We start from the raw sequence: 144,179 nt of genomic DNA on the forward strand, positions 1-144,179 counted from the left end.
GATTTAATATGAAGTATGACACACAGTTACTGCCTGTGAATAAGTGACCCTCACATTCACTCTCATATATGGAGCAAGACAGTGAGGAAGTCCAGATGTACATCATTCAGGCATTATATGTGTTATATAAACATATAAAACATATAAACATATAATATGCATTGTGATATATAATTATACATACTTCTTCACAATATTGTTTGTTTTTTAGCAACGTGGCAACACTCTGTGGATCATGTTGTTGCTGTATAACAACTGAGGTTATTATAGTTACTACAGCTAAACTAAAAACTAAAAGTAGATGTCAGAAGTAAATGTCAGAAAAATGTGTTTTTTCTTTGTGTGCTTACAAAACTAAGTGAAGTATAATAAAAATGTGATCCCTTCTGTTTTAGTGTTTGTGCATGCGGTTGAAAACAACAAGTGTTTGTGGGGCAATACCCACTCTGAACTTCACCTAACACAACAACTAATAAAACTTCTAAAATAAAGAAACATGTTTCAAATAATAAAAAACAAGAGAACTCACTGGAAATTGACTGAAATTAAATTTGAAAATGAAAAGTCAAAATCAAATAAAATTTCAAACTAAAAATTTAACCTATTGAAAAAACTGTAACTGTAACCACTGTAACATCTCGGTGGGTTCCTGAAGGAAATAAGTGTGTAAAAGTTCTTAATAAATATTGAATTGATCATCATTAGGTTTAATGCGTTTGTCCATCTTCCCCAGTGGGAAAAACTGTAACACTCCTTTTCCCTGTTTAGGGCCAGTTAGCAAATGTTAGCATGTTAACATAATAAACAAAGAAAATAAATATGGTAAATTCTTCACCTGCCACGTTAGCATTGTTATTATTGGTATATTAGCATGCTAACATTAGCATTTAGCTTTAAGTTGTTACTGTGGCTAAGATCAGGTGTTAAAGTTGGCCAGAACAATCCGGAATGGCCTATTCTCGTTTAATAAACAATTACATCTGATAGGAAGGTTAACACTTAATTCTGTCAAATACGTTAATCATCAAGTGCTTCCACTTACACACACAATACATACTTTTGTCTTCTCACCCCTCACAGTAATAAAATAAAATCCATAAAAATATGTTACAGTTTACTATTTTAAAATGAAAGAATTTTCTTTAACAATTTTTTAAGAATTTTTAACCACATATTGACATTTACCACTTACAGAAACTTCAGAGGAAAAAATGATAATGTACTGACAGAAAGTTACCATTACATTTTGTTTGTTTGTTTGTTCTTTTACTTGACCCCCACTAAGTAGGATGTTGTAAGAAAGAGATGACAGTAGAGGAATTATTTCAAAGGTAAGGATTGCTCAACAAGTGAAATTTCATAAAGGGCAAATTTTAAGTTCCTAAATAATTTAGAGCTTTTTAATCACATGATGTGCATGATGCGTGGCTGAAATAGTTTTTCCATGTTGTGAAATGTCTTTTAAAGCAAACTGAAGCATACTAATTTTGTGTTATTCAAAGGCCCCGTGAGGCAGTTGAGTTGAGGATAAACTGGTTAGTTTGCAATACTGAGGTGAAGTCTATAGTAATGCATTATGTCAGACTGGTGCAGAGCAGGCTATGGTGTTCATGGTCAGTGAAAGGTTACATTGAGGATAGTGGACAGTAATTCAAATTTGAGGTGATGATGCTGATTAGATTCACTCACCTTCATACTAGATGTAGTTTACCCTATGTGGGTTGAAAATCTATGGAAGCTTGTTTCCACCACTGAAAAAGAAAAGGTTAATTCAAAATTTCAAGTTATTATCTAAAGAATTTGACTTACCTGAGTAGTATGAATTTCAAGTACCTAACTCAAAAGTTTGAGTTATTAAACCAAAATTTCAACGTATGAACCTAAACTTTTGACTTTTGAAATCAGCTATGGCCGCTGATTTAACATCTGCTTTTGTCTTGTTCAGTTCAGCTGTTTAAATACACAAAAATGTACTGGAACTCAGATTTCAAATTATCATACAACTTATTTCTTTCCAATTTCCAATCTTAGGATTCCCTCACCTGCCAAATCCTACTTTAGCACCTGGCTATGATTGTTTTTCATCATATTAACAACTATATTTCCATCCACCAACTTAAGTTTGTTATCATTGTTCTATATATTTTGTGTTTCAGGGGGTGGATCAGTTGTCTTCTGGTATAATTTATTAATCACATGTTAAGCTTCTTCTCCAAATAACCCCTGTTCATACTATTTAATTAATAATAATCCATTACAGAGAATAGGCTAATGTAGAAAAGTCAAAAATATACAAGTACACAAAGAGAATAAAAAACAAATGATTAGCAAACAAAACCTATGCTGTTGTAATTATAATCATGGGGAATTTACACCTCTTTCCCTTGACACAACAGGAGAGAAATTAATAATAGTGTACCTCATAGTTGCTGGACCTCGTAAAACACGATGATACATTCAGTCTGGTGAGTGTGCAGCACTCAGTGGTGGTGCTGGATGATTAAACATGATACCACATCAGGAATCTGGAAACTTGTGTGTGGTGTGCATTTAGATTAACCCCGTTCACGTAGACTGGAGCAAGTGTGTCATGACGAGCTGTCCCGTGACACATTCAGGTGAATTTTCTTGTGGTTCTTTTGATTTCATTGTTTAGTCGGTCACCTAAAAGAGAATTTCTTTCGAGTGGTTTTAAACTTGGGTTTTTGTTTTCTGATATTATCTGTAAATTTCCATCACAGCTGTTTCTGGTTACAACTAAAAGGCTAAAAGTTGCTTCCATTGTGAGAATAGACAGAAGCAGCAGTGTAAATACTTATGCAACAGACATAAACAAGGTGGGGGAGTTGTTTCATAAATACTAAGTGACAACATGGACAGTGAAAAAGATAAGCAGTAAGCCCCCAAGCTTGTAATTCATTTTCATAGGTTCAAAGGCTCCATTAAGTTAAACAGGAACTTCACCAGATAGAAAAGCAGTTTGTTGAGAGGACGAGGTTAATTTAAACACAATAGTTTTTTCCCCCTCTCTGAGATGCTTATACGATAAGGCAGATAGTGAAAGTGCTTCGACAACACGGCCAAAAAAGCTACACTTCTACGTGCACTGCCTAATTGAAGGTTGCTTCAAATGAATTATTTCTTTAAAGAAATTTCAGTAACACCCCAGATAAGAGACTTAGAGCACTCTTGCCTGCTTCCCATGCTTGCTCTTAATTTGGAACGCATTTTGGCAGCCACCTCAATGCACTGCGCTCCAGGCTGGTGCAGATGATAAAGGGAGAGGAAGAGGGGGGCAGGGAGAAGGACATCCTCACGATGGGGAGAAGAGAAGGAAGGGAAAGTGGTCTGTTATCAGCAGCTGGGAGCAGGAGCTTTTACCTGAGACGTGCACCTGCTGGTTCAGCGGGTGTACTTGCAGAGGACAAACCTTCCACCGTGCTACATCTGGACACACTTGGAACGTGGAGCCTAATTACCAAGAGTATTAAAGCGTCCTGTGACTGGTATCACAGAGATTTGTACGCACAGCACTCTGCAATGGCACAAAGCCTAATTTTCACACATTTGGAGGTCAACCAAACTGAGCACAAGACATCCAACTACATGCGCACAAACCATGGAGACATGATAAATGAGAATAAAGTACTACAATAGTTTGGTGGAGTACGTGTTTTCAAGAGGAAAACTTACAGCACTCTTATATCTGAAAAGAGCTAGGAGCTCATTTTTTATCAAACTAAAGGTTGTATCTAGTTTGGTCTTTGGGCCATGTTTGTTTGTATTTTGATGTGAGAGTGCTAGGTTAACAACTAACCCTTACTAGCCTTGTTTGCAAGCGGGGTTAACCACACTTACCTGCTAATTAGTGCATATGTGCACTCATCAGCAACTTCCTTAGGTACACCTGTTCATCTGGTCATTAAGTCAATCACATGGCAGCAGTTGAATGCATTTAAGCATGTAGACATGGTTAATACGGTCTACTGTTTCAAACCGAGTATCAGAATGGGGAACGAGGGGGATTTTAGTGACTCTGGCATGGTTGTTGGTGCCAGTGTTGGTGGTCTGATTTTCCCACACTAGAAAATGTCTTGTTTATGCTAGAGGTCAGAGGAGAGTGGCTGGATTGTTTTGAGCTGATAGGAAGGCAACAGTAACTCAAATAACCACTTATTACAGCCAAAGTGTGTAGAAGAGCATCTGAGAATTCACCACTTGTGAAACCTTGAATCAGATGGGCTACAGAAGGCCACTCCTGTCCAGTGTTGGTCAAGTTACTTGAAAAAAGTAATCAGATTACAGTAACGCGTTACAAGTAACACGTTACTGCCCATCTCTGCTCCTGTCAGCTAAGAACAGGCTCAAAAAACAGGCTTTGCCTGGTCTGTAGAGTCTTGATTTCTGCTACAACCTCTTTATGACCACACTGTACCCATCTTCTGATGGATGCCTCCACCATGATAACTGATTTTTTGAACATGACCATGAGTTCTATGTACTTAAATGACATCCAAAGTCAGCATAACTCAGTCCAATGGAGTACCTTTGGGATGTGCAGCCAACAATTCTGCAGTAACTACTCGATACTATCATGACAACATGGACCAAAACCTCTGAGTAATGTTTCCAAGACCTTGTTGAATCTTTGCCATGAAGATGTACAAGCCTCAGTGGCTTTTGGCTTCATTTTCCCACCTTGGAGGGAGATTCCACCTTGGCCTGACTCTAGATGAAGGCAACACAATCCATCTATCATAAAGCTTATTTATGGAATGGATATCACATTAATATATATAAAACCCAAAGCGTAACAATCACACCATTGTATAAGATTAACACCATCTTGTGGCTTGATTTTTAAATCAAGCCACAGCTAGCAGTTGGTCCAGCTAGCAGCTGGTTAGCTTAACTAAGCAGGAAGTCTGGAAAGTAAACAGGGTGGAGATCTAGCCTGGCTCAGGATCAAAACTTATTTTTATATCAGCATGCTTAAAGCTCAGTAATTAACATCTCGTATCTCAATTGTTTGATCATTTTCCAGCTCGATTTTTTAATATGGATTTAACAAACATGATATAGTGGGTTAACTGGTGAGCTTTAGAGGTGCTCATACATGGATTATGTTATCTTTGGACAGAGCTCGGCGAGCCATTTCCTCCTGTTTCCATGCCAGGCTAAGTTAGCCAGCTGATTGCTGCAGCTACATATTTATTTTTAATGGTATCACACTTCTTTGGCAAGAAGCTAACTATTTGTATTGTGTTATCTTGTTGTCAGCTTTACTCATAAAAGCTAATCAGTTGTTTCTTCATTTGTGTCTTTGTGAGGGGCTGATTACCCTCCTGTCCCTCCTGTGTGACTGAGCCCAAGATGAGAGCTATTGTAGGGCGCGCTAATACAAACCAGATGTTAAACTTGTGTCCTCAAAATGAATGGGTCTATTGGGAAACCAAAGCGAGTCTCGGGGGACATTCCACTGGAGGCTAAGCTGATTGGTTCATATTGAAACAACATGGCCAAGATAAACTGGGATTTCAAGAACGGGGGTCTCTGGACGCTGGAGTCTAAAATAAATCGTTAGGGCTAAAGGAGGAGCTTAGCTCATCCTCTAAGGAAAACAGTGAGTTTTGCAAGTGACTGACACACATGATGACTGTGGCGCCAGGCAACCTCAGTCTACAGCCCAGTTGTGGGCTGCATGGGAAGTGGAGAGCATCAGGGGCCATGCTTCTTTTGTGCTGATGTCACAAAGCTGTGGGGTATTACTTTTTCCAAATTGTTGTATTTATTTTCCCCTCATGACTTGACTGTTTTTGGCAAGAAGAAAACTATGGCTCAAGTGGTCTTGTAAAGACAAAGATTGCCCTTTTAATCATAAATTTAAACACTGCTCATTTGTTTAATCTTGCATAAAGACATCAAAGGTATCATGTGTGACTTCATAACTTTGGAGACAGAGCTCTGTCTTAATCTGCTCACTTTAACACAGTTACTTAATTCATAAAACGGATATAATGAAGAGCAGAAAACCATTTAACGGTCTATTTTACCTCTCCAGTTGATTATCATTTCAAATCCTTTGCTTTTCATGTCTTCATCATTTAAAGATTTGGCTGACACACAGCCATACAGAGTACAGTGTTCACTGATATATGTGTGAAAGACTGAGACCTACATACAAAGACAAAAAAAGAACATTTTAGAAGTAGAAATTTAGCAAAACTTTAAAAAATATGTTATCATAGATGCGTAACTGCTGCTGGCTCCAGTCTTGTTTTCGTGTCAGGAGGTCATTTGCCGAAACATTAAAACCATTTAAAACACATTTTATGATTTAGGGTTTAACCCTTTTGCAGATTGCATCGAAGGTAAGTAAGTGTGCACTGCATACTTTTATTGGTAAGTGGGAGCGCTATATTCAAGTGCCACCATGTGTAATGGTCTGCTTTTCTTGCGTGGACTGATGTTGTCTCTTGTTTGTAATCCGGCTATCTTCATATTCTTGACTTACTAGACTGCATTTTTTTTCTCCAGGAGTTTTCCTACTAATTAATCTATAACTGAGATCACCAGATACTTTTCTTTTCTCGGCTTCTTCTTCAGTGAGCGTTTCGGTTCCACATTCGGTGCAATTAAGCTTTTTCTTTGACGTTGCCTCATTTGCCCTGCGTGAAAACTTGAGGTGCAATCAGCAGTTTCTTATGCAAATGATAAAAAGGGGAGTTTCTGCATCAGGTGAAAACAAGCTCGTGCGTATCCCTAAAAATTTCAGGTTGATTGAGATTTATGAAAGAGGACTGCATGCGTGCACAGCTTGATAAGCGTGAAGAAAAGAATGCATATGCACTCCTCAGTTTTAGTCATGAAATGAGCTGCATGCATCTGGGCCCTGGACTGTTATGACCCTTCGTTGGCATTTCCTGTTCTTCTTCTTCTGTCTGCTGCTCCCTTTGGGGGTCGCAGCAGCAGATCATCTGGCTTCATCTTACCCTATCCCTACCATCCTCCTCTGTCACACCAACCCTTTGCGTGTTCTCCTTCACTACCTCCATGAACCATCTCTGTTTGTAAACCATATTTTCTATTTTAATCATTCCACATAAAAAAACCTAAAAAAAACCCTCTACAAATGTGAATATTTTCGTCAAAACTGAATAACACCTCAGGGTGCTTTTTCCTAATTAAAACATAGAGTTTGGGCGGCTTATCAAGGAAGCATGTGCACAGGAGTGTTAACAGCAATTAAGCTGATGATGTAATAGCGTCATTGTGCCCCCTGCTACATATATCCACCATAGAGCTTCATACATTAAAAAAATGTAAAAGAAATCACACAGATACCAATTATAAGAGGTATTTTATGCCAGTGAGTTTGTGGATTCTCATTATAGCATTTCAGCATCAGTGGTGCGAGCAGTTTTGTAGCCATGTGGTCGTCACAGTGCTACCACAGCTTGCTTCCTTTAGACTTTTTTTTTAACCTTTATTTAACAAAAATTGAAAATACAAAGAATAAAAGACCAACGTATCTTCCAGGTCTGAAAAGTGAAGTCCTTGAAACCTGTATTCTGTTTAATGGCCACCAGGAGCAACTATTCCTCTGGTTTCCCAAAAGGCACTTGGTCTTATTGAGGTTTTGTAGACACAGGACCACTAACCAACGGACGTTAACTTGCCCACCGTTTTGGACGTGTCACAATCACGGTGACGGTGTAGGATCAAGTGAACAAGGCCGCAGTCACGCAGGCTTAGAGAGCCTGACACCCAGCGGTCAATAAGGATACATTTGTATTCCCCATCTGGTTGTGAATGGTAGCTTTGAAAATTATTTCTAGCCCCAGTCACACAGACTCATCATTGGCCCCCTGACAACCACCTGTCACGGGAGAAAAGTATGCATTTCCCAACCAACCTGTTGGCAAAAACCTCCTTGTGACTGATTTGGCTGTTAGCATGTTGTTGTGGTTGTAGTTTGAATGGAAGTGACACATTTGTCTGAGCAGTATTTGAACTTTGAAAAGTGCAACGCAAACTGGAAATGTTTACCGTCAAAGTAAAGAAGTTGCACCTTCTGAAGCAGGATGGCTGCAGCTTTGAAGCACAACTTGTACTTTAAAGTCGAACCTTCTCCAATTCTAGTTTGTGTCTCTCTTTTTCAAATTGTATTGCTGCTGAGCTAGTAGTTAGCAAGTGCTTATAGACAAACAACAAAAACTACATGCAACAATGGCAATCTGCTAGCAACCAAAGCAATCACTAGGAGGTTTTTGGTGCAGCGGTGCAGAAACTTCTTTGCAACTAATGTCCCCCATTGACAGCCAGCAACCTCCAGGAACCACTGACAACCACTCAGAGAATACATGGTTTTCCCTAGCAACCAGAGGTTGTATCACGTCCAATATGGCAGATGCCCATGATGTCACGTGACAAACCTCAGTGGAAGTCGGTGAGAAAAAAGCCCTCACCAAAGTGGATATTATACATAGTTATGCTCAGGATATGTTGGCCAATTTCCACTGGAAATGCCTGTTGGTTAAACAGCAAGGAATTTGCATTTGCACTGTTAAATTTTTATGTAGCTTTAATGCACATAAAAACAGCTGCTTGTTTAAGTGAAAATACACTCAGTGGGGTTTTTTGCACTAATAAAGTTGTGGAGTTGTAAAGTATTTTGTCTCGCTTCAATTATATCATCAGTTATATCATTCTTGCAAATTTTCAAATATATATCGTGATAAATATTTTGGGCCATATTGCCCTGCCCCACCATGAACTCATCAGGTAAATCTTTACTGAGGTCATGGACTTTGGTACTAGTTTTGAGTTCATTTTGTAAACTTTGGTTATTCTAATGGCCGAAAGCAGGATTATACAGGGAGGGTGTGCTGACTGGGTAATAATTTGTGACTGACAAGTGTTTAGCCAACGAGTGTGCAGTTAGATCCACCTTTTGCTTATCACGTCCGCTTTCAAAACATCAAGGCCGTGACGGCAAAAACATTCAGCTCGAGGGTTGGAAAAAAGACTTTGTCAACCAATGTGTTACATCACAGTGGCAACGTCAATATTTTATACTCTCTCTGAGAGTAAAACCATTGAGATAAATAATCTCTTTTCTCCTGAGCTATTAAAGCTATCAGGTTATCCTGGCAGGTTTTTGGCGGTGGGAGGAAACTTGTGCAAGTACGGAGAAAACTTGCAACAGCTCACCGGAGCTTGGGACACTCTTACTGTAAGGCAACAATGCTAACCAGTGAGTCACCGTATTCCTGTGTGCTGCCCAGAAAGGTTGCGATATAAAAATAATAATAAAATTCTCAAGGTCACAACAGTGGCATTTAATTACCATCAGTCAGTCATGGAGGTAATTGCTGGTGCCATGTCCTCCAGTACTCTGAGATGTCAGACTTCACAAAGAAAGATCTAAAAAGAGAAGCACGCTTCCACACAATAGCTGGAAAGCGGGAGTGCGGCGGTGCTTTCCTCTGTCAGTGAGCCGGCTGGCCTGTTTTGTAAGCACTTCCATCCTGTGAAAGCCCCCTGGTAGACCTCCACCTGCTAGCTCGCCACTAGTCTGCTGCGACTTCTCAGAGAGAACTGAGCCAGCCTCTCCCCCTCATTTCACTGGCGCCAGTGCTCAATGGGCCCTGCACTTTGATTATTTGTGTTAACAGTTAATTTAGCACCACAGACACATGTGCCAAAGCTGGCTTCACTTCCTCATGCATCACCAACAAATGTGACTTTTATGAGTTCCTTTTCACAGGGCCACCCCCCTCGGCTAAGTTCTCGCTTCTCGGCTCAGTCTCCCCCCACCCACCTCTCACCCTGCGCACACATACGTACGTTCACCCGTGCAGACACCATCTCCTCACCTCCTCCTCCATCTCATTTTCCAACCTCCTGCCTCCACTCACTTATTTCTTTGGTTCAGTCTTAATCTCTTCCACATCTTGCCTGGAAGAGTTATTTCTGGCTCCCCGGTTCCCGATGTTTGCATTATCAGGAATACATTTCATGTCAATTTATTCATTGGTTAAATACCACAAGAGAGTGGCTCTCTGGGAGATTTGAACTGCAGTCGAGAAGAATGATTATTCCCCCAAAAGAGGGTCCTCTAAACATTTTGTGACTGCTCTTTCCACTTGGATCAGATCTTGCAAAAATAACTACTCGGGAGGAATGAAAGAACAGTAAGCTCACTTAAAAAGACATCGCAAACCACAAAGCATGCACGCTTTATTCCGATTGATGATAAATGTGGCTGTCCTCCAGAACACTGGCTGAGAATAGCCACTATTGAGCAAAGTGTACCAGATATTAAGTAAAACCTGAGAAGTTGACCTGCACTTTTCACTATTAGGTAACGCAACGATATAATCTGCCTTTATGAAGACCTCTAGCCTCAATACCAAGTGGAGCCACAGTCTGGAGGGGAGTGGGAAAGGGAGCACAGAGGACTTTGTCAATGCCTAGTTAGCACTGACATTGATACTTACAGACTGGGAAAGAACTGTGCTGAGGGAGCACAAACTAGCCGCACACCGATGAGCTCATGCCAGGACTATGCAAGCAGAAGGCCACAGGAGCCATGGAAATATTTGGACATCTTTTTTGCTCCCCCGCTTGTCTGTAGTGCAACCCAGTGCATCATCTTTTGTGGTCGAGAGACACGTTTTCAAGTGGCCAGAGGCAGAACCTTAAAAGGTCGGGCTTGCATTTTTTTTATTTTTTATTTTTTTTATTGTGCGACTGCATTTCAGCCACTCAGCAGGAGCAATTTGCAACCACATCACGACACCAGATTCTTCTTCATTAATTCCCCATCCGTGCCATGTAGTCTATCACTGCTTGAGCGCTGATTCATGCCCAGTGATCTGTAATAGCTTAGCTCGGCCACTGTAACGCCCTGTTTTCAGTCAGACGAACACGGTCGCTGCTTGTATCCTGAAGCGGTGTTATATGTGACGAAACAGGTTGTGGAAACACGAGAAACTCACACGTAATCGCTGCTGCTTTAACATGTTCACAAAGGGTCACTGACATAAATTAAGCTACATTTCAGTATGGATTCAAATGTCATTCGAATTTCCCGTATCGAGAGGAACAAAAAAAGTCTTGACTTCAACTATCAGCATTCATTCAACCAACATATTTATTTTTATGATTATTTTATGCAAATATTTACTACATGGGCATACGGTGTTGTATTAGCAAGTATTTCTAGCTGTGGCTAGCTTGGTTAGCAAGATGCATTCATAATTGTCTGTTACATCATAAGGAATCCTGGTTTAGAGTTGTGAAAAACAGGATTTAAACAAAATGCACTTACTCTAGAAACAGCTGACTGCTCAGAGTAAAGGCAGATTATGCACTTTTCTCCCAGAGCTGTTCACAAATTCACCTCACATACAGTCAGGTGAAAAAGCAAGCTTTCACTTTGACAAAAAGAAAGTTATTCAGGCCTGTGAAAAACTAAGTACACGCCATGATTAAAGAGCTTACAGAGCCAGTCGCTCAGGTGGTTTTGGAGGAACTTTGGCCCACTCTTCTTTACAACACTGCTTCAGTTCAGTGATATCCTTGGTCATTTGTTTATTCTGTCTTAAGGTCCCCCCACAGCATTTCAGTGAGATGCCTGAAGGTGCCTGAATCATCGCCCCTCCACCACTGAGGTGTTTGTGCTGATATGCAGTGTTAATGTTTCTCCAAACATGGTACTTTGCATTATAGTCAAACATTTCTGGTTTGGTCTCATCTTTCCAAATGTATTTCGTCACCCTGTATTCATGCATGTGTAATGACAATAAAGTTGAATCCTAATCCAAAGGACACTGTTACAGAAATATTGTGGTTTGTTCAAATGCACCTTTGCAAACCTGTGAGTCCCATAAAATCTTTCCGATTCCACAACTATGAAATGTCAGGAATTGTGAAATTAGCTAACAAAAGTGGCTTTCATTTCTGCTGGGAGTCTATGGGGATGGACTTACTTTTGGAGTCAGCCTCAAGTGGTCATTTGAGAAACTGCACCTCTATGTTGGCTTCGTATTTTAGCACCAGAGGTTTCTGCTGGTTTTAAGTCTAAAAACATATAAAGTACCATTTCTACATTGCTCCCTCTGCTGATGTAAGTAAACTTGAAAGGGAGTTTTTCAAAAATTATTATCATAAATGAACCTGGATGCTACAAATATCTCATTTTAAACACATTAAACTTAAAGTTTTGGGCCAAATCATGAAGCCAGCATGGGCCTACCTCTATTAATAACAAAACCATGAATTGTACAAGTGTAGGAAGTGTGAGTCAATATGTCCATTGTCCTCGGTCTACATTAGTGTCATAAACCACTTGTTAAGAGGTTCAATGTTGCGTATAAATGCTAAATACGGGCATTTAAATAAAGCTTCTGAAGCCAACCAAGTGATGGGAACACCTAAATTAAAAATGAATAATACCGCAAAGTAGCTGGACAAGAAGCAATCTGTAGTCTCGTTCCTTGGCCATGCAAAATGCAGAGGATGACAAAGTCTATCCTCCGGGGAAGTGGGGTTGGAGGGTGTCACAGGGGAGTGCTCTCACAGACACCCGGCTGACCGGGCTTCTGCACACAGCTCCGGGATTCCCTCCTCTTCCTTCCCAGTATTGTCTCACATCCTGCAGGGCCACATCTCCTCTCCTCTGTGGCCAGCGCTGCCACAATAGCATCAGCGGGCACCGGGCATTGAGGGGTGACCAGAGGGACACCAGCAGTCAGCCTGACAGGATGTGACACACTTCTCTCAACAATTAATGAGTACAAAAGGAGCAGCTGACACGACATGACAGCTTAGCGTGGCACTTCAGGCCCTAATGGCTCTCTGAGTGGCAACTTCACACGCGGCCATCGCGCTCCGAAACAGAAATGGCCAGCGATGGAAAAAAACACGATAAAATGTTAAACTCGACAGGAGGTCGTGCTCTTGTAAGGGAGAAAAAAAATGACACAGCATTAGGAAATCGGTGACAAAGCTCATGCTCACTGGTAAAAAAACAAGTGCACTTGTGGATAATTGTATGTAGACATTATGATTTAGAGCCAGAAATGTCTTAATAAACTGCACCGGATTGCTTAAAACACAGAATACTGCATGCATAGTGATGCCCTGGCAATAATAACCCAATTTTATAATACTTACAGCCAGCTGCCTAATGAATATTTAGACTTTTAATACTTAAAGTACAACTTGCTGCTCAATCTGCACTTTTATTTCCTGCAACAAAGCTCTTTCCTAGCAGCAGCTTTAAGTAAAATCACTTCACCTTCTCCAAAGCCATTAAATAGTAAAGAACAAAACCTTGGCCCTCACCGAACTTAAAGCAAAGACAGTTATTTGTTGTTATATCTGTCAGGAAGAAGCCTGAAAAGGCGCCAAGATAAAAACCTTCAGCAAACTAGTATTGATATCTTCTTTCCCCAGTGACTTCTCTGGCCTCCGTAAATGAGCATCAGAGCTGAATTACTGCCTCCTTTTGGCATCTGCTGCCTGTGAACAGCAGCTTTCTCAATATTAATAATAATATTACCGATGGCAGCGCTGAAATAAAATAAAAAAAAAGAGGGATTAGCGCTCATACTGCTGGATGAGAAGTCACTGCCTGGCTGGTATACGTGTGGGGATTTTATTTGACTTTTCTTTAAACACAGCGAACGGGAAGCCAAAAATCTTTTTCATTTAAGAGCAATTAAGTGGATCCCAGAATCACTGGCTCCAGCACGCCGCCGAGGCCTTTTTTTTCCCCCTGGTTTTATTACCCATTTCCTCTCCCTTGCGCCAGCAGAAGGAATGCTCACTTTTCTCTCACAAAGCCACATTTCCAGCGTCAGAATCACACAGGGACCACCATGATTAAGTGCAAACCAGTGCTTCCCTAAACATGTGAGACATTACGCCCCCCCGCCTCCCCCCTCCTCCTCAAAACACTGGAGAAGTGTTGTGTTCCAACATTTATGTGAAGTAATTAAAAACATCCACCAGTAATTTAATAGTTCTCACCAAGCAGAGACATGAAGTCTACACAGTTTTTTTCTTTTTTTCACTCTGTATAAATAACCTGGAATGCAGTGAGTACACAGACAGACGATTTGGTCATTTTCTCCCCCCACCCCTCCCTCCTTCCTGCTTTTTGCAACATTTTGTAAGAAGCCCTGTTCTGTGTCACTTTGACCCGCGATGAGGTTGTTCACTTACAAGCAACACGCTCGGCTTGACTTTTAAATTCATGTTCCCGATAGCGTACGTCCATACATCATACGCTGACGGCAGATTCAAATCAAAGCTTCCCTATAAACTGCAGGCTGTCACTCTGCGAGTCTCTCTCGACATCAGCGAGCATAGAAATGACCTCGAGCTCTCGGCGTTGCATCCGAATGTGGACGGCTGTGTGAAGTGCATGTCAATAGCCCAGGGAGCAGTGCAACAAGACATGTGGTTCCAATCTGTCTCCTTTCTCACAGCAAGAGTGGGAGCGTTCATTTATCTCGCTGTAAGTACAGCACTTAAACACTTATGCACACACGTTTCCAAGCCCCCAAATACTGTCTGTGTGTGTTTGATTAGCTTATGCGAGCAATGTCACTGTGTTTTTTACCCCATTCTTTGCCACCATTTAAATGTATTATTTGAATCTGTTTAATGTTTGGATGCAAAACTCTGTTCCACATTAAATCCTCTGTTTGTTAGATGGGGTGAGGTAACTGTGGCCCAGGAGGAGGTGAACAACCGGACTCCTTCTTCCCGCCTGTTACGACCCGGTTATATTTTCTTATCAATTAAGAAAATATAACTTAATTGATAAAGGAAGTTGAATTTTCTCGTTTAGGGTTGCTGCGACTATCCACCTGTTTGTGATTAAAAGGTGCAAGAGAAGAAGAAAAAAGCCTGATTAAGCTGGCTGTTTTGTTTTCATGGCACATGTGTTTGCTTTAGCCACAGCAGGGCAAAAAGCTTGGATAAAAGTCGATATGGGACCCGATCAGTACTGCTGATCCCAGTGGAAGGTCTGGCAGCTTTGCAGTGTCATATTTCCAAGAAGCAACCTGAGGAGCTTAAAGTGCAAGAACCTGCATTTCCTCTAGTGGCCACTTGAGGCTGACTTCAAAAGTGAGTCAACCTCTATAAAGTGCCATGTTTAAACATCCACTATACAGAAGTCACAGCTGGGTGTCACATCTCTCCAGTTAACCTTGTTCCAGTAGCTTTTATCGCTATTTCATGTCTATTGTGTGTGTTGTGTATAGATACACCTGTAATTTTTACACCTGCCCGGTATTTTCTAGAATTGCTTTAAGCTTTCCACAGAGATTAGTATTACAGAAGATATTCTAAGCACTTCCCTTAGTCACCATGCATATATAGAGAGGGCCATCTCTCTGGAACAGTTTACCTAAATCATTAACAGTAGCTACATTATCGCTGTTTGAGAAACATCCAAAAATGTTTACAATGAAACACTTTTTAAATCATATTTTATATGTTTGTCAACATATCTCTTATCTAAATGTAATTTTGTTGGTTCTTTTAATTTAAAAGCTCTCTTCCACAGTGTGTCTTTTGTCCTGTCTCCCTCATCTCACTCCCAACCAGTCGCTACAGACAGCGTCCCTGCCTGATCCTGATTCTGCCAAAAGCTTCTTCAAGTTAAAAGGGAGTTTTTCCTTCCCATTATCGGCAAGCGCTTTCTCACAGGGGGTCGTCTCGTTGCTTTCTATTATTGTAGGGTCTTTACCTTACAATATAAAGTCTCTTGAGCTGATTGTTGTCATGTGGTGTTATATAAACAAAATTGAATTGAACTGAATAAACTCTTACTGTTGCCTGTGTTGATATTTAGAAGGGTGGTGTCGTAGTGCGTCTCTTTTGTCTTCTAACCTTCGTCCTATTTTATTTTACTTTTACAATGAGTTTATTTCTTTTTATATAATGCACAGATAAACTACAGTAGTAGTTGGGAAAATGCCCTTTGTTCTCCTCCAAGCAAGGCAGAGTCACTCAGCTATCAGCAGCAATACAACAAACACAAAGCAATGCCAGTGTTTTTACACCTAAAAGTGCTGCAGCAGCACGTTTGCAGATAGAGCCTGGCTCTTTCTGTGTGTGACTTGTTTACTGAGTCACAAACACAATACAGTGGTAGTACAGATTACAAGTTTTGCAGTTTTACTGCTCATGCTCACTGGTGCCATCTTGGATTGCAAAGTTGGGGTTGGCGTGGCTTCTTCAACTTCTTGAGTGAGAAAGCTGCCTTGTGGGCCCTTTCCAGATAAAAATTTCCACCATCCCACTTCAAATGGAACGCAGGATAAAAAGCATGGACTCTGTGGATAGTTTACACTATCAAAACAACTCTAGGTGAGGTACAGCTTTTATAGCTCATTCATCTAGATACAGGAGCAAGAGCTTTAAATGATAGGGGTGCCTGTGAACAGGCAACTGGTGGCTGAGGTGACCTCACATTTGCTTCACTGAACTGTGCTGTTGGTGCCTTTTTTCAGTGGACTTTATGTTTTGTGCAGTCCATCCAAGGAATCAGTGCTTCAGTTTTTGTGAGTAAGATTTTAGTCTTTTCTTAGTCTGTTACTGTTTGTGGAGTCAGTAAGCATTAGCTGATATCTTAGCACTCCGCCCTTTTGTCCAGATAACTTAAGCTAACATGAGACTGGAAATTATAGAGTCTATATAGGATTCCCTCAGCACCAGGTGGCGACCAAAATAGAGAAAAATCAGAATCACATACAGGATCTAGATTCAGGGTGCTACAAATTACAATAAAACTTAACTAAAGCAGGTTAGCTTGGAATAAGTAAGTCAACATGTTGCTAAATGGGTCAAGGATGCAGTTTTCTACAATTTTACAAAGTGCTGTTCTTCATATTCACAGGTGATCCTCTGGTTCTCATCATGCAGGATCTATGATATTCTGCACGTTCAAAGGAGCCAGTTAAGGTGGGTCGGGCATCTGGGTAGGAGGTTTTCTGGGCCAAATGATCTATCTTGTCTGGCCTGGGATCACCTTGGAATGTTCCAGGGAGGAACTGGAACGTGTGGCTGGGAAGTAGGATGTCTGGAATACCCTGCTTAGGCTGCTGCCACCAAGACCCCACTTTGGATAAGCGGGAGACGATGGATGGATGGTACAACACATGTTCAAAGAACCTCAGTGCAAAATCTAAAATGTGTCTGACGCCAATATCAATATTTTAGAGAAATCTGACATTCTGCATTAGTGAAACACATGAATAATTTCTACACATGGGTACATTTTTTTCATATTTATATCCTGTTCATAGCCTGTACATACTTATAGTTATAGCATATTCATAACATACTTCATACCGTGTACATTATAACATACCATAATAGACCCATTTCTGTAATATACTTACATATCTATATTATTGCTAATATATATTGTAATACATCTATATCACTAAAGCACTTCTGGATGTATGCAAAGTGCATTTCGTTGCCTTGTACCTGTGACATGTGCAATGACAATAAAGTTGAATTCTATTCTATTCTATGTGCAAAAAGCCAGTATCTGTTAGCTGCAGATACTATAGATATTTATGACTTAATTACAGGGGACTGTTGGGAGTATGAGGTTACCCTGAATAATGGAGATTAGAAAGGCGCTCTTCGCTTTAAGACTCAAAATGTAAGTGCATGGGGAACAAGTAGGGTTTCCCAGGAAGAAGGACAGTCTCTTTTTAGTGGACATAAAGAAGACAAAGCTTTTTACAGTATCAACAGACACAAGACGCGCCCTTTTGGCCCCTCGGGGCAAAAGGTGAGAGCTCTGGGAGCAGAGGCCTGGTTCCAGCAGTCTGCCGGCAGACGAGACGTATGTCCTCCTCACCGCATTCCTTCCCATCTTAGATCACTGAACAGCTCTCTCCGGCTTTGTGCCTCGAGTCCCCTCCAACCCAGAGCAATATAACTCTTTATTTTTGCCGGGATGGCACCTTAAAAAGAAACTAAAATAGCACAGTTGGTACAAGTGTAATAAGCTCAGTTGGCTTCCAGTGCTGCTTCAGATGGTGCTTTTGTGCAGGTGCCTGAGTCTAAAATTCAGATTAGTCTGTTGGGACTGGAGGTTAAATAGTCAAGCAAGGATTTCCTACCTCCATTCAAATGAGATTCCCCCCCAAAAAAGAAAAAAGTGGTTCAGAGAAGTCTACTCTAAAAATTCATGTGGTGAATAAAGGACTAAGCCTGTGTAACCTGGGGCTCTGCCTTTTATATATATGGGATGGCTGAGCCGCTGAGTGAACTGGCTGCAACACAAGCCACTTCTGATTTCATATTCATGACTTCCAAGGGGACAAGAGGGAGGAAAACAAACAAACAACAAGCAGGGAGAGTATAGCTGATGGAGGCTAGGCCCATACACTAACTGTCACATCCAGAAAGTCAAATCCCGTCTTGCACAGACTGAGGATGAGCGAGGTCATCCTCCGCAGCAAACACTGACTCATCTCACACCCACATGCACGCACACCAAGTCGAAACAGGAACATTTGCCAGCTTTCAGATATCCATTGGCTTTATAGTAGAAATGCTAGTTAAATGTGCACAACCTCAGCTACTTTTATAAAGACACATGGGGACACCAGCTAGGAGCCTCTGCACAGCAGCGGGGCTTCAGCTCCCTGAGCAAAGTAAAACACATCATGTTTCTAAAAAGTAATGACAGCATGCACAAATGGAGCCTGGAAGCATCGCTGCCTTTTCAGACAAGCCATGTCCTCTAAACACAAGTCCCTTCTCAGGGCACTGCTAGGGACATACGTGAGTTTGGAGCGCCCTCTAGGGGACAGAGCTCTGATTTGAGAGGACACAGTGTGGCCAAGCACACAGACACACACAGACACACATAAAAGCTTATTCTTTGCAAACAAATTAGGAAACAAGTTACTCAATCATGTCTTGTTTTTCTATAAATGACGCTTTCTCAATTATGCAAATGTGTAATTTCCTGCCATGTAATTAAAAGATTCCTTTGTAATTCTATTCACATTCAGTTCACCTGTTTTTTAAGTAGCGTATTTATTTAACATGTGGCTTAAGTCAAAAGGCAGGGTTTTACCAGCTATTTAACAAGCTGCAGACATGGCAGACAGGTGTGCATTCATCTCAGCCCCGAGACGAGACAAGCTGCCCACAGGCCACAGCGAAGGAGATATACAGCTGGGAGGTCACACAGGTTGATCTAGGACCACTGCTCATCATTTTTAGAGGTCACACGCTCACTTGGGGCCTGATTAATAAAGAGCTATGGTAATTTAGAAAAGTGGCCTTGCACTTTTTAAAATTCAGCATTCATCGTTGCAGCCCAGTGTCTCACCTCCACATAAAGGAAGAGTTATGAAGACATTAAATGTCATTTTCACTGGGATGTAACTTTGTGTGAATGGGCCAATATTAATCCTTTCAAAACACGTTCAGCCTGCTTCTTGTTGATTGTGGGAATTTAATTCAGCAGAAATAATGCAAACTGCAGTGTTAACCCTTCTTTCACAACCCAACACCCTCAGAGGAATAAAGGCTGCAGTCTTATTCAATCTTCCTGGTAATTAAAGTTTCAATATTAAGATTCAGACACCTCACTGCACAGTTTGACAGATAAACTTAATCTGCTACATATACACTCACTGGCCACTTCAGTAGTCCTACATTGTTAGTACCAGGTCAGGCCAACTTTCACCTTCATAGGTGCCTTAATTCTTTGTGGCATAGATTCAACAAGGTGCTGAAACTTTCCTCAGAGATTTTGGTTCATATTAGCATGAAACGTTGCACAGTTGCAGCAGATTTACATCCCAAAGATGCTCTATTGGGTTGAGATCTGGTGACGGTGAAGGTCATTCGTCGTCATGTTCAAGAAACCAGTGAGATAATCTGAGCTTGACATGGTCCTGCTGGAAGCAACCATCAGAAGATGTGTACACTGTGGTCACACAGATGGGCGCAGTCAGCAGCAATAACGAGGTGGGCTGTGGCGTTTAAAAGATGCACAGTTGGTACTGTGGAGCCAAAAGTGCACCAAGATAATATCCCTCACACCATTACACCACTATCAGCCTGAGTCATTGCTACAGGGCAGGATGGATCCATGCTTTCATGTTGTTTCTGACACCATCATCTGATTATTGAAGCAGCAGTTGAAACTCATTAGACCAGGCATTTCCAGCTGTCCAGTTTTGGTGAGTCTGTGAGTCTGCTTTACGAGTCCATCTGCTACAAGGTTTGACATGTTGTGCTTTCAAAGACCCTCTTCTGCATACCTCGTTTCTACTGAGTAATTGCTGCCTTCCCATCAGCTCAAAACAGCCTGGCCCTTCTCATCTGACATCAACAAGTCGTTTTCACCCAGAGAACAGCAGCTCACTGGAAATTTCCTTCTTCAGACCATTCTCTGTAAACCCTACAGATGATTTTGCAGGAAACTGCCAGTAGCTCAGCCGTTTCTGAACTACCAATCACCATGTCACATCTAAACTGAAATTACTTTTCCTCCCGATTGTGATGCTGTTTGAAACTTCAGGTCCTCTTGACCTCATCTCCTTCTAATAGCACCAAGCTGCTGATTAAATATTTGAATTAACAAGCAGCCTAATAAAGAGGCCTGTGGGCGTAGATGATCACAGCATCTTCTTTAAACACTCCGATATGCTCATTTGGTTTATTAAACTTTACGGCTAATCCCACAGCTGCACAGAGGAAACCTTGCTTCTGCTTCTCAGAACAGATAAAAAGCTTTTTATTATTCTAACTGGCACAAGTGACTGCAGCGTGGTTTGAACCGGCTTTCCCACGGCATAATCCACGAACTGTGTATGTATCCGGCTGTTTAGAGGAAGCCTATTTGTCTGGCAGGGCCCTCTGGTGGAAAAAATAAAAAACACTAGGTGTGGGAGTCAAATACACGACGAGCCTTTTTTTGCAGACAGTGATTTAATTTGAGAAAAATCACAAATTCATACACCTGCCATTTCCACTAGAAGTTAAATGCAAGGGTTTCAGAACCGAACAGGCTTCAACGTCTGTTACATGTCAAAGAGCCGCAGAACAGAAACATATTGGTATCGTGTCAAATACAGATATATATATATATTTATATATATTTATAAAAAAAAAATCTTTCTTACCTTGTGACACTACTTTTAGACTACAGCCACAGTATTCAATATTCAGCGATCTGCATGATATTTCAAAGAACCTGCTAAATTTTACTAACATCTCAAAAATGTGGCTTCTCTTTGACTAGGTATTAGTTACAGAACATGCCTTCATACCCTTCCCCCCCAATCTTGCCTTTTACTTCAAGCCATTTAAACAAAAGTACTGGGACTCTGGTACAGCCTCAATGTGGCGTCATGCTTCCCTCTTCAAGCCTACTCAAGCTGGAACCGGTCAAAACACAAAAGTCATTGTCAAAGAAACTTTATTATAGGCAGATAAGTGTGGTCTTGTAGTCTTTTTACTATCTATTCAGTGCTTAACTGCAGGGACTTTTTTTTCCATTTTTTTGAATGAGCTATGTAATAAGAAAGTCCAATCTTGCTCTTGCAGACGATACTGTTGATGTGCGAAGTGAGCCTCATGATGATTTTACACAATATTTCTAAGAGAGTAAGGTTTAAGACAGAGGGTCGAAACAATCCATTACGATTAAGTGCTGTAGGTCTGTCCTTCTGGTGGTTGTGGAAGCTTCATATTTTCTTTGGACATCATTAGACGCCTTAACTCTTGAAGAACAATTTTAATGGTATAAGAATTCTGCCATTTTGCTAATATTGGTATGCTACGTGAATCCACCTGCGAGACAAAAGGGGAGAAACAAAAAACAAAAAACAAACAGAATCAGTCATTGTGACAAGACTGCTGACAGTGAGTTATTGCACGGCTCGCATCACAAAGCTGCGAAACAATTTCACAACTCCCGAAATGATAGAGAAGATAGCGAAAGTCATACATAACCTTGACAGATCTGTGATGACACTCACCGTCCCGTTGGAATTATTTATCCCATTCATGCTAATTTTTGTTACAAATCTAACGGTCGGCGCTGTCTCTGGGTATCTAGGTCCACATTCCACTTTCAGACTGTATATCCTGTTCTCGTAATTGGTCTGAGGAAGAAAAGAACAGAATGGCTTTGGTTACGGTGTCTAATATGAATAGCGGGCAGTGTGTTCATTCACGAGATTCCCGTGCTTACTCTCGCTGGTCCGATGATCATGCCTGTCCATCGTGTGAGAGTCATGTCTTCGTCATCCTCCAGGCCCCAGCTGACTGTGCCGTCGCCTTCGCCCTTCTGGCCCTCTTCAAGCTCTTCCAACAAGCGAAAATTGCGTGGGACTTTAACTCCTAAAATAACAGAGGAACGAAGAGAATACGAGGATCGATTTAAAGGTGTTTGCATGGCCAAAAAAGACAAAAACTAGCCATTCTTTAATGGGTTGAAGAGATTATGAAACTCTCGGCTGATAACAGGACTTAAAATAATTTGTCTATTGGTCGATGGCATTCGTTTTCTTGGGCTATTTTACTTAGACAAACACAAAATCCCCATTGAATCTTTCAGCTCTTCATCGTGCCATCTGTGAACAGCAAAAACACATCAGCCAACGCAATAAAGTTGTGTCAAAAGAAGCAACTATGTGGCAACCAGAGGCCACATGAAGTCAATGACATTCAGCAAAGTCAGCCAATGACAGGCAAAATAACTGCTGGCAAAGTGAAATGTACATTCCCGAGTTACATCAGCAACTTTTTTTTTTTTTAATAAACACTGTCTACCAGCGAGGACGAATGATACTACTCACTGACGTATGACAGTGTGTCAAATAACGTGGAGGGTTACCCAGGCAACTACTGCCTAGAACAAGCCCTAGCAACAGCTACAAAACCACTACAGTGAGACGTCAAGGGACACATTTTTATAACTCATCCAGCTGGATACTATTTAAAAAAATAAATAAATAAATAGTCGCGCATAAGACAAAATTTAAGGTCATTGCCTAAAAAATGTCCTCAGATTTTGAGTCAAAAAGGCAAGAATTTTGAGATATGCGACTCAAAATTTGGAGTTGGATGTCCCCGTTTGTCCTCGCTTTTTCAGGAATGCATTAACTCAGGAGTGACATTATTCCCAAGTCGAACATCAGAGTTCCGAGGTATCCTGAACAATAACCTGAGCGATAGCGGCGTGGCTGCTCTAAATGACACATGTCCAGAGCCAATCAGCGTCGCCAGGCCTCATCCACTACTTCAGAGTCATTAAACTAAAACTCTCCACAGCATTGGTGCCTTTTGCAGTAACGCATTATCTGACTAATATTAAGGCTTGCTGCATGCATAACTGGATCGTTTATCACACATATCCTCAGGAGGCAGTGATCTTAGGACTAGAAATCGCTAACAGGAGAGCGAACAGTAGTGAGGCTCAATGAAGTCATTGTTTTCTATAAGTTTAGCTTTCACGAGATTTGTTACTAAAGAAAAAACTAAAATATTCATAAAGTATAAACAGATGTGTCCATAACAGCTGGTTTAGAGCTGTAATGATCACCTGGTTTTATGGGAAAGCTGCATTTTGTTATGTAACATTTGTCACCTACTGAAAATCCTACCAGTCTGAATTTGCCTTTTGCTGCTTGGATGCAAATCACTTTTGTTGACAAAACAGTTTTAAAATGCCGATCTGAAAACGATTTTCACTGTATGACAATCTACAGGTCAAAAGATCAATTGCCTGACTGAATATATGGCAAATTAATTGGTACAGCGCACGAAGCTGAAACAATTAGCTGACCGGCAGGAAAATATTCAGCAGCCACCACTCTGATAATCTGCGGTCTGCTTTTTTTCCGTTGCTAGTGTTTCATGAAAATTTGACTTCACACTTCGGATCAAAACATGCAATCCATGTACAAGAGTGAAGCAGTTAAATGTGCGTAAAACAGGACAAGCTGATACAAAAAAAATAGCTCGGCAGACCGCGGCTCACAGTATGTTACGTTCACCTTCTGTGCCTCGAATTTGATACCTTGATCAGAAGTCACTCGCTGAAGACATGCGATGCCGCGTTAACACTGAAGCTTGAAATATATCGGCGCTTTGACAGCTGTTTGGAAATGGTCACGAGAGCTGAAGCACATGGGCCTATACTGCTGATTTTTAACACCTGATTCAGAGTAAAATCCATCTTATGACCAGCGTCTTAATATCTGGGCCGATGAGAACATCGCTCAAAACTCTTCAACCCAATGTTTGGCTGCTCGGAGAGGAGGGTATTCGTAGGGGGGCTGATAAGTTGGCATAAAACACATAGCCTGACAGGCACTCAGCAGACTGTAAATGATGAACTTCTTAGAGGAGCGGTGGCTGCGCATACGTGAAACTACTGGTATTCATAAGTATGATCCTAAAGACAAACCAGCAGAAAGGGAAGTGAAGGGAGTTATTTTCTTCAAAAAAGAAAAAAAAGAAAAAAAAGAAAAAAAAGACCACATGCCTGGAGCGGAAGGCGAAGAAATGTAATCTTTCATTTCACCTCATGGTCAGACTTCAGAGATAAGTTTTAAAGAAAAAAAAAATATCAGCCCTTCATCTGAGACTGCAATGGCTGACTCTTAAAATGTCTCTGCTCCCTAGAAACTGTTGAAAGATTTCAGTCATTGCAGAGACACCGATGTCAACAGGACTGTCTGTAATAGGGCTGTGCGATATGACCAAAATCTCATATCCTGATATAAGACATCTATCATCCAGATAACAATATAAATCACACAAATCTAACATTTTCTGTAAATTCTGTGAATCGAATGTTTTAACCGATGCATGAAACTATACATTTTTAGACATAAGTTGTAACGGCCGCCGTTTTCTTTGTGAGTATTTATTACACGGTGTGCTGCAGGGAAAAGCCTGTTCTAACGTCTGAGTCTAAGGTTTATTTTTTAGCACCCGATGGCTCTTTTTCGCTTCTCATCCATAAATACTCTGCATACTCTTTCACGTGATTCAGTTTATTTTGAAAAGTCTCAACAGGATCTTGAGCTTTATTGTGAAAGGTTTATGTGGAAAATAAGTAAGCCACACGCAGGGATTTTACCGTCGTTGTTGCTAAAGACAACGCATAAAAACAGGCGCTTGTCCATCTGTAGTGTGGTTATATTAAATATAAGAGAAAGAAAGAACTTTAAGAAATTAATATAGCCACTACAGTGACCATCAAAACGATGAAAAAATATTGCCGTAAACAGTTTATTTTGCGACACCACGAAACAAACGATAGCATAAAATGAAACGATAGACGTTTTTATATCGTCATCCGATATATATTGTTATATCAAACATCCCTAGTCTGTAATAGCAACATTATAACTGATTGAGAAAATAAATGACAAGTTAATTGACTAATAACGGAGTTGAAGATCGTCAAAAGATGCTCAGAAATTCTAATGTAAGACGAGGAAAAAAGCAAGACTTTACATTACATTTATATTCACTGTGAATGGCTTTTTTGTGCAATTTGTTTTATTAAACAAAAATTATTTATACCTTTCTGTAAATACTTAGCTAATTACAAAGTTTTAGCTCTGGGAAAGAAATTAAATTCCCAATGGGAAATTTGTTGTTTGCGTTTTCTGGTAATGGTCTGTTTTTCAAATGGAAGATGAGCCACTAAGTGCAAGGTTTTGGTCATAAAACATACTTTGTTTGTTTGCAAAAATTCAGCAATTAAAAATGTAAAATACTGATTTATCAGTCAATATTATCTACATATACACACACCAGGGTAAAGTTTAAGTGAAAGAAAGATTAAGTAATAGAGCACAGGAGCGATCTTGAAATGTCAGCTGTGCTAAAAACAGTCAAGAGGAGCAAAAGAAGAGGCTCTAAACCAGTTACCAGCATTTTTGTCTGTATTGCTAATTAAAGATTATTCATTAACACATAGATACGGACACAAATGCGACTGGTTAATATCAGCAGACTGATTCATCAGCTGGTCTCCACAACAGCACGAGCCGAGTTGGTGACTGTTGGTCTATCATGTCAGGTTGGTGCAAAGGCCACAGAATAAAGGATCGGCTTAGTAATGAGTGTGTTCGCCACATCCATCACTGTCCAAACTGAATGCTAGTTTTGTTGCCCTCACCTGTCTGACAAGTATTATCAGTTGCAGTCACGGTTAAAGGTAGTGCTGCAATTCAAATTAAGAACTCGACTGGAAGACATCTAAACAGCTCCCCACGTCCCCACATGTGTGTCGTTAATGGGGCAACTTAAATCTTTCTCTACTTCGCTCCCTTTTGCCGTTTCGTCTCCGTTATGGTTGCTTAAGATCTGCACAAAAATAAAAGCCGTTTGCTGCGACTTGCTATTATTCATTTGTTTTGTCGTTCAGGGCGTTTATTTTGCAAGTTTGAAAAGCCACGCTTCCTGTTGGAGCGCTGAAGGCAAGCACGGGCCCCGACTACTTGCTGAAACAAAGCGTGCCCACTACAGCGGTTGTAGTTAATCGATCTGGTGCTCGACTATCTTCCCCGCCCTACACCTGCAAATACCCACCTCGTGTAAATACAATACATTTTTTACCTAATGGAAAACGGGTTAAACAAAGGCGTTAAGCGTGCCACAACAATAGCGAGCAGCGTGCTAATGAAAGCAGAGGCGGAACTGCTCCCCACATTAAAACATTTCCGATACCATTATGTGTACTGCCGTGTGTGATGCTTCATGGAGAAGCTATACAAAATTTCTCATAAAGCATGTTTAACTGTTCGGTTATTGTGCTTTTGTTGCTATTTAATCACAAAATACGCGTTTACGACATTCATATGCGATAAGAATATTCCGATCAAGCTAGCTGGACAAAATGGGAGTGAGTGCCGCGCGGTGCTGGAATATTCTAGTCGCTAAGTTAGCTTCACTAGCTAATGCCATCTATGGTTGTTTGCGAAACACATTAACAGAAACCTACAAACCAAATCAAAAATTTATACTGGATTTTTATAGCTAACGTTTGTTTCACATGCACGGTGTCCGTATGGGCCACAGCGAAGACCACCTTAAGCTATTTCAGCTAACTCACGGGGCCAGCTAGTCACTCCTTCGCTATATAGCTAGGGTTAGCCAACACACCAGTTCCGTGACATAGATGGCTCCCGTGAGGCTCACTGCTTCATCGACTGCAGTAAATTACAAATCAAAGCGATTTCATAAACCTCTCTCCTAAGTAAAAAGTCTCAGTGTCGTGACTGAAATAACATCGAGGCCTCGACTTGTGCTGCACATTGCGTCGCTGTATATGTTAGTTTGAAGACACACAAACCTGAGGAGGCCGCCATCTTCTTCAGCCGAGTCCAGAAGCACACAGATGTGTGACATCACGGCGGTTAAAAATCGGGCGAGCAGCATCACACCGGCGGAGAGCGGCATTGCACGCTGCTGACAGGCTGTTCGCACCTGTCCACTCTCACTCTCGTTCCATTCTTTCATGTTTCATATCGTCAAACTAATTTCAGTGTTAGACAAAGGTAAACACAGCAAATAAAAAGTAGTTTTTAAATGATGATTCCATTCATTAAGGTTACAAAGTTACTCAAACCTGCCTGGACTTAATCCTGATTACTGGTTGTGGCACCCTTGGCAGTAAGAACTGCAACCAAGCATTTGTAGATACTGGTAATGAGTCTTTGACATTGCTATGGAGGAATTTTGGCCCACTATTCTTTGCAGAATTGTTTTAATTTAGCCATACTGTAACCTTTTCATGTATAAACAGCCTGTTTAACATCATGCCAAATCTGGACTTGGTCACTCCAAAACCTTCATTCAGATCTTCATCCTGCTGCATAATCCAAGTACACTTGAGCTCCGGGAGACAAACAGATGACTGAACAGTCTCCTCCAGGCTTTTTTAGTAGCGTTGTTTCTGAAGTACCATAGTAGCCCCAGACCATCACACTACCACCACCATGTTTGACTGTTAGTGTGATGTTATTTTCTTTGTTAGTTTGTAACAAAGAAAATGTAACAAAAGCTTCCCAGAAGTTCAGCTTTTGTCTCATCAGTCCGCATAACATTTCCTCAAAGGTCTTGGGAATAGTCACCATGTTTTTTTGGCAAATGTGAGACGAGCCTTTGTGTTCTGTCAGTTATTTGATTGTATCGTCAGAAGACGGCTGCATTTATTTGTTAACTTGCTTCGTGTGGTTCAGATTCTGTGCTCTTACAGTAGGCCTTTAACTTGCTTGGTACCATCCTTGGCCAACTGGGGCTGAGGGGCATTAACGAGTGGAAGTGTTTTTACATTCAGCATATAAAAGAGGGGCACAGCTGGAGTTTGCAAACCAAAGCAGTGGCAGGACTTGATTTAGAGTCATGAGTTAACCTAACTGGTCACAGTCCAAGGAGTTTGGACTGTGAGAGGAAGCCATGCAGGGATGGGGATCATGGAAACTCCACACAAAGCGGCCCCAGCCAGCCAATGCATTCAAACCCAGGACCCCTTTGTTGTGAGGCAGCAGTGCTAACCACTGCGTCACCATGCTGAAATTAAAGTTAAGACTAAGTCAGTGCAGCTTCTTTTTGATTAGGATTAGAGCCTTAACAACTTCACTAACAGATTTAATATAAATATGTGCAGGCTGTATTAGTTTTCTATCATACCCCCATACTTTGGACATTATGACCGACAAAAACTATCATCTTTTTCTGGTAAATTTCAGCCTGGTTTCAGCTGACAGCTCGGCAGGTTAGGATTTTGCACACGTCACACATCACCGTTCAAAATTAAGCGAGCATCTCCCAAATTGTCGGGCTTTTGACCTTCTTAGACAAAACCTCGTCTGCTGATTTGTAGAGTTCAGTTACATTTAAAACAGGATGAGAAGGGTCGGATATTTCACAAAACAAAAGATTTATTTTATTTTTGAAACTTTAAACACACTTTTGTGGATAATACAGGTGTCCATTCCAGGTCCAGAATTTATGCAGGTTGCACTGTTAGAAGGAAAGAAACAGTTAAGCTATCAAGAGCAGAGATCTGAGAGATTCGAGACACATCTGGCTTAACTGCATCTTTTCAGTGGTCAGGTTATTGGATAATTTAAGCTTACAGATCTGGATTAAAGGTTTTTCTCCCTCCAATATCTTATCCATTTATTTGGCTAATGTCAGACCTGATAAAATTGGACTACAATAAAAATACAATAGCAAAAAACATACTTTTTACATTTATAATCAGGCCAGAGATTAACTGCTAGAGGATGTGCAGCAGATTTGGGAAGCAGATGAAGTGTGGTCACAGATAAGACAAAATGGTGGATGTAGCTGGTCAAGTCACCCACTCTCATCGCTGACTCGGATTGCTGCCATGTAGCTGTAGTTGCTATAGCAACACATCATTCTGGCTCCAGCTGCAGGTGTACAAACTCCGGGGTCTCCGCCATAATCTGAGATAAAGCCACAAAAAAGAGCCGCTTGGCACGTCCGTTTAAGCATGATTTTATACGACAGCAGGCTCTCGCGCTCATGTTTTACCACTTCAAACCCCCCTGCTGAGTAGGTCAAACTAACTTTTTTTTAAATTCATGGCTCCGATTGCTTCACAGATATTGAGCTAAGCCAGTGTGAGTGAAGGACTGCACCAAAGTGCCAGGGAGCACAAAAGCAACAGTACACTGAACACTGGGACAGAGAGTCTGACTACATTTATTCTAGTTTGGGTCAAGATAAATGAAAAATGGTTGGTTGGTTCTAGTTTTGATGATATGGCACAATGCTACCAAGACCAAAAGTTCTTAATTGAAAGCAGAAATGACTATCATACATTTTGACCTTTGGGGAAAAAATGACCTAAAATAGCCACTCTTTCTGAACTAGCCATCTAGTTTTGATTAAATTGGACTCTCCTGAATAATCAAAGTATGAAAGTCAAATTAAAATGAAATTATGATTTTGACCCTTTGACCTCAATTCTGACCTTGGACCTTGACCTTCTGGGAAATGTCTGGGAAACTCAGAAATGCTTGGAGAGTATATTTTTGAAGTCGTTTTAAACCATACTCAATTATTCATGCACCAGTGAAATGCTTTCAACATTTGCATTTCCTCTGCTCGAGCCCAACATTGTTAAATGATAAAACGGGTTTGGTAGTGGAGACCATCATAGACAAGTAGACATGACGAGACCAGCATGTCTACATGTCATTATTTAATGGTTCACAATAAGTCTCTGTATACTTTTATCACTTGTTACATAATGGAGGAAAACTGCATTACTGTGTAGAGTGGCCACACACTGATCATCAGAACAAGGAAGAGAGATGCCTCAAGTGACTTGTAATGTGGTGTGGTTGTTAATACCGTTTCAAAAACTGCTGGTTACGAGGATTTTCCCACACAGCCATCTGTAGAGTGTACAGAGAACGGTCCAGAAGAGAAAACATGCAGTTCTCTGGGTAAAAATACCTTGTTGATACCAGAGGAGACAGCTTTGAACTAATAGGAAGGCAACAATAACTTACATGATCACTCCTTACAACTGAGGTATGCAGAAGAGCATCTCCAGACCCATGGGCTATAGCAGAAGACCACATCAGGTACAATAAGAAAGAAATTAAATTGGAAAAACATGTAATAAGTCAGTTTCTGACATGTGACTTGGATGATGGGGTCAGTATCAGTGTAAACACGAAAGCTTGGATCCACCCTGCCTTGTTTCAATCATTAATCACTGGCTCACCTGCACATCAGAAGCCTATTTGGCCAGGATACTGGAAACTGGAACAAATCTCAGTCCATTTACTACCAAGATTTACCCAGTAAAGTCAGCAGTAGGCTCTTCCGCATAGATGATACAGCTAGCAAACAACTTAACATAGAGAAACTGGTGAAATATGCAGGTCAGAAGTAAGAAACCTTTAGTGAACATCATTTTATTTATTCTCTATAAACAAATAGTCAACATGAGCTACTCAATCCAAAAGAAAAAACACAAAATAAGTTCAAGCTTGCTTTAACAGTTTCTTGAAGACAAAGTCTGCGATTATAATGTACAAGTTATCCAAAGAGCTTTTTAATCACAGCACAAAACAAGTTAACAAAGAAAATAAGTACTTTCAAATATGAGCTCTTTAAGTCAACACTGGATGCAGTTTTTACACATTCCTATAAAAACTGCAACAGGAAACCAGCGTTTAATGAGTCATTGGGTCCTTCTGAATCACCAATCTGGGGTGCTATAAACATCTAATACACCCAGATATTCAGCACATGCTGGTTCGGTTAAACAAATACGTTTTTTTACAGCACGAGTAAAGAAGTCGACATGGGATAGGATTTAAAATTAAGGACTGTACATAATTGCAGGGTGTGCCTCAAGCAAGGAGACGAACAGTCTTTCCAGTGACTGTCAAGTAATCCTCGTCAGCCAGAGCTCGCAACGCCTCGTCGAACAGCTCCTTAGTAATCGCCTGCAAACGGGGCAAGACAGGAGGAAGCCATTAGAGAGGAAGTGATGCAAAAGTGCAGCAAATACTCAGAGAGTGCAAACGTGTCGACGGCTACTCTGGCTGAATTTTGTGATATTTCAGAGGATACGGAGAAATGTTAGAGCTTAGCTTTTGTTCAGTCTAATGAGGAACGAGTGCCATGCTACAGCCATAGCGATCGCCATCTGAAGAGCTGAAATCAAACTGATATTTGAGCTTTGACTTCATGCTGGCTTAATAAAAATAAAGATTTAAAAGACTCACAGTTTCAGACTGTCCTCTGAGGTCATCGAGCAGCTGCTGGTATTTCATGGCTGGCGTCTTCCCTTTGGCCTGGATCAGCTTCTTCAGGGCCTGGGCTACCTCCTCCTTGCGCTTGCGTGCTGTGGCGCTCATGCCTGTAATCAAGCAAAGAACAATGCATTGAAATGCAACTGCAGGACTGAACCTAGAGGTTATTTGCATAATTAATCTGGGGTTAAAAAGTTGTCCTATAAAGAGGCCGGAAAAGCCCAAGTGGCACCTTCACAATGGAGAAAATGGAACTAGTATTTCAAAGCAAGGCCATTGTAAAATGAGCCTGACCCTCATAAAGTGCATCTTTAATTTCTCATGTCAGCACCTTTAGAAATACATTCACTGTCTTCCGTACCTGTTGTCAGAATAGAGATGTCTACAAATCCTGTTCTAGGATCTGTGGCCGACTGTTTCAAGGCCTCTCGGTGCAGCCGCTTGGCCTCCTCCACGTCAATGGTCTCCACTTTCTCGGAGAAGCGTACCTTGGCGTGGGCCTCTGCCAAGCGGATCAGGGACTCCAGCTGTCTGGGGTAGGCAGACACCATCCCACGGCCGCTGCCTATCTTTCTCATGTCAACATAGGCCTGCGGATGAACGTAAACAAGGTCAGCTACATAGAACTCTAAGAATCGACTAAAATGTTTGCTAAAAGGGTTAAATTAAGCCACAGAGTTTCCACAGACCTCAATGAGGGCCTGGCTGGCTTCTTCGCTCAGTCTTGGGTTGATGTACGTTCGCGCGTACGCGATGTAGTCCTTCAGCACGGCCATGTCCAGGAACTCTTCCTCCATCTGCTCCTCGGTCTGGTAGTAGAGAGACACCAGGTGGTGAGCCAGCCTGCGGTCGTAAGCCTCATCCTGGGGATCCAGCATCAGGAAAATGAGGTCGAATCTGACGGCGCAACAAACACAAAGTTACGTTTAGTTTGCAACACAGCAACATGTGGATCGGTGCATCGGGAGTTTCAATGCAGTGATGTTCACCTGGACAGGAGAGTGTGAGGCAGCTGGATGTTCTCGATTGTGGTCTTTTTGGGGTTCCACTGGGATTCCACTGGGTTGGCAGCAGCCAGCACGGCGGTGCGGGCGTTCAGCTGGCAGATGATTCCAGCCTGAGGGCACGAAAACACAAACGCCGTGAGACCGAAAGCTCCTTCCGTTTGCGTACTTCCAAACGATTACGTATTAAACGTGGTGACATATACCTTTGCAATGGAGAGGGTCTGCTGCTCCATGACCTCGTGCAGCACGGAGCGCGTGTTGTCGCTCATCTTGTCGAACTCGTCGATGCAGCAGATGCCGTTGTCGCTCAGGACCAGCGCGCCGGTCTGCAGCACCAGCTGCCTGGTCTCTGGGTCCTTCATCACATAGGCGGTCAGACCCACAGCGCTGGAGCCCTTTCCTGACGTGTACTGGCCGCGGGGCACCAGGTTGTAGACGTACTGCAGCAGCTGGGACTTGCTGGTGCCGGGGTCTCCGCAAAGCAGGATGTTCACCTCGGCACGGAAGTTCCCGCGGCCGGTCTGACTGAAGTCCTTTCGAGTGCCCCCAAACAGCTGGAGCAAGATGCCCTGGTACCAGGAGACGGAGAAAGAGACACAATCGAATCACAACTTTAATCTAAATTCATCTTCAACCAAAACTTTTATTAGGGCATTTCTGCATTTCACCTCTGCTTAAAATGTTCTTTTTTTAAAAGCTGCAGCAGAGTGACCGATATGCAGGAAAGAGGGCGTGGCTGTTGTGGGCCTTTTTGGCTATGTGATAGCCAAGTGTTTCCACCTTAACAAGTAGCCTTTGGTCTTACCTTTTTGATGTCTTCATGTTCGTAGATGCTCGGTGCAAGGGCAGAGGAGAGGCGTTCGTAGACGTCCGGCTTGGCTGCGAGCTCCTTCAGGGTCTGCACGCGGTCTTCGGTGAAGAGCTTCTGCTCGGCCTCTTCGTCCAAACCGTGCAGGCGCTTTTCGTCTGTCTTGCGGAAGTGGATGGCATCTATGTGAGTCTTGTAAACCGACTTCACGTTGCTCTGGCGTGGGTTAACGCGCATTGGGACGGCTCTGTAGATACCTGCACAGATGACAAAGGCTGTTAGTGATCCGACCACAACGTGACCTTCAACGACCACCTTGCAAATTTTTTTTTTTTAAAAATGCTTTAATTTCATGCCAAACACTTTAAATCCACCTGATGACTTTCTGCAGCCAGGAGCTGCCCCCTGCTGGTCATTAGAAATATTGCAGCTCAGCTCTTGCTTCCATTTTCAGCCCCATCTTTTACTCTTCATACAGGTCATCATGAAATTAATATTATCAAGATATTAAAGAAATCTCACCAGTGATGTTCACCCTGTCTCCTGGCTGCACTTTGTCAACTAGATCGTTGTGAGCGTAAACGATAGTCGTGTGAGGCGTCTGACCGGCCGGCATGTCTTCGGGAGATTCCTGAATTTTTATCTGTTGCGAAAGGAAGAACGGTAAACAAACAGTCGCCATGACCTCCGCAGCAACACATCGGCGATTACCATCCGTGTATTCTGAGATAAGGTGTCGCTGACTATGAGCAAACTCTCACCATCTGTTTGTCTGAGAAGACAGAGCGATTGTGAATCAACGCCAGGCTGTGGGTGGTGTTGCAGTGGCGACACACAGCCGGCTCGGCGATGCGCCCGCGATCCACCTCCACGCGGGTGCTGTAGGCGCACACCTGGCACTGGAAGAACGCCTCCTGCATCTCAGGGATGAGCTGCGAGGTGCGGATCACCATGCCGCTGATGGTGATCAGCTGATCGATGTCTGTGGAAGAAACACAGAAGTTGACACCTCACCGTTTACAAAAAACAGAAGACAACATGGGTCCCGTAACACGTGTGACGTCAGTTCAAACCTTCTGGGTTCAGGCTCCTCATGCTTTTGGTTTTCACGGCGTTGTAGGGGCGTACTTGGATCTGATACTCAAGGAAAGAGTCGGGGAAACGCTCGAAGAAAAGCTCGTTGACCGCCATGTCAAAAGTTGGGATGACTTCCTGAAAACGACATAGTTAACTCCATTAATACGCAGCCAAATTCCACAGAATTTCTTCCACGGAAACAGGGAACGATTTAATCTTTAACAGAGTGCAGATGCCAGTGGTCCTGTGGATAAAGTGACTAATAATATTATAGATGGATATAACAATAAAAATGTAAATAAACCCCTCATAGAACAAAAAGTAAAATTTGCTTCTGTATTTGTCTTTGGATTCATTCACCTATCCATTTGTTTTCTATATAACCTTGTTTGCGTCACATTACACATCACTTCTCCCTTTGCATTTGCATCCACTTATTTTAGTTTTATTTATTCAAGACATCACCGTATGGCATTACTTCATTATAAAAATCAGAAGGCCGCCATTTCACTCATCAGGGGCTCAAGGTTTCATCCTCTGTTTAATCCGTACTCACGAATACACCTAATGACGTAATAAAAACAACAGCAATGAAAAAAAATAAACAAATGATGGCAGATGAAGCGAGCTTTACCTGTGGGTAGCAGGTGAGCTGTCTGTAAAGTTCTGCATCAAAGGACTGCACGTGGCGGCAGTTCACGTTCATCACAGGATCGCCGACGACGCTGATCTGTGGGACGAGAGGAGAAACATTGATATTACGTCTTTGAATGCAATCCCGCGCAACCGCCTCCTCCTGTATTGTCTCATTTCTTGGCTGTTGTTCATCATTCAGAAACACCATCGTGCAGTGCGAGTCTGACTTAAAAACGTTTGGAGCAGCAAACAATAAAAATTGCACCTCCTCCAGCTTCTGCATGTATAACGGCTCGTTCAGGTCCAGACCAGCGTTCTCATCTTCAGTGGAGGTCGGGTCAACAAACCTCTGGAGAAACCTCTGGAAGCAGCGAAACGCAAAGCATGCCGATGTTAACTCATGGACTCCCTACAGGACATTTATTATGGGATCTAGCTGACTCGGCTTCATACCTGAAACTTTTCCTTGCAGGTGCCGACATTCACATCAGTCCCCCAGATCACCAGCCTCTGCCCGGCGTTCGACTCGCTGGCCACGGCGCCATCTGCGCTCGGCTGAGAGAAGATAGCGAATAGTTAACTTCTGAGGGTTCAGGCTTCATGTGAGCTCAATACATGACAAACACAAGGTTACTGACCGGCTCAGAGTGAAGATCAACTTGGGGAGCCTTCCTGACTGATCCCAGATCAGGACGCTGCCTGGCTGGTGTGCCCCGCACTCCGCTCCGTGGGGTTCCCTCAATCCTGGAGCTGGGAGTCCCGTACATCAAGGGGGAGCTCATGTCCACCTCGTTAGGAGGCACTGTTAAAAGGAGGCAGATTTATAAAACAATTTAAGAATCCAAACTTGAGTCCACAAGACCACAACAACTCAAACATGTCATACCTGAAGGTCGGGGGCTGGAGAGCAGAGACGTGTCCTGGGGTGCTGCAGGACTGAGAATGTCCGTGGCTGGGGAGGTGGGCATCGGCATCAGGTCCCCGGTGGAGGAGTCCTGACCTCTGCGCCGCTGAGAGGGAGGCGAGGTGGGGTCCTCACTGCTGGCTAAAATCGCACAGACACGAAGAAAAGTAGGCAACGGTCATCATACAATCACAGGAGGTCCATATGCAAAAGGATGGAGCAGGTGGGGAACTTACGTGTAGGTGGATTGGTGTTCCTTCCACGCTTACGGCCACCAGGGGTTGAAGCTGGAGAAGACATTGCTGCTGGGAAATCAACAAAAGGTGACACTCAGTAACGGAAATGTAATAACACTTACATACTGTCGCTCTGGCTGTAGGACATCACTGATGGCTTCAAGTTTGACTGAGCATTTAGAAAACTGACATTCACATATGTGGCTGGCTGAAAAACTTTAACTATTTCCTTTTTGTTTTATTAGATCTTTTTTCAGTTTTGTGGAGAAAATGACATGAGATGGATATAAACTGAGCAGCCTGCCTTTCGCTGCTTCGTTAACAGCCCGGTTACATTTACATGCAATGAGGTAATATTTGATGTAGCACAAATAACCTTGTGTAACAATTAGTCCAAGGTTGGGGCATGAAACAAACCAACTGTTTTTCCTTACATTTGGTACTTGGATCTATGTTATGAATGCGTGCTTGAATCGCTTCCAGATATCAGTCAAACAGCACGAAAAGTTCACTTAACTATACAAACAACACTTCCGGCGCGCTGATGTGCTACACTGCGTGTCTTTTTTAGATGTTTTGAAGTGTCTTATTTTCACTAAAGCACTAACTGCATTAAACCCTCGACCTCCATTTGACATGTGGCTGCAGAGCACACAATAAGCTGATCCTCGACTGCGACGATTTAACATTAAACGTCAGCGTAAAACAACAAAACACCTTCGTGCACGTTTAAGTCAACCTGATTAACGTGTCACGCTCTCACGAAACCACCAAAACTACAGATGTAATAAGCTAAAAAATATCATTATATACGTCTCTTCTTACCTCTTCTTGTGTATACGTCCGAGCGGAGAAGATGTGGCGCGAAACTGCGGGTGACGTTATTTTCGCGGGGAACTTTGGGCCAATGAGAGGCTGGGATTGACTTTCTTTTCTTTCCGGTCGATCCCTTCACCGAAAAAGGGGGGTTCTTGTTCAGCGTTTACTTATCCGGCTTCAGTTTAGCATCTTGTAGACTCAATAAACAAACAGATTAAATAGGAAATAAATAAATAAATTTACTTTTAATTTTTGATATGTCAAATACGATCTGCGTTTCCTGTGCGCTCATGTGCTCCATCAAACCCTCAATCGATTTGGTTTGGCCCAGCAGTAAGAGACTTTTTTTTTTTTTGCCCCTGCCCTAATCTTTATTGTAAAGATGCAAACGACACGCAAGTGTGAAACCGCCTCCCAAATACTAAATGACAGCAAATCCGTGACAGGCTACGGATGTAAAGATGTAACATTTGAATTAATACAACAGCAGAAGCTAACCGGGAAGTACTATTCACCCTCTTTTCCTACTCTACATGTAGGATGTATGTTCACCCGGTTATGTTACAGCGGTGGTTGTAGTGGTTTCACTACAGGTAGAGGTACTCATGTATGCCAGTGGGTGAGAAGAAACAGCTCTCAGTATGATGAGGTCCAGCGCATCCCATATTTCTGTGTTCACAGTAATGCACAGAAGTTTGTGTACACTCATTGTGGCCATGACTGTCATGATGATTTGGGGGTTTTATTGATTTCTTTAACTGATTTTTTCCCCTGTGTTGAATGATTGTACAGCACAACTCTTTAATGGCTCCACATGCAGTCACTTAAATCTTTTTATAACTGGTGCTGAAGGTTCTGCAGTGTCTTTTGACTCAACAAGGAAAGGGTGTATTAATTTCCCATTGTCGATTATGATCGACTATAAGTAGTTCATCTCTCCCAGCATTAAATTGATTTATTTAACAGCACTCATTGGATTGACCAATACTCAGAACAATAGGAAAGTCCAAGGAACTCAGTGAAAATCCAAGAATGAGATTTGCAGATTTCCACAAGTTGTGAAGGCTTATTGGAGCCATTTCCAAACAACTGCAGATTCCAGGGTCATCAGTTCAAACTATTGTAAATAAGTATGTGTTATTCAGATGTGTCAGTTCACCAAGGTCTAGAAGAAAACCCTTAATTGTCACCCCCAGATTACAGGAAATTGGTTAAGATTTTCAGGAACAACCCAGAAACCACTAAACGTCAAGCCTGCCAGCATTACTGCCCACAGTGAAGAGATTTTTACATCAGCATCAGAGACAATGCTGACCAACAGAGAATCATTGATGGCTACCAAAAGCATCTGGGTGAGATGCAACTTGACATTTGACCAAATATTAGTAGGGCTGTATAGTATATCTGAGTCTGTATATATACATTGGACCCTGGAAAATGAACAACTCAGAAATCATTAAAAAACTCAAATTCACCATGACATCAATGCCCATGATGAGCATGTGCAAACTTCTGACCACAGTTGAGACTCGTGGATGTAGAGAAGGAGGAAATGCAGAGGTTCGGCGTGACAGAGGAAGATGCTAGGGACAGGGGGAGATGGAGGCTGATGATTCACCGTGGTGACCCCTAAAGGGAGCAGCAAAAAAAAGAGAAGCCTAAAAATAATTTGAATAATTTTACATGAGTTTAATACATTAAGTCATGTCATATAAAACCAACGACTACAAAGCATCTGCACTTTTTGAGCTGGTTAAGCAAGTTTATGGCTTTGATCATATTAGCACTCTCACCTGTATCCTCTCCATGAAGCACAGATTCAGATGCATTCACGTAGCTTTGATCTGCTTCACCCACAGTGAAACAGGTGGTGTACTCTGCACTGAATCAGCTCCACCCTGACCAAGGAGAGGCAGAACTCCATTCTTCAGAGACATGCCCCACCCTCTGGTTTGTACAACATGCAGCAAAATAACGACCCCAGAAACACCTCAAACTCTACGAGAAGTACTTGCACACTAAAGTGTAAAGTTGAGGATTTTGCTCCACAATCACCTGAACAAAACAAAGTTTCACTCACAATTTCAGAGCTTTGAACCCCACTCTTCCCCCTTTCAAAAGAATCCTGAACAGAGATATTTGAAAAGTAAGAGGACCAAATGTTTGTCCAACTTCAAGAATGACTTTGCCACCTACAATACTATGTAAACCTCTCAAGTCATCTCTTTTTTTCCCCTCCAAGGATCCAAACATGTGGTCTGGAGCAGCATTTCTCCAGGCTTTCTGGAAGTCAGCGAAGGTTTTTCTTTGTATTTGGGCTACTTTTTCACTTATTCTCAGTAATCCCGGGTTTGAGGTTCACCCCATTTTGAGTCAAGTTATCGTACATCATGACCACAGTTTGCTCATTGGAGATGCCATTCCTGTGGACAGTCTGGTAGGGATGGTAAGCACTGGTCGGCGCCTGTAGTTGTACCAGCTGTTTGAGTTGGCCACTGCTTTGCGGTGCCTTCCTCCTGGGTGGGAAACCCATTAACAAGCCCAAAAGTAAGACAGAGCAGAATAGGACAGACCAACACATCTCCTTGCCTTCTGTGGTATTCGTTTTCTAAAACAACACAGGTGGCTCTGGCTCAGGTGGTAGAATGGGTCATTTACCTCTCGGAAGGCTGGTAAATCAATCCCTGCCTTCTCCATCCTGCAGATACTGAACCTCAAGCTGCCCCCAACAACATTCACATTTTCCAACATTCACAAACACACTCACACTGGGTGTGTTTGTGAATGTTGGAAAGTGCTCATGTATAGATAAAAGGGCTGTATGAATGTGGGTGTGGTTGGGTGAATGCGAGTTGCAATTGAAAATGTTTTGATCGCTCAACTGAGTAGGAAGGTGCTATAAAACTACCACCCCATTTATCATTTAAGTCCAGTCTTTGTACCTGAACATTTTCAGAGGAATGCTTTTTGTTTGTTTGTCTGTTAAGCGTCTTCACACTGATCTATGAATCATTCATGCGTGGAAAAAAAACCCTAATTCAAGAGATGAATGAGTGTCGTGCCTACATATAACAGACAACTTAGTAAAGATTAAATTTTCATTTGTATCTTTAAGCACTTTGTTAAAAGTAGCTTGTCTAATTTCTTCCCATTTGTTTGAATTAATCTATGAAAAATAACATAGCTTGACAATGTGATTCATAAAGAACTATAAGCTGAAAGCCCTGCGGTGTGCAATGCGTCCTTCAAAAAATCTGAGGAAACTGGATGAGTGGAGGACAAAAGAAGAAATGGAAGGCCTAAGGAATATCTATATCAGGTGAAGAGTTTCTCAAAGTTAAGTCCTGAAATAGAGAAAAAGACCTAACACAGGACCTGAGAGATCCAGCTCTTCAGTTGATCCATCTACTGTTCACTGATGGCTCGTCAGAAGCTTTCTCAGAAGCCATTCTTGAGGAAGGGAAACGGGGAGAAAAGGCTGAGGTATGCCAAAATACACAAGAACTGGACTGAAAATCAGAGGCGACGGGTTGTTCAAGTAGATGCAGCAAATATTAGCAAATATTAAAGATTTGTTTCAAATCATCAGTAGAGGTCAGCAGAGAGCTACAAGACTGAGTCTCTGCAGTTATCTGTAAAACACAGTGGAGGCTCTTTCAGTCAGTGGTGTTGGAAATCTTGTGAAAAGTGACAGAATTATCAACGTAGAAAATTTCTGTCAGATTTTGATCCACCATACAACAACATCTGGCAAGCACCTGATTAGCAACGGCTTGATTTTCATCATTACCCTAATGATACGAAACACACTCCCAATGCAGTAAAAACATAGCTCACAGACAAACACACAAGGAAACACTATCAGTCATGGACTGGCCTTCCCAGAACCTGGACCTCAACATCATTGAAGCAGTGTGGGATCATCTCAACAGAGGACAGAACAGAAGTCAGCCAACATCCAAAGAAGAGCTTTGAATGTCCTCCAGGAAGCCTGGAGAACTATACCCGAAAGCCAACCAAGAGAGTTCAGCTGTGTTGAGGAATAAAGGTGGTGATACTAAATGTCGACTTTCAAGCCTGTTAGAATTGTACAAACTTTGTTTTTTCTTATATGCTGTATTCCATTTATGCTTGCACGTTTCTGTAAAGTACCACAAGTGTGATTTCCCATTTTCCTAGCAAACTATGAAGAAGTGAGGAGAGACTCAATACTTTTTCACAATTCCTGTTAAATCCAGAATCTAATTTAAAATCCCTCTCCTCACATACATCCTCTTTAAGAATCAGAGCCCATCTTATCTTAGAGATCTCATGGTACTGAATCACCAATAGAGCTCTTTGTTCTCACGCTGCTGGCTCACTTGTTCCTAGGATATTCAAAAGTAGAATGGGAGGCAGAGCCTTCCGGTTTCAGGCCCCTCTTCTATGGAAGAGGGGCCAAAATCCCAGTTTGGATTTGGCCTCTCTGCTTTTAAGATTAGGCTTACAAATTTTCTTTGATAAAGCATATAGTTAGGGCTGGATCAAGTGATCCCGAATCCTCCCTTAGTTATGTTGTAATGGGTTTAGACCACTGGGAGCTTCCCATAATGCACTGAATATTCCTTCGTCACTCACCTTTTTCACTCACTATGTGTTTACACACTACTCTGCATTTACTCATTAGTTATTATCAATCTCTGTCACTCTTCTACAGCATATCTTTTATCCTGTCTCCCTGCCGTTAAAAGGGAGTTTTTCCTTCCCACTGTTGCCAAGTGCTTGCTCATCAGATTACTTGTGTATTATTATGGGTTCTTTATCTTACAATATAAAGCACCATGAAAGCACTGTTTCTGGGACTAATAAGAGTGTGTGAGGGTGACAATAAGTGTTACTTAAAATATCTGCAGGTGCAAACGGTGACCAGCGTGTGGCACTGTTTCCATTTCAGAAAGGCCAATGAAAGAGGACAAATACTGCAAACTTCCGAAGCGGAAAACATTGGAACAATTCCCAGAAGTATCGCAGTAGATATTTGATTTATGGATAATATTCAAAATATATCTATATATGTAGAGACAGTTGAAAAAAAAAAAAGCTTTAAAAGTTTCGGCACATCTAATTCGAGGCTTTCTCGTTCACTATAAGAGCTGAATGAGTGCTTTACAATGTAAAACTATTTGAAGCATGTTTAGCTCCAAACCAGCGCTGACTCTGAGAGCTGCTGGGAACTGGTTTGTGTCAGAAAGTTGACTCAACTTTTGAAAAGTGATTAGAGACGTGTGCTCCCCCTTGTAGTTTCAAATAATTGTTACATGAGTTGCCACACATCTTTATGATGTAACAGCATATAACTACTGCCACTGCAGATTGTGAATGAATGTCTGTAGGATAAATGGGTGTAAGGAAGGCAGCCTGTGGCCTTCGGTTTCTGCTGGTTTCCCCTCCTCTATAACACCTTTTGTTAACTTGATCCCAGAATCGAAACTTAATCGCAAATTAGAAATGACGTGATATAAAAACTGAACTATGAATCTGAACTATTATGAAAGTCTATTTAAAGCTAACTAGAGAAAAATAGGACTGTAAGATTGTTTGTTTCAGTGAAATTTCTCCCACTTTTACACTGTTATTACCTATTATTAAACTACCCAACATTATAAATAGTAGCTAAACTGAGCTTTACTATAAAAATAAAGCATCGATTAAGAATCCAATCATACATGATATTAATATTGATATTATGTATTGTTACTTTCATTAAATACTTTAATTACAGTGTCCGGGTACTTGCAGTATGTTTTAACATGCTATGGAGTATTTTTTCTTGCTTCTTATACTTCAGTAATATTCTGAGCACTTCCTGCGCCACTTTTTATCTCTGCTGTGAAATGAGTGCTGGTCCCAAACAGCCAGAGCCGAGCCTTCACTATGTAAACAACTCTGCACCATTCATACATCATAGTAAGAAGTGGGTGGCACGAGCAGCACGCCCCTCGCTCCTCAAATGGGAAGTTACGGTGCACCACGTGACAGCCTTCTGGACTTGACTGGCTCGTGAAAGGGCGGCGTGTGTGACGTCAACTGGTGCAGACGATACAAAACACTGCGCGAAAGTAGAGCCGCTTCAGAGAAGTGACAAGAGGTGTGTTAGGGTTGAAAGGGACGGGAGCCTGACAGTCAGCACCCAGGGATAAAAAGCCAAAAAGTTTTTTAATATCGCAAAAAGGGAGAAAAGCGCCTGCGCAGAAAGAGAAGCCGCAGCAGGATTATCGCGCTGCAGAGCTGTCACACCTGAGGGGTATATCTATAAGAAAAAAGTTTATTTTCTCTCTAAAACCCACGTGGGACAAGTCAGCAGGGTTCATGTGTGACATATACAGCCTGGACTCGCACTGCGTGTCTCCACAATGCAACATGAGCTGGTCCATGGAGCCTGCTAACTTCTACGACAGCACCAAGCTGGGGGGTCCGCAGCAGGGGGTCTGCAAGCCGGGCAACAGGAGTGACGGCCCGGCGGAGGACGGCACCATGGTGGAGCTGAGCACCACCCCCGCCATGTACGACGACGAAAGCGCCATCGACTTCAGCCAGTACATCGAGTCCATGACAACCGTGCCAAACTTGGAGCTGTGCAACGATGAGCTCTTCCTCGACCTGTTCAACACCGTCAAGCAGGAGAAGGCGGATTTCCACAACATGCAAAGCTCCGGTCTGCCCGGTGGCATGCAGCAGCTGTCAAACGCCTACACAGCAGAGAGGAAGACGGACGGCGCGCTGGGGAAGAGCGCCTTCAGCGCACCCATCAAGCAAGAGTCCGATTGGAGTGACAGCGACATGTCTTCATCCCTGCCTTCCCAGATCGAGACCTGCGCGCAGACCTCCGTCAGCCTCCCCACGGGGCAACCGACCCCGCCGACCACCCCGGAGCCAGTCTCCGCCGTCAGCTCGGCCAAATCCTCGCCGCGTAAGCTGGGCAGGGAAAGGGGGAAGAAGGCGGTGGACAGGTTCAGCTTGGAGTACCGACAGAGGCGAGAGAGGAATAACATTGCAGTGAGGAAAAGCAGGGACAAAGCCAAAAGGCGCAACATTGAGATGCAGCAGAAGCTGATTGAACTGAGCGCCGAGAACGACAGGCTTCACAAAACCATCGAGCAGCTAACTAGAGAACTCACCGGCCTCAGAGAGTTCTTCAAGCAGATGCCCAGCTCCAGCTTTGCGGGCTCCACGAGTGCAGAGAGCCGGTGACAAATTCTCGAACTGCTTTGAACTGAACTTTCAAGAGACATACCTCAACAGACACTTGTTTTTTGTTTTTCTTACCATCTGTACCAGATGTATTAAGCTTACCATAATGGCACTGGAAAATATGATGCTGCCATATTTTTGTGGGATTTTTCCCCTGTATTAAATTATTTTACCACTGCATTTATGTGTTGTTATACCTGATATGGTACCTTTTTTTTTTTATAATTCCAAACTTTCTATAAGAGCCAGAGCATGATCTTTTATATAGTTTGTATGAAACCTTGAAAAGTTTGTTTTTGTTATCTGTAATAAAAACATTGCTGGAAAAATTACAGAACTGCCTGGTCTGTGGGTAATCTTTGTGTGTCATGATTTATGCTTGAGGAAACTGACACAAGAAGTGCAACAGGAAACAGAAAGTAAGGTCAGCAAAAATGAGCCTTTTATTGACACAAAGCGAGTTAATCTTAAACACAGAAAGGATGAAAAAGTTTTAAAAAAGACAACATTTAAACCCAGAAATCTGAAGTTAATGAACCCACGTGGGCTCCTTTTGACAGCCTGCATGCCACTGCTCTACCCTTGGGCTGTCAACCCCTGGCTGGTTAGATCACATATCATTAACACAAACAGGACCTTGTCTCTTCACAGCCTGTTCCCTTCAGCAGAGCCTCAAGCTGTCAGGGGGAGGCCTTCAGAGGGAGGGAGGAGGATAAACTGGCTCGGACCGAGGCCCAGCGTGCAGATCCTTGGAGCCAGCTGAAGCCTGAGGATTGATCTCATTAGTTCCTTGCCCTGACAGCCTCAGAGGCAGATTTCTTCCAGGCCCATCCACAGGGCAGGCTTCCTAGTGATGACTCGGACATAAACGGGGATGGGGCCCACCTCTTTTCCCAACACGGCCTCCACATCGTATCCTGGGAACTGAAACAGCGAGGTTAAATCACTTGGCAGTGTTAGAGCGTTCAGAAAGCAATCAACACTTAAAATAGCTCCCTCCTATATCTCCCATACATATAAAAAAAAAAAGTTTGACAGTAATATGCAAGCATCCTTAAGCCCCCTGACCTCTGCACTCTGGCTCAGCAGTAATTCTAGTGATCTAAGTCTGAAAGCGCACATTGCATTTGTATGTTAAAAATAGCTCCAACAGCACCAGTGGGTTCTTGAGGTTAGTAAAAGCCAAAAAATGATAATCAGGCCGGGAAAAAGAGTGTGTCAATATTTTGGAAACCAATTCCTTCAAACATATCAATGAACAGCACGTTTTTTGTTTTGTTTTTTTCACCTCAGCAGAGAAAACTTAATGCTGACTCATGACATATTGACAAAAGATCAATGCGCTCTTCAGATGAGCTCAGAGTTATGTAACAGCTTGATAAGCACACCTACCTCACCCCCTTCCACCTCTGCGGCATTCAGGATGGTCATGATCGTCCTCTGCTGCAGCTGATTTAAAAAAAAAAAAAAAGAAGACGTGGACACAGTAATGACTTTTTAATCATCACCTCAGTGCAGTAAATCCAAAACCAATGCTGCACCAGGGAACTGTGCCCTCCGCTTAGTGACAGCTCTCAAGGGTTAATGTATCAGCCGTTCGATAAGAACAACTCTGATAACTTTATCAGTTTGGCTTGCTTAGCTTTCTGATTGCAAAGTCACACACCAGCCTTTCCACAATAAAATATCTTTATGCAGATGTGCTCAGCCTTTAACTGTGCAGAATGTGGTTTTTATCTTTATGAGTCTTGCTGTAAAAGAAGACCAAGGCAGCGCGGGATGATCCACTGTCCTCAAGGATGGACACCTGATCTATTTTAAATTCTGTTATTTAATTTTTTTTTTTTAAAGTGTTGCTTAAATCAACAGCTCAGCACCTAAAACATCCATTCATTTATCTTCTTATCGCTGTCATACCTGTGTAGTCAATATGAGGCTAGGCTAGATTAACTTTTCACTTGTTTGTGCAGTGCAAATAGCTACCTGTCTCTGTCCAAAGGACCTTTCTGATTATATTTTGTGCACGTGTAGCTCAGTTTTTCTGTACTTTGAAGGTCCAGCTAAAGTTGGGCATTGCAAAGTAGCTTGGGCTACAAATGCTGCGGTTTGTGGCATGGTTCAGGAGACTAATTAAGACTTTATATCTGATGATCTGCTGTTCAGAGAATAAGAGAAGTCACTACGTGTGTCATTACGCAGACTTGGACAAAAAGTGACACCAATTTTCACATTAAAAAAAGTGTTTCTGCGATAAGTGGTCATAAATGTTTCTAATTTCTAATCTGGCAATCGGATGAGGAAGTGCTTTCAGTATCAGATTTAATATGACTGCTGTTGTAGCTCTGTTGCTTTCATAGCATTAAAGAACATAACAGACAAAAAGTTGAGGAAGTGGCCGTCTTATGGTGGGCAACAACAACTGCTGACTGCTACAGAGGGACTTTTCTGTTGGGGGACTGAATTTCTCCTTTTTGAAAGACCTCATATTACAGATATTGACCAGAAAGTTACTGTCCCAACCCAGAAGAACCGTAGCACATCATTCCCTGTAAAATACTGAACTGTCTTTTCAAATCTCAGGTTTGTGTGGACTGAACAGACCAGATAATCTGTCTAAATCAGTGGCCTGGTAGGTGGATTCACTTACGACTCAACCTCCTTGCAACTAGTTAAAACTCATAGTTGCCTGGCGACTGCATTACATTTTTTTTCCTGTTGGAGACCGATTTCAAGTGGTGCAGCCAACTACTCCTTGGCCATTGCATGCAATTCATTTGTGGTAATACGATCATTAACTGTGATAAACAACTGAAAGATGCAAATCCGTTGATGTCTACGTACACAGAAATTCACATAACTACTTAAAACTAATACAAAATATTTACAAATAACTGACTGTAAAATGACATGAGTGCTTGTTAACCTGCTATAAAATAAGACAACCAGAGTACAACCAGTTGGCAGCCAGCTGAGTCAAGTCCCCAACTGCAAAGAAGATGAGTTGCAGACAAACTGTGTTCATTGATGTGCACCAACTCAAATTTATTGCAACATGCTGGCAGTCAGTGTTTATAAATTAGCAATTATTAGCAAACCTTCGCCAATCTGTGTAGGAGTGACTGCAGTCAGTGCGAGTCAAAATTGTGATTGTTTTGAGACAGGTTGCCTCCCACCAGGCGATCTGTGCAATCGCCTTGCAGTCGAAAGGTTGCTGGTATTGCAATATGCATTGGTGAGCTTAACTGGTTGTATTCTCGTTATATCTTTTTATGGCAGGGTTACCACGCACCTTTATTATTTTGCAGTTGGTTATGAGCTTCTGGCTGAAATCTGAATCGAAGCATTTGAGGTTAATCACCATATTACCACAAAGAAAGTGCACGCAGTGGCCAACTTGATCATATTCAGTTGCAAACTCACATCAGACTGAATTGGTCTTATTGTTGCTTTATCACCATCTTGAAGAACAAAAGCTGCTTTGAAGAAGAAGGCAACTGACTGTGAGTGCTTGCACACCTATCACTCTTTTCCCTTGTGTGACTGTAGCATTAGTTCAGAGCCAGGCTGATGCTAAGCTAACTGTCTTCAGGTTGTTCTGTCATGCACGAGTGGTAGTGATCTTCTTATCGAACGGGGCAAAGAAGTACAGTGCTTAACAAATTCATTAGACCACCTGTCACAAAAACAAGAAAACGCCAATGTTTTTAGAAATGTTACGGCCCTAGCAGGGCCTCTCTCTCTCCTGAGGGTGCCTGTGTGGGCGTGTCCCACTACCTCCTGCCTGAGGTGCCACCTTTCCCTCCTGTACAGCTGACTCCCATCAGCAATTAAGGGTATTTAAGCCCAGAGCAGGGTGAGCTCTGGGCCAGAGTGCCATTTTGTGTGGGTACAGCTAGTGAGCTGAGTGTTTGCGGTAGTTTCCAGCTAGTGAGCTGTGTAGTGTGTTGTCCAGCTAGTGAGCTGTGTAGTGTGTTGTCCAGCTAGTGAGCTGTGTAGTGTGGTTTCCAGCTAGTGAGCTGCGCTTTCCTTTTGACTTTTTGCTTTATTTGACCAACGCCTGTGTTTTGTTGGTGTTTTATGGTGATAACGGCTTGTCCGTCTCTTTTAGTTGACTTACTTCAATAAAACTGTTTTATTTAAACTGTTTCGCCTCCTTGACTCCTTTTTCTGACCCGGTCACTTTTGTTACTTCCCCCTCACCGCCTAGACCCCCCCCCAGGGGAACGTAACAAGAAATCTGTCAGAAACTCTGAGCCGGCACAGTGGACTTCTCTGAGAAGTCGAAAAATTCATCAGGGTGTGTTGATTAACCATCACAGAAACATAAAATGTGAAGAAGTAATAAACAATATATTTTTTAAATATTACACTATTCTTTTAAGTACAGCCCTGAAACACTTGGATTTCTTAAAGCCTGCGATGCTGTTCTCACCTTCACCTTCATGGTGCAGTTACTTAATAAAGAAGAAGTCAGGAAGACTTCCAGCTGAGTCTTTGTGTGCGGCTTATCCACGGCAGACTTACAAGAAACACAGTGGAACTTCTGACTGCAGAAGAACACAAATATGATGTGATACATCTGCCAGGATGACAAACATGAAGCTAGTTTGCTTAATTGTGAGGACCTACGGCCTTTCAGCTGAAAGCTCTAAGTTGTCACTTCCACAAAGATTACAGGCAGGCCACGAGTACGCCGTGCTCTCATCCACACCGACAACCACGCCTGCAGACAGAAACAAAACCATTAGAAATGACAGGGGGGGACATTCATGCATGCTGCACAGCTCTGCAAGACTTTAGTTTCTGTTTTTAACCGGTTCTTTTTCATTTCTTGATATTTTTAGCCAAAGGAACAGTGATAAATGTTCGACGCACAAGTTTGAAAATGTGTGCATGCTGGTGACAGGGTGTAAGCGATAAACACATCCCTTTCAATTTTTATCTGAGATTGTCATGATAAATGCAGCAAAGACGCACTCCCTGCCTAAACATCATCACACTTGACAACCACAGTTGCAGCCCCACGACTTTGTATCCTTACACAGGATACTAAATTCAAACCTGATAATAACTTCTTGTACTTTCCATTTTGGGCCTTTTTTTTTCCACTGGTGATTTCCAGAAGGTGTGAGTGCAAGACACAAGCTTGTTTTATTTTCATTCAGCCATCTGACCAAACATGTAGAGCAACAGAGGCCAGAACACAGTGTGATTTTCGCCCTCCATGCTGACATGAAATCAGCAGATGTAGATTATTATCTGCTTGAAGCAGCTCTATAATACACCACATTTACATAATTGGAGAAAAACAAACCAAGAAAGCTTCAAAGCAAGGATGTTTAACCAAAGTAAGTGAGGTTGGTGGCAATAAATTTAATTAGTTGATATATACTTTAATTAGAACTCATACGAGTAGTTTATCATTTATGTTTCAGATGTGGCAGCTGGTGGCGATCATAACTGGTGTTAGCAAACATTATAAATCCCTAAAAGCAGCAAGACTGCTTGTGTGCACAAAAAACAATTGAGGGAAAATACCAACGTTCCCTCAAACTGTAACTCATTGTCACCAGAAGTTTAAAGCTTCGGGGGAGGCAGGCGGTTTAGTGAAAAAATGTAACAGGAATGGACAAGAATCCAGTCATTTTTCATGTTTTTGTTTGCAAAAAAATCCTTTACAATTCAACCTGAGGACAGTGACTAACAAACAGAGTGCAAACTCCTGCATCCACACCAAAGCCTCTTCTTGCGCTGTAAGCACACACTTGCCATGTTCTCCAGGAATTGAGCTAAATGGAAAAGCACAGGATCGAGTGAAAGGCAGAAGCAGACCTGTGAGAGTGCAGAGGGAGTTGGGTGTGGTCTCCAGACTCAGTGGATCCAGTCTCGCAGGCTGGGGCAGGGTCTTCGCCTGGGGCTCAGGCAGCGACTGCAAAAGTAATTCTGGCCTGTTTGTGGACTCGAGGCAACCGTCGGAGCATACCTGAATAACTGACTGCTCTGCACAGAGAAGGACACCTGGAGGTGCAAATGCCAAAAATGAAATATCACATTGAAAGAACAAGTTCTAGTCTTAAAACTGCTACTGTGGTAAAGATGTAGAAACTACCAAGTAGAAACTGCCAAGGGAAAACAGGAAGCACCGCATGCTTCTGATGGCTGATTTTACAGGTGGGCTTCAGCTGGCCATGCAGAAGTACAAAAAACAAAATATAATGTAGTGCAAGTACGGTTAGGTTCATAAGTTTCTGGGCAATGACGCGTTTTAAACTTTTCCCCTGTTCACCACCACAAAGGCTTTTAAATAAAATGCAATGTGATGTAAATAAAGCGCAGCTTTTCAGTTTTAATATGAGCGGTTAACCAAATGTATTGGAATAACTGGTCAGGAATTGCAGCCAATTTTATACTTTGTCCCCCTTAAAGGCTCAAAATTAATTCGACTCTTGGTTGACAAGCAGTTTTGTGACATTTTCGACATTAGGCGAGTCCCATTTTCTAATTTTTCCACAACAAATACAAGCAGATAAAAAAGTTTTGATGATGTGACTGATAATAGAAGTAACAGGATGAACTCTGATGTTTACATATCTATACTCTCTGCTCAGATTCACAGAAAGATAATGACCCAGAGCAAACTGTAAAAGCAACCCTAAGCGTTTCTCAAGCCATCACCTGATCTCAACCCAATGAAATATGCTGTTCAGTTATAAAACTGAACGCAGAGAGACCCACAAACGAGCAGCAACTGAAGGCGGCTGCATTAAACCCCTAATAGAGCAAATGAGGAAACACAAAACTCAAAGGTCTATGGATCCATGGTTTCTATACTTCAGGAAGACACTACAAAGGATTCTCAACAAAGTATTAAAACAACCCTGATATTTAAAATTATGCTAGTTTGTAACAATTGACTTTGAGGCTATGAACATGGGTTACTATGAATAAAAAAATGACTGCAATTTTGAAACAGTAATGGAAATCCCCTCAAATTAAAGCTGAATGTTTGCACTTTGATCACATCTTGATTAGGTGAAATAAAAAAAATAAAATAAAAAAATGTGTCACAGTCTGAAACTTATGGACATAACTGTATAAATACTGAAAACTAGTGACTAACTTCTGTAAAAAAAACCCCACTTTTTTTTAGTATAATTCTTGCAGCTCAAACCCTGGCAGCCTCATCTCGTCACATTTCCCATACCAGCTGTGAATCATGCTGACTTTGGCTAAATTTCTGGAAACGAGGACTCCTTCTGGGAGCAACTGCACTGAGCTCTCCGGAGCTTTCCAACAAATGTGACTTTTACAGTAATAAAATGTATTTTTTAATGTCTGATTAAGTAATAAGTACAGAGCTACAACAACCACAGTGATGGGAACTGTGCCTGATTGAAATTTAAAACAAAATCCTTAAACTACAATTTTGAGGTACTTACACTTTCCTAGTTAAAGCTTCAAATGTCTGTGTCCTGTTATCAGTTTCACCAGAAACATTTCACCTCTAAACTTCTCACCTGCTTTAACCTTTCTACCACTGCTTTATTCACAGCGCTCAGGTCCTCAGACCAAACTCATGTTTGCAGTCGTTAGGCCTTTTGGCTGTGCCCTGCAGTAGGCACCTACTGCCTTCCTGGCACCTCCATCCTCAACATCCTTTATCCAATATATCCATCTGTACAAAGCTGTCCAAACCATCTCAGCCCTGCTTCTCTAACTCTTCTCCAACAAACTTTTTTCTCAAGCTGAGTTGTCATTTTTATTCCCATGCATCCTGGTCACTCCAAATCAAAATCTTAGTATATTAAGCCCCGCCTCCTGCCATTTTTCTCAGACCTCAGGGATTAATAACTATGAACATACTTCTTCCTCTTCTATTTCAAACTTGATGATTGGTTATTTAGATTTTGTTTGAGCACATATGTGTAAACATCCGTATGCGTACTTGTATAAACAGGCATCTGTCTAGATGTGTATATGTATAAATTGTTGTTTTATGTCTGAAATGAAAGGTTATCAACATCATCTGCCCTAAAAAAGGTATTTGTATAGCAGCTGCTTTGATGTATGACCTTTGTTGGGGTCCATCCATGTGGTTGGGAACTACTGAATACCACCTCAAACAGTCATACAGCAGTTTAACAGTGTAACAAATCATAAAATTTGTAACCATAGATGCTTTATTTTATACCTACCAGTGCTACAACACTCTAAGTTTATGAAGCTGATGATCCCAGTTTTGATTTCGTCATGAACACAATTTTAAATGCAGCTCTTTTGCTTTCCCTCCCTGAGAGTGACTTTTGCACACATGAGGCCACTGTTAATGCTCGAATGGTTTACATAAAGCTCTACCGTGTTCTTTGATGGCATCGCTGAACGACAGGCGACAGACAGCGGGAGAGTTTAGTGTTTTGAGGACGGAGGAAGTGAGCACACAGGAAGTGTTCACACACAGAGGCACAGTGCGCCTGCACGGCCTCTCTGACTGCTCCTCCTGTAGACTCGGGTCGGTGAGCACCAACCAAACCTCACCCTGGCCTACATCAGTGTTCTGCAGAAGAAACAGAGACAAAGACAAAGACAATAAAGAACACAGGCAGGGAATTACGTGGAAACCCAAATGACCTAGAAAGAGGCCAATTAAAGGAAACATGACACAACATAGCTTACAAAGCAGAAATCAGATGGTATTTATCACTTCTGTAGAAGAATTGCTTGAAAAGAGCTACGAAAAGAGGAATCAATCAACAAACAATGCTGCTGAAGGAGTGCAAGAACACTAAAAAGTTAAATAACTGTGTTTCAGTGCGGTGAGTGCATGGCAAAGTCCACCACTTTGATCTGAGCTGTTATCTCATCTTGGTCAAAGTTTAAAGGTTTCACCAATCAATGGTGAAGAACAGCGAGGCCTCGCACAGGCTGTCATAGACCGGGCGATATGAACTCTGCAGTCTACGTCAGAGCTTATCAGCACGTTAGTTCAAATGATCTCAACAGGAAGACTGCGGCGCTCCAGAGGGCAGAGTGTTTGCTCTGTTCTTTAACAGAGGTTCAATTAAATTGCTCTTTTTGTGGCGTGACAATAAAGATACAATACCTGCATTCTCTTGTATAAAACAGTGGCAATAAAAGTGCAGCGGCAGGTTTTCGTCTCGCTCTGAAAAAGAAAAGGTTTGAATCAATCTGCTGAAGATAACTTATCTCAATCTGCTGAAGATTTCTGTGCGTGCTCTGAGAAACTGTTCACCTGCAGTATGTCTCGTAAGGTACGTTGTGCAGGGTGAAGGTAAAGCAGGGAAGCAGTCTGATCCTCGGTGGGCTCCACTGAGCTCTCCTGGCCTGACAGCAGGTAGCAGAAACTCGGAGATGGAGCCAAAGATCGGCTTTCCTGTGGACACAGGACACGGCTAAGTCACAGAGCGTTCTCAGCAGTCTACTGCCTTCACACGGCCCTGAGAGCTCTACACACTGAGACCAAAGGAGATGAATGAAAACACATTTTGGAAATTGGCAGTGTGGATTTCTCTTTTTGACGTTTTCATGGTTTCATCTAATTTAATTAAGCTGCTCTATGCTGACTTCCCCTTTGTTAAAATGATCCGTTTGACTCTTCAGCAATGCTACATTCCTGTTTTATTGCAAGAAAAAGCTGGAAATAAGAGACAACTACAAACTCAAAGTGGTTCCAGAGCTCTGTGAACCACCGCCCACATCTCAAATTTGATATGTGATTCAGGCAGGTTGGGTGGTGTGTTCAATAATGACCAAGCAGAGTTTAGTCAGTGGGTGGGGTTAAGAAGGGTGATTTTATCTGTGCTAAAAGTGCTGTGAGCAAGGATGAAACAAATGCAGTTAAACAAAAACTGTGACTCTGAAATGTCTTTCTCCTATTTTCTTTTGTTTTGTTGGGACAGACTTTTCACCGAAATCTCTACCGCAGGTTTCACGTACGCTGGAAGAAAACATCAGCTGGTTGCTGCCAACTTATAGATCGCATCTCTGAATGAGCGAGCATGAGGAGGAAAGAAGTTCAAAGTTCAATTTGGTTATCAGGATGTCAACTAAATTCACAGTTTATATAAAAGCAGTTTCATTCCTGTTGCGTTTCAGTTGTCACAGTTTTCGGGGATTTCTTTCTGTGTTGTATAACAATGCAAACTGAACATATGTGTAATTAATTAGGGCTGCAACAGTAGCTGAATTCATTCATTATTAGTTTGTGGTTTTACTTGACTCGCAACGTAAGCATGGTCAGTCCACGTCCTCTTGTTCCTGCTTTATTGGAGGGAAATATTTAATCTAATTTCTGATCACCGAATTTTAAAAAAAAAAGGATTGTACTTGGAAATAAAGCATTGCAAAATAAACAAAAATTGGTTTAGAAATTATTTTACTACAATGCTAATGATTTTGTTTGGGATCTGAATTAAAAAAAAAAATAGACATTTCAATCACAAGTTTTAAATGCTACCTTGGGCCATTTTAAAGGCTTAACAACTGATCAGCTGAATACAAAACTATCAGCAGGTTAAATCTGGTTTCAGCTCCTGTTATAGGGCTCAGCTGAATTATCTCTACAGTGAGGACTTACACTTGGCATACTAAGTGAGTCTCCATGATCCTTGAGAGGCATCGCTGGGGGCCACAGGCTGTCTATCAAGCTGAAAAGCCTGGAGCTCCTGGGAGTGAGACAAAAGAGAGAGAGAGAGAGAGAAAATACCTTGATGTATGCTCAATCATTCAGGTAATCAACAAAAAGTTGCTTCTGTTATGTGGATGTTGTGTTTTCAGTGGGAGAAACGTTTTATCACTCATCCAAGTGACTTCTCTGGTCTCAGCTGAATGCAGGTTTCTTTAGGGTTTATAAGGTTGCTGAAAATACTAAGACCAGATGAACTGAATCAACTTTTTGGGAGAGAGAAAATGTGAAAAGAGGGGCACGGGGGTGGGGGGATGGGGAGGTGAAACTAGTGAATAAGTGAGATGGGGAGCTTTCACAGCCAGTTTCACTTCCACTGAAACAGTTTTCTGCTAAAACAGAGCTTGTCCTAACAGCACCTAGAATTAACAGTGAGCATGCTCGGGCTGGCAGAGAGGAGAACCACGCTGAAACTGCTTCTTACCGGCAGGTTAAAGGCTGGGAAACATTCACACCCTGTGCAAATTATGATATTATTGTGGCACAAAAATAACAAGGTTTGGAAAACCAATTACAAGTGACATGAATTGTCCGTGACTTTAAGCCCTGATGACTGACATTTGCCATTTCTCACCGCAGTCTTAATCACCGGAATGACAGACTGGAGCAGGATCAAACTGGATGTGCTTTTATGATGTTTAAGTGACGTCAAACTCCAAGTAAGGACTCAATAATTACAAACGGGGGAATAACAGCAAGTCGCAACTCCAGCATATCACGTCAGTCTCCCGCTCTTTTGTCTATTTTCTAAGACGCCCCTTCTGAGTTCTGCTTAGGTGAGAGCTGCCAACTTGTGCATGTGTGAGCTGTCATATCACCCAGTGGTTAACAACCTGTTAGTCAGCCTCTAATCACAGAGTTTCTTTGTGTGGAACTGGTTCTGCAGCCCAGTTGAGTCCAGTGAGGACTGCTCAAGGATGAGTAATGACAAGCTAACAGGTCTCATTCAGGACGCAGTGATTTTAATGCTGCCTTTGAATACTTAGTTTAACAAAAGTTAAGCACACGCATCTGAATGCAACAAGTGGTAATGGCCACCGCAGTCTGTTGTTAGTGATACTTGAATCTCTTTTGTTAGTGGGTGATGACTGATCATTACACATTTTCTATTTGATTTTGTTGGCAAATCTCCAAAAAAAAAAACAAAAAACAAAACCCACGATCAATCAATCAATCGTTTCCTTAATGACAACCCATACAGCTCACATGCCAGGCTGATACAGTAACAGAATAGTTCAACCATTGTTCGGTGACAAGGGCTTATTGACACTCACATATCTGTCTCTAAAATAACATCAAGTTAGCTCGGGATACGATAAAGACCTGAGGAAATCTGATAGCCTAAAACAACTAAAAGATACCTAAAACAAGTGTCGTTATGTTGACATACAGCCCTGCTACATGTAGCCTGATATTTAATGTACAGACACGAGAGTTGTGTTAAACTTCTCATGTAACAACTGGCAAGACAGCAATATGTTTGCTAGCTGAAACGCGTGCAGCAGATTTAACTGATCTCCATCAATTTCAGATATTTCTGGTTTGGCCAAAAAAAGATCAAACCAAGATCTGCCATATAACTGGTGTATGACACTATGAAGTAACTATAACCAAGTGAGCATGAGTTGAGGTTCAAAAACAAATACAAAAAAATTGTTCTCTATTTATCAGCAGCAGTGACTTCTTGCAGTCTTGTTATCTCAGAGGTGTTAATTAGTTTGCTTTAATGTGGATTTATGGTCTGTCTGAATGTTAGGTTTTTGGTTCTGGGTGTACAAATCTATCCCACTTCAACGTTTCACATCTTTAAGACACACTATGAACAGACATGGGTGGAGAGCACGTCTTGTTGTGAGAGACTGTAAATTTCTTTTTAGGGAATATAAAGACTAAGAGTATCACTCCATGCAGTATCAAACATGCTGTTTTAGTTCCCTTCCCTCCGTTTTTAAGCTACCTGCTTAAGCCTGTTCCTCCCAAACAGAAGGTTTGAACAGCAGGTGGGTGGGGCTGCAGAGCTGTGTTCCTGAGAAGACCATATTAGGCATATCCACCCTTACTGACATCACACAGAGCAAAGAGTTAAACAAACTGTCTGAAGCTGAGTCTGATCCACCTCATTTACTCGTACATACTCTGACCACGATTAATATGAGCAGCCACCATTGCAACAAATGACAAAAATAATAAGGGAACACATAATAGGTCCACATTACGGTATGATTTCTAGGATATGCTTAGAAGTCCAGTAGTCACAATTTCTCAGAAACACATGCCTGATTTAACTCAATCTCACGTGTTTTGCCACTTGAGCTAATAAGATGGTCAATGTGCACCTCTGAAGATAGCCCATCCATCAGAGTCTCACCACAGACACCCTCTGGGGAAATTATAGGCTGCGATGGCACTGAAAATACCAAGGATGTAAACATACCTTCAGTCGGTGTCTAAATGTACCCATGTCAGTTCTTCTAACTGCTACTAATCTGGGATCTTGACTATGGAAACTCACGAGGAAAAGCGAGTATGCACCTCAGTATCATTTTACATGTAAACACAGTCACACTGCTGGCAGAACAAAATAATCTTGTTCAAAGCCACAGCACTGCCAGTTCTCACTGTATTGTAAATGTGGTTGTTAATGCTTTAAAAAAATCAGGACATCCAAAGATAAGCATACTGGAGAGTCACTGAGCACAGCGCATATGGTCCCCAGGCTACTTTACAAACACTTCTTAAAAGGACTTGTCTATGACAAGCATCCACCCAGGGCAGTTTGTCCCTGATGGCTAAAGACTGACAAGATAACCTGTGAAGCAAGATTGGTATCAGTCATAGCACGAACTTCCCCCAATTTCTGGGAACTGAAATGTAGATAAAAAGGCAAAGAGGACTTTGTGTGTGCGTGTGCTCTTTTTTAATGCGCTATTATTGTGTATCCTGTTAAAACCAAATGACAGCACAGGTGGTGAGGGCGAAGAAAGGGGAAGGGGGACTATGGGTTACATAGTTCTTAATGCAGGGTGATTATGCGATTAGAACTGTATAATATTACAATATTACAAAGAGAAGTGGAAGATATGGGTCTCACCTTTCTCGTGTGACCCGCTGTACCACTTTAATGCCTCTCAGCATGCAGGTCTTCCCCTGCCACATCTGGCAGTACCTGCTGAGGTCATCCTCACAAGGCAGGAGTTGCAGCTGGATCACACTGAACATCCCGTAGCTGTCCTGGACGAGCACACACAACCTGGGAAAAGTTAAGTGATTAACTATTAACATATTAAGTAAATCACTTTTTTTTTTTTTTAAGTTGTGAATCTCCTTCTATAACCTTGAAGATACGTATTTAATAGACATGCCTAATGCATTTCCTTCCTCGTAAGTGCTATGCTTATTTCAGACTCCTTCTTTGACTGAATAGAGTAAAAAGAAATCTAAGGTTCATTTTCTATCTTAAACAAGCCGTTCTTGCTTCTCTCCCCTTAAGCCTGCTTTCTTCTGATTGGTTGACCACCACAGACAGAAGGTTTGAACTGTAGGGGAGTGGTAACAGAGTTGTGTCACTGAGGTGAACATTTAGGTGATGTCTGATCTAGGTGACTTGGCCAAGAGGAGAAAAAAACAGAGCAGTCTGGAGCCTAAGCTTTAGGGCTTACAGGGCTTATTTCTTAAATGTTGACCTCACTTTTTCATTTGAAACTGGATACGTATTGTAATAGATACATAAACAATGTGGTATAAGGAGGATAAGTGCATTTGACTCTTGTCAGTGGTCAGAGATTTATAGAAAACTATAAATATTTGTCATAACACCCTCTGAGAGGATGAAGTGAAGTACACCTGACAGCTTGAATCAAATGACGGTATTTTTTCAGGACCTCCTAAGAAGTCACTTTTCTTTCAGGACTCTCTGCATTAACGTAAGGTTCAGTCGTTCACCTCTAGCTGGCCACAGATGCCTACATTAGGTTTGTCCTCCATTTCTAATTGTTGTTGATATCAAGAGAATCACTGACAGGCCTTCGGGACCAGCATGAAGCAAATTTTTCTGCCTAGTTGACAAATTTTATCACACATAACTGGCATGAATTTGCGTCTCTGCAGACTTTTAAATGTAACCATAGTTTAGTTCATTTGCATTTAGCGTGAACAGACCGAAATATTTATAGACAGACTATATGGCCATGATATATATGCTAGAAGCAGTTTATTTAAACTGCTTTCCACAGCATGTTGGTGTGTTTTTTTGGGACACCATTCACCACCTTCCAAACTCCAGATATATTTAAGATGTGTCTTTGAAAAGGTGAACAGTACACACAAAACCAGAACCCACTTAAACAGCGTTGCTATTTTGTACCTCAAAACTTCACGCAATATCCTTTGAATGTATGTTTACACGTTATATAGATGGATTTTTCAAAAGAAGCAGATAATTACAAGCATTTTCCACCAAATACTTGTCAGGGTTTGTTATTCTGTAACAACAGGATTACTTTAATCAAACTCAGCAGCAACTACTGGCTTGTTACATGGGTTGATTGTAAATGCAAATTAACTGATCAATAAATAATGTCGAAATAAATGGTTTAGCACAAGTGTTTGTGTTGAAAATATTAGTGTAACATATTTTCTTATTCCCCTTTAAATGAAATAAAATTTTTATTTACACCCATGTAGTTCAGGATTAGTCCTGAGATTTATGACTGTTAATGCTGGTGGCTGGTTTGACAGGTTGCCGCTGACACAGAAGACCTTTGGCATACAAAGTTATGAGGCAGTGAACTGCTGTGTATGCCTGCACTCTGCTGCTCCCATTGAGCGAAGAGCTTGAACTGCTACAGGCTCCACTATCTCTCCCAGTCAAGCCCAGACACAGCCCTGTACAAGCCCTGAGAGTAAACAGCAGAGTTTATATCCCCTGGTTAGACAAGCAATGGCCAGAGAAGTAGAAGAGAAGGAGGAGGAGGAGGAAGAAAAACAAGGGAAAAGGGAGGACTGTCCATAATGCATGTGGATGCATGTGCATACAACAGACAGAGGAAAGTTTTGAGACTGTTTTTAACCGACTGATTGGGCCTACAAATGTTTTCTGTTGCTATACTTGGGTTCTGTCTGTATTTGTTTTGAAGGACCTGGAAATAGATATCTAAATATCATTCCAGACATGACTCTCGGTGGTATAAGCCAAAGATTTAACCAAGATTATTTTCAGTTGTTTGCTTAATCTAAAATCCCAAATCAGACATATACAACACTTTGTTAAATTAACAAGTTATTTTTGACACACCAGACCGAGACAAATGCTGCCCTCTCTGGGTTTTTTTTTCCGCTTACAAAGCTGTAAACATGAGTGCAGAAGTTCAGCCTGTATAGCACAGTAAATGAACCCCTGCTCATTTTATACATGATGTTTATCAGAGAAAGGAACAGCCAGCAAGTCAAAGACAAAACTTTAAAATTCTTCCAAAACACAGTAATGTTTAAAAACACATTTATATCTATATCTATATTGACTACAGCTGGAGGAAGCATGGACTCCTACTAACACTATAACTTGATTAACCAGTTCTTTTGGAGGTTTTTAATATATAGCCACACCTCGTCTGAACCTTGTTTTCAGTCCTATTGCCACCGGTGTATCAAATCCAGCTCGTAGCCATGCAGTCTGCCTTTACAAACATTTGTAGAAAAATTGATAGTTTTAAAGAGCTCTCTAAATTTGAGTGTAGTTCTGCAATAGGATGCTGCCATTGCAGCAAGTCTGTTTGTGATATTTCTTCCCTCCAAGATACTCCACCCTCAGCTAGAACTGATATTACTGTAAAGTGCAACCATTTGCACCTTTTCAAATTCTGAAGTGGAAGCATTTAGGCAAGTCAGCCACAAAGTGTTACACCACAGAAAGTCACAGAGCAAAGTTACAAAGTGCATAAAATAGAACAGACTCCCACATGAATCCCCACTATAGCGAAGCATTTTATGTGCCCTAGTAATCCTATGAGGTATGTTGCTGGGGTCAACCTGGTAGGATCTCCAAATGCCTATTTGTTTTAAGTTAATAGGCGGGCAAGGTGATTTTTATGGAGTTAAAAGAAATAAAACAATGGATCGTGGTACCTTGCCCAATCCAGGAGCCAGGCCCAGGACAGAGGCGTGCACGAGAGTGTCTGGTGGTCGGGTCACAGGGGCCACCCGTTCTGTAGACCTATACCTTCCCAATCTCCGGTCACTCCATTGTCCTACTGAGCAACTTCACCTCTGACATGCGCAATGATACTATGACCCTTTGGGGTGTAGTTGGATGTGACACTGCAAGATCTGAGGGTAGCATGTTTAAAACTGAACTTCCAGATCTTACACCAGTCTTCGGGTGTTTTCACACCTCTGGTGTTCAGTCAGTTTAAATCATACCCTTGATGCACTTTGTTTGTGCAGATTGAACACAGTGCAGTAATTGTACTCTGGTACAGACCAAAACAACTGCACCGAAACAACTTTGGAGGAAGTGGTCTTGATGTGGTTCCAAATGAACTCCGGAGTGATTCGATTATGATGTGAACAGGACCCGACCTCTATCCAAATCAACTACCAATTGGTTGCAAGTTTGACCGAATAACCTTCCCGTAGACAACTATGCTTTATATTCCAGGATGCGGCAAGGTACTATAAATGTGGCAAGGTCTGTACGGGCAAGCAGCTAGCAGTAAAATAAAGGTAAATTCTCCAGTAGCCCAGAACACAGCACCTTCTTGCTGTATTTACTTTTGATGCTCCCACCCCAGACACATCTGGCCAATAAGTGGACTGAACATTCTCATGTAGTTTGTAGAAACACATTTTGGTTCGCTTGGATTTTTCTCTGTGTGAAAACAAACCAAACCACGGGGAAAAAAAGAACTAACCAAAGAAAATGAACTATAGGTTAGAAAACACCATCAGAGAGGAAAAGGGGCTATGCTTCTTACTGCTAATGGGAAAAAAACTGTTACTTTGTTGGTTTTGGACTTCATTGTTCAGAATCTGGTCCCAGAGGGCGACGGGAAGAATAGGTGATGTCTTTAGTGGGTGTGATCCATTAGGATACAAATGGCTTTCCCTCGCAGTGGCCTAGTGTGACTATTACCAAAGGAGTGTAGAGTTCCACTGATAACACTTTCTGCCTTCCTCACCACCTGTTGCAGGTCCTCTCGGTGAACCACACCATACAGCAGTAGGGCAGAAGGCTCTCCAGTGCTGACTAACAGAAGTCGGTCAACATGTGATAAAGGAGGTAAAAGTTATTGCTGACTCAATAACATCAGCATAAACTTCGCACTAGGGGCTTTGTGGCATGGGTTTCCATGGCAAAGCAGCTCCTGTAGGTGTAATGTGTAGGTGGCCTCGTATGCCCCTAACATATTGTGTATTTTGATCAACTAATAACTAAACCTCGAATCAGAGTCATAGAAAACAGAGCAAAGCAGCAAACTTCTCACTCAAGTATGTGAAACCACAAACTGCGAGGTATTTTAGATAAATGGACGACTTATCAGTCATTTGCTTAAATACAGGATGAAGTATTTTTTATGACAAAACAAAAACTTGACTGTTAAACATATCATTAGCACTTGGGAATTCGCTCTCTAATAACTATTAAATGGTTTGCTTGATTGTATCATTTAGATATGTTAGTAATACAACTGGCTCAACTTTAAACGTTTTTAATATCTCGAGAAAACAGGCTGGCTGTATTTTTTGCATGTTTGTTTGTTGGTTGACAAATCCCATGAACAAGTGCAAAAGTAACAATGCTTTTCTGTTTGTCCACACCTGACCAAGCCTGGTGTTTCCTGCTGGAGGTGTTCATATTTCACTGATCCAAACAATTATTTTCTTAAAGGACATAAATTGCAGTTTTTCTAAACCAGGAGTAAATAAAGTTCACATTGAAAATCTTTTAGTTCATTAATACACATTTCTAATGTTCTATTGAGTATTTATTACAGCACATTTGCTACTGATAAACACTCAATAGAACATTAGACATTAGAAATGCTAATCACAGCTTGTTGTGATTCTTATGCACTCACTAATAGTTTTGGAGGTCTATAGCACAAAGTTTTTAGTATTTTCATTTAAAAAAAGAAAGAAATTAATCATTTAAAACCACAGTTACCAACAGCATAAAGCGTGGGTGATTAAAAAAGCTGCATTTTATCAAAACAAGCCAGACATTGTCAACAAATCAACATCTGACCTTTCCTAAAATATAAATACAGCTGGTAGAGTCTTGCTTGGTGTAAATACACTTTTACTTTTCGTAGAGCATGTTCAGTCTTGAAGCATGAAACTTGATAGGACACCTGACAGACTGGAGAGAAAAGGGTGACGGGACTTGTTGTGGTGCTGGCTTGTCATAAACAACTACCTCCCCCCTCTGTCAGCCCTTTTAGCTGTTCAAAGACCTACTTCCTCACTCCCACAAAAAAAAAAAGAAGAAGAAAAAATATCCTCAGTGACTGGCCAGTTTTAGTTACAGGCCATTTTCAGGAATTTGTTTTTGTGAGCGATCACAGAATTCTCAGCAACTCAGGTTTTCTTCCAGGAAGTGCGATCCACTGGGTCTGTGCTTACACACATATGAACTCTTTCAGGCACACTGCGAATGCATGGAAGCCAGCGCACATTCACATTACTTGGAAAAACACCAAGTTAAAGTCCCACACATTAAGAATACAGCAGAGAGGCCTCATTGGCGGGGGGCGGACAGGCGGGATTCCTTCCTATGTGCTGTCCACCAATCACTGCAGGCAGAGTGATAAACACGTTTGTAACAGGATCCCTGCAGCACATCGTGTTCCTGCTCAACGAAGAAAAAAAGAAGGAAAAAAAGAAAAAGAAAAAACAACCAGTCTCTCTCCACTTCCTGCAAACAGTTAATCTCCTTGTTTATTCCATCCCAAATTTACGGGAACTTAACATCTTCTTCAGGCATAAATATCATACTGGCCCGTCTCCCTCGTGTTTTAACACAGTGGCTAAACAACAAAAGGATCAAATAAGAGCGCTGACCAGGCGAGTGAGTCATAGAGGCCAGGGACACAACATGAGAGGTACAAACTGTCCTCGTGTTTACACAGAATGAGCCCAGTGGGCTGCGAAGTAAACTACACCGCTCTCCGCAAAGCAGCCATGTATTCTGAAAAAAATAACACAAGCAACAGATTGTAGCACATGATGTTACTTCTGAGCAGCAATGCAAAGCAAAGCCTCTCATAAAAAGACATACAAGTGATCAAAGTGATGCAAAGCTTGCCCATGTTATCAAAAATAAATAAATAAATAAATAGTAAAAATTATAGTAATAATAACAATAAATTAAATTCAGGAACAGCTGGGAAACAAAATAAACTTTGTGTACCATCTTCACATCTGTCACAATAAAGGCGGCTGAGTCATCCTGATATTCTAAACTTGAACCCTCGTGATCGACTGCTAACCTCAGCCCCACCTTCATCCTATCACTATAAACCCGAGGCTGCTGAATCTGGTCGAGCCAGAGAGAAACTGAGGAAAGGGTAAGAGTGTTTCCGGTCAGAGGGCAGCTCATTTGTTTACCAGCCACAGAAGCAGCATGGCAGGAGTGTCATGTTACAACCGCAGCTCATGTAGCCTGTCAGCTGACCGGGGGTCTCCTCCCCTTACCGTCGATGGTCCCTCGGGTCCCTCTGCTTGGAGAAACCGCTGCTTTTATTACTCAGCAAAAGGACAAAAACAACATGCCTGGGGAAGGCCAAGGAAACTGAAGGTCATACTTACTGGATTTGCTTCAAATGTAGCACTTACTGATTTGTTAACTACTACAAGACCACACGAACAAGTCATTTCAGTAAGACTGGAGGATTTTTGATAATTTAGCATGTATGAAACAACAAAAAACAGATTTTCTTGTATCTGCAGTGGAAACAAACCTGCATTTTATGTGTGGCAAATCCACAGATTCATTACTCATCCCTGGTAGTAAACCACAGCTCTACTGAGCATTCGAGCATGTTTCATTTCATTGCAACTTCACTGTTTTAGTTCAGTCTCGGCGCGCTCATCTGCGTCATTTGCTGCCGCACTCGTATGCAGCGCTACATACAAAGTAGGACATTTGGTAACTGAGGAGACAAATATTTACCTCAGGCATTGTTGGAAACAAAAACAAAGCTTGAAGGATTTTTATTTTATTTTATGGGTGGCTTCAAACACATCTACAAAGAAACGCTAGTAGACGTGAGACTGAGCGGCTACCACTTGGTCATGGCTGAAGGAGAGACCTGTACCTCGCTCACATGACTTAATGGTGATGCTCAGCAAAGTGGAAGCGAACAATTTGGTGCATTACGGTAATCAGAATCAAACGGGAAAGAAAAGCTACTTTCCATCCTTAGTGGACAAGTATCCTGTTTACAGCAAATAAACTTTAATGAGCCAATGACTCAGTCTACGGAAACATGATCCATACTGTCAGAGGATCATAAACATGTAAAAAGCCTCAAGGCAGACGATGAAATACTTACAAAAAGTAATCAGATTTATGTTCCTGGAACTTGACTTCTTCCTTTCTTCATTTACTATTTTATTGTTGGTGTCATAGCTAATCATTCAGCTACACAAAGTGATGCTGTTCCAGGTCTAAAAGGACAAAATATGCCCATATTTTTGGAGCCTAGTCGGGGTGACGTAAGTAATTACTCCTCTCATACCAGAGACCGCAGCTCACTTCCCACACATCGTTTTTATACTTTCTTTGGAATTACTTTAACACTTCAGTTGCTTTTTTTTTTCTTCAAAATTCTTTCTTTGACTGAGTTTAGACAATCAAACTATTTGATTAGGGTTAGAAAAGGCTAATTATTACATTGAACACAAGAACACAAAGCTGGAACTTCATCAACAAGTGCCCTTGGTATATTACAGTTCAAACTCAATACAGCCTTTTCAAATTAAAAGCAGTCTAGTTAGGTGGCTTTTATTGTGAAATATTTGTAGTCAGATATTAAGAGTGTGAAAACCCCCCAAAACTGAGTGAGTCTCTGAATGTAAAAATCTGTTCGATTTTTTGCAAAGTGTAACTAACTGGTTATTAGCAGCAAAACAGTTGTCTACAATGTCATAGGTGGGTGACTCTGCAGAGCCCAGGAGGGCAAACCGCCTTTCAAATACACTTCACAGTAGAAGACCACACGGTTGTCAGTTTCCCATCGTTTTCACAGACCACATAACAACTCAGAAGTGGAAATACAAAGACATGTGAACAAACTAAGTTCTGGGCCCTTACGATCCACATACAGCCCTTCTGTAGTATTACAATGACTAAAAATAGCAAATATCTGCCAGAGAAACAGTTTCACAATGATTTAGAAATGAACTGTAAATGACATACCTACGAAAAAAAAAAAAAAAAGTAAGGACAGCTATATGCATTTTCAGGTAGGATGGGAGTGAATTACAAGGGAGAAGAAATTCCTCACCTGAGCCAATTAGGTGCATTATTTATTTATTTTTCTGTTCGTTTTAGGGCTCACAGTCTTATTTATCACTGAGGGCAGACAGGACCTGGAGCTTGGCAGCTGGATTACAGTTGTACTAGTCTGTCATTGTGATGAAAGAAAGTCTATCCAGAGGCTTACTCTTACCCACAGCCATGAGCTTGTGACTAAAGGGATCACATTCAGACTCAGGCCTGATTTAGACAGGGAGGAATCGTTATAGAGCCTACGGCATAACACGCACAATTTGCCAACATCTTTGCCGGAATTGACGCATGTGCATGTGCATTATGGGTTATTTACTATGTGGTGGTGTACCGATGACTTAGAAACAAATAAAATGCTGGAACTTTTTGCATCCTGGGTACCAATTCTTTGTTGGGGTTATTTTTTTGTGGGGCGGAGCTTAAGTTTTTCTAGTGATTTGTAGATTGCCTCACGTCCAATGTGATATTTGGTCCAGGAATTTGCTGACATATGTGAGTCCTAAAATTGATGCTATAATTATGATCCCTTATTATTAAGGCCATGATTGTTATTCTGTCACTGATCAATTTAAAAACTGTGTTTAAAGAGGAGCCTGAAATATACAGGACAAGAGGAGTCAATGATACTAATGAGGCCCATCACAACAGTCGCGGGCAGCATCGACCAAATGTGTAATTACATTTCTTGGGTGCAGTGGTTCCAACATAATAGGACATAGATTTCCTGGTGAAAAATCCCCAGTCGGGAGAGGAATCCCTGCATCTTTCTGGTGAAAAAAAGCCAGAAAAAGTGGTGCAGGTATCTGATCAGGTTGTTGCTTGAACGCCTCCCAAGGGCGAAACATGGCAAACATAGTTATACTGTGCAACTCTTTTGGTCAATGAATGCTAGAGGATACTAGGCTATTTTACCGAAACAGCAGAGTCCATAAGGAGATTCTGAAGACTGCAGATAAATGACTGACAGGCGACACACGGTGTAACAGTTAATGTTTTGTCTTAAAAAAAACAAAACAAATGAATAAAAAGATTCTTAAATTATTTGCTGATTAAATGAAGGAAAAACAAATCTGCCTCATTTGTTTATGACCATACATTTTCTGCAGTACCAAGAGGAATTATGTTTTAACATGTGAAGGAAAAACACTTTGGTTTCCCCTTATTAAGGTAAGAAAAAAAAAACTGCTACAAAGCTGCTCCACCCAGAGGAGTGCGAACGGGCAACAATTCAACTCAGACTTGCTGGTGCACGAGATTCTGAAAACATCATGCTGTCTTTCCTGAGAATTGGCCAGAACCATTCACAGAGGGGCTGGATTCAATTAGAAATGTTTGTGTCCTTTGTCAAGCAATGCCATATGGCTGGAGACAGCGTGAGCACTTTGTGGGGCCTGCTGTGCTGTGAACAATAGCTCGACACATCGTGCCACCGAGGAGAAGCATGCAAAGCCCGAGAGCAAAGAAACTAGCATGAAATCTGAACAAAAAGAATAATCTCAATTGGGGCAGAGCTCTCACAGCAGATAAAATACGATTCATTTTTCCCCAGCTGTTTCTGGCTTCATGTGACAAACCAAAAGGCCTCCCTGGGATCCCAATTATGAGCTCGCCCAACAATACCTTGTTTTGCCTTTCTCTGCAGGAGGAGCTGTAGAGGACCTGAGGGGAAGTCTTGGTTTGAGGATGGACACAGGAGAGCAGTCAGCAATGGGGATGGAGTAAACTCTCTGCACAACCACCTCTACATCTTGCTCCACAGAGCCAGCCTGGCCGAGACCTTCGATAGCTTCCAGGAGAGAGACGCAGTATCTTGTCAAAACTCTAGAAGGCCCCAAACTGCACTGAGCAACCTGTAACAGAGAAACGCAAGAAAATAACATCACATCGCCCCAAAGTGTGACTTCTCAGAGCTGAATAGGTTATTTAATCAGTTAGCTGACTGGTAGAAGATTACGCTGATAAGTACTTTGATAAGTTTGTAGGCATAAACAGTCAACTGTCACTTGTCTCAACATCTCAGATATGAATGAATGAATGAACGAACATCTGGATTTCTTACTGAGCTTAAAATCAAAGTTAACTGGATAAAACAATACATGTATTGAATCTGGAAGTTAGTGATAAGCAAACAATTCATTCACTGATAAGATAATCAATAGATTATTTGATATTTAGAGATATTTTAACATTAACATTTTAACATTTTAACATTTAAAAAATGCAGGCATGTCTTATTATTAGAAAATGCCCTATATGACACTCACCAATACATTCAAGTATGAATATAAGACACATCTTTGTTGGAAGAGAGTGCAATAAGCTCCTAGACTTTAAGGTTGTTTGTGTTTTTAAATAATTAAGCCTTTTTTTTTTTTTAGGATAAATGCATAAACAATACATAAATACACAGACGAACATGGCCAGTTTACACTGTTCTTAAAACACTCAGACAAAGAAATGAAAAAAAGACTATAAAAGCTATATGGGCAAAAGTACTGGGCCACCTACACATTTCACAGGCGGAGGTTGGCTAATGGAAATGCTGTGTGGCACACAGTTTTTTGTGCTGATGTTAATGTCAGAGGAGTCAAGCAGCTCTGCAGCTAGTGGGTCTTTTTTATTTATTTAATTTGTTTTAAACACACTATATGTCTCAGCACTCGGTAACCTCACTTTATAATGTTACGTGGTCTGGCACTTCTTGGCTGAGTTGCTGTGGTTTTTAAACACTTCCACTCTGTAACAATACCACTTACAGCTGATTGTGGAATATCTTTGAAATCTCACAAACTGACTCACTGTAACAAAGGCATCCTATTACAGTATCATCCTTGAATTCACTCAGCGTCAATGTTTGTAAAGGCAGACTGCATGGACTTTATACACCTGTGTTACTTTTGTCCATGTAGTGTATGATCCTTCACAAGTAAAAGAGAACTACAATTTCTGCCTTTCTTAGCTCCATAAAGGAGAAAACAGCTAAATGTTCTTTTTTTAGTTGATCAACTAAACTTCATGAAAGTACTGCTATTAAAACTCACTCAGTGAATCAAACATATACATATATCAATCACTTCTGATTGCTACAGCAGCAGAATAGAGTGATTCCGCATCCAACTGAGACCATTTATTGTTTATATCTGAGATCTGTATAAAGTGAGCATGATTAAACCTGGGGGAAAAAACAACACTCTTTCAGTGTTGATTTCATAATTATAAAGTCATAAAAAACATTGATGCAAGCCTCTGAGTGTTTTGTGTTTATACATATTGACTAAACCTGAGCAGAAACCTTACAGCCAGTAGAAACCTACTGCACACATAATCATAAAGTGCAGTCATTTTCTTAAACCGATGACAGGAGTTTTAGAGGCATAATACGGTTTGTATAATCTCCTAAACGCCTTCCTCTTTATGTCAACAAGTACTTTACATTTTGAATTGAAATAAAATGTTACACACTTGACTGTAAAGGCGATAAAACACACACACCTGCTTCACATTGCTCTCCTCTGTGGTCCTGCATGCATCCAGCACTCCGAATGTTTTTCCCAAATAATATGGCATGCGCCTTTCTGCAAAGACTGGGCCTCTAGGAATAGACGCATTGGCCGATTTGGAAGCACAGAAGACCTTCTTGCTGAAGTGTGTGTTGAGAATAATAGGACAGCTGAAGCCCTCAACAGAAAGGCTCTGCCTGCAACAAGTAAAGTTCATCAAGTTTAGATTCAAGGCAAATCTGGTATAGCAGCTGTTTGAGCGTTTCTTATGCTGGTTCTTAATAAAAGTTACCACGGGGTTTGAGTATTTTAATATTGCATGAAATAAACATCTATAAAGTTGAAGGGCAAAGATAAACAGCTTTATGTTATGATTGTCTTGATAACACTTGAAAACAGTCAGATTGTGAATTAAATGGAAGAGGCTGTTGCATAAATGTAGAGGGGTGGGGGCTGCTAGCTCGAGAACCTTTTGAATGTCAAACTCAGATAAGGTACCAGCCACCTCCACAGGTCTGTTCGCTGCGTACCACCCAGCACAAAGTACAAGTTCAAATACGTTAACCTCCTCCAAGACGAGAGAAGAACGCAACGGATGCATGCGTCCTCTTTTACTTTACCTAGTGAAAGACAAAATTTCCAAGTAATTACATGTCGCAGTGCTCAATCTGGGGGATGCGGGTGAGAATACTTTCCAAATGTGATGTCATGTGTGGAAAAATACTTCAGTCGTCACAGTCAACAAGCCTGAGAGTGAACTGATGAAAAATCAAGCTCAAAGTGTGTGTATGTGTGACCTGACGTGCTGATCTTGCTTTAATTTTTTTACTGTTATCAGCTTAGATTTCACTCATCTGTAAGTGGCAGAGATGCTGAACCACTCCTTTAAAACCTAAAAAAACAAAAGCAAAAAAAACCACCTCAGGTCTGGTACTTTGGCTCATTGACATAAATACGGCCCATCTGAGTGGCACCAGCTTAAAAAAAAGAAAAAAAGTAGGATAACAGTAATTATATAGCACTGTGTTGTTGGTAAGTATAAATTACGACTTTTTCCACATGTAACATTGATAATACCGTGATGACGGCTTATCGCTGAGTCAGGGCCAAATGCACTCTGTGACTGGAACCTCTGTGCATGTCGCAGCTCGCCCAAGACGTGTGGTGATACTTAAACACGCAGATAAGTGTGGAGGGGGGGACTATTTGTTTAGACATATAATGAAAACACCGTGGGAAAGAATTTATGAGCCAAATTATTAGATTCACACGGTTTATGTGCACCCACATTTAATGAAAGGGAGTCTAATGTGACCTTAAAGAGTTCAGACTTCGAGAGTTCTGGATTTACAGGAATTACTTTATTTGCTGGTCAGTTTGGAGGCTTTATTTTTTTTATAGTCCTTACTGTATAGTACTGATGAGTGTTTCTAATATTTTACACTTGTCCACTTCCACATGTCTTTATTAAACAGACTGTAGCTGTAAAGTAGAGCCATGTTTGACAGCAAAAGAAGAAATAAAAAAAAGCTAAACCACACAAGTATAAGTTCCTGCCACAGTGTTGTCCCTGATTGCGCTGGACTGTACATACTGTTACTGGCATTGTTTCCATCCCCTGGAGCATTTTTGTCATGCAAGACTACCAACTACACAATGACTATGGAGAAAATCCAGTAATGGGTTTTTACCAGTGCAGGTGGAGACATCTGTGATTCATCCACTGCAAAATAATCTACCCTCTTAATGGCAGGTATATATCAAGTACACATATATGAAAAGAAGTTTTTCCTTTCTTGGTGGCTCTATATCATAAAACAAAGGATAGTAGACTTTTTGGGGCCAGAGACCCTGCACAGGGGATATTTTCTACCACAGCCTCAACTTGTTCGGATTCAGTATCACTTGACAGTGCAGACTAGTATTTCCTCTGCTTTCCAGCCAAGCAGTGGGCTAATAAAGCAAGATGCTTATCAGCAGGGCAGTTTGTTGCACCTGAGAAGACAGAGGTGCTGTGTCACAAGCATATGAGTTCATAGTGGCATAAAATTATGACACAAGACACACTATGCTAGCTTTATGAACACAAATTGCCCCCAGTCTACAGCTTTTAATGCTAAATCAAAACTGTAGGATTAAGAGTAAGATATTGTGCAGAGTTCTGGTGGTCTCCACTTAAAATAACCACTACCATGAAATCTCTGTGATATTTTAAAGACCTTATATTGTAATTTTATCTTAACAGAGCATTTTACTCTCAGACTGTAGACTGACAGGTTCACGGAGTTCATAGCTATCAGGATCCTATCCTGTGGAACCAGCTCCCAGTTTGGATTCATGAAACATACACATGCTACTTTTAAGGTCAAGTTTAACCCTTTCCTTTGTGATAGTTAGAGTTGTATCTTGCAAACCTGAAGGACCCCTAGCTATGCTGCTACTGTTTTACTTCCTGTGACGCACAGTGTATCCCCTGCCTATTTTTTTTTAAATATATCACTACTGCATATCATGAAATTGTGTCTTCTCTTTTCAGTGGTTTGTGTTTTTTCTTCATCTCCCTATGGTCTCCTTTTTCCTCACTTCAACTAGTTGTAGAAGATTGCTGTGCCTCCCTGAGCTTGGTCGTGTCAGAGGTCTCTTCCTGTTAAAAGGGAGTTCTTCCTTCCCACCGTCACCAGTTGTTTGCTCACAGTGGAGTGAACAGCGCTTGAGTGTTGAAGTTGTATCTCTAAACCTGTAGGTTTTTCTCTTGCATTATAAAGCACCTTGAGGCAACTGTTTTTATGATTTGGCACCATATAAATAAAACTGAATTGACCTGAATTCATTTGAAATGTCAGTACATAGTACATGATGCAATGTTACCAAAAATAAAGGAGTTATATGATCTACACTATTAAAATAATACTTACATTTTAATGCATCAATACAATAGTATCGTTATCTGAATATCTGGTTTCTTCTTTTTGTCGTTCAGCAGCATTTAAACCAATTCCTGTGTGGTTTGAGTGAGTGTAAGTATTTCTGGTGTACTTTAAATAAATTTGCATGTTCTGAATACCTTAAATAATGTTTGCCAGTGCTTTTATACAAATAAAACTTCTGAATGCAGGACTTTCAACTTGAAGTGTGGTATTTTTAGAGCGACGGTACCTTGTTTACTCTGATGATGGGATTAGTTTTTTTTTTCCACCACAGCTGAATTTTGCCAACCTTAAAAAAAACTAAACTAAACTAAACAAGCGCAAGACAAGCAACGATTAAGCCTCAGCGATCGTTATCTGACAAGAGATCACAACAACAATCTGTAAAAGCCGTACTCTAATCTTAGCAGAGCAGAACGTGCTGTTCATATTCACATGAACAACACCCTTACAGGAAGCATGATCCATTGTGAACAGGTGAGTGGGCAGTTGTCATCATCAGACAGGTAGCCAGGTTAAGGAGCGGCACTGACTGCTTGCGTCACAGCTTGTAAGTGAATAATCCCTGCAGGTATTTCCGCTCGGGCCTTGGCCCACTTAAAACAAGGCGTGGGAGGTGGGAGGAGTCAAACTACTCGTTGCAGGAATTATGGGGGTGGTTAACCCCTCGAGTGTCGCACAGGAAACTGATAAGAGGAATTTTACCAGACAGGCTGCTCATCTAATTTCTGTGTTTTTTCCACTTTGGCCTGGCCTGTAGCTGTTAACACATTAGACTCAGAGAACATCCACTTTTTCTTGCTGTTATGATGTGCTTTTATACAGGCAGAATACTGATTGATTTAAACTGTCAACCCCACACATAAACAGAAAAATTTTAAGATACACGCAAAAATAATGCTTTGAAGGAGTAAATGGTTGTGGCTGAAGAGAATAAAACAGGAAAGGAGAGGTGCTAAAGCCAGAGATCCTCTCAAACCACCATGTGTTTTCAATCTCAGGCCTCTGGCTCCCTCCACTCTCTACTCCCAAATGCTCCAGAAAATAATCCTACTGTGTTTTTTCCCCGGCTTGCTGGAAATGACCTAACTACTGCCAGGAAGAGGAATGCGAAGCATTCCCTGGAGCTGTTTGTGACGTCAGAGCGCTGAGGAGGCCCCTGCGCTTCCGCCAGCTTGGATATTCCAGATCAACCCAAACTCCCAACAGCTGGAGTCAACCGCTACCTCGCTCCAACTCCCAAACAATCCCAAAAGCAATCCCCCCATGTGAGGCACTGTTCTTCACATCTGGCTCTCGAGTATTTACTATTGTAAAATGAGAACACCAAGTTTTAACACTTAAAAACACACAGTTGTACAACTTGAAAGATTTTCGACGTGCAACTTCCAGCAAACCTCCTATTCAGTGTCTTCTGAGCTCCTTGCCCTGCATGTACTGTGTCACTCGTGCATTGAGTAATTGCCCGCAACAGTGTATTTTGCTCTGTAGGTTTTGAGCGTCGGCCAAGAGATGATTTAGAAAGAAAAACCAAAGATGGGGGAAAAAATGGTTTCACTGACCGATATAACTCCCCAAATGTGTCACCCAGTCCCAGTGTTATTTTAGACATTAACAGAAAAAATGCTCTAATTCTTAAAATTTAATTATGTGCCTATTACAGCAGATATAATTCATCCATTATTCCATTAAAAAAAAATAAAACAGAGGTTTTTCTTCTGTCGTTTGACCATCTGCTTCTCAGTGTGAGGAATTTCTTCTTCTCTGCATTTTTTGACATTTACATGGGACCTCTAAATTTAACCAAGTACCCTCCAGCACCACATGCCCAGATTCAACCACATGTGCCTAATAATATAAGAGTTTAAAAAAAATTAGGACATTAAACATTTAAAAAAACCATTCATTGTTATTTTAAATCATAAAATAACATAAGATTATGTACTTTTAAAAAAATCTTTCCTCAAAATTTGGTCCAGAGTTAATTCTCTTTACTGTATTTTTGACCTTTGCACATCATAACAATGGCTGCAAACTGGTTTTGACACAATAGGATCGTCTTGTATTCACAAGTGTACATGTCTTACATGTTTTCCCCCACACACCTTGCCTCTATCTGTACAAAGACACTAAGTAACAGGGCTGGTCAAGGGCAACTGTACCAGTTTACTTCCTTGTCTTCACCAATGTAAACTATCTGCCAGTTTTAAGCTCTTAATACTTTGTCGGTTCTGTCTGAATATTTGTGGTCTGAAGTTTAGTTTCAGCTCGGTCTCCTTGTTTGTACCGTCACAAATCAGCCATATTTCACACTTCAGTGCTGTATTTTCAGGTGCATCAGAGAAGTCACAGCTGATGTAAACACTAAAAGCTTTCCACTGGTAAATGTGGTGCTTTTTTGTGGAGCAGTTAAAGTAACTATGATGTGTTAACCACAGACTGAGCACATCTTCACTATCAGTTTAAGTGGCGCAGTGGAAAAATAAAACGCTGCTTACAGCTGCTCACAGCACAGAACTATTAACACCAGAAAAAATATAAATAAACAAACTCTGCATTATTCACAGTTCAAATTAAACCTTATTCATCTTATACTGAACTCTGGTGTGTTAGTGGGCCTCAGCTTGTCTTCTTTTTAAAACAAGTTGTTTAGGCGGCCATATTTCTTAAGGTTGAAATGTAGCAGCTTGGGTTCGAGTCCAACCTGCAGCACTTTGCTGCGTATTTTCTTTTTTTGTCTACTTCTTCACTCCTGAACTGTCAAATAACCCAAAAATAAATATCTTAAAAAATAAAATGAACTGTTTAGTTCTGGGTAAGGCCCAGCTTTCTTCTGAATGGCTATCCCTCATGTTTGAACTGCAGCTAAGAGAGTTCTCTATGCTCGTTTTCTGACTGATACCACCATAGTAGGAATATCTGCTCTCAGTGACATCACAGAGAGCTAAAAGTAGAAAAAACTGGAGCCACCTGCAGTCCAAGGTTTTGGCTCACTGGAATTATTCTTATATACACTGACCTTTTGAAACTTAAGCCATGTTTAATATGTAACTATAACTTTGTAACAGAAAATAATGAAAGGGGTCAGCTTTAAAAGTGTGCCCCGTGCACCATCTGCTCACCATGGTGGATATATGTGGATGATGTCACTGGGTGCAGGAATCAGCTGTGCAGCTGTCTCTCTGTTGAATAACACCAACATACGAGCGCTCTCCTCAGAGACCGGGTTAATGTGTTGGTGGCCGTCTCCGGGGGGTTGGTGGTGCTCGCAGTGCGCCAACTGCATGCTGCACTCCTCATGAACCTCCAGTACCTCGAGCACCAGCACGCCAGCCTTGTCCACTGGAGATCAGAGCAACAACAACAACACAGATGTTTAATGCTTGTGTGTGTGTGTGTGTGTACACAGTGTACTCATGCTCTCTGTGGGACTCATTATTCATTATGAAATTTTTTTTTAGCATCAGAACAACTTGCATTGCATATCTGTAAAGCTGTTACTGACTCAGCCTGAGCTGGATACGAGACGCAGTAAATCCCAATGGATGACTGCACAAATATTTGGAATTTCACCACAACGCTGATTGCTTGGCGTGAACTATAAAGTCCACAGAGATACTTAAGAAGAGCAAATCACAACGATGCCCTGCAGCTGTAAACCAAAGCGAGATAGGAGGGAGACTTGGCATCATGAAAGCGAAGTGTGTAAACTTGATTGCATTGAATTGCAGAAGAGAAGGGGCAAAGTCAATGCAGCTCATTGTGTGTGTGTAGGTAAGTGGCCAGAGGGGGAATTTTAATATGATACGAATGAATCAGATCAAGGAGACTGTTGGAGAGGTATTAGGTTTTAACAAGCATTTGTCCAAACATGAATGCTAAGTGGTTCATTTGTGCTCTGTGCATTGAGATCCCAAATAACAAAATCATTACAATAACACCAGGCAGCACTCCAAAACCGAGAGAATACTCGAGTCCTCCTCTTGACCTGCAAATTCAATATTTTAGGAAACAACTCAACACCTGCATACTTGTTTTATTGTGGGGTATTTATCTTACAATATAAAGCGCCTTGAGGTGGCAAACCGGGAACAGACTGTTTGCCTTAAAAGTGAAAGTAGCACCTTTTAAAACGTGTTAGTTTCACGAACATTCTCCATTTCCAGTTTGCGTTGCACTTTTTCAGTTTTCACTATTGCTCAGCAGCTAGCTAGCACTGTCTGCAGAGAAATTCGATGTGCGTCATGCAAACCATGGGCAACAAAAGCAATCACAAGAAGGTTTTTTAATGCAGTACCATCTTCGTGACCAGGTTCACCTAGCAACAGACAGCAACCTCCAAGAAACACTCGCAATGAGTCGGGAATGCACATTTTTTTCCTTTTGACCAGAAGTTTCAAGGGCATCGCAGACAAGTGTCTAGGCCTATGTGACTGAGGCTTTAGCAACCTGCATCCATAACCTGCTAAATCTTGCTTAAAATGCCAGAATTTCACTCAACAAAACAGAAGCACAAACTCCTCGGCTGAACTCTACCACACAGCGTAGCATTTACCAGATAAATGCCATTAAAATGCTCCGAAAGGCACCAACTACACAAACGTGGTGGAGAGGTGCAAATAGGGCTGGGCGATATGACCCAAAATTCATATCTCGATATTTTTTAGCTGGATGGCGATATAAGATATATATCTCGATATATTTTTTTAAAGCCATAAAGTAAGAACAAAAAGAGAGTTCTTAGTCAAAGCTGTGTCCCAGATGTCACACAGGCACTTTTATTAACATAGAGCAGATGTACATAAAATTTACTCAAAAATAAATTATGAGCATTTATTAAATAATAATGCTCCATAAATAAAAGAAAACAATGTTGTTTTTGTGCATAACAAAAAGCTCACAATTGTGCAGTCAAAATGTAAACTAAAAGACGCTGAGCACAATAACAAAGACAGATTTCACAGCTGCTCTGTTCCCAACTTGTACTGCGTGACTGACAGCCTGGAGTTTGAAATCCGCTTCGCAACCGCGTCTCTTAACAGGTGCCATTTATAGTCCTTATACACAGTAGGGTAATATTACGTTGAAGCACAGTACGTATCACTCCGCGAGGCTCAGCCGTAATGCTCCGACAATCCATCAAGCGGTGCAGCTCCGTAGCTTACTAAAGTCGTACTAAAACATTTTTTGACAGATTGCTGAGCGCCGTGTTCCACATAAAATCGGTTCGCGGCCATCAAGCACAACCAGAATTCATACATAAGGCGCGCTGTCAACTTTTGAGAAAATGAAAGGATTTTAGTCCGTGCAGCCCCTCTGGGCTGCATGGCGTTAGCGTGGTTAGCTCGTTAGCGTGGTTAGCTAGCTAACACGTTGACGCCGTCCAGCCCCACGCACGGGGCGATGCGCAGTAACTCGTTAACGGAGATTTGCCGTGTCCATCTTGTCGCTTCCTGCAGGTGAAGCGATGGGGGACGAGGAGTTGTGTTCAGTGAAGGAGAGGCGAGGCCGAGTAACATTGCGTAAAGACGAAAGTGGACGAAAGAGAGGCAAACCTGCGGCTCCACAAGTATAATTATAACGTAACATAGACTATATCGATATAAAGGATATTGTCACATCTTATATCTCGTATAAAAATATATCGATATTTTTTAAAAACTCGATATATCGCCCAGCTCTAGGTGCAAACCAGGTCCAAATTAGCAGAGAGGCCTAGGAGACAGAGACACTCTGTACGTGTGTCTTCACACGTGTCAGTCAAATTGGCCATTCTGTGAACTCTGAGCCTTATTAACATCCAAATGTATGAGTCAGAAAGAAGTTCACTCATATATATATATATATATATATATATATATATATAAAATAATGAAGGAAATTATTCAGAGAGGCCAAAACTGCCTTTGTATGAGGCTGAAAACATGACTTTTAATGCTACTTAATTGGTGATTTGAACCATTGATTCCATGGTGACTGTTTGGCCTACAGTTTGCGGGTTGAGTGTAGCAGATTAAATTGTGAAAAATGTTCTGGAAAAAGAACATTTTGCACCAAAAGATATATATTTTTTTATATTTAAAAAAAATCCTGATGTCAGCCATGTGACGTTAATGGGTTGAAAAGACTAAACAAACAAAAGTCTTTGTGCAAAAAAGACAAAAGAAAGATCAAATATTGATTAGACTTCGAAACCAGGTCAAGTCAAAATAAACTCCTACATTTCAACCCATCTTCGTACCTCGTTACGCTAGTCAAACCATCGACTGACCACAAACTCTAAGTTAGATCAGGTAGGCGTTTTCATTTTCCACAATCAACTGTCACCTCTGAGTCAATGCTCATGTCCTATTACAAGGAGATACTTAACAACAAGACAATGCAAGTGGTTTGGTACGCCGCGGAAAGGAAAAAAGAAAAAAAAAGGTAGGCAAGCAGCTTCCTGTCACCTACATGTCGAGTTCACAGTTCAGCCAGCATTTCCTCAGCGTGGCCCCTAAGTACAATCACATGTATGGTTAAAAAAAAAAAAAAAATCACACCTTTCAGCCAGGCTTCATCCCACTCACAAATCAAAGTTCACTGTTAAACTTTAAGTGATGATTCACAGGTTTATGTGTGTATGATCCTGGTGTGATCTGGCAGAGGACTCGTGTGACGTGGATCACCTGTTGTGGTTGTTGCTGCCGAGGAACCAGAGATGGACTGGTGCTTCCAGAAGCTGATAGCTGACCTCTGCCTGCACTGAAGTCGATTCAGCCTTTCTGCCAGACCTCCACTGTGAAAAACACACACGCGCACGCCCCCCACCCCCACAGAGGTAGATGATGTAATGTGATAAACTCACAGAGCGCAAGCAGTCTAACCAACGCACAAGCAGAAATGTTTATTTCAAAGTGAAGTAAAAGATTTTCTGATGCACAGAACCAGCTGTCAAAGACTACAGAAAGCCATCTGTCAGATTTGGTGGGCTTAGAGATTGCAAACGACATTTAGCACCCACATTGTGCCACCAGGTGTCCCTTTCATCATCAGTTCTGCCGTGGAAACATTGTCACCAAAGTCTGTCTATCACCTGGCTGCAAGCAATACATCTTGCTTTGTTTGTTCGTATTGTGAAGCAATGCACTATCACACATATTATACGCTCAGGTGCAATTTTTATTAAAACTAACACCGTCCTGCAGAAACTCTAACTCCATGAAGGCTGCAAAGACCAGTGCGGTTTCTTGAGCGTCACTGACATAACTTTATGATAATTTTGAAGGCTCACCTGTGTGAGGTTAATGTTATGTAACTTGACTGATATCAAACTTCTATAAAACTAAATTCGGTGCAGTAATATGATACGCTCATATGCTGCGTATCAGCAGAGGTACTAGGCATTTAAAAACAGTGGACTGGAACAAAAGTCACACCTTTGAAACTTTCTTCTCTTTTTGGCAGAGTCTTCTGGAGTCTTGGGTTGTCTATTGACTGGTTTCTGGGGCGTTTGCAGCATCGCCTGAGCAGATCTCACCCAGTTGCTGATTGACTTTTTGCTGCCCTCACCAGTTTGGAAAGGAAAGATCTCAGAGTCCAGTCTGCTTGAAGTCATTGGGCTGCCAATATCCTCTCCATCAGACACATACCCTGAGATCTCAAGCTCTTTAACCTGGGAACAAAGTAAGCATTTGACGTGGAGAACAGTTGTAATTTTGTAGTTTGACATTCTTGAATGAAAACGTTAAAAATGCTCAACTGCAGTCAAATGCAACTGTATGTTATATGCTGACATCCAGCTCCACATTTCTCTTCTAGGACTCTAAACACGCTCTGAATGATTTACATCTCAAAGTAACCCTTATTTGTCTTGGTGCAACCTCTCAAAAAACTTCATACTAGAAACTGCCAAGGGTTCATTTTGAGCCCTTTGGTATTTTAAAAATCCTGTAGGTTTGTTAAATTAAAATTCAATCATGTCATATTTTCTGCCATTTTCAAAAATTGGCTTATTCATCAAATACTCAATTTTGGGGTGTGGGCGATCAAAAGAATTAGGACAACTTTTACCAAAGCCGAAATGTTATGTAATGTAAAACCACTACTGCAGCACAGCATGTTGCTTAGAAACATGATTTCTTTACACACATTGTGAGGTTGTGTGTAAAGCCTGTCACAAAACGAGTTACAGCTAGGTAGATGTGACTGATAAATACATATAGAGAGTGACTGTAGTTAGATAACACATGAATAATTATTGCTGGGCACATGATGAGTTGGAGCAGAGCGGGGAGTGTTTGACCGAACAGGGCAGGTTGCTGGCTGTGCAGAGCAAGTAAAGTAAATCCAGAGCACAGCTACCTGTGAGGTCAATTCAATCTCATTTACATTTATTCTAATGTATATTTTTTATTTCACATTCTGTAAGAAAATGCTGTAAATCATTAATAAAACTAATAAAACCCCTTAAAATGAATCTTAAATATGTATTTTGTCAAATCTTCCTTAATATTATAAAAATTTAGATGAAAATTAACAACCTAACTTCTTCAAGAAATGATACCTTTGCTATTACTGCTGTTGTTACTGCGGTCAAAATGACCCTCCTAGTGTTAAATTCCTTCCCCTTTCTTCTGATTGGCTGACCCTTGTAAACAGAAGGTGTCAGCAGGTGAGTGAGGTTGCTGCATTAATCACCAGGATATCCTCTCCCTGTACAGAGCTGAAATAGAAAAACTGTCTGAAACAGTGTTTAAAGCAATCAGAAGTCTAAGCTTATTGCTTGCACATACACACATTTCAACAATAGGAGCACCCATCCCTATAAAAGTGTAAGTGTGTATATTATATATAAAGGCAAAAAGTAACGCTTTTAAAAGGGTTCATCCACCTGTAACATATTCATGAGTAATTAATGATTAATAAAAACAATAAAATCAATATCAAAAATCAAGAGGATGATACACCGACATGCAGTCAGGCTGATTAATTGTCAAATTAGTGCACTAAACAATCTTTCTTGCTGTATCATTGCTGGCTACACCTGAAGGAATCTGTTCTCATGGAAAAATCCACGAGAAACCTGAGTTCCTGTCATGTGCAGACAAGACCAGCATACCAGGCCCTGTCAGCCAATATGCTCTCTTCTTTGAATCAACTTGACCCTGCTAGGCAGCGTGCCAGCAGACGTCACACTCCAACCAGCTACAGAGAAAAAGGAACACTATGTTCCTGGCCCCGGCTCAAAAATGTTTTCACCAGCACTGAAAGCATTATAAGTACACAGCTCTACGCAGCCTCTTCCACTCACTCAAGTTCTCCTGAACAAACAGTAGTAAAAAAGTTGTTTATAGCCCTTCTCGAGCTCTTATGTGGTGTGGGTGGTTGACCCTTTAAGCGCCGATGTCGGTGGGTGTCGGACCGAGCAACACACTTCATCTGGGAAGCAGCCATCCCCTTTGGCCTTGAAGCGCGGAGTCGCCTATACAGCTCCGCCTGTCCTCTCTTAGCGGCTAGTACAAAAACACAGAAATCTGGCAGGGGCACATTAAGTGACTCAGCCATGCGTTTATCTGGAGTAGTAAATTTTGCCTAGGATTAGGATCCTTCCCCCCTCCCCCTCCCGTATCCTGTTAGATCCGGTTTGATTTACAATTGGAAATGTGTAAGTGAGCTTTCCGGGCAGCAAATAAAAAGTCCAAATAGGCCAGAACATTCTGATATTCTAATTAAGTCAATATTTACTGTGCATATACTAAATTTAATCCCACTGATAATCGGATGCAAGAAAGCTACGTACTATTCCTTTCAAATATGTAACATTTGATCTGCCAAAACTACCCCGTGCACATATTTCAGTGCGACTACATTAAACTATAAAAGTAGGACTCTAAAGGCTTCTTTCTAGAGGCCCTCTGACCACAAGCCTCCTGTTTGTTGATCTTATATTTTTTTGACCCCAAAGAGCTGATAACAGCAAATTATAAGTGTGACAAGAGGAAGTAGCTGGGGTCTGCGGGACTGATGTTAATCTCTCGTCAGGCTTCCTCTCGATATATCAAGTTAGTGCTTTTTGCAGCCTCAATAAAAGGACCGTAAGCGACAGGCAGAGGCTATACCAGTACCGAGACAAATGATCACCGGCTTCAATCTGACCCATCCTCGTGTTCAACGGTGTTCTCACAAACCGCTATCTAGTCAACCGCATTCATTCAGTTTTGCCACAACCTGCTGATCTTTTTGTTTTTTAAATTGTAATATGTGCTCTAACAACTAAACTGCATGTGTGTGGTCTATGAGCTAAACACTGTCACCACTCCTTGTACATTCTCACCATGCCAGCCCTGCCTTCAACAAACAGTACCTCTGAATGGCTTGTGAGCGGGAGCAGTCGAGCCACTGTGGGGGGGGGGGGATCTTTCATTACACCGTTGAATCTGATGGTTCAGTTTGCATGAATTATGTTTTGTGTTTTGGCTTTAAGAAAAAAAAAAGAACAAACACTTCAAAAATATTTAATTTACTTTGACAAAGTACAAAAAAGGAGCGCAAATCTGCACATTTGTAAACCTGAAAGGTTCAAATATTACTCAATAATTTCCATTTTCTCTGTGTCGCAGCTCTACAGTGTTTTTATTTCTATAAATAACACAAGTGGAAACTATGCAATTCTTTACATATTGTACTTAAAGAGAGGCAAGTGCTTTTTTGTGAGTTTCACGTCACGCATAAATTAGCCCCAGTGTTCAGATCTACTTTGCCCTTCACATTAAACCTGTGTTTTACTGCTGGCTCAGCTTCTGAACTTTGACAGAACATAACCTGAATCTAGAAACTACTCTGGTTTGAGCCTATGGGGCCTTCTTAGGACATCAAAACATGGCTGAGACAACGCTCCACCTAGTGGTTTCAAGGCTAAACATTCAACTGCGACAAACTGAACAAAAAATTACTGAAAAAAACAAACAAAAAAAAAAACAACAACTTTGAGACAAACACTAAAATATAATATCTACATAGTATCTTGCAAGAACACAGGCTTTCATGCAGCATCTGCTACAGCTGCAAACAAAACCATCAGATTAGCAGCGAACAGTATTCTCCAGCAGGACGCCAGAAAAGTTGTTAAAACACACAGATGAGCACTTCTTAGACAAATGCATCAACTGGCAGTCAGCTGATAATTAGAAACACAGTTGGTAATATACTGGACTAAGGTATTAAGAGCTTAGGAAGGCATATAGCCCCACCTAGTGTCCCCTAACACAAACAGCACTGATCTACAGATCAGTGTGCCTCACTATGCAGGTGTTTTTTAAAAAAAAAACAAAAACACTTTCACGGCACAGATAGTTTAAGGTTTACTTACATCTTCAGTTTTAGAAGGGAAGTCATTTGGCTTCTCTTCAGAGGAATCACAGTCTGAGATTTGTTGCCCACTGTGCTTTTCAACATCTTCCTGAGACTCATCACCCAGGTCGCTGTCTGTGTCAATAACGGGAAGGTCATCTAGGAATGAAAGAAAGAGCTGTGCTAGTGCTGTAAATTTTATCTTATGGCGTTTATCAGACTATAGAGATAACTGAGCTGTTAATATATAACAGAAGTTTATCACCTTAAGTCAATTGCTTTTACTAAGAAAAATCTGGAAATGGACCACAAAGTAGACTGAGTTAAAGGAACAGTTAAGCTTTCTAAGAAATTAGTTAATTTACTGTATTACCCAGCGTTACAGACAATAAGCATTTTTTTGTAAATTTGCATCTGTACACCAGCACAGTAGGTTAAATAATGAAAATCTGATTGAAGGCCACACTTTGAGATTTTGATTCAAGGGGTTTAACAAAAGCGGTGCATTAACTAGTCCCGAATTATAGCCAATACTACACTTAGTCCAACTAGCCCATTCTTGGAAAGCAGGAATGCACTGATCAGCTCAGCAACACCAACGGAGCTGGAAAACAACAGAAGACAACTTTCTCGAGGAGTTAAAGTTTACAATAAAGACGTGCTTTCACTTTTTGCACAATACTCACTCTTTTGCACATTTCAATTGCACTGTTGTGTCTGTATTGTTCTGTTCTCTCTGGTGTTGCACTGTTTTTGTTGTGTTTTTTGACAATTTTTGCACATTGCACTTTATGTAGTCCTGTGTTGATTGTCTGTTATATGTCATATAGAGCACCATGGTCTTGGATGAACATTGTCTCGTTTCACTGTGTGCTGTACCACTGCACATGATTGGAATGACAATGAAGCCACCTGACTTGACTTGATAATGACCCAAAACATACTGCAATAGCAATCCAAGAGCAAAGAAACGGTTGTCACCTGATCTCGAGTGAATAAGGGACGCTTTTCAGTTATTAAATAAAAAAACTGAAGGCAGAGAAACCCACAAACGAGCAGCAACTGAAGGTGACTGCAGTAAAGGCCTACCAGAACATCTCAAGGGAGGAAACACAGCACATTTAATAGTGATGGGTCGGTCGCGAATGAAATGGCTCTTAGAGCTGGCTCTTTGACGTGAACGACGCGAGCCGGCTTCTTATCGAGAGCCGTTTTTTTTTTTTCTCTCACCCTCAAAACTCCAAAACACGTAAAAACTCCAAAACACGTAAAAACACGTACAAACTCCAAAACACATAAAAACTCAGAAGCACATAAAAACTCAAAACACGTACAAAAGATAACAGAACTGCTCCAGGATGCTAGGGGTAGTGTTGAACTTTTGTTACCTAGTGGCTACACAAGCCAGCAAGTACCAACGACCGGATTTGGTGTGTGGTAGCAAAAGGTAAATGAACATTTTTTTTAAATTATTATTTGACTATATATGAATGCTTGTGTATAAATACACAAACAATACACATATGCTTTTAATTGTGTAATTTAAGTGATCTAGTAGCTCTGTTTTGGAAGTTCAGTTCATACTAGAAATGTGTTTTGGAGTTTGTACGTGTTTTGTCTCTAGGGGCCACCGCATATATTTATATATAAACATATATAAATAAAACCACTTTTTTTTTTACATTAGTGATTCCTTTTGTGCATAATTTTATATTGTTGTTAATAATAAATTAATTAAAGCAACAAAACAACCTGAAGAGCCGGTTCGGAGCCGAAAGAGCCGGCTCTTTTTAGTGAGCCGAACCGAAAGAGCCGGTTCTCTAAAAAGAGCCGGAAATCCCATCACTAGCATTTAGTAAAGTCCATGGGTTCTAGTACTCAGTCACGGACTATAAAGGATTTTCAGCTAAATATTAAGAACTACTTTTACATTTAAATGTTATGTTGGTTTGTCCAATTCATTTTGAGCTTCTAAAAATGGCAAACTGTAAAAAAAGTAACTGTAAATGAAGAAGACTGATAGTACACCAACATATGTTTTTTTGTCATAAAGACTGAAACAAAGAATGCGCTAGTTTGACCATAAAAGCACCTCCAAAGGTCAGAAACTATTTGTTTTGTCGTTAAAAAATTGACAAAAAAAAGAAGAAATTTTGAAGATAAAGGTGAACTTCAGTTAGAATAACCTGAAATGTAAAATTTCTCCCTCAGCAAGTCACAACTTAATTTTATACCTTTATCAGTGCTGAGCATGAGCAGTGCTCTGCTGTAAGACTGAGTGGAAGCTGTGGGTCTCCCTCGACTGTGACACTGCTGCTGCCTCTGTGCAGTAACTCTGGATGGATGCTGCTCCTGGGTCTCATCATCAGGCTGCTCAGAGTCACTGGAGCTCCATGCAATGTTCACTGGGTCCTCCTCACGGTGAGGGGAACTGCTCTGAACTGGGAAACACATACAGAAGGGGACAATGCAATGTTCGAATTGAATCACTATGAGGTGCTTGTTAAAACTGGAGACTTACTTCTGAAGACTATTGAAGAAATTACAAGAAAGCTTGCCTATAACAGTTGTGGCTGTGCTGAAAAATAAAGGTGGCTGTATAAATACTGACTTTCTAGCTTGTTAGAATTGTACAAACTCTGTTTTTGCCTCAGATACTATTTCCATTTAGGTTTGCACATGTTTTAATAATTACTATAAATCAAGCATGCCCCATGTTTTGTGTTATGTGCGCATATACTAGGTATCACGTTAAGAGAAACCCACTTAAAAGTGATCTTCAGGTGAAGGTGATTTCAAGATTGACCAGTACATTTAATCTGTCATTAATTATGTAATGATTCATTAAATAAGCAATGATACAGAAATCAATATGAAAAGTAAATTTCAAATGACAACTAAAAATATGCAAATATGACAAATATATTAATAACCCTTTTTAAACATTTCCATTTTAAAAAAACATGTACAAGAAATTCACCGTTTCCACAGACTAATTTCAATTTAGATTAAGAGCACACACCCCTAAAGTGTTTTCCAGTCAATAACCAAAAAGTATGATTTTGTATTTCAAAGTAAAAGAAATGGCATATATGAGCTCTTTTTCATCTGGAAAGCTTCAGAAAGCTATGATAAGGAAACTTCCTGTTTCTACTTAGTAATTGCCCTGGAGTAATAGGATACACCCTCACAGTGTCACCCAGTCTAATTGTGCATTTCAAAGTAAAAGCCCTCTGAAACATCATACATTAGATATTTCTTTTCCTCTGGAAAGCTTCGGACAGCTATTATAAGGAAGCTACCTGTTGCCACAGACTAACTAATTTTATAACTGCTGTACATATTTCCCATTTTCCTAACAAATTTAAAAGAAATGAGTGGGCCCTGACTTGTGAACAGTACTGTACACTTAAGTATGAGGTACTTACAGAGTATTAAAAGTTGTGAGGTAAGATAGAAGATAGAAAAGTCTGAGATGGACCATAGCAAAAAAGGCCAGCAAACTGAGCAAGATACCTGCAGCAGACAACTGTTTCAGCTTCTTTAGAGTAGATAGTTTTCTTCCTGAAGACGGAATGATCTGCAACAAAAAATAGAAATCCACAGTATGAACACAGTTGGGAGTAGCAGGGTGATAATGCTAAGAGATGGACGGAAAGCTGTTGATCTTTATCACCTTTGTCACCGGACTATCCAAAAAACTGTCTCCACACTTCTCCCAGCTCTTAGCGGATGAAAGGGAAGAGAGCGAAGAGGGCTCCCTGCCCACTTTCGGGAGAGCATTTTGGATATCATCGGGAAAGAAAACGCACTTTATGTCCCTGGAGTACCTTTTACGCTGCAGAAAATTAATGAAGAAGTAAAAGGGGTTAGCTTAATAATAATAATTTTTTTAAAAGCCTTTAACGGTTTTTGCTAAGATAACCCTGCTGGAGGCTTTAATGATAATTTCACCTGTATTTACTCTGACAACTGAATTACAAATGACAGTGGCTATATTTGCTGTTATTAATAGTTAAAATATGATTCTAGCAACACATGCCTGGCTAGTAAACCCCTTTCCGCTGTGGGCGGGCAAAACCGGATAACATGGGCTGCTAAAGCTAACTAGCTATACTCCATTGAGTAGCATTAACTGGCTAGCTAGTTACCAGACTTCTTACCTTCCTGGAACTCATTGAGGAAAAAAAAACAGTCAATGCAGAGTTACTGAAGTGGTCTGTGTGCGTGTCCCCAAAGCGTCATTAGAAATATAATATATCTCGAACCCATCTTTGTGAAGTTACCAGTGTTTCCTCCCTCACTAGTTTGCTAAGCGCAGGAACAAACTAGTGGCGCTTACCCAATCTGGAGGTGCGTTTCATAACTCACCAGCGTGGACCGGAGGCGGATATGGGTGAGATTCTCACACCAAATCACTCAGTTATGCCTGTAAAATTTAGATTGATTCACTTTTCTTGAAACTCTTAATACAGTTTTCTTCTTGAGTTTGCTTTTCTGCACTAGGCTGAACTGCACAAGTTTAAATACGTACCAAAGGGTATATTATTCTACTGATACAGGTAAAAGTCCAAAAATCATTACTACAGTAAATATACAGGCCAAGTTACTACTCTTTATAAAGAGTCATATCACACTGTCATTATTATTTTTATCATTATTATTATTATTAATTGGAATTGGAATCTATGGTGGAAGCCTCTTTAATGCATTTCTCATTTTTGCATGGAAGCAAAGGGACCTTCTCTTTAATAATAACAATAACTGTTTAAAAGTCTTTAAGCTTTTCAAGCTTTTCTTCCCTGCCCAAGCATTCAATGCCCTTTATGCCTCATTCTCCCATTCATACAAAGAATGTTAGAGTAGCCCAGACATACATACAAACACTTAAGCACTTTGACACATATTCACACTCTGATGGATGCATCGGAAAGTAACTTGGAATCAATATCTTGTCCAAGGGTATCTGGCGTGCAGAATAGAGCAACCAGCAAACCACCAACCTTCCAAATAGTAGATGATCTGCTCTACCTTTCTGAGCTACAACCACTCCCATTTTGAATCCAATTATTGCACTTCTTACTCTTCTACTTCTTACTACTTTTTAAAATGCTTTAGTTATGTATTATTCCGAAAATTAAGTGGATTATTATAACTCAAGCTACTAAACAACATATAAATAGTTAAAATAATCAATAGCTGCGACATGAAAAAGACATAGACAGCAATAAATCAGTAACTGTTATCCAATGACGTCATGTATATGATTCTAAAAACTGTCATTTTACTTCATATATATTACAATGTACAACCTCTGAACTATTAACCTACTTTAAGTAAAATATCTAAACACTTTTTTTCTGCAACTGAACTATCCATCACAAATTTTGGTTTAAATACTATGCCTTATTGTGTGAAAGGTTCTTTTTACACAATAAGAATGTGATAGGATCCAGGGCTCCATATGAGCTTGAAAATTATGACAGCAATGAAATGAGTCTTGGCTTGCTAAACTTTGCATGGCCACAATCTTGATTTTTGCATCACTGAAGTAAAAAATCTTGAGCAGGACTGTGCAGAGACCTCTACAACAGAGGGAGCTAATTCCTTGGGATGTTCGACTACATATCCACTTCCACTGCTTCTTAAATGTTGAGTTGACCAGACCTTTCTAACCTTGTGTCTTCCAAAATTAGTCTGTCACACTGCTAGCAAAACCTACACATCAGTTGCAAACATATTTTTTCATCAAATAGTGACTTATGTGAAGGAGAGGATTGTAGAAGAATTGAGTTACGGTACCAAATACTGTAAAAATAAAAAATTAGCACATCCGAATCTATAAAGAACTGTGTCACAAATTTGGATCGAAATATGTGCTTCAGACTGTGATGGAAAACAATGATGTGACTGTCGTTCCAGGCATTTTGGAGGCCTTAAAAGCACAGCTCAAAAAATCAACCCAAGAATCTTCTCTTCCATGTTTTGTGGTTTAAGGAAGACAGTCGCCTGCTGCATAACCACTGAATAACAGAGACAAGGAAATATTTATTTACATGCGAAGTTACAACCCTCTTTTCAAAATATAAGTACATAGGCTGCAGCAGATGACCACCCCTTACCACCTGGTTCTGCCAGGGGTTTCAGTCTGTAAAAGGGAGTTTTTCCTTCCCGCTTGGTGGTCCTTGGTGGTCCTAGGTGGTCCTAGGTGACACACTGGAAAGATTACATTTGTCTGATTGTCAATTTCCTCCCTAATACTGTGAGTAGAGCAGGGCGATATGGCCAAAAATATTTATCACGATATATATTTGAAAATTTGCGATAACGATATAACCGACGATATAATTGATGCGAGACAAAATACAACTCCACAACATTACTAGCGCAAAAAGACAACCTTCCATTTATTTTCACTTAAACAAGAAGCTGGTTTTTATGTACATTAAAGCTTTATAAAAATATAACAGTGCAAATGCAAATTCCTTGCTGACAGTTTAACCAAAAGGCATTTCCAGTAGAAATGGGCTGACATATCCTGAGCATAACCATGTATAATATCCACTGAAGTTAAAAAGAGGTGCTTTGCAACATTAAACTGCAGTGTGCAGTACGCATTTTTCGGACCATAAGGTGCACGGGATTATAAGGCACATTAAGCGAAACAAAGCAGTCAGATAAATCAAACTTTATTAAACTCATTCTTCTTGCTTCCTCCACTTCTGTACCATTGATTCATTAATGTTGAATTCTCTGGCAGCTGCTCTATTCCCATGTTGTTGCAGTATATTAATGACTAACCTCGTATTGTGGATGGATTATCTCAGTTGTTCTCCTGACTGAAGTTTGGTCCGTTTACAGCATCCTGCCATGCGATTGCATTTGTCTCTAACCATGAAGAACCTTCACGTTAACTTTTATAAGTGGAAAAGTGTTAGTGTTCGTCCTCCAGCTTCACTGTTTATGTTATGCTAACATAGCTGTGTCGCTAGCGATCACGTAGCACATCATTATATACCAGCTAGCCCAACTTCAGTAACCCTACAAACGTCACTGCTGTTTAGTTTCCCGTCTTCATTTATGTTGGAAGTGATAGCAGAGCTGTACGTTTGATTTTTTTCAGAAATCTCTCAGTCAGAACATGCAATATCATGCTTAGGTAACTAGCGAAACTAGCGAGCTAACTTCCGCTAGCTTCCTGCTAACTTCTAACTCCGTTAAATGTAATAACTTTTGTTTTCATGGATGCCTGGAAGTTAAACTTCATAGTTACACCTGGTAAAGCAGCAATGCTGATCGTTTTATTAAAGATGAAAGAATTTAGACAGTTTTTAACTCTAAGTGATGCTGCAGTGTTGTTTGACCTGAAGAATACGGAGTTTAGGACCCAGATTACTCCCAGATTTAAGAGCATCTTAGTCCGACAAATATGACAATAACAACGGCCGCTTGCATGTTCTGCAAAAAAATGTGCTTTGTTGTGTATCTGATGGACAAACACCAAACCAGTTCCACATCACTGAAGTTGCACCATTTTTACAAACCAATTCTGGTTCATCTGTTTCACTCAACAATCGGCCATGTGCGTATGAAAACAAAGGCACTGCGCACGGTATAATATGGCCCAGCCCTAACTGTGAGGTCTTTACCTTGCACTTTTTGGACACTCTAAGTTGTTCACATAAATTGCCTCTTAATTGGAAAATAAAACTAAACAGAAAACGAAATAAATAGATGTTTGTGATTTTCTCAAGAACATTTGACTTGAAGGCAAAGGGGAAAAATGGTTTGTAGTAAATCTAATAAATGATAATATAGAAAGAGGTTTTTTTGGTTGCTGATTAAAACAAACTATAAATGCTGTACTAGATACACTATATTCAAATTCAAATTTTATTTGTCACACACACACAACCATACACAGTATGACATGGGGGTGAAATGCTTGTAGCTGTACAATGCCCGACCATTAAATGACAGAAGAAAAGTTCTACAATATTTACAATTTACTACAAAAATTTACAAATTAACTTAGGAATTTACAGTAAAGAATGTGCAAATAGCAGAAGAGATTATAAAGATAAGGATTATAAATTATAGGAATTATAGGATTATAGGAAATGTGTGGTGGTGCGTGTGGTGACGTGTGTGAGAGTCCAGTCTTATAGTGACGTGTTTGGGAGAGTCCAGTCCTACACCTGGTTCAGGCCCCGAATAGCCTGGATAGCCTGGATTGCCCAAAGTATTCACTCACTCACTGTGTTCCAATCACTTCCATAGACACAGGTGTGTAAAATCAAACACCTAGGCATGCAAATTGCTTCTGCAAACATTTGTGAAAGAATGAGTCGTTCTCAAGAGCTTAGTAAATTCCAGCGTAGTACCATGATAGGATGCCACCTGTGAAACAAGTCCTGTTGTGTAAATCCCTCAGTACTAAATATTCCACAGTCCACAGATGTAAAGAAGTCCTGTACCTTCTACCTGTCCCCTTAAAGCCCCCGATTAATTTGGAAAATGAAGATAAAATTTGATTTGTAATTCCTTTTGTCTGAAATCAGCTACAGAATAAATTAAATCTCAGGTCATGCTAAATGAATTCAGGCTCATTCTGTGATGATACTGGATATGACTGGGTCTTTTTAAAGCTTTTTAATTTTTTTGTCATTCATAGATCTTTATATATTCTTGAGTATACTGGCATCTTTAGTTCTTGTTGTAGTTAAGTGTTCACTTAAGCTTTAGTTATGTTCTCACTTCCTGTTTCATAGTTTCGCTTCTAGTGTGCTTAGACGGCGGCCCTGCGACCCGGCCCCGAGTAAGTGGAAGAAAATGGATTGACGGACAACAACCTCCCGTGGACTCAAAAGGTGATTTTTATTACAGCAAATCCATTCGAATCTCAACATCTTTCAAAGAGCAGGTTAAACATACAAAAGCTCACTTAACATGTTTTTTTTTGTTTTGTTTTTTATTAAATATGTAAAAAGCAGGTCAAGTTATTCACAAATAAAATGCAAACATGCAACACGATTTTTTGTCGGGGAATGCATAATGAGTGGGACATAAAAAAAGAAAACAAAACATTTACCATTCATTAATTATTGACAGTACATGTTTACATTCTTTTTCATTTACACAATAATATATGACTAAAGCATCATGGTGCACTGCCCAGTTCAATATTAGTAAATGCAATATTAAGAAAGGGTATACAATGTACTTACTGGAATATAGTGTAACAAATTGCTCAGTGAACTGACATCTCCCTAAGACCTGTGATTAAAAAAAAATAATAATAAAAAATATCCCAACAGTTCCAGCGGAGGTTTACAACTTAAAACTGCTGCTTCATCATAAGACTACTCCACAATGTTTCTTCCTTCCCTATGTTTACGGTTTAAATCTCTATCACTAAAGCCACCTTGTGTGGTGGGAACAAACGCTAAGCCGAGCACACTGATTATCTGAAATCTTGTAATTTGTAATGACAGCTGTGACACAGTCATACAGTTGGGATTTAACTACATTTTATTATCCTCCTTCACGAGGATGCAATTCAGATCCTTGCACTATTCCTAAGTCTTAATAACAACAACAATAATAAATACGGTGAGGGTCTATGGACAGATTGTCCAATACGAAGTCAAATGTCAGTGCAACATATGGAAGGAGGTTAAATAAGAGCTACTACGAGCCCTTCCAGGGCTTTGCTTATTGCATTCTTATGATTAATATTGTTGATATGAAAAAAAAAAAAGAAAGAAATAAAAATAGCAGGGAGTCTAACACTTGCACTGACAGGTAGTGGTTACCTGTCTAAACTTCAGCATTTCATCACATCAACTGCAGGATTTGAATTGACTTTGCGCCCACACAGTCCTCTGATGGTCTGAGCTTGTCCGCTGGTGGAGCTCATTGCCACAAACCCGCCACAGCAGTTCACCAAAAGTCACAAGAAACATTGAACAGTGAGCAGAGGGGTACAAAAAAACCCCAAACAAAAACCTGTGATGGTGCTTCTTTCAGGAGGCTTCTTCATGTGCTCAGTTTCGGAGAGGATGAAAAATAAAAATGAGGACAAATGAAAATCCTTTAACAGTTCTCACATAGTCAAAAAAATTAAATTAAAAAAATAAAATAAAGAGAGAGTGGGGTGTAACTGCGGTGAAGGATGATGGCAGTCAGTATTCATCCTGCTCCTCCTGCTGATCGTCTGGCACCTCCTCGTGGGCTTGCTGGTCCACTTCCTGTCCGTCGCCCTCAGCTAGCTCCCCTCGTTCCTAAAAAAGAAAAGAGAGAGTTGAGGCAAGTGCATGTGACTGCACACAAACACTGAATTAAATCCACATGATTTCCTCAACAAAGAATGAGCACGATCCTGCTTGGATCAATCTAAAGGCCTGGACTGACCTGCTCATCGGAGGCGTACAGGATCTCCATTAGCCGATCGACAAACGGGGCGTTTTCCTCCCCCTGTTCCTGACAGAGCAGCTCCACCTCTCGCAGCTTGCTGAAGTAGTAGTCTCGCTCCTTCTCCACTCCTTCCAGTGCCAACTTTAGTGTGTTCACCTGCAAAAATAAATGTTCAAGCATTTCAAAACACACAAACTCTGAACAGACTCACAACGTTAAAAGATAAGCAGAGAAGAAACACAAAGCTGATTAAAACTGATCCGAATGATTCTTTCTAAGAAAACGACTCAAGATAAACTGTTTAACTGATACAAGTTGTCTTCAGTTACATGTGATTTGAGCACTAGAGCAGCTCTGAATGATTGAATGCAATCATTATATCAGTAAAGGATCTACCGATCAGTTAAGTCTTTGTCTTCTATTCACCAGTTTCTGCTTAACAAATGTACATTAAAAAAAAAAATCAAATAAAAAAATCAAATGCTGCCTGGCAGCATTTTCTGGCTTGTGGTCACTGCACAAGAGCTCCAAGCCCGCTTCTTCTTAGTTTAATCCTTGGCTTGAATCTGACATGTACTGTACCAAATTTAATGCAGCCAGCAACATTTTGGATCTCAGAGTGGAACAACTACACAATATCCACACAGCATTTAGCAGCTTTGTATGCACAGGGTTTTTTTTTTGTTTTTGTTTTTTTAAACCAACCACATACAGTGCCTTTAAAAGGCCTCAGTGCTATTTTTAATATTTGGAAACAAGTTGAATGTCTGCTAAGATTTTAAATCTCTAGTACTTTGAATCTCCAAATATGACGCGTCAGGTGTAACATTAATCACAGCCTATTTCTATACCAGCTTTCTAAGGAACCATTAGTCTATCCACAGAGTGAGAAGTGGATTTAGGTCTGACTCCTAATTTGACACAGACTGTATATAAAAGATAGATGTAGCTCCAGATCTGAAAAGTGAAATGTACAAGTGCCTTAAATCTGCACCCTTTCTTAGCCAGCAGGGGGCGACTTTGGCCATGTTCCACAAAGCAGGTTTAACAAACTCAGTTTGAGTTTTGAGTGCCACAGAAGTTGATCACAGCTATTAGTTATTATTGAATCATTTCTGAGTATGTTCTCTCTCAGTCAAGCGTATGTGTAGCAGAAGAAAAGCCATCATCAATGGAGCTCCAATACCAGGATTCACCATGGCAACGAGTAAATGAAGAGACGACCCTCCATTTTAATCCAGTAGACGGAGGAACACGAATCAGTGTCAGTGAGGACCATGCCAGGAAGCTAGAAAACAGCAATTTTATTCTGTCATTCGCCCACACTGATTACCAACCTGATTCAGTGAGGGCCAACCAACCAATTTTACATTGGACCACAACCACGACCAAACAGTTAAAGCCTGGAGGGACAACATGCAGACAACTGAAGATAAAACTATATCTTATCAAAGAGAAAAGACAGTTTACTTACAGACCTGTAATATTAGACCCAGTAATACAAATGTGGGCAATTTGGAGTGAAAAATGTGTCAAAACTCCTGCACTTAACGACTGTACTTCAACATGAAATGACTCGTCTTTCAAATTTAGTTCCATTCAAAAATATATACATAGTAAATTCAGACTCAGTTTCACATCAACTCCAACACGATGCCAACTGTGACGGGCAGTTTTCCATTAGTGCAACTGATTATGACACATCAAATATAATTCACATTGATTAGTGGTTGTGTGTCTCTGCAGCTTCATGCAGGCTGATTTACACAGTGATCACACCACAGTAACATATGGGAGATTCAATGCAGGGGAGCTGGCTGACAGCCTGACAGAGACAGAGTCTTCAACCCTATTTATGCTCGCCGCATTGGTCACTTCTCACACCGATGTGCTGATATTGCACAGCTACGTCTGTTTCTACTCGTCACTGTGGCGCTTTTGTCTCTTTGCGATCTTCTTCAGCTGCTGTAGAAATCTTTCTCCATGAGTTCTGTACCATATGGGAATCCCTGCATACATGTGTCATATATATGCCCATATAGACAGCCTTGCCTCAAGCCTGTCAATTTTTTTAAATAGCTGAGGCTGCAATAGCTCCAAAGCTACGTAAACTGAAAAGGTGCACGGCTGGCCGAAAAAAATGCCAAAACATGCCATGCCTTACTGCAAGTGACATCACTTCTGTCATTTGGTGAGAGCAGTGAGCATAAACTGGCCCTTAGATAAACATACAATAAATTCTACAGTCTATCATTCTATGATGTTAATAAATTAGGATCCAGTTATTTGAGTCACAATAACATTGAGTAACAATTTTAAAAATGCTAGGTGACTTCCTACTTAGTTATTGCATTCAAAAGATTTTCAGAAAACTTGACCTCTGACCTTGAGGTCACTGAGATTCAAACTCATCCAAGATTTTAAATAGATACACCTGTGTTATCACTTTCAAAATCCTACATTTCCTCATTTTCAAGTTATCACATTCACAAATGGATGTCCATGCCGCCACCCGTTACGGTATTGTTATTGTCCTACCAGCCGTTTACAGCTGAAAGGTTTATAAAAGGGCGATCGTGGCTCAAGAGTTGGGCGTTCGCCTTGTAATCGGAAGGTTGCCGGTTCGAGGCCAGGCTTGGACAGTCTCGGTCGTTGTGTCCTTGGGCAAGACACTTCACCCGTTGCCTACTGGTGGTGGTCAGAGGGCCCGGTGGCGCCAGTGTCCGGCAGCCTCGCCTCAGTCAGTGCGCCCCAGGGTGGCTGTGGCTACAATGTAGCTTACCATCACCAGTGTGTGAATGTGTGTGTGAATGGGTGGATGACTGGATATGTAAAGCGCTTTGGGGTCCTTAGGGACTAGTAAAGCGCTATATAAATACAGGCCATTTACCATAAAAAATTTACATTTTTAAAAAAGCTCACAATTGAGCTGTACACAGACATACCTGCTCAGTAAGATGCGTGACTTGTGCTTCCAGTTCTTTCTCTCCTTTGGCAGGAGTTGACACGGATGTGGGGATCTTTTTGGCGGAAGAGGGTCTGGATGTTGGCGTTGAAGACTTAGGAGTAGTAGAGCTCGACCTGGATGCTCCTGCAGCGAAGAAATATTTATGAATAAAGGGTCGCTTGTCACTATATCTGAGTGTAAACTTGACAAATCAGACCCAATAATCACAGGAGCTGATATATGAGCAGGAAAAGTAACAGTCTAGCCATTTGATACCCTATACATCCAGTGCAAAGGTGTCAAAAAAAATGTGCAGATAACAGTAAGCATACATGCATGATTTATAACCTTCGTTTTGTTTTATTCATCAGTTGAATCTTACCTGCGGTAGGAGAACTGGCTGCATGGTGAGACTTCTTTGGCAGGTTGAAGATTTGCTCACCGGGATCAGGCGGGGGGATGGCATCCTGACCCTGCCTGGCTGCAACTGGGTCGTAATCTTTGCCGTCGTAATTGGCGTCAAAGAACTTCTTAAACCACTGGATGAAATCGAGATTGTCCTGAAATCTGCCTTTGACCAGTTTCTCCACAGGAATAATCTGAACAAAAAAAAAAAAAAAGAAAAAAAAAAAGACTGTTAAAACCCCCGAACAGTAAAGCGAGGTGAAAAAAAAAAAAGAAAAAAGAAAAAAAAAAGTAAAAGATATTCAGGACACTCACCTTGTCCACGTTCATCCTTTTGAAGGATGCCTGCAGCAGTTTGAAATTGTGAATGTACTCGTGTTCTAGTTTAGCTTGAAACTTGACCTTCTTAAGACTGATGCAGCCAGGGAAGAGCAGATCCATGAACTGGCAATAAGCAGCTCCTAAAGAATTATTAATAATAAAAATAGTTAAGCACCACAAGAATAATTATGTATGTGGGGGGGGGTGGGGGGGGGGTGGAGAGCAGAACACTGAAAAACATGCCGTGAATAATCCTGACCACACTCTGCACCACTTAATCTCTAACAGACTGATTGTGCTACCACAGTTACAGGAAATCTTTTCTACTCGTGCAATAACTCTTTAAAATACACACGTCTGTCGGGCAGGGAATCATCTGTTCTCCCGTGTTAACAGCTTAAATAAACTCTGCAGTCAGAACACTTAAAACTGTGTACAATAAGCAACTTTATTGCACTGCACTGTTATACGGAGTCACTTGAATGTGATTTGATATTTACTGTGTTGTTACTACGTTTAGCCAGGTTTTTTTTTCTTTTCTTGGTTAAATTTGAGATATTTTACTTTGTTATAATATATTATTACCTATTATTTCATCTTTCCAGCCTGTCCTGGGTCTGTCCTGCTAGCAAGATATGTACAAAACACTTCACCTAGGAGTCATCCTAGGTGAACCACCTCAACTTGGTCAGAGGAGTAGCGGCTGTACTCAGATTTCCTCCTGAATGACCGGTTTTGTCACAGCGCATTTTATCTTATTGATCTATATACTATAAACCGATTTTCTTAAAGGCAGTGTTTAATCTTAAATTTTAGCTGCTGTAACATAAGCATTCACAAAGTTTGGAGATAAATAAAGTACATCTTATGTTATTGCACACAGTCTACGATTCTTTTTTTTTTATGCCTGCCTTTGTACATGTGAGGCTTTTCATGTCCAGATCCTTGACCTCATTTCTTTAAAAAGACAAATATTAATGAGCTTTCACGTTAACATGGCTCACATAACCTGAAGCTTAGTGATCCATTTGAAAAGAGGACACCAGCTCAACCTTAGGTAAAGCTCACATGAACCCAACCAGGGAGCTCATGAGAAAACCATCTAAACCAAACCACACCCTGAGAAAAAGGGGGTGGGTGTGCATGTGTTTGTGTAGGCAGAGGGTGATTGAAATTGGATTACTTGGTCACAGCAGGAGAGCACACGGCAGAGTTTATTTATAGACAACTCTCTTCCAGGGAGAGGTGAACATGTTTCCACAGGTTGCTTTAACCGCCAGCTTACACCGAAAGCTATTCAGGCGAAGACCAACCACTAAAAACACACCCCCCCCCCATTTCAGACAGCGAGTCGGGCACAGGAGGAGGAAGGAAGAGGATGAGCTGAAGCGAGAGAGAAGAACAAGTTTTTTTTCCTTTCTTTTTAAAGGTCCGTCTGTTCTCACCTGAGGAGAGCTGCTCCACTTTCGTGTAGTTTAGGCAGAGGATATCGTTAACCCAGGCAGTAATGTCATGCCTGCTCATAGTCTCCTGGGTTATTGAGGTAGAGTATACGTTGACCGCCATCCCCCAACTGCAATAGAAAGGAAACAACACTGAAAAACAAAAGCTAGGTTGCTGTGATAGATGTCCTATTTCTTTCTGTCTCAAGTCAGTTTGTTGGTCTTCAAAAATGGGACAACTTCTTAAATAGGTTAAGATTTTAAGACATGGTGACAAGGGGCTGCTATTTACTGTGAGACGATGTTTTTTTTTTTTTTTTAAGTCTCCTCAGAGACTCAGCTATCTGCAGTCCCTGGGAAAGTGAAATAAGAATTGGTAATACACAAAAAACATCAATAAACAGTTTATACTAATGCAAATTCAGTTGACTATTCAATATACAATAAAACAGCCCAGCTTAAATTATTTCAAAGCACAAAGACGAGATCTAAAAATCAAATCAAATTTTAAAAAGGCCACAAAAAAAGAGCTGCTGGACAGTTAATGTTGGTTAATTAGAACAACTACTGGCCAAACAAATCCTAACTGCTTTGCTCATGTTTAGCCCAATCAGTTAAACTATACAGAATTGTATAATCTCTTAAATAAAATCTTCAGCCTGGAAAGCAAACAGTGAGACTGCATCTAGACATAGCACACGAGTTGATCTTTAGCATTTCTCCACATGCCCAGACTGACCCGCAAAGAAGCCCAGCAGCATAAAACATACTCTGAACCCCCCAATGCCACCCGACCCCTGGCTGCTACATGTCAACAATACTAATGTCCACATTATCATCCTCAGGTGTGACACACAGAGTCCAAAGCCCTCCCTAACAGTCTGTCATAGACTGTTAGGCAAACTATAACACAAAGCAGTAGAGGTGCAGATAAGATCACAGTTTGATACTGGAAATACAAGTTTGGGCTTGGAGATTGAAATCTGGCATGGATCAATGTTATCTTGGGCAAAATGATCTCTGCATGCAAGACTATCTGCTTAACAAGATAAGTCACATTAAAATAACCACACAGCAGTGGAACACGGGACAAAAGCACAGCAATAAATTCAAGAAATTACCCTGGGTTTGTGGGGGTAACTTTGTCTGCAAACTCAAAGCAGATTCAATTATCTCAGCATAAACAGTTCTTTGCTATACACTTTAAGAAACAGTCATATCTGAGCAGGGACTCTCCGCCTTTTGGTTTTAGAACTGAAAAGGCTTCTCGGATGAGAGGTGAAATGTCTTTAAGAAGTCCAGTCCCTTTATTTCCAAGCTCCTTAAAATATCTGAGCAGTTTTTTGTTTTTTTTTAACCAAATCAATGACTGAGTGAGGTGATGATCTACTGTAGATACTTATAATTAGAGCTGGGCGATAGAACGATAACGATATGTATCGCGATATAACTTTTACTCGATAGAGAAATTAAGCTATCGCGATAGACTTCGCCGCTCTTGTCCTTTTAAAATAAAAAACATTTTTAAAAAAAGGTCAGCCAATCCAAACTAAGTAGCGCAGAGCCGAACCAATCACAGCCGCAGCGTCACGTCGCGTGACTTGTTACATACAGCACAAGTGCCAAGCCGCACGTGTGTTTGTTTGGGAAGCAGGCAGTGGGTAATGGAGCCAGCGCGTAATGGAGGAAATGAGTGTGCCGACTAGAAAAATCAACCGAGCGTGACCGAAGAGAAAACAGATGATGGTTCCAATGCCGGAGAGATTGTCGAACGGAAGAGCCATAGAAGTTCCGTAGTGTGAAGGTATTTCGGCTATTTCAAGTCTGACAAAAAACCGAGTAGCGTGCACTGTAAATTGCACGCTACTCGGCACGAAAGCAAGTCTGGAAATACAATAAACTGGTGCATGCGTCACACTGCGCCACGTTATTGTTTCGGTGAAATGAATTTCTACAATACTGTTACTGTTAATTCTACTCTGCAGTGTTTAAATGCTTACATATACACACAGTTACTGTCCCTCCACACATACGACTCGGTTCTGCTTCTATGCCCCAGCTTTGTTTACTTTTTCCCACCGAGGCTTCTAGACTTCTGATTGGCCAACATTTCTGCACGGTTAGGAATCTAGTGCCACCTGCTGCTTTGGCATGTTCATAGCAGCGTTTTCCTTCATTTCTGCCTTTGTGTGTGGACGGGATTATTTTTTAAAACGAAAACGGAAAATCTCCGTTTTCAAAAACACCCGTGTACGTGTGGACGTAGCCTCAGTCTCTGACTGGAAGCGCTAATTCGTCATTCGGCTTTTGTCAGACTAAAGTAACTGTTAAAACTGTTTGAAAAGCTAAGCTATACAACAAGGAGAGATTGAGAATTTCCTTTTAGTTCTCAGTTTATTTGATATTGACAAAAGTTAGTTTTGTCTGTTCTTCTGTAAAACAAACTAAGATTTATTTTTAGAATTAATATTTTGTTTCTAAGTGGAATTGACAATTTAGTAGTCTGTTTCGTTTGTTCTATTTTGAAACTTAAACGCTTTAGCGGCTGCCTTTTGTGTAGTTTGCAATATTTGCCTTTATTTATCTGAAAAAGTCTCATGTTCCTTAAGTACATCTACCCTGTTGAACTTATTATGGGAAATAAATATTTAAATAAAAACAAGCTGCTGATTATTTCACATTTTACTTGTGAGCAACGGCACATTTAAATCTTACAAATATAGTTATTTGGCTTATATCGTGATAGATATCGTTATCGCCTGAAATGAAAAAAACATATCGTGATATGAAAAAATCTCATATCGCCCAGCTCTACTTATAATACATTGCAGGATGAAAAAGGGATCTTTTAATTTGACTTTTCCTGCACAGCGGAGCAGACAGAAGCTGTTGCAAAGGCTGATTAGATTTGATCGAATTGCAAAACTGTGACTTTGGAGGCCTCAGGGCACCTGCTCTACTTGCAGTATGCATACTGAAAGCATGCAATGTGCCAAAGATACATCAGTAAACTCAAACTTTGACCCTTAAGCTACACATTTAAAAGAAGTCAACAAAACAGTTATTTCTTCCTAATTCATTTGTTAACTCTTAGCGTGAGATATTGTGGAAGGAAAGTCTGCACATGAGTGGACATCCCACCTGAGAATATCTGAAATATGAAAAAATATCATTCAGAGAATTGCAACAGAGCATCATAATAATGGAAATGAGCTCTTTAAAACACAATCAGTAATATATAAACATGCAAATATGTCATTGCACATATTACTGCAGCTTTATAATGTTCCTGTGCAAGGAGCAAAGCTGTGCAATGAATTAAAAAAAAGAAAAACTAAATTCAACTACAATATTGACTTCCAACAGCAAGGAAAGCAAGATAAAGCATTTATTTTCTCACTGACTGCTGTTTTTGCCTTGAGGCCTTCTCTAAAACCCACAATCTCACTTCTCCAAAGGCTGTTCGCAGGTCTACAATCCTCAATGCAAGAAGTCGAGCTGATCTCAATACTGATTCTAATTTTTACAACATTTCACAGACAAGAACAGCTGCATTAAAAGAAACACCCATCTGGTGGTTTTATAACCGCGATAATATGGTGCCAAAGCATCCCCCTCAAACAGACACCAGGATATGCAGCATAATAATAACCCCAACCATTCAGCGTTAAAGTTGGGTTATCAGACCACTGCAGCAGCAGCAGAGCCTCGGCTCTAGGAAGGAAACTGGGCCAGCCCCTCTCCATGTCAACAAAGCGGATGTATGCGCCGCTTAGCATGCTTTGTTAGCCTTGCAGGGATAGCCTGCCGACACCAGGGCTGGGCATGATGCTTCAATTCAATAAGAAGAAACCGGGCTTGTGCGGCAAGTCTTAGTAGAGGGTCTCCCCCTTACAGACACCCACAGTACAACATCACCCAGACACATATTAATGGCGACAGTGGGGGGGATTCAGTAGCTGCGGAGTGTCAAGTCACGATGGGAATATTCTAGCAGCAGCAGGAGGAGGAGGAACAGGAGGAGCTGTCTGTGTAGTCCTGTCATCTGACAAGCTGGACCCACTCCTCCAAAAAACGTGCCTGTACCATTGCGCACCACCAAATACAATAAAACAGTTGACAGCGTTACATGCTAGTCCCAGCAGTGGTTTCGGGTGCTACTGGAGAAGCAGGGGGAGGGTTTAAGCTAACTTAAGAGCGATTTACGACACAGTGTCGGGTACAGAGGGCTAACATGACAGGGGAGTGTGATTGGTGAGTGGGGGGAAAAAGCGGATGGGTGCAGGGAGGAAAACGCCGAAGAAGAGGAGGAGGCCGGATTGCGGGTTTTTTTGGGGGGGTCTGCAGCGGTGTGATTTTCTTTTCCTGACATTAAACCAAATGCGACATTTCACTGGTTTACCTGTAGGCGCGCTCTCCTCGCACTGTATTTTTCCTGTAAGGAATGATGTTGGTTCCGTTGTCCTGGACGATGTCGTTGTTATTCTCTCCATTTGGGGAAAGGGCTTGGGTGGGACCGGGCATTTGGGTCTCTAAAATGTTGAACAGAAACTCTGTTCTCTCTCTGGCCGAGGGGGGACGAGGGAAAAAAAGCAAGAGGAACGATGCAAAATGCTAAGAAAGTGTCGCACCTCCGGGGCTCTCTCTCCTTCTGTCTGCTTATTCCTCACAAATCTCTGCCCTAATGACGTTGCTGCTCCCTGTACCACGTGACTCGCGGGGTTGGCTGCCTGTTTTCCCTATGGTGGGCTATTTCAGTACACCAAAATTTCATTGATTACTTGAGTGCTGAAAAGTATCGCCGGGGAGGTCAGATCGATGTGTGATGCTCGTCGCTTTTTGAGGTGCGGCGAGGGGATTTATTAAAAGAAGGGAAAAAAACAACAACAAAAAAACTCAGAGGCGACAACCAATCAACTAAAAAGAAGGGATGGGAATAAAGGGAAGACGCAGCACATCCACTTCACCTTAATTAGATCATCAGATAGCTGATTGGTATTAAAGCAGATGTAGGCAAACGATACCCAGTAGTGTTGGTGATGAAATCATGTCCATTCATGGTGTGTGATAAAATGCTGTTTTGATTACTAACTGAATTTCAGTCAGAAGTTTACACACGCTCATCATGGGCATGAATATCCGGTTAACTTTTAATGATTTCTTTGAGTTGTTCTTTTTCCAGGGTGGAAATACTGTACAGCATACATTTTTAAAAAATATGGTAGTGGTAGCATTATGTTCTGGGGCATCATGTCTAGTGGTACTGGTATTAGGGGTGGGGGGGGGGAAATCGATACTGTGTAGTATCGTGATATTTTGTTTGCTAATAATGTATCGATACAGGGACAGCAGAAATCGATATTTTGTTACAAAAATGGTTTTTGTGCTCAGAGCATGTTGATCCTTTTTCTGAGCAAGAATCCTGACATTCCTTCACTGTCCAAATGTGTTTAACTTTTTTTTGGCAGCAATAAACATGACAGTTTACTTATTTTAATTTAAGATATGTTTTATCTTAATTAAGTTTAAAACTTTTTTTATTTAATGTAAATTTATATTTTGTTTTAATTTACTTTCAAATTCTTCAGTTGCTGAATGGGCTGCATAGTTTTCATAAATTGCATAGTTTAGAATAGCTATAATTGTACCAGATGGTTGCATTCAGTTAAGTTGGACTAGACTGTAATACAAACCGTTCAGTTTGTCAACAATAAAACTGACTGAAATGAGAGAAAGACTGAGTGCGAGACTTTGATATTAGATAAAATGAATATTGATAAAGTTTAACTTTATGTACAGAATCTGAATATTGCAAAATATTTTATTTTTTTTTTAAAATCGCAATAATATCGTATCGTGCGTTAAGTATTGTGATAATATCGTATCATGGGATGTATGGTGATTCCCACCTCTAACTGGTATATTGCACAAAGTGGACAGAATAATGAAGGAAGACTATCTCCAAATTGTACAACTTCACCTAAAATAGACTCGAATAGACTTCCAAAACCCAAACCTCAATGCCATTGAAAATTTATGGACTACGCTTAAAGCTAGGTCTGTGCCACGAAACTAACAACTCTACCGATTCTCGTAAGAAGTGTTCAAATATCCAGCCAGAGTTATGTCAGAAGTTTGTTGATGACTACCAAAAGAGTCTGGTTGAAGAGCAACTTGCTAAGAGACATATAACCAAATTTTAGTGGGGGTGCATGAATATTTTTGAGGGTCTGCGGATTAGAGTAAATCCAAAATAAGTTCAAACCAGTTCACAAAATTTAGTTTTTTAAAAGTCATTTAAGATTAATGGTTTACAACAATTCCACCCTGGAAAAAGAACAGCTCAAATGAATCTTTAAAAGCTACAAATTAGCATAACCCTCATGACCATGATGCATGTATGCAAACTATCGATCTAATCAACATCAATTACTCGGCATCATCACCAGTAAATCAACCGAGAACAAGAATCCATTTTATTTTACTTTTTAAATGATCCGAGGAATCTACTTATAATCACAAAATGTCCAATCAGTAAAATAAAATAAAAAATATCACCATTATTTGGGATGTACCAATTGTGAAGCTAATGTGAAAATCAAAATTATGTCATTGACGATAGTCATTTCACCTTTGTTCCAGAGAAACAAAGCAATCCATCCATGTTCTAAACCGCTAACCTAATTTGGGGTCACAGGGGGGCTGGAGTCCAACGTAGTGGTCATACAGTGAAAGCCAGGGTATTTTATTATTTTAAATGTAATTTTAATTATCATCTTGTTTTTTAATTTTTATCTTTATTTTATTTTATTTTTTACTTATTCAATGTATCATTTCTGGCATGTCAAGTGTACACCACTTCGTGTTCAGCTGGGAGTTGTTCTGAAAGTGCTATATAAATAAATTGCTTCCTTGCTTATACTTTTCTAGCTCTTTAGTACATTTTTTTAAATCATTTAGCCATCAAAAACTGATATGACACAAAATATAAACACACCACTTCAATCACTGATACAAGCCACAAGGACAAATACTGGCCTTTATATATCAGTGCATTATAACCATTACCCAAAATGCAAGTGGTGTCTTCAAATGTCATGAAATCTAATGTAAATGTAAATGTAAAGCCTTTAAAACTGTTATTTCATATTATTTTTGATTTGATTGCCTGACACAAAAGGGGAAATGAATAACAAACAAGACTATATGAACAAATATGATAAATCAGCATCAACCATAATTTGAGAATAGGTCCATTCCCAATTTCAACATTTACAGATTAATTTTCTGTTCAACAGCAAACCAATTAATCAGTCTATAATTCAGCTGTAAAATACGTTAAAATGTATAAAATGTGTGTAATAAATGTAATTATAAACCACATGAACATCATAAATCAGTATGCACGGGTCTGTGGTTTAAGCGCAAACAACAGTCCTGTGGTTGCTAAGCTCTCTTCTGTTTGTGTTACCAATGTGTTGGTGTTAAACTGCTTTGTTTTGTGTTGCTTTTATCACTGCTGGGCAACCACAGTGAAATGGGACACAGAAATAAGGTCTAAAAAGTGAGCTCTATATATTTTAAACACAAGTGTGAGTCACTCTCTATTGGTTTTAGTTGTTGTACAACGCTTTGTAACTTTTATGTCTGTAAAAGGCATTACATAAATAAATGTAACTAATACAAATATCTCATTTGTATTGATTTTAAAAATGAATTTCTTTTTCACACTATAAGAATAATGATTTGTGCAAATAGCCCAGCATTAAACTGATAATATCAAAATAGAATCAGTCCAGCCTGTTATGGTTAGTAATCAAGAATGCAATAGTACACATGACGGTATTTAACAGGGATGATGAAAAGCTTTATAATAGCAGGGGACTACGCTACCTGCTGAAAACAGTTAAGCAAAGATGCAGGGATTTTATGCACAAACTATGTTCAAAGGACAAAGATGAAGCATTTCTGCTCTTCTGTTCTATTGCCTTGATTTCTTTCCTACTGTTTCTTATATTTTCTCTGCCACTCCTTTATTTAGAAGACCCAATTGCTATTTGAGTCTGAGGACAGGCCTTTACAGTTTACATATAAACTTAAACGGTGATGGTGCAAGAAATACAGGTACAGATTTTGAGGTCTATCCTACAATCTATTCACCACCATCATTGGTCCAAAGGTAAACTCACACCTGAGGTGACTGGACTTTTTCATGTCAGCATGTTTTTGGCCTGCAATGTAAGGGAGCAACTTCCGTTAAACATTAGCAGGGCTTATTTACTGGAATTTGATCCTCAAGTCAACACTCACTCTGATGCAGGGGCCAACAATTTTCTGTCAAAATCAACAATACTGCTTCTAATGTCAAATACTCACAATTCAGAGTCAACAGTCTTTGTGCTCAGCTGAAACTCTTAAATAGAACTCTGGTGCCACCATCAGGCCAAAGCTGAGGTCACAGTTATAAATCAATAAATTTAACTCTAGATGAATGTTTTAAAAATGGAAAACGATATATATATAGTCCAGTTTTATTCACTTCTTGTCTTTTGATAATACAATTTTCAGTATAAATATAAGGACTTTCTTTTTTAATTGCCCCATATGTACACTCACAGGCCACTACATTAGGTACACCTACTACTCATTAACATAAATTTCTAATCAGATCATTACACAGCAGCAGCTCGATGCATTTAGGCATGCAGACAGGGTCATGGCGACCTGCTGAATTTCAAAAAGTTGAGAATGGGAAGGAAAGGCAGTGTAATCAACTTTGAATTTAATATGGTTGCTCGTACCAGACAGGCAGGTCGGAGTATTTCAGAAACTGCTGATCTACTGGGATCCCAACATAACAGTCTCTAGAGTTTATAGACTAAATAAATGGTCAGAAAAAGAAAAGCTCATTGTCTGAAAATGCCTCAGTGATGCCAGAGATCACAGGAGAATGGTCAGACTCAAAAAGGCAAACAGGTTACAATTCAGTCACCAAAATGGGACAACAGAAGATTGGAAAAATGTTGCCTAGTCTGATGAGTTTCAATTTCTGTTGCTACATTTAGATGGTAGGGTCAGACCATAGAGCCATCCAGCATTGCATCAGTGGTTTAACCCGTTTTTGGGATATTGTCGTGGCACACTTTGGGCTCCTGAGTACCAACTGAGGATTGTTTAAATCCCACAGCCTGCTTCAGTACTGCTGCTGACCCCGTCCATCCCTGTATGACCACAGTGTACCAATCTTCTAATGGCTGCTTCCAACAGATAACATACTATGTCACAAAGCTCAAACCCATTAGTTTTGAAAGCAAAAGGAGATCCAATCCTGTACTAGCATGGTGCAAGTGGCCAGTGAATATACAGAGTTTTATTAACTTAGTTATGAAATGATATAGGACAACAGCTTTTAACATTTTTTGTATCCAAGACATACCAAAGGGCAAGTCAAAGTTTAAAAAGAACACTTGTGCTTACATGTGCAGAAAATAGTCATCTGTTCTCTATCATCTGAAATTTCATTAGTTCTTTTTTTCATTATACTGCCAGGTGATGAAAGCACTTTTGAATATAACACCTATCTTTCTTGCTCCACTAGCAAACAGCTTTAATACAATCAAAACAACAACAACAACAACAACAACAACAACAACAACAAAAAATAAAACAAATCAGTTTTCTGTTTCTGGTTCAATTTTTTTTTCTTTTATGTCATCTGCTGAAGGCTGTGGACATCAGCTTTTCCAGTTTGTATTTTACAGACATACACAGCCAATACAGTTGTTTATATGTAAAAAAAAATCCATCTCTGTTGGAGAAGCAGCTGAGGCATTGAAGGCTGTACTACCCAGGGGGTGCAGTCAGTTTGTTAGCTTGGAAAGCACCCGCTAACTCTTCCCAAACAAATGACAGAAATGTCACTTGCTGAAGGATGTGTACATTTCTGGTCCAGAACACAGGACAGGTAGGTCTTACAGCAGTTTCTCCTGACAGTTTTATTGCTTTAGGTGTATGTTGTTTTCTCCTTCTGTGATCAGTTTTTACCCCCCTACAAATGTCCACATCAGTATAAATCAGGGCCTTCAACATGTCAAAATTCCATGCATTACTTTTTGTACACTCACAACAGTAATTATACGGCTTCAACATTTGGACAACAATGCAAAAGAGCTTTAATCTGAAGCTGCAGATTCCTATATGATTTAACTGTGAAGTTGCTCCCATAATTTACACTATGAGTCTTATTTTTTTCCATTTGAATCACTCAGATGGAGGTAACAGAAATAAATCAAGGCAGTGAACAGTATGCATAATATTAATCTCTAATTTAACTTGGGAATCTTGTGCGGTCACCCTGAAAGACATTCCCTCTTCTTCTTCTGTAAGGGTGTCAAACATCCAGCACAAGGAACACCCAAGGGTCCAAATTGTGAAATAAATGTAAAGAAGTCATCGATACTTCCAATTAGTCATTAAAGAGTACAAAACAGTTCATGACTATGTCATGGCAGTAAACTAAGTGTGGAAAGCTGAGTTTGCTCTTATTTTTCATGAAGACTGAGGCTGCACTTCATTATTTGTTAATTTACTGAATATATTTGGTGTGAGGTTTTTTTTTTTTTTTTTAAATGAGATATTAAGAACTAAGCCCACATTGCTAGTAGTTGGTTTTACTGGGCTCAGCTCATTTGAGAGCAAACTCAAATGCAAGCAGCCCGCAAAACTGAAATGAATTTGACACCACTGCTCTGCTGGGTCAAAAGTAGTCTTTGTGTAGTAGTCTACACAAATTCCTGCAGAGCTGAACACAAGGCATAACCAAGACTAATCTCATTAATGACTGAATTGCAGACACTTCCACTGACAGCCACAGGCATGCAATGCTACTTTTCCACTATGGTAATGCTAGAAGCCCTTTCAGACTGACAAGTGACAGCCATACCGTAGCACGCTGGGCACAACACAAGCAGAGAGGTCTGCTTTGTGTCTGGCAGCAGCACACAGTGAAAGCATGTCATGGTCAAACTTCAGGGAAGGCATGAAAACAGGAAAGTGTGCTCGTCCCAGTGGCCAGAAACTGTACCCCCACCATACCGTGTCACTGCAAGGTGGGTGGGTTAATGTCAACTCTAGGCTGTCACAGGAATAAACTTATCACTTCCCAATCTGAAGGGCTTGAAGAGGTGGAGCATGCATAGCTTTTTCTAAATATATGGTCAGGTTGTAAAGCCCTAAGAATGAAATATAAACACACACATCCTCTGGGTCTATTACTGCTTACTTCAACTGCAGAGGGATGTTCCTCCGTGCTGCACTTGACAAAAAGAAATTGAAATAAAGAACAGAAATTTTCTTAAATGTGTACAGTATCATCGCAATCTGAGGCAGGTAGCTGATGCTTACCACTACATTACAAAACAACAAAAAAACAACACACTTATAGTTATTGACTGAAATAAAAAGTAGAGTAGATCCATTAACATGAACGTCTATTAGATGCTAAAACACTGTATGGTAGGTTATAAATGTTTGGACTAAAATATCCAATGCTGGAGTTTTCCAACTAAAAGTGTGTCAGAAGCTTTTTTCAAAACTGTCTCTTTAAGCTGTGTGGATGCGAGACAGATTAGGAAAAATTACATGTTTTGAAAACTAAAGCATAGTTTTTAGTATGGATGTACCCTAACACTAAAATGAAAATATATACATCAATCAAATGATGTGTCACATAATGTAATCTTGAGAAACAGCAATCTTATATAATCCCTTGAAATAGTTTTAAATGGGGTAAGACAAGGAATACTGAGAGTGGAAATATGGTGACCATTTAACATTCATTCATGGAATTTTAGGAGTACAACTATAAGTTAACTCATAAGTTTTACTAACCTAATAATATGTTAGTTGAGTCAGACTTGAGTAAGACTATGAGTAAAAATGCATTTAGGCTGCAAATTCTTTATCTTTATTCAGTTTATTTATATGACAAGAAATTAATGAGAAATCCAAAAGGGTATAGGTTAAAGGTGAGACTTTTGGAACACCTAAAATCAGCAAAAAAGGAACATTTTAAAAAGAATCGCAACTAAATAAGAAAAAGAAATAAATTGCTCATGTCAAATCCAGCTACAGATGAACTCTCAGTACTTAAAGCATCTTCACACTAAACTGGATAATCATCATCATACATCGTCATTTGTGTTTGTTATCCCTCATTTTAAACAGCTTCTGGATATTAAGTGGTAATTGTGGATTGCATGCTTTGTACATCATTTAAACTATGTTATAGTCTACTAAATCTTTGAATTTCTGTGTATTTAATTGAATAAATAATGGATTTACTGACTAGTCATAGAGTTTGTTATCATTCATATGGCTTTTTTTAGTAGTAAAAAGACTGCTCGCCTTGTGTTTCCCCACATTCCTACACAGTACGTCATATATAGAGCAATAAGTGAATCTTTTTTTTTTTTAAACATAAGTCTTTAAGTGTAAGGGAGCAGCCAGACAGCCGAGAGCTTTTTTTGTCTTGTGAATGCTGCTTGCTGAGGGTTTTGTAAGGGTGGGGTAGCATGTCAGCCCACATCTGGAAGATGATGCTCTTACAGTAAGTGTTGCTATACGTTAGCCTGCAATGAGTCAACACTGGGCTGTGAAGCATCAGGCAGAGTTGTGCTTGCCCTTTTCCCACTAAGAGCTAACCAACCTTTGGTAGAGGATCCCAAATGCACCTCTGTTAATCCGAGCTGCAGGTTGTAGAGGTTATGATCTCCAGAAAAACGGGTTAGGATGATATTAAGGGAGAAAAACCCTGTTAGACTGCGAGGAGTCTTTTCCTAAGACCTGAGAGATTGTTAACCCGCTACTTTAGAAAGAAAGTTTTCCTTTGGCATTTAGAAAGGGCATTATCTGCACCCAAGACAAAAGGCGACACTCGTCTATGGTGACCCCTTCTTCATTTCTTCTGTCCCTTCTTTTAGCTGTGGTTGCTGAAGAGGGAAAACACCAAACAGTGCTCCTCTTTTCTGAGATTTTTTTAAGCGCCTCCACCGCCACCGAGCAGCTAGCTGCTGCACCAAGTCTCGTAAATGAAGCTAACTCAACTTTGTATTAGAAATGACAGACTGCCTGGAAAAGCAAGCTAATGCTATCAAACAGACTTTTACGAAGGTAGACGTGACTTATAAATACAGTATTACATCTTCTCCGGCTAACCGTCAAGTTACAGTTGGCTAATATTTTCTCCTGCCATTACTTTGACAGTGCTGTGACAGCCGACGTATGTCCTCACCCCGGGCAACATCACGGTACAAAACAGCGACCGCCGCTTAAATACGTTCATATTTCTGCATTGATTTTCGCCGTTGCACGTTTCAATTCAAATTCCACAGTGAAAATTTTCAGTAAAAGCAAATCTCACTCACCAGTGAACTCCGATCCGCAGGTTACAAGGTGTTAAAAAAAAAGGCTGTTTTCCGGCTGAGTCACCCCACCCTCAAACGCCCATTCTCGTAAGACGGTGAACTGCGAGCGGAGAGCTGAATGGACAGCGTCTCATCGCTCTTTCTGCTGATTGGTGCGTCGCCGACCTCTGTCATGATATTGACCAATCGAGTTGTGATGCGTTGATCGTTCACAACAATCAGACAGCTTTCTGTCCTGTCGCCTCGTGTCACTTCACTTTTACTCCAGGAAAATGCAAATCGTCCATCTGAAGATGCACGCAGCTGAACACCACCGTTTATAAAATAAATATGTAAAATAATACGAATGAAAGACCTCAATGGTAATGTAGGTCAAAAGACCTACATTACCACACCTACTGCACTCTATGTACATACATTTCGGTGTTTGTTTGTTTTGTTGTTGTTTTACAGTGTATAATGACCATTTGTATATAACATAGTGTTTTGGCATCTATGTACACTATTCTTGTTATTTATTTTTCGATTTTTATTTTTCTAATATAACTAATTCATTTTTCTTCCTGACCCTTGTAATAAATTAATGTTCCCAGTGTGGGATTAATAAAGTCTATGTTTATGTCTAAATCCTGGAAAACTTGTGTATATAGTCAGGCATACTGAGTGATACAATGATGGGGTTTTTTTCTCTTTTCTTTTTTTTTTGCACTGAAGAAAATGGTATTGCTGCTGATATGAGACAGTGGATGCATTTGGCTGATTAATTAATTTCCAAATAATAACTACAGGGGTTTAATCAAGCAAAATTTCCATATATTGTCTGTTTTCAGCACTTGAAATGTAAGACTGGCTGAATTATTTAAACTGAGTATCTGCATATTCTGAGCTGTTGTTCCCTCTTGTACACGCTAGTGTATTGAAAAACCCAGAATGTGATTAAAGTGTAGACTTTCAGCTGTAATTCGAGGTACTTAACAAACATTTTGCATTTACTGTTTATGCTTTTTCAGTGGCTCATAAATAATTGGGCAACTGACTAGCAAGCAGTTTCATGACCAGGTGGGGCCTTATGTATATCTGTGTGAAAAATTCAAATAAACCTTTCACACAGTTGGCAAAAACTGTAGCAATGGCTAAATTTGATACATGTCTAAAAACAAGGAATGCACTGACTGACTGTCAGTAACACCAAAATGTCCCCCACAAAACACAAAGACAACCAAAAGGGATGATGGCAGAATTATTTCCATGAAAAACAGCTTCACAACACCTAAACAAGACAAGAACGCACTCTGTGGAGGCAGGTGTATTGTCCACGACCACAATGAATGGATGCATTCAAGAATGGAAATGCAAATGATTTACAGCAATGTGCAAACTACTGGTTACACTCACTTATCATAGAACATCCAAAAGAGCCTAAAGCTGAAAATCAGTTCATTATCTTGAGCATACCACATCATATATCAAATATGGTGGAGGAAGTGTTATGGTATGGGCATGTATAGCTGCCAGTGGAACAGGGTCACCAGCATTTATTGATGATAGAAGAAGTAGGATGAATTGTAAGGTTAACAGGGCTGTACTCCCTGGTCCGATTCAATCAAATGCTGCAAAACCAATTACACTGAGCTTAACAGCACAGATGGATAATGGCCCAGAGCATACTATAAAAGCAACCCAAGAGTAAAGGTAAATAAAAGGCATAGTCTTCAATGGACAAGTCAGTCACCTGAACTCCACCCAGCAGAGCACGCTTTTCACTTACTGAATGCAGAAAAGCAAATGAAAAGCAACTGAAGGCGGCTGCAGTCGAAGCCTAGCAGAGCATCTCACAGCATTTGGCGATGCCCATGGGTTCTAATCTTTAGGCAGTCACTGACTGCAAAGGATTTGCATCCTGGTGTTAAAAACAATCCTGATATTTAAAATTGTCATACATTTTCCCATTACTTCTGAAAATGTATGAATCTGTATAAAAACATCTGTAATTCCTTAACAGTTCATGCGAAACTGTTGCACTTCAATGTTTTCCTCCCCCAACCCGGATGACCAACCCTCCCCAAGCCTGGTTCTGCCAGAGGCTTCTTCCTGTTGAAAGGGAGATTTTCCTTCCCGCTGTCACCAGGTGCCTGCTCATAGGGGGTTGTCTGTTTGTTGGAGTTTTCTCTGTATAAAACACTTCGAGGCGACTGCTGTTGTCAGGTTCTTCTATAAATAAAATCTTCGTTGATTGAATTAAAATCCACTGTGGTGGTGTAAAGAAGCAAAAATACAAAAAATAAAAACGTGTCATTGTCCAAAAACCTATGGACCATAATACATCTTTAGTTTTTCAGAGACACAAAAAGTGAATGTTTCTGATTTATCGTTGAAGCTGCACTTCTCCGCGTTTACCACCAGGGTGCAGTGATGCACTTTTGAGACAGGACAAAAGTGCCTTGGACTATATTCTTTGTTGTATTGTTAGTTTTTGTTACATATTTTACCTGAGTACACACAACATGGAGCAGATGAAGGCAGAATATATTCTTTATATTGTGCTGTCATAAAGTGGTTAGTAGTCTGTAAAGAGTTGGAGATGAATGTTCAGTGTGTATCTATTTAAGCGGTCTTCAAACGATCAAATGATTGGCCTTCGTTTGTGTGTTTTAAAAAAAAACAAACAAACCTCGAACCCATATAACAATAATAAAGCCTAAAAATCAGTTAATTCATATGCTTTTGATGGCGCCTGAGCCAAGAGCAAAAATCTCCCTCCTAATATGCACATGACTATGAGATTCAGTGCCGGATGGCTGCTTTTATGTTACCTCAGATGGTGGGTCTCTGTGATGAATTATAGACAATAGGTTGAGGGCAGTCAACAGTGCATTTATGACAGATAATAAATGTGCACTGCCAAACCAAGCCAATTGAAGTGTGCCGTTCTGGAATGGAAAAAGAAAGAGAAAGGAGTTCATAGGCGAAAATTTTGATATTGTGTCAACACTTTATTATGCACCACCACCATGCAAAATCACTGCTATGAACTTGCTCAAAAATCAAACTAGATATTTCACACATTTATGATTTTAGATTGGCTCGCCACTTTTCCTAAAGTGACTGGGTAAAGTTTGGTGCACACTCAGAAAATACATTGAGTGTGTGTGTTTGTGTGCAAGTCACAAAGATTTGAGTGACTAGCAAAGGGAACAATGGCAGATTATCTATGATTTAACCTTAATTCATAAACCACTGATAGTAAATGCAGTTTCTTCGATGCCCTCATGGTTGTAAATCTTTAAGTTTGAGTGATTTGGATCCATTTGTGTCATCTCTTCTTCCACTTTAAACAAACATTCCAGACATCAGAACCAGTCATCTATATCTTATATTTAATTGACATTTAATAGACAGCATACATGATTGCAGACCAGTTCCCTCTGCAGACAAACAAACCCTACTAGTATCAGTATTATCATCTCCAGTGAAGACTTCCAGCATCGCTGCAGGTTTTGTTGAAAGCTACATGCTGCACTGACAGGTTGAGCAAACTCCATTGAGAGGTCATCCAATCAGCTAAGGCAGTGTGAGTTATTATTAACACTAATGTATCAAATAAAACAAACGCATCTGATTGGCCAGCTCAAAAAAAATAAATTAAAAAAAAAAAAAAAAAAAAAATGCCAAAGCAACTCAACAGCAGCTGTAAGAAATATACTAACATTTGTTCATGGTAACCTGGCCAGGGCAACACGTTTACAAAAGATTTCAGCTTTGATCATTTACATCATCATCATCATCAGCTCCAACGTAATCCCAGGCTCATTATCACAAATTATAAAGAAGATGACAACAATTTGACTTCAAAGAATCACGGTGTCCACCCTGTGCTAACAGTGCAGTTGTACATTTGCTAAACAACTGATATATAGAAAAAAAACAAAACAAAAAAACCCCGATAAAAATTAAGAAATAATTTCCCAAAATTGTGTTCTTTCCTTTTTCTGTTTTCTTCCTTATGGCACCTGTGGTATAAGAGACAGCTCAGGAATTAATCTCTTTACATAAGCTCACAGAATTACCTTAAATATGTGCTTGGTTAAAAATATATATCTTTACATAAATGTATTTTATGGTTGGATTTAGCATAACTTAAATTCTTCATGTCCGCAGTGCTCTATACTGTCGGCCAAACGTCGTCTCGTCCAGTGTCTTCAGCTGTTTTTGCTTTTCATATTGCTCGCCTGTGAAGAATAAGGACAACGTTAGAAGGCGTGTGAGTGCGTTATTCAGACAAATCCCAGCTCTGACAAGTGTGCTGGATAAGCGGTAAACAAATTGGATTGATGGAAGGATGACTGTACTCCCATAGTAACATCAGTACTGTAGCTCGTTTGTGCTTCATCCGTCTGCCATGTGGGCAAACGATTCATACATTTCATGTAGAGATCAACTTAAACGTCTTAAAATAAGCCTGATACATCATCTGCTCTTCACTACATGACTGGTGAAAAGAATATATAGCAACATCTGTAGAAAAGTAGAAAGAAAAAAAGAACTTCAGACCAGCTCTTTATTGAAGGGACAAAGTTTTGCTCCCTAAATCATGCACACAGTTTTCAAACTAAGGTGCATTTATTTAAATTTTACTGGAGTATCATCGTAATCTGCTGCTTTAAGAACTTTACATAGATGGAGAGAGGTTTGGGCCCCAAGTCTACATTTGAGACTCTCACAGTGTGTGAATGCGAGATTGAATGAATAGTGGAATTGTAAAGCGCTTTAAGGGTCTTGAAAAGCGCTATATAAATGCAATCCATTATAACTTAAATAATAATAATAATAATAATAATAATAATAATAATAATAATAATAATGCTTATTTAACAGCTTGCTATGAAGCTGAAACGGTTCTTCAAACAATTAGATGTCCATCTAAATCCAACTTGGCTAAACAGGAAAATGCAGTTCTTATTTTTGAGATACAAATTACTGAGGTTTTGACACTTCATATCGATTTTAACCATTTCCCACCAAAATTGTTTTAAAGCATTTATTCTGAAAACTGGGAGACAAAACCAGAGATGCACATTTTTGCCAGTTTAGCTTAAAATACAACAAAGTCAGCGTGCTCAGAAGAGTTTGAGGCAATTGTTGAAATTGAGCATGTTACCGCATGTTATTCACAAGCTCAGCATGATTCTCTGCTCTGCGATTGCCAAAACCCCCCAAAAAACTCCTGGACAACCTGCTTCATGGATTTCAGGATTGACAGAAACACCTTTTTAAATTTTGCCTTCACTTTTCTGTAGATCAAACTTATTTCTTAAATGCTGAAACTCACGTCCAGTTAGTCTAGCTGTCCAGTTCTTGGACGATAATAAATTAAAAAGGAAACAAAGAAACAAGGGAAAAAAAAACAACAGAAAAAGTAAAATGGTAAGATTGTAACTAAAAGATATCATAAAACATCCAAGTCCAGGCACTTAAGGTCAGCTTGGAAAAGTAATAAAATGTCTTTATTTTACTGGTAGATATTTTCAGATAAAAATTTTTTACCAGTGTATACTGGCTTGTGCCTTTTTTAGGGCTTAGAGATACAAAGATATCAACAGAGCAAGCCTCAGACACCACAGCTGTGCAGCAAGTACTTGCATCATTTTCTTTTGCCTCTAGGGGCAATGGTAAGCCCTTAAGGACATCACCTGACAGTTGTTGAATTATCCTTTGGCCAAGCACTGCACTGAAGAACATCATGGAAGTAATTCAACCCTGAGAGTGTCAGGTATTCAAACTGTTACTCTTGCTGACAGGTAGAAATAACTTACCAGTCACCCGGACCTACGTGGTCACTGCTGCAGAGTCACCTGCGCCACATAATTAAAACCAGCACAGCAGGTCAGAGCAGGTACTGACAAGGGGCAATTTAATAATTCAGAACACACAATATGCCACCTTCTCCTGCTATTTCAGTCTTGGAAAGCTATAACTCACCATGCACGTTTTGTCCGTTTCCTGCCTGTGCTTTTTCAGTTCATCCAACTGGAGCTCATCCTCCAGCTGCCGCTCCAGATCCTTCTCAAAGCACTCCTCATCGGCAGCGCTTGCAGGCCTGTCATGAAAAAACAAAGCAGTTTAAAACTGGGAAAAAAAAGGGATGGATGCAACTGAATAGTTCTCTATAAAAGTCTAATATATGACCTACGTATAAAGTGCTTGGTGTACTCAAAACGGTGAACTGCCTGAATGCTTTATGAAATACAACTAAAGTTCTTGAATTTGCACCCACTCCACTGACATTTTAGCCAAATCAAAGAGAAAATCAGCAGCATTCATAACAAAATTCCACATTTTTATAACCCGTACTCAAGCATAATACTGTTCAAGATGATCACAAATAAGAAGAAGGTGCATGGACTTCCTCTCAGTAAGTAAAACAATCTCACTGCCCTAACTGTTCTCAGTCCCACAGACAGCTGAGCGAAGCAAAGGGCGTGCACGCCCAGAGCCCTGGAGCCAGTGCTATCACTTGGTCTTCAGCTTTTTTTCCCCAATCCATGCATCATTATTATGAAAACTGCAGTAATGGGATTTTAAAAACATACAGTAGTATAGTATGAAAGGGTTTGAAAGGTTAATATATGATCAGATTAAATCATGTCATAATAGTGTAGGTTGTAGCTGTGGGTTAAATGTCAACTATCCATTAACGTGAGGAAAGCATAAACAGTTTATGGGAGAAAGGCGCACTCAGCAGGTCAGCAAAGCATAAACTGTCAGCAACAGCTGTGGGAGTGCTTCAGTTCTGCCTCCTGTGCGGGGGGGGGGGGGGGGGGGGGGGGGGAGGTCACGTGACGCTGCTAGCTGAAGCTCACAGGAGAACTGCAGCTTTGACATTGGATGATAGTGTTGGAGCAGGAGTGTCGGCGCTACCAGAGTAGGCTCAGACACATATTAGCTGCACCCTCTGACGTCTCCTGTGGGGGATAAGGGAGCTTGTTGTGGATTTCAATCATCATTTACCCACAGCTAAGGCTATCTGACGTTTCCTGTCGGCGCCTGCTGAGGTGAAAGGCTCTTTTTGCAAAGGACTGTTTAGGATTAGGATAACGTAAAGATGCCTGAAGAGGCCGTCACTTATCGCTGTTCAATCAAAGCTGTCAGGAACAACTTGAGCAATGACTCCCCCCCCACCCACCCCAAACAGACAGAAGAAAATCTGTTTTCGGTGGGATAATCCACCAAAGTTTAAGTCCCTCACAAGTATATACTGCTTTTGCATGGGTACATATTATAAATGTAAATAATGTCCAAAGTAGTAATTTAACATGGCAAAACAGAAAAGTTCAAAGCACTACACGGTGCATTTATAAGCAGTCTTTGCTATTGTGTGATCAAACTCGACTCTTTGCATGAGTGGGTTAAGTCGGCTCGTGACAGGTTTGTGACCACGGCACAAAAAAAAAATAAAACAAAAAAAAAAAAAAACCCGGTTGTGATAAACCGTCCACTGTGCCCCGATGCACACGGTCGCAGCCCAGAGGCGGCAGAAGCCAGAAGACACCTCTGTGTGAGTTCTTTAAAATTCTTAGATACTTTAATCTGAAGGGCTTGAAGCCCCCCAAAAATGTTCAGAAATAAACTAATATAAGAAAGAAGATTGAAAAAAATCTTTCTCGTTTATCTTTTGAACTGAGCTAAAATTTCAAACTGTTTGTACGGGCCTAAAATTAACCAGACTTTAACCCTCCACCTCTTCAGACTCTTCTCCACCTGCTCCATACTCTCGCTACAGATCACAATGTTGTCTGTAACATCATAACGCACAGAGACTCATGTCTGATCTCATCTGTCAGCGAATCCATCACCATGACAAACAGGAAGGCGCTCAGAGCCGATTCCTGATGTAGTCCCACCCTCACCTGAACCCATCTGTCACTCCAGGTGCACATCCCGCCTCTATCTCACTGCCCTGCGTGTCCTGCACCACCTTTACATACTTTCACTCGTGAATTCCTCATGCAGTACCACAGTTCCTCTCTCACCACCCTATCATATGTGTTCTCTAGATCCACAAAAACACAGTGAAGCTTCTTCTGACCTTCTCGATACTTCTCCATCGACACTCTTAAAACAAACCTCACATCTGTGGTGCTCAGCATGACTCCTGCTCAGTGCTCGTCGCCTCTCTTATTAACCTAGCGTCAACATCTCTTTCTTATATCTTCATGGTATGGCTTGACAAAAAAAGACTGTGTACTTTTAATAACATGGCTGCTTTTGCAGTATCTTAAAAGTACCTTGGTTTGTAAGTGTAGAAAGGATCTGAGGAGTTTGTGGCCAGTAGTTCACGTCCAAAATCTGAATCCACAGTGCTCTCCGTTTCACTTCCACCCTCTGTTTATTAAAAAAAAAAGATAATAAAAACAGTTAATGTATAATAAGTCTGAATGTGACTACTGTTTTCCCTCCATTCATCTTTACCTGAATTGAGCTCCTTAACCAGTGATGACATTGTATTAGTGATGGAGTCAGCAGCAATGAGCAGGTCATTTCTCAGATTTCTCCTTGGACCTTTTGCGGTCAAACAAACAAACAAAAACAGTTTAAAGTGGGATCCTGTGCAGCTTCCAATAACGAGGACTCAGACCGCTGTAGTGTCGCTGTGTTACCCTGAGCGAAGGCCTCCTGAACGTCCCCGCCCACGCCCATGAGTGAGTCCTGAGGTGTGTGAGTCGGGGTCGTGCCGGCAGAATCCGAGTGGATTGGTGTGGGAATTGGCCGGTTGATGGTGTGGCTGGGTGAAGAGCGCGGCGAGCCGGGACCCTGAGTCTAAAGGATGTACACATTTAGTTTTTTGTGTAAGAAGAAAGCCTGAACGACTCCCATGCAGTATAAGGTAACATGCTGCTACAAACAGAATCACATTCTTAAAAACCACTTCAAGTATTTGCAGAGAACAAACCACAAGATGCTGAATTAATATTTATCAAAGTTTCAACTAATCCGGAACATCATTTGGCATGTAAAGAAATGGAAAATGTCCATTAGTAAACAATTAGGTTTCATATATGGTGACCAATGACACATTATATTGCCAGAAGTATTCTCTCACCCATCCAAATCATTGACTTCAGGTGTTCCAATCACTTCCATGACCAAAGATGTATAAAATCAAGCACCTAGGCATGCGGACTGCTTCAACAAACATTTAAGAAAGAATGGGTCGCTCCCAGGAGTTCAGTGAATTCCTGACAACCTGACAGAACACCTTTGGGATGAATCTGAGTGGAGACCGTGAGCTGGGCCTTCTCATCCAACAATAATGTCCGACCTCAAAAATAGTCAAAATTTCCCATAAACACTCCTAAATGGCATCGGAAGGTCTTCAAAGAAGAGTTCAAGCTATTATAGCTGCAAAGGGTGGGCTGACATCATATTAAACCCTATGCATTAAGAATGGGATGTCACTCAAGTTCATATGCCTGTGAAGGCAGATGAGAAAATACTTTTGGCAGTATAATGTCTGCATCTGATACTGTGGTCACATTATTGTGAGTATAAGACATGTTGTTCTAAAGATATACACACAATGCATTTACAACAAAAACACTTTTCCAAAAGGGACATCTCACTGGTATTGTATGTACGGTATTTATTTCTTGCAGATGCCACACACCCACACCAAAGGTTTCATTTCGAACATGCATCCTGGTCTCTTTTTCCTCTCTTTCACACTTATAGCTTGATTCCGCTCCTCCTCCTCCTGCTAAAAAAAAAAAAAAAGAAAAAAGAAAAAAAGGAAAAAAGAAAGAATGTCTGACGGCTCATGAAACAGCAGCCATGTCTGTAAAATCGAATCGCACTTCCGCAAAGACCTGGTCAGCACGCGGCTTCCTCGTGCAAGTTTAGTGGATTAACATTGATCCTATTGGGCTAATTAGATTAATATCTTCCCCACTTAAGGCAGTACTGCAGGCAGGCTGTGCAGGCTTTGGGAAACTTGCATTATGTCGACTATAGATCAAGCTCACCCCCCATAGTAGAGGGTGGCAGACATGTCTTCTAAAGCATCCTCTGAATTAAGATCCCATTTAAGTCTGCAATCCGGCACCACTGAATGGCATTGGAAAATATGAAGGAGGGCACAAGTTTTGGATTTTAAACTGTATTTTCACAAGTTTTACAGCTTTTCCTAGTGATAAAGACCCACCTTTATCACTGTTCTCTTTTACAGCAGTTGAATTCACTTTTATTTATAAAGCGCCAAAAATCACAAAAACAGTCATCTAAGGTGCTTTATATTGTAGGACCCTAGAGTAATAAAGAGAAAACCCCAACAATCAAACAACTCCCTTTGAGCTAAAAACTGGCAACTGGGGGAAGGAAAAACTCCCATTTAACAGGAAGAAACCTTCTGCAGTCCAGGCTCAGGGAAGGTAGGCCATCTGCCATGACTGGTTGTGGGTGAAGGGAGGGAGACAGAATAAAAGACACACTGTGGGAAAGAGCCAGTTTGACATTCCCGAGCTATGATGAGTCCTCACAGCTAAGAGAAATAGTAATACAAGGAAAAATCCCTTATTGGAGCATATTGGTCACCACCTGCTGTAAAATAATAATAATAATAATAATTATAATTATTATTATAATTATTATGTATATATAAGCTCACTATAGCCCACATGTCCATGTTTTCTATGTAAACAGTCTGCGATGGATATGATTCAGTCCAAGAAACTCTGGAAAAAGGAAAAATAGCGTCTGCTCCTTCAGTGATCAGAAGGAATAAAACTAAACTGTTCACTATCTGACTGCACTGCGCTCAGAGATAAAAGGCACATCTGTAGTACCTTGAGAAGCATCATTAGTTGCTCCAGCTGCACCATGAGTTCCCTGCGACTCTCCTGCAGAGTAGACATTCTTTGTTCAAGCTCATCTTTGCGTTGCCTAACAGAAGAAACAAGTTGTACAGCATAATGAAGCCACAATGTCACGTCAGTGGCTCAAACAACCCCCCCAAAACATAATGAACATCTGCAGACTGAAAAACATAATATTCATTACGCATGTTCTAAGCAAAGCTGTCTGTCATAACCCATTTGCATTTGGTAACGCGACGTAGGCGGAGCTACCTGAGGAGTCGTAGCTCAGCGAGCAGGGTGGGGTTTTGCTGGCCCCTGTCTGGTGGCGGCTGGGAAGCTTCCTCATGCTGAAGGCGCAGTCGCTGGATTTCCTGGAGGATTTCTCTGCGATGAGTACAAACATGTGCAAGTGCCACGTCAAACCGCATTTCTGACAGGAAGTCAACAAGATGATCTAAACCTGCAGTAACTGGTATTTCTGTCCACTATGAGGCAGCAGAAACAAGCTGCTCATCAGCTCAGTTATTTATAGCATCCAGCAGACACAGAACAATATAATTTTGTGACTATATCAGTTCAACTATCGCCTTCTCTCAGCTGTTTGGTTTCAACTTCTGTAGGAAACACCTCAGCAGCTAAATGCTCCAATACGAAACCCCTCTACCTTTTGAATACTGGTATACTGATACACCATTGTAGTGTCCACAGGCCAGTATCTGGTTAATAGTACACAAATATTTATTAGGCAAAATGAATAAACAGTTTGACTTATGGATGGCAAAATGTAATTTTTTTTTTTCCAGTGGTGGAAACAAGAAAAGAAGTCATAGATCAAAAATACTGATTAGAGCTTCCTAGTTTTGTTACTTTTTACTCAATTAACTGATCCTAATCATATAAATACAATAAAAATATAATATTACTACACAGGTTGAAATAAAATTTAAATCTCTAACTTCAAACAAGCTTCCATAGGAGGAAGATAAATAGAGTCATTAATATTTTTTTAAGCTGATAAGTCCAAATGTCTTTGGTGCAGACACATCAGCTCAGGGAAAAAGGATATGATCCAAGGTCTAGCTAAAATGAATGATTACAGCCTTCTGGTTCACATGTTTTACTCACCTTTGCCTCCACCTCAATATAAATTTCCCTAATTTCATTAAACATAAATTTTTTCACAGCTACTTCTTTTATATTTCTTAATAGTCTTTGTAGAATCATATTTTATGTCTTTTTATTAGCAATTTTAAACCACTTCAAAAAATTATTCAAGAATAATATAACTGAAATGAAATAGGTTTTATTTCCTTAAATAATGACTTTCAGCTGCAGTGTTTAAGTTAGTATTTAATGGCAGCCTGGAGTAGTGAATGCTTTTTGAGGTCTGTTCAGAGATGCCTTCATTCTGAGAGGTAAATTTCAAAAGAAAGGAGGCGAGCAGTTTCTCGGACGCAGCCATGCCAAACCTGTTTTTGCTCTCGAGCTCGGCAATGAGCTGTCTCTGCTGTTTGTTGGCATCCAGAGAGCAGGGGAGGTCTGTGGGGACCCTCTGCTGTTGAGCCTGTTGGTGAAACCAAGCGAGAGACATCACGTGAACTGGCTTCACCTCTAGGTGATGTCATCCACCAGCTTATCACATATCTCACAGGAGGGAACAAAGCAGTTAAGTCACCAGCCATCCATCAAGACCTCCGATAAGAGCATGAGCAGGCACACGGCTCTGGTTAGCACAGGTGGCTAATGTCTCTTTAGCAGAAATACAGATTTAAAAAAAAGAAAAAAAAAGAAAAGAAAAAAAAAGGTGTTTAAAAATACTCTAGTAAAAGCTGAAATACTGATTTGACTAATTTACTCAAGTATAGTGAAAAAGTACAGGGTGTGAAATGTAGTCTTAGTATAGTAAGTGGCTCTTTGGAGGACATTTCGATCAACTATGTGTGTGCAAAAAAAAAAAAAAAAAGGTTATTATAGTTGAAAAAACCAAAACCAGATGTTAAAAACCATTGTTGTTAAGTCAGATAAAATCATTTCCATTGTAATAGCTGTACTGATCTTCCCAACTCTTGCTAATGACTTACATACAATAATATTTAAAAAGTCTAAAGTCTAAATTAAATAAAACATTTTCCCACAACAAAACTGAATTTAAAAACTAAAATGTCAAAATTAAATAAAAACAAAAGCTAATCATAAAATACAATAATAACTGGTGCAAAACTAACTGATACTTGTCATGTTAATACAATGATAAAATAGTATTAGCACATGAGAAATCAAACTAACTTCTAATTCTAATAAAAGTTTTCAGCTTGAACGTCTGTTGCCCACGCTGTGGATGGGTCACTCTGCCTCCACATCTAAACCGGAAAATGAGCCCAGTCGGGGGTTACGGTGGGATTTGGCTGCTGTGGGAACAGATCAGTTGTAGTGGTGGCGTGTAGAGAAGAGAATCACTTAGAAATTAGTCACAATAATTTCTACTGTGAGCTCCAGTAGATTTTGTGTGCATGCTGCGAACACCTGACCTGTGAGTACTCTGCTGTGGCAAAGTTTAGAGTAATGAACTGTGTTGGACTATTGAGGAGTAGCTGTGGCGTTCATGGTCAGTGTACCAGGGCAACAAACAATTTGAGTTTGAGCCAATGATGCTAATTAGATTCACTCACTGAATTCCACCTTTACACTGTCTAAGGGTTAGAAATCAGCTGTTATAGTTCATGTAACATGAACTATCCAGAGTATAAATTTCTAGTAGTAATATTTCCCTCCTGTATTGGTTAAGAATGATAACAGAATGATCACCTTCTTGACTGTAAAAAACAAAAAAACGAATGAAAGCCTCTAACGTAGAGTAGCAGTAAATGTCAACTCGAGTTTATGTTGTTGTTTTTTTTTTTTTTTTTTTAAACTGGACAGTGATGAAAGATGTTTGTGTGAAATGGATATCTTTTATCTCACCGCAGCATCAGCAGCCAGTCTAGCAGCATAGCGAGCAATGAGACTGTGCTCGTCATCTTGATGGTTACTGCTCTCCAGCAAACTGATCAAGAGGAAAACAGAGACGGGAGAAAAAATACACAGCACAATTAATTTAAAAAAAAAAAAAAAGTGTATGTGGACGCAACATGAGCACTCGAAATTTTAAAAAAGCAAATAACTTTTACTTTTCTGAGTCAGATTCGGCATGAAAGCTTCGACAGGAAGTAACACTAAGCTAGTCGCGTGAAACGCAAATCAATAAATTAAGAGGGGTTAAGTAAAAAAGTGGAGATACAAAGCAATCAATCGCTTTGTATTTGAAAGCTTATCTAATTACAAATACAGTAAAAACAACAAAAACAAAAAGCAAAGAAACCATACAGCCCTGTATTTACACATTTATGCACACACATGCGTACAGTAGGGTCAAAAGCTGCTACAATAACACAACATGTTATCTGGAAGTCATTCACCAATAAAACACACATATAGGCATTTTATCATAGGCCACACAACAATAACAGAAAATATGTCAAATCACCTGCAGTAAATTAAAATGATTAAAAGTCACAGGATTTACAGGATCAAACAAACAAAAGACTAATAATTTGATACCAGTTAACTAAACTAATCTGTATTGGAAGTTACACAAAATTAAAAAGCTGCCACTTTTAACTTGATAAATTTCACTCAAAGACAACACGTACACTGCATGGAGTTATAGAGTCATAATGTTGGAAGAAATAGACCCTGTTACCCACTTTGGATACAAATCAGTCAGAAACACTGCCGGGGAATGCAGAAAGGGTCAAAGGTCAAAGCAACCAGCCTCTAAAACAATCTGACAGCATGCATCGTTAGGACTGTAACACACTCGGATTAGGTTAGGGGGAAAGGGGGAAAGGCGGCAGTTCAGCGGAGCACATAGTTTCCACTAGTGTTTGGCAAACACAGCGGCACACCCACTAACCATGTTTTGGGGTTGTTTTGGAGTAGGTTCACATAGAGGCCAATGAGTACATGTTCGTCAGCAAGTCTATCGGCAACATCGAGGTTGTAGTTCAACCTGGAACAGTGCAGGGTTTCACAAAACACAAGACATTACGTTACACAGGTGACAACGGGGTTGAGTGGGGACGGGAAAGAGGGAGGCAGGGAGAGGACACGACAAAAGAAAAGAGGAGGAGAACAGCTGAAAAGCAGCCATTCATGGGTGACCAGAGCGAAACAAGGCCATATTATGTTTGGGAGAGACACTGCCGATGAAGGCTAAGAGTAGACTGAGGGCATGCCAAGCAAAAAACAAAAACAAAAAACAATTAGATAAATACTCTACAGGTACTTAGTCATCTATTAGTAAAACTATCAAAAGTCTATTTATTGCTTAAACATTCACGTTAAGTCAGGTGTGCATGGCCCCTTTATAGAGGCCACCCACCAGGATTGCACACATCTCTAATGTAGTGACCATGCGGTTTAAACAATATTTTCAATAGCAGCTTCTTTTATTAGCATTTACAAGTACATGTATGTTATAATGTCAGAAGAAAGCAGTGATTACAAGGGCAGCATCGTATGCAGGAATGCCCAGCCCTGTCCTTCAGCTCATCCCAAACCAGCAGAGAGATGTAAACTCTCACGTGGGTCTATCCTGGAGCCTCTCCCTCTATGGACACGTCCCATCTAGGAGGCACCCAGAAGGCATCTTATTTATATGCCCAAACCTCCACAGCCGTCTCCTTTCAATGTGGAGTAACATGGACTCTACTGTGAGTCCCTCCTGAATGATTGAGCCTTTCACCCCATCGCTAAAAGAGAGCCCAGACACCCTTGAAATGGAAAAAAAAAAAAACCCCAAAAACCCCAAAAACAACCCCAAACCCAAAGGCTACCACATAATTATCATGGATGTTCACTAGCCAGTACAGCATACTGACCAGACCTAGCTCGGACGTACGATATACTGTATGTGATGGAAATCAGCTGTTAATGTTTAGGACAGCTGACGTGATCTAAATGAAACACCATTCATTTATTGTTAAAAATAAAATCCTTTTATTTTTTAAATTACCTTTATTGGGCAATTTATAGTTAATTAGTGAAGTATTAAAAGAAAGAAAACCATGAGATAAAACAACGCTCCGAGTGAAGTTCCAGATATATGCATGGATATATTAAGAATTTATTAGCACAACCCTCGATGGCAATTGTTCCCAGTGGCCATGCATGGTACTGCAACAACAACACCACCACCACCTTTTTTGGAGATCTGGGGCCTGTTCTTCGTACCGCGCTAAGTGAGTTAGCTGGATGAGATTGTTGACGATTTCGCGTGATCCTGGATCGTTCGGTTCCCCGAAGCCCATCCGGGACTTGCTGTCATAGCAACAGAGCCGTAAGCGTAAACCTGCTGGGGAGCAGGTTTACTTTATGTAAACAGGATTAGATCGCGGCCACGAAAGCAACAGCGATATTCCACCACTGTTTCACCATAAATAAATAACATCAATGTAACTAAAGATAATGCAGCACTTGATCCTTTTATTGATGTCACACAGATACATACAGGTCAGTCCCTAAAAAAGGGAAATGTACTATTAACATTCTATTACATGTATGTGATTATTACAGATGTAATTCAGATTTCAGAGTAGTAATTGTAAATTACTTCGTGTAATCAAGATGAGAGACCACGGCTATAAAAGCGAAGGTGGATTTGGGAAGCCTGTCGCAGCCATGTCCTGTCCGTATACGCGACCAACCCATTGCGGAAGGTGCAAGATTGATAAGGAGAGTCCTCAGAATACAGCGTATGTTGCGGGATAGACAGGATCCTTTAGCTCAGCGCGACAGTGTGCTCATAGAGAGATATCGATATTCCCGTGAGGGTATTATTTACTTAACCAACTTGTTGACGAGGGGGTGCAGGACCACCACCTGTCTTTTTTTGCTCTGCCCTTTTCTTGGTTGCTGTGATGAACAAACTAACAGAGTATTACAGGCCAGTATTACCTTGCCAAGAGACGAAAAGCAACCTAAGAGATAAATATTACCATTCTGTAGAATACTCCTGTATTCCACTTTTACTTGTTCCCATGTTCTTGTGGGTCCTGTTGTGGCTCTAATGTGAAAGGGGATATAATATAACGTATTATAATGTAATGTAATGCCATATAATATTGGATAATATCGTGTCATATGATAGATCTACCCTACTGCCTACTGGTGTTGGCCAGAGGGGCCGATGGCGCGATATGGCAGCCTGGCTACAACCGTAGCTGCCTCCACCAGTGTGTGAATGTGAGAGTGAATGAATAGTGGTATCGTAAAGCGCTTTGGGTGCCTTGGAAAGCGCTATATAAACCCAATCCATTATTATTATTATTATTATTAAATTACCTACGAGTCTGATTTGTCAGCAACTTTCTGCCAGCCCTCTCTCCTTGCTTTTGCAGCCTTTGCAGTGTTCTCTTGCGTTTTAATTAAACTCTGAAACTCCTGACATCCCTCACTCATGAGTTCTTGCTCTGCTGCCGGAAAATACCGAGCACGCCCCTTCGACATTTTCGCCGACCAATCAGAGGGTTGCCGATCACTGTTTCTGCTATCGATGCGTATCCCCTTTTACGACACCCAGTGATCGCACATTACTTCATCCAGCTATACTAATCGTCAACAACAGGTGTGTTCGGGGAACCGGAATAGCGAGCTCAGAGTTAGCGCGATGATTTGGTCTTGGATGTTTCATTTGATCTTGGATGTAGTAAGCGACGTACGAAGCACAGGGCCCAGAAATGAGACACCTCATACACTACCCTCCTTGCTCTTTAACATGCCATAACAACACACCTCCCTGAACTACAGGTACATTGTTCTCATTGTTGTGCCCCCACCCTGCCTCCCCCCTTTCTCATTTCTCACGCCTCTCATTAACACATGGGGGTCTGCCCGACGCTGCCAGTCCTCAACCGCAGCCTCAGATCTGTTCTTCTCCCAGGATGTGGCCCCTGCTAGTGAATTATTTATTATGACATTTCACCGTATACTGTCCATGCTTCTAAACCTGTAAAGTCATACATTTATTAACAATAATCCTTGCTGTCTTTAGTTGTAGTCAGCTACCAAACTTCTAAACAGGCCCTGTAGCATATGGGATTATCAGCCTGTTCAACGGCGACTTCAGTGTCAGTTATGAAAGCGGGCAGTGTGCCCAAGAGGAATGCTTTCATCTCTCAAGTGCAGGTACAGAAGTGCACAAATTCCTCTCACTTGAAAAATCAACTAAACTACATCTCCTAAAACAACATTATTACCGACCGAGGAAGCGCCTTAATCCCACTTTGTCTAAAACGAATATACCTACTCACATACACCGTAAACAATGAACCTGGGAATATATAGCATAGCATATGAGCTGACTGATGGTAACATTCAAAGAAAATGGCAGTTAGTGTTTCCCATATTTGTGTGAATGAAGAGATTATAATAGGCACTCTAAACGAAGTGCCAATGATCTTCATGATGCATGCTTCATCTAGCGTCTTTGAAACAGCCCCTAGAGAATAACAGTGTACAGCCTTCTATAAGAAACCCGGCTTGCTAATAGTTTCCTCAGGATGATAAGCACTCTAGTTAATGCGTATGATTATCATCTATATTAGTTTGCGCATGCATTCGCGCTACAAAGGCATTCTCATATGCACACCTATGCCACTTACCCTCTCCCTTTCAGCAGATGTGGAGCAGCCCCAGTCAGGGGCTTTCTCTGCCCAACAACATTATTCTTGCTGTAAGGCAAGCCATTTACATTCAGCTCGAGAAAACACATTAAATGGTGATGCACAAATCTTCACACATGCACCCACACCATCAAAGACTTCAGGAAAATAAAGACCGCGTGGGTCATGTAGTTCACGGGGCGCAGGGTCTTTAGGGAGCACGACAGATTGAAAAGATCTGTTGTGAAATCCAGGGCACCCGTTGTCAGCTGGGATGTACTCACTTTTTGGTGGAGTAAGGGTTCCCTGATGTAGGCATGGAGTGGGAGAATGAGTAGTCATTGGTGATGTTCACTGGTCTTGGTGGCCTGGACAGTAAACACGTGTTAGATTTTAATTTGATCTGACAGAAAAGCTAAAGAGACAGAAAACACCAGTTAGTCTTTCATTCTTGAGGATTTTGCTCAACTGCATAATCTCTGAATTTCCACTTGAGTGGTTTATACAGTATGATATCATGTAGGAGAACATGCAAGAATGAATGAATGAATGAATGAATGAATCTGGGAATTAACAAACAAAACAGTGTTTGGGACACGTCACAAGTGGGGAATGTGAGTGGATGAGTCTGACTGTACACGATTAGCACAATACAAAGGAATCAATCTACAGTAACAATCAAGTATGATTCATATTAATCAAAGCAAACTCACCACGTATCTCTATTGAGGAATGTAAAGAACAAAGAAAGGGATAAATACTTGATTACATTACAGCAGCACAGGAAGAGACTATAATACATCAAAAACAATGAAAAAAATAAGAATGAAAACTAAATTGGGCATCCACAGAAGACAGTGCCCCAAATCTACTGAGTTTATAGCATAATTCAGTGCAGTGAAGAAAGTGAAGAAAAAGTAAGTTTTTAAATAACTGAAAGTAGCGATGCCAAAGTACAGTGTACATATAAACCTGCTGGTTTGTAGATTAGATTACAGGTCAGGCTCATAAAATTGCATCCATGTACAGAATCCCATTTTGTTTCATGCATGCATGAAAATTTGCACACTTCCGGTCACCTCTACAAATTAAAAAACAAAAACAAAAACCCTCACACCTTATGTTAACGTCATTATTAGTGTTGTAAAATCTTTTTGATTTTACTTTTCTTTCTTCTTTTTCTGAGCCTGAATTAAAACTATACTCCGTTATTAATTATTGTCTCTTTAGACATGATGTGACTTATGTGCACCATTAAAACGACGGTAATGAACTTTTTTTGGTTGACATTTATTACCAAATTACAGTTTTTCTGATAAGTTAAAAGCAATTTTCTATTTACCTAGTTTGCTATATTAGATATTCATAAGTAAAACTATTAAAAAACTGTTTTTTCTAAAGAAAAACATGATCTTCCATTTAATATCGAGCAAAATCAAAGATCAAATTATATTTTAATCCTAGAATCTGTTTCTTAAACACCTTATGGCAGTCACACTGTATATGTTGAAGGCTTTTACTGTGAAAGGAAGGGACAGGAAGAATTTATTTCTTCAATTCTAAAATATATTAATAATCAAACTCAAATCTCATGTTATCTTTACCTCTTAAACTAGCATTGAAATCTATTACCCATCTGATTTTCTGTAAATATGTTGGCGGCATCATTCTGAAAATTTTGGGTCATTTGCAGGCTATAAAACTGGGACAATTAACATAACAATTAACTTTAATTGCAGGAATCATAAAAATGGAATAATCAGTGTGTTGTTTAGCTCTCAGCACCAGAAGTGACTTTATGTCTGTAAGATGGGCTTTAATAGGCAGCAGCAAAGTGCTTAAAAGTCTATGCTTTCATGCCTGATATTTGTTTCATTATTTATACGACGACACTAAACATCAAGGAAAAAGTAGCAGCAGCGCTGCAGATTACAAACAATCCCAAGGCTGTAATTAAGCCTGATTGATCAGTTGACCTAAGAGATTGACTGGAATCACTTCAGACCAAGGAAGCAGCTACAGGATCATTACCAGCTGAGGGATCAATTTAAAACATTTCAAGGTTTCAAACTGGCACTGAATGCTCTGAATGCACATTCCTCAGTTTCAGTGTTATAAAGGAAAAAAAAAAGGGAGCGAGAGCAGATGAACTTACACAATATGAGCTAGGTTGAGAGGTTTATCTGGCATTTCAGGAAACAAGGGGTGAAGAGGCTCTCTGCTGGATGCACAGCTCAATGACTTACTGAGGGCGTGGGATAACTTCTTAGCGGGGGATTTCTGGGTGATACACAGAAGCAAGGTGACGGTTGTGAGGATGAGAGGATGCTCATTTCTTTTTCAAAGCACACGGTAAATCACCACGGTAACACTGTCACCTGGACTGAATCTTCAGATTCCTCATGTTGTAGCGAAGCAGAACAAAAATAGCCACAATGACTGGTCCAGTGCAGACACACCTCCCCTAGCCTCCTCCCCCCTTCCTCCCTTCCTTACCCATGACGTATACTCCTTCATTTGGTGCTGGTTGCTATGGGAACCGCTGGCATGCCCCCTCCAGAAGCAGTCCTGACAGAGCTGGTAATTATGACATTGCTGGCAGCGGTAGCGGAAGCCCATCATACTCTCAGTATGGCAGTAGGAGCACTCGACCGGGTGAAACACTGCAGGGAGGAGAGGAGGAGCCAGACACAGACAGAGACACACACACACACACACACACGAAGGCAGATGCATAAGCGCACACACACACACCAGATGTGACTGTAAACCCAGATATTTTGCACATTGCAGAGAGCTGATAATAAATTTTCATTAATTTAAGGACAGATGTGCTGGGATATCTTGCACCCCCCCCCCATTTTGAGCAAATAAACACAAAGCAGCACAGCATTGAGCTCTATATGTGCACATACACTAGTGTTTCTTCTGCTCGTGATGATGAGTGCATCACAGATATACACACTCATACACAGGGTGTAAGGTCCCAGTGGGTCATCTTTACTGGAGGTGTGTCTGTGATGGCGGTGACTGAAAGACCATGATGCAAAGCCGAACTTCCCCCGCTTGCGCTCCAGCTAAATATTCTTCAGCGCGCCTTACCGTTCTCCACGTTGGCGAGGCGGTGCATTAGCGGCAGCCACACCAGACACTGAGGGGGCGGGTCTGACATCAACGTATCGAGGAATGTGTTGAGGGAGACCTTTTTCTATTGACGTGCAGCGCAGAGAAGAGTGAGATTCACCCACACCGTCAATGCTAAAGCAATCACACACTTACTGACATCAAAATGCTGCGGGCGCCAAACCCTCACCTGCTGCGCAAAGCACGTTCTCGCAGCTTGCTCGGTGTAACCAAACGAGGGTCCCTCGAAAACCGCCATGGGCAATTTAAGAGCCTCCCTCAGAAACTGGTCAAATTGCGAGTGCACCATTATTCCAGCAGAATCTGATATGAGTGAAAAAATATCTGGAAACAACGCAGAGGCATTACACAAATTAATCAAACTAATTGTTGGCTGCCACCACAGTCGGCTAATTATAGCATTACACAATACAATTATCCCACTTATTTGTGAAAACAAATCAAAGTGCAGCAGTTATACAGATCCATTCTAACTATACACCAACCCTCCTTTTTACCCCCCCCCTTTTTTTTTTTTTTTTTTTTTTTTTACAAGCTGCTGCCCCCAGAGATTTGTACATTGTGTAATAAACCCTATCCTTCACATACAGTAATGAATAATGACTGCTCCCGGCCATGAAGAGCCAGGGCAGTGCTAGTGCTGCTGCTACTTGTTTTAAAACCAGAGCAGACAGAAAAAAAAAAACAGGTCCTAATAATTTTACATTACTTAGAATAGGAGGAATTCGCTGATTTATTACTGGCAACATAGGCAATTATAATTTCATTTTTCACGATTAAAAGTAAGATAAAGATTTGTTGTGTTTCTTACATCTTAATTTATCCAGAATTTTCCCACCACAGATGGTTGCGAGGGCCATTTTCACAACAAAGATAGATGTCTTGCCGTGGCCCTCCCTAAAAGACAAAAGAAAAAAACGAAAACATTAAGCTCATGTATTCTTTTAAAAGGAGCTGTGAAGATGTAGGCTGCGTAGTGTTCCTGCTATAATCGCATGAAATCAGCTGTGTTTGTAAAAAGCATGTGCATGAGTCAGCCTACAAACTTATCCGCTCTACATCCGCGTGTTGTGACATTAGAAGGGGAAAAGAGTCTGGATTTTCACGGTCACATTTCAAGCCGCATCAACTCACGTCAAAACCTCCGAGGTGAAAGTACACAACCAGCAGCTGGCTCGTCACGTGACGCGTTTACTCACGGGTCATAGGCTGCCAGCAGGAAGTTGAGCAGCAGGCTGATGGACTGTTCCACGTTTATCTGATGCGTGGTGGGCATGCGCTTGTTCAGCTGGTAGAAGATAGTGGACAGCACAACTTCTAGACGAGCCACGGAAAGCTCAGCGTTGAGGTCTATGGCGTTGAGGCCGTTCTCCCGGAAAGCCTCGATGACGTTCCAAATGTCGACCAAATGCACTGAAAACAGGAAGACGTCAACGTAAGCCTTTTTGGCTCGGCCACGTGCAACATCTCAAAAAATCAATACATAAAAATTCATACGCACAGTTGCATTTCTTCTGCACAAATCTGAGTTTGCAGGCTGTTCTGTACGTCGACAGTCGTATAGAATCCAAATCCTGAGCCCCTGTAGGAACATCACTCTTTAGTCCTCAAATGACCAAATATGTGCCACTGATACAAGTGATAGTGATTTTTATTTTATTTTTTACTAAATTACAGTTTTAGGCTTTATTGTAATTTCCCACTTCTTATCACTGCATTTTAAAGTTCTGCAGTGAACCGTAGCTTAGATACTTAGTGCCTAAAATGACTATGAAAACAGCTCAAGTTAGAGATGAGTCGGGGTAACTCCTTTTTACATGAAAATGACTGAACACCATAATTACCTTTGAACATTTTGTCAATAAAAGAAAGAGCACATGCATGATAGACACAAATGGAGCCATTAAAAAAAAAGTATTCCTGTACAAATTATAACAGGGGGGAAAAGGAACAGGAAAACTTGTTCAGTCATTTCAGTTGTTAAAACAGGTTGGTCACTTGAGAGTTAATACTGAAAATGGAATACAAACTGTTAAATATTATATATTTAAATATGCCATTGAGAAAACAAGATATGACTAAAAAGAAAGTACTCTCTGTCAACCAGGCTATCATAAAATTGATCTAGTCCTTAAAAGCTTAATTTTTAGTATAAACGAACCACCTCTAGCAGCAACAACATGAAGCAGTCATTTTCTGCATGGCTTTATCAGTCTCTCACATCGCTATGAAGAGATTTTGATGTCTGGGCAAAGACAGATGCCTTACATTTGACTCTTTACACAGAGGATTTCATGGTCGACTCAATGACTACAAGGTGTCCCGGTCCTGTGGGTGTAAAACAAGCCCAAATCGTCACCCCTGCAACACCGTGCCTGACAGCAGGTATGAGGTGTTTGTGCTGACATGCTGTGTTTGGTTTCTACCAAATATGATTCTGTACATTCTGGCCACACATTGCCACTTTGCTAATTGCATTTAACATGCTAACTGAGGCCTGCAGAGTTGAGATGTAGCCCTTGGGTTCTTTGGATTCTCTTATCATTGCAGTCTTACCTTGGGGGTGAATTTGTTAGGCTGTCCACTGTCTTGAATATTTTCCACTTCTGAATAATATTTCAAAATGTGGAAAGATGATTTGAAAGCTGGTTGGAAAAAGCCTTATAACCCTTCCCTGAATGATGGGCACCAACATTTGCTTGTATATCATCATCGCTGATGTCTTCCCTCCTTGCCATTGTGTAACACACACCTGAACGCTCCAGCGCAACAAGCTGCCAAAACTTATGATTAATAGAGGTGCTCACATTTGCTGATGATCAATTAATCAAATGCATTTGATTAGCAGCACCTGGCTCCTACTTAATTCTACAATCCTCTTAATTCCTATGAAAGCAGTAAAGATGTATTTAGGTTTTCTGCTTCTGCATTTTGGCTTTTTTTTTTGCTAAATAAATAATGACACAGTGTAATATATCATGTTTTGTAGTTTATCTCACGTTGCATTTACCTAGTTTCAAGACCTAAGAGCCAGATTATTTTTTATTATGTCCGGTGTGTCTCACAGTGAGACAGTTCTGGGTTTAAACTGCAACTCTAAACTGGTTTGAGCTGCGAATGTGGATATTTTCACTTTTAAGGACAAGATAAACCCCACCATTCATCCAATGTCCACAAAGCAGCTCTAAACACGATGAATGGGAATACTTACCGGATGAAAGGATGGAACTAATCAAAAACTTGAACAATAAATGTTTTTTGTGAAAATATTTTATATGAAACAGTGTTATATTAATGAGCTGTATTTCAATAAATTCAAATTAGCGCCTTCACACTGTGTGAACAGACAGCATGAGGTCATATTGCAGGCCTGTGTGTATAAAAATCAATGTGGTTGACACTTGATCTTTATGATATTTGCTGTACATGAAACTTACAGAGAGACAGGGAGAGAGAGAGAAAGAAATTGCCAGTTTTACGGTCATTGAGTTAAACAGTCCAGCAAAGATCACAGTGAGCTGCGGCCCTGAGCACTTACTCATCTCCACCAACAGTTGCCTTCTATCTGCCATGGTGTCAACGCTCTGCCCGCAGTCTTCAATCATTCTGATCAAGAGGAGAGAAAACAACGTCAGAACCCGAGTGCCTCAGCATTAGCAGTCGCAACCTCAGGGTGCTCTTCCTTAAGCTTAACATCAACATTAGACACACATCGTTATGACTCAGCGATAATGGCAGTAGATTAAACTCTTGACTTTTAAAGCAATGACTCCTAACCTTGATACAAACGCAGCTTCTCTGTTCTGGTTATCCAAAGTTTAATCAGTTGTGGATATCCTGATAATTCAGCTAAAAGTTGGCTAAGTCTTTCCCCTGACTTTTTCCAAACAAGGGGACAGATTTACTAAATGAGCACATGAGCACAATTCTTTGCAAGGAATCGCTTGATATCATTAATTTTGATAACAAGCATGTCTTATTTCTTGCACTTTTTTCAGCATTAAATATCGATGCAATTAGCAGAAAACTGCATATCCCAAATATTAATAAATGTTTGCACACCCAGTTTTAATATTCTCCTCCCAGAAATGCATATGCACCAAGGTCAGTAGCAAAAATCCCACCTCTTTCAACTTAAAATATCCAAAAAAGTCTGCTTTAGATTGCAGGAAGGATGACAGAGATGCAACAAAATTAAACTTTCACCCGTGACATGAAGGTTTTGGCGCTTTCTCAAGGTTAAGCACATGTTATAATTCTTGAGTTTGCTAGCTTACTACGACAGCAGAAGATTTCTCGTGCACTTCACCATAAAACTGCTAAGCATTGCTTCCAATTTACCAGAGATAATAACAGCATTAAGACGGCTACTTTATTTTGGTATATTAAGGACAGACAGCAACTGACAGGAGCTCATCAACCTGTTGATGACATCCAAATTTGGTACAGGACATTAATATTATTAATATTTAGTCTGGTGAGGTTTTAACGTGGTTAGCCAGTTATTCACTTCAGATATGCCAACAGCAACACAGATCAACAGTGTTTAGTGTATTTATCACAGTTCCCTCATTTTTTGTGTTTGGAAAGGCTAGTAAAAGGTCACTGCTCTTTAATTTCCCTACATAAAGAGAAATTAACAGATAAAAATGATGCCATGCAAAACTCACAAGAGCTGTCGGTGTGTAAACTTCTTAAAAAACAAAACAAAACAAAACATCAAAGGGAGCCAAAAGGGGCCCACGGCTTATTGTGCCCCATCATCCCACTGCAGGACAATCCGGCCGTGATAACATCATACTATGCTCCAAATTTGAGAGTATTCATATTTGGTAAACTGCAACCTGAATGCAGCGCAGTGCGGTGGTTATCAAAATATTTTTAAGTTGGACAAGGAGAGGAGTTTGAAAGGGGCAGAGCTGCAGAGAGAGAATGCTCACAGCATGCCTCGCTGCACACTGTCCGAGGCAATCTAATACACCTAGTCATGTGGTTTTGTTGCTATGGCAGCAAAGATCCTAGCCGCTTCACTCGTTAAAACACACACTCATACACACACACACGCACATATAACACCTCCCACTGCAGACGAGCAAAGTTTGTAGAGAAAAGTTTTTCACCAGTAAATATCTTTTATGAGATAACGGTCGGCGGGCTGATACTTGAGCGCACAGTGACACTTCTTGGGCGAGTGGCTTGAAGACGCTTTTTCTGTGAGACAGTCATTCAGGCATGCTTTTTCAAATTACTCTGACAGTAATTGGTAGACCCAAATATTATGCTGCAGATATGCGTGGTGCAGCAATTAGAATTCACCTAGTGTTAAAAAGCAGACAACACCACAGTTTTCTGGCCCCCCACCTCCTGCTTGCCTTCCTCCGATTCTTGCCAGTGCAGTCAGTCAGTTATGGAGCACTAGGAATGTTTGAAATCCATCCATTCAAGAGGGGAGAGATTAAGCTAATAAGTTAACTTGGAATTATAGGATAAAGTGCAGTATTTCAGTAAATTACTTCACAATAGAGCACAGATCAAAACGGCCACAGAGGAATTTCAACGCTGCCCTCTAATAAGACAAATAATAAATCTCATCAGTTTAAAGAGAATGATGAATACAACCACAGCGCTTTTAGATGCAATTTAATGTCAGGCCACTGCCAGCAGCCACAAGTCCAATGTCATCATGAAAGCAATGGATATTGAATCCCATTTATCACTTCCAGACTAAGCAAATATAAAAGTGTACAAATATACAGCATTGTCTAGATTAAAACTGATACCCTTTGCCACATCACATTCAAACACATCCAGAGTGCCAGCTACGTGACCTTCTGCGGTCTGTTTTCATCCTTGGAAATAACTGAGATTGATACAATCTATTGCCAGAGCTGATATTAAACCAGTGCAGGGGAAGGGAATGACATGATCAACCTTACCTTTCATAAAGCACCATGTTCGTATCCCTTTCCCCCCCCTTTCCTGAGCAGAGTTATTACAAAGCCAGGTCGCCCTTTCTCCTAAAACAACAGTCCATGACACAAACTCCTTTCAAACAAAATGGGCCCATACGGGCGGGCCTATCCGAACACATCTGAAACTAGAAACTGTGACTCCGAATAGAGCATGTGCTGTCACTATCTTTAACTACAAATGAGAAGGTGCAACATTCTTCTACAGCTTTGCCGGCTCTCTAGTTGCAGACCCCCACAAAACATGGTGCCCGACATCTGGCCCTGGCAAACATTACTCACTCTCTGTGGCACTGCCACACTGGAAGTATTAGAAAATAACTGCCCTTAAAAGAGCAAATCATCTTTTACCACTAACAGTCCAGAGTTAGCGTGACTCATTCCTGCAAGACTCTTGGCCGCGTTTAGCCCTGCCACTCTCTATCCCCCACCCCCTTCCTTTTTTACACTGCACAGCATTTCTGCTGGACAAATATCAGACCAAAACAAGCCTTATTAGTAAGTTATTTACATTTTTGATTCTATTTCTGCAGCAGCTCGATTAAGAAAACCCCCCAAAAAAAACCTGAGGAGAGTGCTGTTAATTTATGTCCTCCGTGTACTTGGACCAGGCTGACAAGCAACAATTCCAAACACAAGCACTTACTAGAGTTACAGTCCAATCTGTGTCGCTGGCTCGGGACAGTACATCGCAGCTGTTACCACTGATTGGCCAGAGTTATTTTTATATCACGAGACTGAACTACATTGGCATCCAAATCCCATCTCCAGACAGGAATTAAAAAATAAAACAAGAGGGAAAAGCTGCACTGCTGACTAAAGGTAATCAGCTGTTCTGCTCTGGTGTAGTAAAGGTAGTGAGACGAGTTCTCCTCATGCCTGGTACCAGCTGGTGATGTCTGCCGGTAGGGCTCTCTGTCACCTGCTGATGATCACCATGGTTTCAGCTGTAAAAAGGGGAAGAACTTTGCTACCCCGACGTTAAAAGAGTGCAGACACTGATTTATGGGTAGCAAGTGTCCCAGTGAGTTCTTTGCATGAATTAAGAAGCTTGAATTCTGTAATGTCACAAGAAAACAAACAAGTGGAATAAGTTTGCATGGTTGCCTGTCTAACTATGCAATGTGAAAGCCAACATGGAAACACAAATTTGCACCGAGGAGAAATGCACCTCTGGGTATGGACTCAGTGCCCTGTGGAAGTTAGGGCAGCATTACTAAAATCCTACAAAAGGTAGCAGGACATTGGGGGGTGGGGTGGCAACAGGCACCCTGTGGTACACGCTCAGCCCTCAAGCATCACCTGTCATACTCGAAACACCTGTGTGGACATGAGACAAAAGGTCTCACTATTGTAGGAACATCTACCCCCACCCCTTCCTTCCCATTATCCGCGTTTCACTACCTGCACATCTCCCGTTTTAAATCACCAAAAACTTGCCAAACTAATTTCACCCGGTGGGGCAAAGTGGGTTAAGCTCGCTCCTCTCGTTGCCCGTCAGCCTCCCTCCTCCAGCGACTGCAGCAGCAGCACTTTGCACAACACTTACCAGAATTTATTTCGAGGCATGCCATGCAACATCACTGTTTTTCCATCCGCGAATCCGTCGTCGTGTCCCGGGGCGCGATCACGGTTTCTTTGGTGTAGGCTGGTGCATCGCTGCACGTAAGCGGCCGTGCTCGAGCCGCTCTCCGGCACCTCCGAAAAAAAGCTTGTGTTGTGGAAGAAAATGTTTTTCAGGCAGCGCACACTGGCTGATCGGAACAAGGCAGCTTCTGCCTCCAATATGTGGCCTCCGCGATGACGTAATGCGGAATCTCTTCACTTGCGTCAGCGTGGCAGCAAAAATGTTAAAGTTTGATACAACAAAATGTTTTAAAAAGATGCTAAAAACAAAAAGGAGCAGCTTATGGTGCATATTAACGTGGTGTTATATACACGCATACATTAAGTCGTTTGCAAGTTGCGGCATCATGTGGCTTAAAGAAGATGACGTCATGCAGATGAAACAAGTGCAAAGCTAATAAAACCAAGAGTGGACAAATAGTTGCGTTAATGGTGACCGAAGTGCAATAATATATCTATAGGTAGAACACCTTTGACTATTATTTTTAATCTGTTTTTGTAACATGCCTTCTTTTCATCATTTGTTTGTTGTTTACTTTAGCGTTTATCTTTTCAGTTGTTCTGATTGTACTGATTGTGTCGCACTCTAGTTTTTAATGTTTATATGCGCTTTCATGTTAAATTTCTTTAAATGTAAATGGAAGAAGATTGTGAGCTATTCAGGGCAGAGATTATGTGAATCATAACGAAAACCTCATTATAAAATATTAACAAAAGGAAAACCTAAATAAAGACACTACCCTGCCATTACCACACACACACACACACACACACACAATAAAAAAAACGATTAAAAAAACAACAATAAAATATTACACTGTTAAAGATTACATTTTTGAACATAAGTGTAGAGTTTTAGAAAGTCCTAAAATGTTTATTCATCGTTAAAACAACCGAACACATTTTAAGAGAGACATGATATGGTAACAGCATAGCAGCAGTGATGCTAATTCAGTGCGTTTCAGTTTTACTTTTATATAGTACAATATTACATACATGGCTTCACAGGCATAACAAACGTTATCAGATTTGATATCATCTTTGAACAGTTTCTTTTAAAACAGATTTGCCTGTTAGTTTATAAATTCAGTGGCTTATGTTTTAATGGTCACATATTTTATATGAAATTTCAAAATAACTCTCCAAAGTGCGTTCCAAGATGGCTGCTGAGTGGTGTTTAAAAGTATCGCTTTCGGTGGGATTCTTGGAAAATAGGTTACTGAAGTAGGGTTGCTGTGTCTATAACCGCCTAAAAACATAAAAAATACAATTTGAATTTTAAATTAATCCCACCTTTGAGAAAAATAATGTGTTTTAAAAAAATAAAAAAGTACCTAATTTCACATGCAGCTAAACAGCTGCTGCTCTTGAATGTAACTCGCCCTTCCCGAGCGTACAGGCC

The 144,179-nt window shown here is 40.6% G+C and overlaps 6 protein-coding genes and 1 long non-coding RNA gene across 17 annotated transcripts; 2 read left to right on the plus strand and 5 right to left on the minus strand.

Moving 5' to 3' along the window:
- Positions 1 to 20,981: 20,981 nt before the first annotated feature.
- ube2v2 (ubiquitin-conjugating enzyme E2 variant 2) lies at positions 20,982 to 27,485 on the minus strand. Its single transcript, XM_085389433.1, has 4 exons — positions 27,392 to 27,485; positions 22,268 to 22,416; positions 22,053 to 22,178; positions 20,982 to 21,864 (listed from the first exon to the last, which is right to left on the minus strand). The coding sequence occupies exons 1-4, from the start codon at positions 27,405 to 27,407 to the stop codon at positions 21,718 to 21,720; spliced, it is 438 nt and encodes a 145-aa protein (XP_085245559.1). The 5' UTR covers positions 27,408 to 27,485; the 3' UTR covers positions 20,982 to 21,717.
- Positions 27,486 to 30,983: 3,498 nt separating this feature from the next.
- mcm4 (minichromosome maintenance complex component 4) lies at positions 30,984 to 37,424 on the minus strand. 2 transcript variants are annotated; one of them, XM_085389630.1, is made up of 17 exons: positions 37,341 to 37,424; positions 36,516 to 36,584; positions 36,262 to 36,420; positions 36,014 to 36,177; positions 35,829 to 35,930; positions 35,641 to 35,736; positions 35,374 to 35,469; positions 34,736 to 34,874; positions 34,424 to 34,644; positions 34,185 to 34,305; positions 33,660 to 33,919; positions 33,058 to 33,423; positions 32,837 to 32,964; positions 32,537 to 32,744; positions 32,209 to 32,437; positions 31,821 to 31,954; positions 30,984 to 31,538 (listed from the first exon to the last, which is right to left on the minus strand). In XM_085389630.1, exons 2-17 carry the CDS (start codon positions 36,577 to 36,579, stop codon positions 31,443 to 31,445), a joined length of 2,583 nt encoding a protein of 860 aa, XP_085245756.1. In that variant the 5' UTR covers positions 36,580 to 36,584; positions 37,341 to 37,424; the 3' UTR covers positions 30,984 to 31,442. The 2 variants fall into 2 exon arrangements, with proteins under 2 accessions (XP_085245756.1, XP_085245757.1); XM_085389631.1 differs by having other exon boundaries at positions 36,516 to 36,581; positions 37,341 to 37,422.
- A 6,015-nt stretch (positions 37,425 to 43,439) lies between these two features.
- On the plus strand, positions 43,440 to 44,901 carry cebpd (CCAAT enhancer binding protein delta). Its single transcript, XM_085389430.1, has one exon. The coding sequence runs from the start codon at positions 43,683 to 43,685 to the stop codon at positions 44,562 to 44,564; it is 882 nt and encodes a 293-aa protein (XP_085245556.1). The 5' UTR covers positions 43,440 to 43,682; the 3' UTR covers positions 44,565 to 44,901.
- A 93-nt stretch (positions 44,902 to 44,994) lies between these two features.
- On the minus strand, positions 44,995 to 88,866 carry spidr (scaffold protein involved in DNA repair). 2 transcript variants are annotated; one of them, XM_085389426.1, is made up of 20 exons: positions 88,697 to 88,866; positions 88,210 to 88,371; positions 88,050 to 88,113; positions 86,768 to 86,974; positions 84,553 to 84,692; positions 80,621 to 80,856; positions 79,871 to 79,980; positions 76,325 to 76,544; positions 70,268 to 70,472; positions 68,396 to 68,625; positions 58,358 to 58,516; positions 55,159 to 55,246; positions 53,815 to 53,955; positions 53,665 to 53,724; positions 52,920 to 53,118; positions 50,397 to 50,582; positions 49,194 to 49,287; positions 48,997 to 49,111; positions 45,957 to 46,013; positions 44,995 to 45,488 (listed from the first exon to the last, which is right to left on the minus strand). In XM_085389426.1, the coding sequence occupies exons 1-20, from the start codon at positions 88,709 to 88,711 to the stop codon at positions 45,369 to 45,371; spliced, it is 2,808 nt and encodes a 935-aa protein (XP_085245552.1). In that variant the 5' UTR covers positions 88,712 to 88,866; the 3' UTR covers positions 44,995 to 45,368. The 2 variants fall into 2 exon arrangements, with proteins under 2 accessions (XP_085245552.1, XP_085245553.1); XM_085389427.1 differs by lacking the exon at positions 48,997 to 49,111.
- LOC146648027 (uncharacterized) lies at positions 88,793 to 98,409 on the plus strand. The gene is made up of 3 exons (XR_014908497.1): positions 88,793 to 88,929; positions 93,305 to 93,403; positions 98,268 to 98,409. It is a non-coding gene; the product is annotated as an uncharacterized LOC146648027 (long non-coding RNA).
- mapre2 (microtubule-associated protein, RP/EB family, member 2) lies at positions 93,387 to 113,568 on the minus strand. Of its 2 annotated transcripts, none has more exons than XM_085389429.1 (7): positions 113,489 to 113,568; positions 100,068 to 100,195; positions 98,617 to 98,762; positions 98,279 to 98,495; positions 97,895 to 98,040; positions 94,947 to 95,105; positions 93,387 to 94,816 (listed from the first exon to the last, which is right to left on the minus strand). In XM_085389429.1, the coding sequence occupies exons 2-7, from the start codon at positions 100,186 to 100,188 to the stop codon at positions 94,718 to 94,720; spliced, it is 888 nt and encodes a 295-aa protein (XP_085245555.1). In that variant the 5' UTR covers positions 100,189 to 100,195; positions 113,489 to 113,568; the 3' UTR covers positions 93,387 to 94,717. The 2 variants fall into 2 exon arrangements, with proteins under 2 accessions (XP_085245555.1, XP_085245554.1); XM_085389428.1 differs by lacking the exon at positions 113,489 to 113,568 and adding an exon at positions 104,467 to 104,750.
- Positions 113,569 to 116,460: 2,892 nt separating this feature from the next.
- On the minus strand, positions 116,461 to 143,028 carry dtna (dystrobrevin, alpha). 8 transcript variants are annotated; one of them, XM_085388485.1, is made up of 23 exons: positions 141,119 to 141,290; positions 138,721 to 138,788; positions 136,684 to 136,764; positions 136,382 to 136,595; positions 135,994 to 136,079; positions 135,352 to 135,506; positions 135,141 to 135,246; positions 134,535 to 134,701; positions 134,194 to 134,318; positions 132,323 to 132,406; positions 132,039 to 132,107; positions 128,291 to 128,386; positions 127,300 to 127,381; positions 125,808 to 125,902; positions 124,609 to 124,722; positions 124,327 to 124,423; positions 123,215 to 123,242; positions 122,146 to 122,304; positions 121,958 to 122,047; positions 121,774 to 121,870; positions 119,468 to 119,585; positions 119,302 to 119,340; positions 116,461 to 117,717 (listed from the first exon to the last, which is right to left on the minus strand). In XM_085388485.1, the coding sequence occupies exons 1-22, from the start codon at positions 141,133 to 141,135 to the stop codon at positions 119,323 to 119,325; spliced, it is 2,166 nt and encodes a 721-aa protein (XP_085244611.1). In that variant the 5' UTR covers positions 141,136 to 141,290; the 3' UTR covers positions 116,461 to 117,717; positions 119,302 to 119,322. The 8 variants fall into 8 exon arrangements, with proteins under 8 accessions (XP_085244611.1, XP_085244614.1, XP_085244613.1 ...); XM_085388488.1 differs by lacking the exon at positions 119,302 to 119,340 and adding an exon at positions 140,544 to 140,597 and having other exon boundaries at positions 141,119 to 141,270; XM_085388487.1 differs by lacking the exons at positions 119,302 to 119,340; positions 141,119 to 141,290 and adding an exon at positions 142,701 to 143,028.
- Positions 143,029 to 144,179: the final 1,151 nt, after the last annotated feature.

This window comes from Rhamphochromis longiceps, linkage group LG18 (assembly GCF_057381845.1).
Source record: "Rhamphochromis longiceps isolate RC_006_pf linkage group LG18, R_longiceps_female_GT1.1, whole genome shotgun sequence".
Lineage (NCBI taxonomy): Eukaryota > Metazoa > Chordata > Actinopteri > Cichliformes > Cichlidae > Rhamphochromis > Rhamphochromis longiceps.

Coding starts and splice junctions, on each gene's coding strand:
- ube2v2 (XM_085389433.1), bottom strand. Junction 22,179..22,267: donor TGATCATCGGACCAGCGAGA/GTAAGCACGGGA, acceptor TTTCTTCCTCAG/ACCAATTACGAGAACAGGAT. Junction 21,865..22,052: donor TAAATAATTCCAACGGGACG/GTGAGTGTCATC, acceptor TTTGTCTCGCAG/GTGGATTCACGTAGCATACC.
- mcm4 (XM_085389630.1), bottom strand. CDS start 36,579: ATGTCTTCTCCAGCTTCAACCCCTGGTGGCCGTAAGCGTGGAAGGAAC. Junction 34,645..34,735: donor GAGGAGCCTGAACCCAGAAG/GTTTGAACTGAC, acceptor TTTCTTCCACAG/ACATCGATCAGCTGATCACC. Junction 31,955..32,208: donor CATCTCTATTCTGACAACAG/GTACGGAAGACA, acceptor GCTTGATTACAG/GCATGAGCGCCACAGCACGC.
- cebpd (XM_085389430.1), top strand. CDS start 43,683: ATGTGTGACATATACAGCCTGGACTCGCACTGCGTGTCTCCACAATGC.
- spidr (XM_085389426.1), bottom strand. Junction 76,545..79,870: donor GGCAGCAACAACCACAACAG/GTGATCCACGTC, acceptor TCTGATCTCCAG/TGGACAAGGCTGGCGTGCTG. Junction 45,489..45,956: donor CAGAGGTGGAAGGGGGTGAG/GTAGGTGTGCTT, acceptor TCGCTGTTTCAG/TTCCCAGGATACGATGTGGA.
- mapre2 (XM_085389428.1), bottom strand. CDS start 104,588: ATGCCCGGTCCCACCCAAGCCCTTTCCCCAAATGGAGAGAATAACAAC. Junction 98,763..100,067: donor AGTGGAGCAGCTCTCCTCAG/GTGAGAACAGAC, acceptor ATAATTCTTTAG/GAGCTGCTTATTGCCAGTTC. Junction 98,041..98,278: donor AGCCAGTTCTCCTACCGCAG/GTAAGATTCAAC, acceptor TCTTCGCTGCAG/GAGCATCCAGGTCGAGCTCT.
- dtna (XM_085388484.1), bottom strand. Junction 124,723..125,807: donor GAGCTCGAGAGCAAAAACAG/GTTTGGCATGGC, acceptor TACTCATCGCAG/AGAAATCCTCCAGGAAATCC. Junction 119,586..121,773: donor TTCTACACTTACAAACCAAG/GTACTTTTAAGA, acceptor TTTTCATGACAG/GCCTGCAAGCGCTGCCGATG.